The following is a 108133-nucleotide window of genomic DNA, read 5'->3' as shown; positions in this document are numbered from 1 at the left end:
TTTTTTTTTTTTTTTTTTTTTAAGATTGTATTTATTTATTTGACAGACAGAGAGAGCACAAGCAGGGGGAGCGGCAGGCAGAGGGAGAAATAGGCTCCATGCTGAGCCAGGAGCCTGATGCAGGACTCCATCCCAGATCATGACCTGAGCTGAAGGCAGACGCTTAACCGACTGAGCCACCCAGGTTCCCCTCTTTTTACTTTTTAAATGTGGCTCCTATTTTTACTTTTTAAATGTGGCTCCTAGAGAACTTAAAATTACATATGTGGCTTACATTATATTCCTATCAGGCAGTATGGCTCTGGGGTCTGTGCTTGTGGCCACTACTCATCTTCCCCTGCCCCAGCCTCAGGGGAGCAGCCTGTCCCTCACACCTGCTCGTTCAGCTGGTACGTGATGGGGAGCCAGGCAGTAACTCCCACAACTCCCCAGTCCATCTCCTCCAACGGCTCAGACACGGCCCCTTCCCACCCCAAATCTCTCAGCCTTGCCTCCAGCTCTGGAGATAGCTCATCTTTACCTCCTTCCAGCAGGAATCCCTGAATGGCAAGGTGGGGAAATCCCTCCCTCATTGCCTAGGGCAATCCCCACCTGCTGCATGCGGGAGAAACTGAGGCCCAGGACCACATGGAGGAAACAGAAGCCCCAGAGGTGCCATTTCCCACCCACTACAGAAACCTCCTCCAAAGCAGCCCTAGCAAGCTCTATCCACATCGTCCTACATCATGAAATTCCATGTAGGTCTATGTAGTTCTACAGAGTGAAACTGACTTCACATCACATGGACCCGATCCATAGTACTGCAAAGAGGGCCTGCCTTCTGGCAGTGAGAAATGACAGCACCCTGAGGGCGGAACAGGTTCCAACCCCCTATTCCCCCTCTGCTAAGACACACACAATATCCACAATATAGGCAAGCTCAGTACTTAATAAGTCAGGGTGTATCCAACCTCCGAAAACAGACACGGCTCCCAATGTGGCCAGAGCACCACAGAGCCTACCGGACTAGGGTTCTTGACACGGACCCCACCACACCACCAGCCCACACAGGCTCAGGGTTTAACAGGGCAGTGGGAAGAGTCCGTTTGACCTGGGTTCAAACTCCAACCCCAGAATTAATCTCTGTGTGGTTTTCCTCCTCTTCTTTAGAGGTTGAAAAACAAAACAAAATCAAACCAGCAAACCCTATCTCACAGGGCTGCCATGAAAATTAAACAAGGTGATATAGGCAGAAATGTCTAGAACTGGCACCTGATAGGCACATAATAAATGCTTGTTTCCCTTCCCCTTCCTTCATCAACCAAAGCCCCAGGTTTTCTCCCCCAAGAATTGATAGTAAGTTCCCATTCTATACATACTTAAATGCAGGATTTTATATTTAAATCTATTCGAGTTCATCTTAAGATAAGTATACATATTTAACATTACTCAATGTCAAGTAATTTTTTAATGGCTAAAAATTGAACACAACTTACAAAAATGTTTGGTAGGGGATGCCTGGATGCTTCAGTCGGTTAAGCATCTGCCTTCGGCTCAGGTCACGATCCCAGGGTCCTGAAATCGAGTCCTGCATCAGGCTCCTTGCTCAGCAAGGAGCCCACTTCTCCCTCTGACTGTCGCTACCCCTGCTTGTGCTCTGACAAATAAATAAATAAAACCTTAAAAAAAAAAAATTTGGTATTGTGCAGTTAAAAAAATTAAGGTGTATTCATGTAAGGTAATCTTATCCAGATCCTTATAATTATGGCTTTAAATTATTTTTTATGATACAGGATATTACTATATAGTATTCAGTAAGAAAAAAAACAGGATACAGTGTAATTGCAATTATGCTAAAATATATAAATTTACTTGCATGAACACAAATTTGGAGGGATATATACCAAAATATTAACCGTGCTCATCCCTGAGTTGTGGCATTATGTACCATTTTTTCTTCTTTAATTTATAATGGTTTTCTACAGTGAGCATGTATTAATCTTAACATAAAAAAAATGGTTTTTCATCTCCTATTTCTGCTTAATCTCAGCATTTAGACAATTAAGATGATTATGAATCCTGGCTCTGTCCTCCTTGCTTGCTATCGTAGACACCCACAGAACTGATAGAGGACGAAGCCAAAATGAGAGTTCTGTGGCCTGTCACTAGAGACCTCCCACCCCCACAGCAACGTGAGCTCAGTACGAGCCGCCAGGGTAGCCTCTCAACCAGCTACAAATCCATCTTACTGCTGCAGCAGCCCGATCCTATTTATTTCTCTTGAACCCAAGAAAAATCATGAGACTCCAAGTCCTTACTAAACACTCTGCCAACCTCAACTAGATGTTTCCAGGACTTGGTAGGGTGACTGTGTTGGCAAGCAGTTCTCTCAGTGCCATTTTGGAGTCCCCTTGTCAGTAAGAAGCCTACCAGCCTGGGGCGCCTGGGTGGCTCAGTTGGTTAAGCATCTGCCTTCGGCTCAGGTCATGATCCTGGAGTCCTGGGATCGAGTCCCACATCGGGCTCCCAGCTAAGCGGGGAGTCTGCTTCCCCCTCTGACCCTCTCCCCTTTCATGCTGTTTCTCTCTCTCTCTCTCTCACTAATAAATAAATAAATAAAATCTTTAAAAAGAGGCTTACCAGCCTGCCATTTCCAGATCTTGTCACATTAAGGAAAAATGATAACAACAGTTATCATTTTGCCACCTCGCCCTCCCCCTCTGATTTGGCAGGGCTGATGTGTAAGAACCCAGCCACCGGAACTCACCAAAGGCAAGTCGGTGCAGTGTCTCCCTTCTCTCAAAGCCCGCTCCTCTTCTCCTGAGCCCTCTCACCAAGTCTGCTCTTCGTTCCCAGAGAGAAAGGCAAGAGAAGTGTGCTCTGCCTCCAAGAACGATCCACCACATGCTTCAAGCAGGAATCTCCCCCTGCCTGTCCTGGTTGTCTTACTGCTCTGACTGTTGCTAAAAAAAAAAAAAAAAAAAATCCTTTTATGTTGTCCAGCTGACCCAGGCCTGTTGCCTCCCCACCCAGAGCTCTGCCTACTGAACAAATTGCCTCCCTCGTCAACTATTACTCAAGGCTCAAAGCCAAGATGGAGATCAGCCAGGAAGAAACAAAACTAGCCTTTTATCCTGGCCAGGACAATTCACGAAGACCTCTCAAGGGCTTGAAGGGAAGGGGAATTCATGGTTCTGGCAGGGGTGAGCTTGGCATGAGCTGACGCGGGCACACACCACAATACCTTTGCTGGTAAGACACAAAGAAGACCGCTCCACCAAATAATGGGCTCCAAGCAGCTCAGGTTTCACTCTAAGCAAAGGGCCCCCTGGGAAGGAGAGGCCCACCCTATGTGTCATCAGCCCTCCCCATCAGCCCTATGCACTGCCCCCAACACCCTGCCTTTCCTTTCAGCCGGATATGCAATCTCATCCCACAGGAGGGTCACCCTGCCTTAGCACAGCTCCCATTTCCTGCCCCTGGTGACTCCTCTGAAGTCTATTGTTCCCATGAAGTTTGGGTCAAAGGAAGCCAGGTCCCCACCCATGGGGGCCCGCCCACCCTCGGCACCGTGATGGAGCTGGCCCACACTACCAGGAGCCGGGCCTGTCCTCCTGCCTTTCCAGGGGCCTGCCGGTATTAAAGGCAGGAGGGTGTGGGCACCCATCTTAGGGACCGGAGTTCCAGTGGAAACGTTCCCAAACAAAGATCCAGTCGCTACCAGCTGAAGGCTCCAGGACCATATCACCTAGGACATGATTAGAGTCTCCCTAGTATCTAAATGGAGAGACCAAAAGCAAGGGGAGAACTGTCATTTCAGAAGAGGTCAAGCCAAAGCTGGAATTAGAACACAGAGTTGGAGACTGCACTGCCCAGTAACAAAGCCCTGCCCCCACCTCCACCTGGGCCCCTGAGCTAGTTAAACCCCCGGGGGAAGGAGGGGGGCACAGGAGAGCAGCTGTTCAGCTCCAATTTCAGAGCTTTAAAGGGAGCTGTCGCCCCAACCCCTGCCAACAAAGGGTCATGGGGGGCAAAGCAAGACGGGCAAGGTAAAGCCACCCTCACAAGCCCTGAATTTCCCACTGCCCCCAGACTGACCTCGACTACAGGAAAGGCCACGGAGCAAAGCTGGTGACCCATGTCCTCCACTTGCACCGAGGAGGAGGAGAGGAGCCGCTGATTAGGCAACAGGTATCACTCTGTGCCCGTCACCAGTGCAAGACTCCAGAATGGAAGTCGAGGGACGTTGCGACATTTGCAACCCAGGAGATCTAGAAAGATAGGCAGACCCTTCTCCACCTGGCAGAGTAATGTAGGCAAAAGGAGGGTGCATTTAAAGACCCCCAGAGGGCCCCTTCCAAAGTTGGCATTCTCAGATTCTACAGTTCTGTGCTTTCTGCTGGGACAGAGGGGAGTATTTCTGCCTCCTATCTGAGCCACAAGATGGGAGACGTCACCAAGCGAGACCGGTCCAGCCTCCACACCTCTTAGATGAAGGTGCCTAGGGGGTCTGAGCGTTGGGATCCACAGAAGAGGAGACAGAATGTGAAGTGAGAACAGAATGGACTCTAGTCCCAGCTCTGTGACTCACTGGTTGTGTAATCTTAAGCAAGTTACTGTCCCACTAGTTTCCCTGTCTCAGTTTCTCTGTCTTCAAAGATTTTTATTTATTTATTTGTCAGAGAGAGCACAAGCAGGGGAAGTGGCAGCCAGAGGGAGAAACAGGCTCCCCGCTGAGCAAGAAGCCCGATGCGGCACTCGATCCCAGGACCCTGGGATCATGACCTGAACTGAAGGCAGACGCTTAACTGACTGAGCCACCCAGGCGTTTCCTGAGGGAGTTAGATACTAAGATCAGAGTGTCCAATAACGTTCAGCAGGTTGATCCTGCGGTCAAGGCAAAACTGGAGTTAGAGCAAAGGAGTTGCAGACCCTGTGCTCCCGGGACAAAGCCCTGCCCCCACCTCCACCTGGGCCATCAGCTACCCTGGTTCCTAAGGATGAAGAACATCATACAGGGTCTGGCCTATGGCAAAGGCTTAATTCATGTTTGCTAAGTAAACACAAATGAACAGGGCAGGGTTTGTCAAAGGGTGTTCAGAGAAGTTCTTGGGAAAAAAAGAGGTTCCATGCTGAAATACACTTAGGAAACACTGGCTACTAAGTCTGGAAGGGGCCATACAGTATGCTGGGTACTTGGCAAACACCGAATTTTCACAACAAACGTTTTAGAGAGATATTAATTATCCCCCTCTCATATTATTCATCAGGAAACTAAGCCTGAGGGCCTTAACAATTTTAAGTGACTGTCGGGATTTGCACCCAGGTATGCTGGTCCAGCCCCAAATCTGTATATTTTCTATTCCATCAATGCTGCCTTGAGACCCGATGCCGTCAAAGTCCTGGCCGCACGCCCGGTCTAAGCAGGTGAGAGGGTGAAGTGGCTCTCACCAGAACACCTGCATCCTCAGGGTGCATGGAGGAGCAGCTACCAGCTCCCACCCCTGAGAGTGCCTTGTTTCTTCCTTCCAAGAAGTCCTCAACATTATGCCCCCATCTCCTTGTTGTGGGAATGAAGAAAGAACTCTGTGCCCGATCTGCCTGTGTCCCCCTACCAACACCATCACACGCTGTGTCACTTCTGCCAATCTCCTGGACAGTCGTGGCTCCCTCCCTGCCCAGTTCCTGCCTTTAAAATATTTCAAATGATAAAACCCTAAATGGAGAAAGAAAAAAAAAAAAAAAAGCAAAACAGAAAGGAAGAGATGGGGAAACTGAAGACACCCAGAAGTGTCTTCCCACAGGTCAACTAGCAAATCAGAGGCAGCCCTTCCCTCCCAGCCCGCACTAAAGCATGCACGCAGTTACTCCCTTTCCCTTCCCACAGCCAAGTGGAGAGTAATCTAGCAAGTTGTAAAGAATCAGATTCTTCCATTTGACTACTGGGTAGCTAGCTCCAAGAAAAGCTGGACCAGCAGAAAATAGTCCAGGCTGGTACACATCCATCCTCTTTGTCCTTGGGGCCAACTTGAAAAGCACTGGTCACACACCTCTGAAGATTCAAGACAGCCTGGAACCATCCCCAGTTCTCGCTATCAACAACCCATCCCATCACCGCTAGACAAAGATCTCAACTTCCTTTAGCCTTCTACCAGCTTGCTCTCCCGACTGTTTCAGGCAAGAACAGAACCCACTCGCCCTCAGAAAGACAGCTGCGTGGAAGAGGCAGGTGCGGACAGCTTCCTTCCAGCTCTGCCCAGTCCAGGGCGAATGGAGCCCGGGGACCACACACTCCAACAACCACAGTCCAATTATCCCTGCACACATGCAAGAGAGACATGGTCTCTTGCCCATGGTCATGCAGGCAGGAAAAACAGTCATGCCCGGAACCAACATCCTCACAGAGAAATACACACGTACAGAGGTGGCATTGCACAAGAACTCAGACACTCAGACTTTCAGACAGCACTCTCCTCGAGTGGAAATATACTCACGTTCAACACAAACAAATACGCCTACTGGCAGCCAAGGTGAGTCAGATGTGAACAGGTATCACCCTCAGATACACCCAAAGCTAGGGAGCCGGGACGGTCAGGCGGTCACATGAACTCATCAGACAGTCACTGTGTGTGACCGGAATCCCCTTTTACACACATGTGCACCGAGGCTGTGTCCCTGGGAAAGGCGCGCTTCGGGTCTGGGAGTTCTCCTCCCTCGGGCTGGTCCCCACCGTGGAACACGACAGGCTTCTCAAGCCCCGGGGAGCTGGGCACCCTCCGGAGGGATCTCCTCCACTTTCGCAAAGCCTCAGCATTTCCACCAGCCAATACACTACCTCCAGGGCTCGCTCTTCCAAGTCGGAGAAGGGCCCGGCAGAAAAGAGGCATGGGTGCTGGGGCCCTTCGACCGCCGCCGCTCCCGCTTCTGCTTCTGGGCCTTTCGGCGTCTGGGACCCCCTTCCCGCGAAGCCCCTTGCATCCCCCCACCCCACCCCCGGCCCCAGCCCGAGGTCCGCGCCGCCTCCACGTGCCGGGAGAGCTCCACACGCCCGGCCCGACGCCGGCCCTCCGGCCAGGTCCTCGAGTCCCCGCGCCGCGCCGCACCCTTACCGGTCCCAGGGTGCGGGAAGGTGGGGCGGAGGCGCTAAGCCAGCTCCACGGGGTCCGCCGCGCGCGCCAACTCGTCGCCGCGGCTCCGCTAAGCTCCCGGGGGGGCGGCGACGGCACTGCGGGACGACAGGGGGCAGCGCGCGGAGCCTCGCGGCGGCCCGGGACCACCGGCCGGGCAGGGAGGAGGGAGGGCGGGCGGCGGCCGGAGCCCACCCCGCGCCGGCCCGCACCCGCTTCGCAGCCGCCGGGGGCTGGCGCGCCGAGCCGAGCCGAGCGGAGCGGAGCGGAGCGCGCCGAGGGAGGAGTTTTCCCAGAATGGGACTGACGGGAAAGCACGGGAGCTCCCTATTCCTGGAGGAGTGAGTCAACGGGCGAGAGGAAGGGAGCTCGGGGGCCAGCGGCGGAAGGGAGGGCAGCGGGGGCGCGGGCCGGGCCGAGAGGTCCGGAGCGGGAAGGGCGAGGGGGGAAGAAAAGAGCGGCGGCGCACGCGGCCGAGGGGCCGGCGCGGCGGGGGGCGGGGGGGGGGGCGCGGCGGGGCGGGCGCCACTCACCTGGGGGACGCGGCCGCGGGCGGCGGGAGCCGGGAGCTCGGGCCCTGCCCGCCCCCTGGCCTGGAGTTTGAAAGGAGGAAGCCTGGAATGTGCGGAATGAGGGCTGGTATGAGATGCGCGCAGCTGAGGGAGGGAGGGAGCCGGAGGGAGGGGCGGCCCTGCCCCCGGCCCCTCGGGGAGGAGACTGGGCCGCAGGGGGAGGGGGCGGCCGGGCGGGGGCGGGGCCGGAGGGGGAGGGGAGGCGCGCGCGCGGCGGGGCGGTGGGACCGCGGCCGGGCGGCGCGGACCCCTCGGCTCGGACGCGGCCTCCGCCGCTTCCCGGCGACCAGACGTTCCCTTGGATCTCTCGGCCGCGACTCTCTTCGTCCTCCCGGAGCCCCCCGGTTCCTGCCTTTCCTGGCCGAGTCTCCGACTGTCTTTCCCAGGAGCTGAAAACCTTCCTCATAACCGGGGTAGGGGGAAGGGGGGGGGTCCTGTGGGTGGCCCTGCCACCCTCGGCGTCCCCGGCCGGCGCCGCTCCGCACAAGTCCCTGGGAGGCCGGGGAAGGGGCGGGCGCCCGACGCGCAGGAAGGGCTGCTCCCTTCCCCGCGGCTCCCACCAAAGGACACTCGCTCCGGGGAACCAGGAAGCAGGAACTCGCGGGCTGTAGTCCCAGATCCGCCGCCAGTGCCCCAACGCGTGCCCTCCCCGGCGTTGGTCCTTACGGTCGTTGTCTGTCCCTTGAGGATCTGTCCCTACCAAGAGCATATATAAAGCACATGGGGAGAGGAGACTCGATGTGAAGTCCGTGTGGCACGGGGAGACACCTTCTGGGCTCAGTAACTCAATAAGATTATCCAATATATATTATGTGTCCCCCAGATGCTGTGAAAACAAAAATGAAAATAAGACCTCAGCACCTGCCCTCAAAGAGCTTAGCTTTAGCTGGGAAGACTCCGTATATAGAAGAGCATTGCCACAAAGTGGGAGTCTGGGTTTGAAATGAACGTACCAGATAGTTTACTCTCTTGTTGGGGAGAGGGGTGCGGGAAACGCACTGGACTCCTTTTTGGAAGTGTTGACTTAAAGCAGTGTTATCACATACCTCTCTGTCTCACCTTGTTGGGAGGCTGAAACCAAAGGACTTTTGGCTTTTTCCAAAAATCAGATCCAACCCGGCGGGAGCGTTATCACTTCACCTTGTATTGCCGTGGCTGTCCAGATGGTATCTCCCTTACCAAACAGAAACTTCTTTGAAGACAGAGTAAACGTCTGATTTATCTTATCTTTCACCCAGCACCACCTTGGTGCCTGGGATAGATAAGCACATAATAAATGTTGAATAAATGGAAACCAAAAAAGCTACCACAGAGGAGATTGAAAAGAAAGTGCTATAAATGCCAAAGTTATTTCCAAGAGAGGTGCTCCAAAGGTGTTTGGAGCAATGACAGCATCACTGGACGAAATATCCAGTCTCATAAGGTGAAGACTGAAGGAAGCAGCTCTGATTTGATTACATAAATTCTGGTATGCTTATTAAATAATGAGTCACATCAGGGCTTGGTCACACCTCATATACATGAAAAGACTGCCGGGCAGTATGTAGGCACCAAAGGAAGTACAAACTACACAATGGCTATCTAATGCAATAATTATTTGTTGAGTGTTGACTTGGAGCACCGTGCTAGGTGCAGGGGACAGGTCACTACCCTCAGGAAGTTCACAGTTTAGGTGGGAAGACAATTATACGGAGCTCACAGGGAACCCAAGGGAAGGAACAATGAACTCTAAGTTACAGGGGCAACGTTTGCTCCAGCCCTCGAAGGATAAATGAGAACTTACCAACTCAAGGGTGGAAGACCCACAAAGGTATAGCAGCGTGTACACACAGGGTGTTTAGGAAAAGTAGGAAAAGTCTTGTAAACTGGTGTGCTGGAAGAATAGATTACAATAAGTGGGTGCCAGGTTGTGAAGATCATCGTACCCCATGCCCAAGAGTTTGGGCATCGGAAAGGCCATTTTGATACAGGTGTGACATAATCAGGATCATTAGAAAGACCCCTCTGGCCACAGTGTCGGGCTGGATTGGAGAGTCGGGGTGCCCAAAGCTCAGGCGGTGCTCCTGAGCTTGACAACGACAAGGGAGAGGGTCTCAGAAACAGTCCCCAGGCAAAATCAACAAGAACTGGTAACTAGGTTGGCTGTGAGGGTGAGAGAGGAATCAAAACTCACTAAGCTTTGACAAGTGAACAATTGGTGGTACCATTCGCGGAGATAAGAATTCAAATGCAAGGAGAAATAGGTTAGCTGGGAGCTGAGTCCAGCCAAGGTTCAGAGGGTTTAGAGGAACAGAGTCCAGAGCGGAGACAATAAAGCAACCTTGGGAGTGTCACGTCCAGCCCAGATCGCTGAGAGGAAATTCGGAGATCAGGTTGGCTAATTCCCTCCAAATCTTAACTAGCCAAGACCCTAAATGATACAGGCTGGAATAGCATGCCTTCAGGAGCTCAGCCTCCTGGTCCACACCCTCGCAGGCTTCTAGAGAGCTCCGCGCCTTCAGGAATCTCATTTCCCAAGCTGTCGCGGTCCCTCTGGCTATAGTTCTCAGACATGGAAGTTGTGAAGGTTCAAGACTGACTGATTTTACACACGTGCCCTGCCCCTCCCCAGGGGTAATACCTTTCTTAAGGGACAGGACCCTCTTTCAGTGACCCTCAGGAATAAATCGTTGGTGGAAGTATCGCATCTGTCCAAATCAAGCTCAAAGAGATGCATCTGGCTCCCCTCAAATGACACCATCTAATCCACAGCTCACCTCACTTCTTAGTGAAGCAGACCACCCTACCCAGTCCTACCGCTGCATCTCACCCAGGCTTCCTGGTGAGTGGTGCGGGAGGAGGGCAGGGCTGTGGTCAGAGCCAGGTTTCATGCGGGGAGGGTATTTGTGTTGTCTATACTCCAAAATTACAGTCAAAAATTATATTAATTACTTTTACCACGTGTGGTTTGGTATTATTGCCACTCCTTTAATAAATTTTGTTTTTCCAACTTGCATGGTCATAGTTAAACAAATTATCTGTATGTTTTAAACAAGTTCAACCACATCTATATGATGGAATTCTTTTCAGTTATTAATAACAAGATTTTTTAAAGTAAACCAGACAAACATTGTTCATGATATAAGTGGAAATACAGATTCTAAGAGCAGTATATGTGGGATGATCCTGTTTTTGAAAAATAAATTGAAAAGTATTTTAGAGTGATTACCTCTGACATGTTGAAGATTAACGGGATTTTTTAATTTTCTCATTTTCATTCTTTTTTTTAAAGATTTTATTTATGTATTAGAGAGAGAGAACATGTGCACAAGCAAGAAGGGGAAGGTGTACAGGCGAGGGAGAGGGAAAAAGAATCTCAAACAGACTCTTCGCTGAGTGCAGAGCCAGACTCCGGCCTCAATCTCCCCACCCTGAGACCATGACCTGAGCCGAAACCAAGAGTCAGGCGCTCAACGGACTGAGCCACCCAGGCGCCCTCTCATTTTCATTCTTTATTTTTTTATTGAAGTAGAGTTGACACACAATGTTACATTAGTTTCAGGTGTTATTCTTTATTTCCTTTATTCTTCTGCATTTTATTCTTCTGCCTCCTATATGCAACGAACTTGTACTTTTACAGTGGGGGAGAAAAGTGTGACTAGAACTGTGTATCTAACCCTTCCCTAGTTTCACCACATCTTTTTTTAAAAACCACCCGCAACTGGACTTAATGGCCTAATAACAAGTTGACAAGGAGAAGATCATTCCCCAGCCACTAGGTAAAAGGCACTTTTCAGATATCTCCAAAGCATGCCCCCCGCCCGCCTGCAACCCTGTTATGGGACTGAGTTCCTCCTGTGATTGTGGTCCCCTGGCACTCAGGTTCCTTTTCCTTTTTCAACCTCTCCATACTTCTGTTTGCTTTTCCTTAAGAAGACTTCTCACTCCGTATCAACCGAAGTGCATCTTGTGTTCTGAAGAACAAAGCAGAACTTTACCAAAGGTGTTTGCAGTCTTTCTTTATCGAATAAAAGCAGCCTTTAATTTGATAAACAGAATATTAGTTCTGTTCTCTCTTTGTCAAAGATAAATGTGAAAGAGGATTGACTCTAAGTCTATCTAGGGAACTAAGTAGATGCTATGGACTGAATTGTGTCTCCCCCAAATTCACACGTTGAAGTCCTAATCCCCAGTACTTCAGAGTGTGAGTGGATCTGGAGATAATGTCTTTAAAGAGGTGATTAAGTTAAAAAAGAGGTCTTTAGGGGGGGCCCTCACCTCAGCTGACCAGTGCCCTTATAAGGAGAGAGATCAGGAAGGACACAGACCACTCACAGAAGGGGGCCACGCACAGACACAAAAAGAAGGCCGCCATCTGCAAGCCAAGGAGAGAGGCCTCAGGAGAAACCAGACATGCCAACCCCTTGATCTTTGTCTTCTAGCCCCCAAAACTGTGAGAAGTCAACTTCGGTTTAAGCCCCCCAGTCTGTGGTATTTTGCTATGGCAGCCCCGGCAAACTCATCCAGTGTATTTACAGACCGAAACTAGCTTTCCAGAGGCTAGAGCTTGGGGCCTTCCCCACCCAGTTCTCATGTGCGAGTTTCTCTGAGGTTCCCAGGGGATCTTTAGGTTCGGATATCCAAGACTTCCAGAAAAAAAAAAAAAAAAAATCGAAAGGAAGGAAAAGCTTTCCGCGGTCTTATTCAGCTACAGATTTCATTTTCAGTAGCTACAGATTCAATATTTTGAAAATTAACATAAGTCATTATGACCTTACTGGGCACCTAAACCGTCTGGGTTCAAATAACAGCTCAGGCACATGCTGACTATGACCTTGGGCATGCTTAGACCATGAGCCCCGTGTCCTCGTCACTCATTTTCCCACTCCACATTTATTGAACACGGATGATGTCCTTGGCACTGTGCTAGGGAAGCACCAGGGAGAAACAGAGAAAAATCCCCATCCCTGCCCCTCGAGATACTAACGGTCGAATGAGGGAGCTAGACAAGGAATTTCCCCATGAAGCATTCTTTATCTGCACTGTCCAGCATGGTAGGCACTAGCCACTTGTGGCCACTGAGAACTTGAAATGTAGCTAGCCTGACTAAAGAACGGAATTTCATTTTGATTCATTTAAATGTAAATAACGGCACACAACTAGTGGCTAAGGTGTGGGACAGCTGGCGGTGGACCACCCTCCAGGCACTGCTTGGCAGGCCGGCAGGGAACACCTGCAGAGCTAAGGGAAGCATTCAGGGCCGTGGGAGCACCCAAAGTAAAGGTGTCACGTTGTGGTAGTGACTGAGTGTGAAGAGTGAAAAAGAAGAGGATTAAAATAGGTAACACGGGTCCCTGGAACACTGCATATACTCAAAACACACTGATACAATTTCTTTTTTTCTCCCCCTTCTCCCCTGATAAAATTTCTAATGTGCAAATTGTCCATACAGAGGGGGTTAATTAAAAACACTGGTACTGGGCGCCTGGGTGGCTCAGTTGGTTAAGCGCCTGCCTTCGGCTCAGGTCATGATCCTGGAGTCCCTGGATCGAGTCCCGCATCAGGCTCCTTGCTCAGCAGGGAGTCTCCTTCTCCCTCTGACCCTCTTCCCTCTCCTGCTCTCTGTCTCTCATTCTCTCTCTCTCAAATAAATAAATAAAATCTTTAAAAAATAATAATATAAATAAATAAATAAATAAATAAATAAATAAATAAAAACACTGGTACTTCCCACGGTGAAATACTGTGGGGCGTAAACAAAGATGAGGAAGGTGTGCATTTACTGATAGGGGATTATCTCCAGGGTATAGTAAGCAAGCTGTCGAACTGAGTTTATAGTATGCTATATATATTTTGTGCACAAAGGTTGGGGAGTTACAAATGCATTTATTTTTGCATAATGAAATATTAGGAATTACACTAGAAGGAAACTAAAAAGAGTTAACTACAGGAGGGGAACAGGGCAAGGGAAAAAGAAGGGGACAGATATGGGCAGATGCTTTCACTGTAGTTTTTAAAGTTTCTTTTAGACCATATGAAATTATTAATATTTAGAATTCGTATCTCTATATATCTGATACGGAATAACATAAAATTGATTCAAGGCAAAATGAGGACATATTTTTTAAGGTCAAACTTCTATCTTATATGGATGTAGTTTGTCCTGATGTGCATGTATACCCTAGAAATTACATATTCACCCCATTTTTAAAATCTCGATCTAATTCCTAGCCCTCCTCTGCCTGCCGCTCTCCTCTCAGATCATTCTTCCTCTCTAGCCTTCCCGCCCCCAGACTACAGAAAAGAACTACTGGTATTTTTTGAATCTTTGAAAATCATAATAAGGGACAGAATCTGGGTAGATAGTATCTAACTAGATATTAAAACTCTGAGGCTTGAGAACCAGCATTTTAAACCAAAATGTGTACTAAATGGTGGTAATAGATCAGGAAAACTCCCACTCCCACCTTGGCCCCCACCAGCTTTGCCCTTTCTGGGGCTTCCTCTCTTTTCTTCCCTCCAGACTCTTGGGCCCTAGTCCTAGAACCTTGTGAAAGGAGCTTGGGCCTGATGGACCAAAAGAGCCAGAAAAAATCAGGGAGGCCCATTTCATAGTTGAAGTATTTCCAAAATTTCCACTAACATCAGGGGCATTTTTTGCCTAGGCTGTTCCTTCACGTAGAAATAGAGAGATGGGTACAAAGTAAGGAATGTGAGGTCGGGTCAGGGTTGAGACTAGAACCTGGATGTTTAGTGTCCCAGTTAAACTATTCTGTTTTTCTTTCCTCTCATTATAGCCCCTGGAAAACTATCTAGAATTTCTTTATGAGCGCATATAAACCATTTCCTATAACTGCATGGCTAAAAATGTCATCTTAAATGTGTCACTCCATTTTAAAAGGATGTTAATAAAAGCGATATTGATATTTGCCACAATCCTATACCAAGTGCCGGCATTTTACCTGGAATACCTCTACTGGCTTCTAAACTCCAGAAGTATTACTGTTCTCGGACCTTCAGAAGAGTCACACCGAAGCACAAGGGTGCTTTGTAAATATGTGATAACATGGGCCAGGTGTTGAAGTCACTGAGCCTTTTGTGACTTCCTCCTCTGGATTACAGAATCTGCGCTTTTCATTTTAATGCGCTTGTAATGTGCATCCTCGGTCGGTAGGTGGTGCCATGAACCCATCTGTGGTTTAATTAAGGCTTGCCTAAATTCTGAGCACCAATGGCAAATCTTTAATTTATTGTGGTATCCCTGGCTTTTTGCAGATGAGAGGAGTTTGTGAGACTTTTAAGGAATATACATTGACTATGACAACTAGGCAACCAAAGTAGGGAGAGAAGGCAAAATGACCCAATATGCAATTGATCAAGAAATGTGTCTGAGGGGTGGGACAGGGTCTGGCCAGTCCCTGGCAAGCCCCTAGCTGAGTTGCACATGGGGAAGATTAAAACAGGGCTATAGATGGAGGGAAGCAGCCATTAGGCATATGGCATGAGTACTTGTGTGGGAGTCATTATATCTAGAGGGGGAGCTGGAGGCTGAGGAGAAGGGCAGCTTGCAACTTCCCAGGGTTTTCTCAGTGGAGCAAGATATCTCCAATGGTTGGGGAAAAGCAGCCCGGAGGTCCTGCACTTCCTTAGCACCAGATCCTGCCTCTCCCACATCGTGCACTCCTGCCATTCCAGAATCTCCCACCACAGACATATTCAGAATCTGCCCTCTCCGGTTGCTTAGCTTAAGCATCCGTGGTCCTTTCCTGGGATCTCTGGCACTCCTCTCAGCATTATCTTCAGCTATGAAAGGCAAGATGCTGTCCAGAAGGTAACCAGAGAGTTCAATTCCAAATGCAAGTAGAGGAATTCCACATTGTTGGCAGCGTGAGTGGGGAGAACCATATGCAAGAATTGAAGATCATATAGTTTGAGACCTCTCAATGTATAAAGGAGGAAAGAGGCGCAGGCAAATCACCGGCACAAAAGGGTTCAAAACCCTGGGATTTGGCCTCAATCAAACTATTGCTTTATTTCTGTACTTATAATGCTGGCTAAAGGAAATGAATTGGTGCTAGTTGTGTGATCTGCTAAACTTCTGATCAAAAAGAACCTTTTGTAGGCCTGTTTTAGATTTTTAAAAACCACTTGCTGATATCTTTCATGTCAATGACCATTGAAGCATTGATATTACTCCTGGTCACTGAAAAGTATACAAAAAATTGTGTCATAAATAATCTGTTTAGCCAGCCGTGCACCTTAGCCAAAAAGAACCATGTGAAAAAGAATAACCAAGCCCTAAGAATTAAACTCTGACTCCAGCTCTCATCCTGATTTTTACGCTCTTCCTGGTTCCTTCCATGTGACTCATTTTCACTATGACACTGATAAGAGCAGGAAGGCCTAGTAAAGATCTGTGAACACATAATTTTTTTCAACTTGTCTCTGTGAGGTAGCTCTAAAATATGAACACTCAGAGGCAAGAGACAGGGTCTATTTCAGTTTTAGATATTGAATCAGTAAGTGATGCCGACAAAGATCCAGGAGGGGCGCCTGGCTGGCTCAGTTGGTAGAGCACATGACTCTTGACCTCAGGGTTGTGAGTTCAAGCCCCACGTTGGGTGTAGAGCCTATTTAAAAATAAATCAAATAAAAAAAAAATTCAAAAGGAGATATCCCTAAAAAAAAAGAAGAAGAAGAAGAAGATCCAGGAGGCTGACTAGTGCAGGTATCTAGAACAATATAAATCCCACCCTTCTGTGGACCCCTCTTTGCTCAGTTCTTGGCTCTATCATCTATCTAGAAAATTCTTGGTGTCACGAATATGATGAGACAGACTTCTGAGTCTGCAGACTCCTGCTATCCTGGGATGATAGCATCCTGATTCACAGGATGAAATCCACAGGATGAAATTTATTATTCCAAAACATGACTGCAGGAACTCCATAAGGGATGGGACTTCACACAGAAGACTGGAGACACTCACATTTTTATATAAATTATCTTTTATTTCTGTAGCATACAAAAGGTATAAATATGATTTCTGTAAAACCAATCGCCTGCACGTTCAAGCAGAGAGTACATGAAGCTGGGGCATAGATGTCTCGGAGCCAGACAAAGCGGGAGGAAGCAGGATTAGATCCAGTCATCCCGTCAGGCTTTCCGTTTTCAACGAGGGCGGATTAGACAGTCCATCAGGACGGTGGCGCGAGAGGTCTGAAGGGCGTTAGGGCACTTCTATGAATGAGGCACTTGATAGGAAGCATGCCTGAGATGGAAACCAAGCATGTCAAAACAAAGCAAACAGGCCTCGCCAGTGGGGGATGGGCAAAAAGTCTTTTCATCTCCCACATCTCTTTCCTTCACATTGCTATTTGATGTGGAGCAAGGAACAACAGGAAGCGGGGACGAAAAGGAAGTCCGCAGAAGGGAAACATAATCGCACAACAGCCCTGACTCCTTGCCCCATGCTGGCAACAGCTCGGCGCACAAAGGCTTGGGAGTGGGACAATGCTGAATGGAGGACTCACAAGGTTCTTGGATTCTCAAGAGTCAGATGCATTCTGAGACTGCTGAACTGGTGGCAAGCAGAGTCATAGGATTTGTTGGGAGGTGCTAATAATCTGAAAGACTTGGCAAAACTCTTATGATCTGTGAGGAAAAGGGACAGGAACATGATCTGTACCAGTGAGCCAGGCTTTAGGGAGCTGATAATATTTCTGTTAAGAAGAAAGGTCCAAAGCTCTGCCTAACACGGTCTGCAGAGCTCGGTCACCAAAGCCTCCCTGCCACCTCTCTGGATAATGACAATGACAAGTTTCGATACACAATGTTCTCTTACATGATCTATAGGTGTGTGTGTCCCTCTATACTATGACTTCAGAGTAATATAGCTGTAAGAGGCACTGCTGGATTGAAAATGAAGGCAACTGTCAAATTACGCTCAGTCTTAATTAGACTAAGTCACCTCTAGAGTTTATGCTTTCAGCCTAAACTGAAATTAAGACAGTACATTTCTCACATCACTGATCACAAAATTTGGCCATAGCCGCTTTGACTGAGATTGCTGCTAGCCAACCTGCTCTGAGGAAAGAGGGGGAAGTAGGGGACAGTGACGTCAGTACCATCCAAGCCCCACAAGGAAGGCAAGCCAGCTCTAACAATACCACACTCCCTCTGACAGAGACCACACAATACTAGATGGGTTTCCAAGAGAGCGTAAGTCGGCTGGTAAAGTGGCTGACGTTGTCTTCTCCCATGGGTACTTTGGGTAGGACAGCAGAATTAAGCTACCTGTGTGGACTCAAAATGATCACTGATTTGGGGTTTTCCCAGCTCTGAAGGTAAATGATACTCTAGAAACCATCATCACCAAAACAAGGTAAAAGCAAAGCTTACTTAAAAAACAAAAAAAGTAAAATAAAAATAAAAATTTTTAGAAGCCCCACGTTGGGCATAAAGCTTACTTGAAAAAAAAATAAAATTAAAAAATTTTAAGGGGTACCTGGCTGGCTCCATCAGTAGAACATGTGACTTTTGATCTCAGGGTCGTGAGTTTAAGCTCCATATTGGACGTAAGGCTTACTTAAAAGAAATAAAAATAAATAAAAAATAGAAAACAACGTAAAAGCTATGTGGATGTAGCCGAGTACCTTTTTGGATCCAGTCTGTGGGACTGTTGCTTCCTAGAGATACCCATTTCCCACTCATATGATGTCATGACCACGGGCCCATTCTGGAAGATGCCGAGGCCCATCGTTTACAGAAATATCCCTGGAGCAAGGGCCCGCAAACCAGCCCACAGGCCAAATCTGGCCTGCTGCCTGTTTTCGTAAATAAAGTTTCAATGGAACACAGCCAGACTCACTGGCTTCTGAACCGGCCCTGGCTGTGTTTGTGGTACAACAGAGCTGAGCAGCTGTGAGGGACTCTCTTGGCCATTTACAGAAAAAGTCTGCAGACCTGAAGACTAAAGGCAATTTAGGGAACTCTCCCACTCTGAAAAGGTCTTCCAAAAAAAGACCCCGGTAATTAATCATTAGAACGTGATTCTTGCTGCAAGTTTCCAAGCATAGGAAATCTGACTGTTGAGGCACAGAATCTTTGGGCAATCACCTCAGGAGTTACCAGTGTGCTCTGGACAGGAACCTTCTGTGCTCTGAACCATGTCTCACCCATGTGAAGCTGTGATCCCTGACCGGGTCTGTGAAAACCAGAGAAGTTGAGTGTGTGTGTATATACGTGCGTGTGTACATATACCCCTAAATACATGTACACACGCACGTATAAACATATACATAGATTCGGGGATTGCTCCCCAAGGGGCGGGCTATCGCTCTTCATGTCCTGGGGCAAAAGCAGAGGAGGCAATATCCGCTCCTGAAAGCTCTGAGTGGGAAAGCTTGGCACCTGCTGTTTCTCTCATTCACATGCCAGTTTGCTGTCAAAGCTAGAAAGCCCGATGGCAAAGGCCTGAAGTGCACACAGCGGGTAGTTGTAGTCCAGGGTGAACACATCGTCTGCCACACGTCCAAACTGCATGACTATGTAGTCAGCTAGAAACAGAAAGAAATTAGGACATTAGAACGTAATGGAGCTGTACTGGGGAAAAGCCTACTTACAATACAGGGGAAAAGTCCTCCAAATGGGTCAGACAATAACCAGATCTCTTTAAAATGGGAAGCCTTGAGAAGGATGGCAAGAGGCACTGACGAGAGTGTCTGCTAACCATGAGCCAAGTTTCTATTACTATTCCTCTCAGAGAGCAGGAGACGAGCCCGGACTAGCATGAAAGGGCCAGAGGAGGGAACAGCACAAGCTCCAAGGGCTAGATGTGCCGAGGAACCTTTACTGAGTGGGGGCCATTGCATCTACTTCCCAAACAGTGGTTCAGAAGTTTTACTTTAAAACTGCCACTTTAGGGACGCCTGGGTGGCTCAGTGGGTTGAGCGTCTGACTCTTGATTTCGGCTCAGGTGATGATCTCAGGGTCGTGAGATCGAGCCCCATGTCTGGCTCCACGCTGGGCATGAAGCCTGCTTGAGATTCTCTCCCTCCCTCTCCTTCTGCCCCTCCACCCCAAAATACAAAAATAAGTCTTTAAAAAATAAAAATAAATAAATAAAACTGTACTTTAGTCTTTCCAAAGAAATAATTTCTTTCTTAAATAATTCTCCCCTGAATAGAACTTCCTGTCAATGATAGGAAGTGCTCATTTCCCCACCATGTAAGAACATCTTTCCTCCTATTCCTGCCCAACCCTTCCTGCAGGCTTACAGTCATTCTCGTGGACTATCTGAAAGTTCTTCACAGATGCCTGAGTGACCCGGCCATGGAAGTTCAGGACGTAGGACTGCGTGTCATCGTTCCAGACCGGGGCCTTGTTGTGCAGTTCAATCAAGTTCTCCATGGTTTTGTTTTGCCATTTGGAAAGCAAGCTCTCGTGGTCCTGTTTGAAGAGAAAATCATTGCTTTGTACTAAGAACCATAGGAAATCATTCGCTCTCAACTCTGTGAGGTAGAAGGGGGAGTAGGGGAGTATTTTCTCCGTTTCAGGAAGGGTACAACAGAAACAAAGAAAGCCAAAAGTTAAGGCAGATTTTAAAATTCTGATGGATTATCTAGCATTTCTCTTTGCAGACAAAGCGGCTTCAAATCAACTACTTTTGCAACTACTCTGCAACTTACCCTGCTGTTCTGCAGTGATCACTCTCCTAAATAAGGGTATGAGCCATACTCCAACTTGGGGTTCTCCAAGAATCAATACTTTTTTGTATTGATCTTGTCTGTATGTATTCTTGTCCTTCAGACTCCCTTGCTGATTAACTATGTTCTTACTTACATTTCGTGGCCGAAAGGGGATCCGTTCATGATTCATATTCATCCCTGGAATGATCACAGACATTTTCCTAGGACCTTTAAATCCAAGTACATTTGTTTCCTGGAAGATAGGAGAATAAGGCAGGGACTCAGGAACAGAAAGGAAAAAGAGACCCCATTCTTAACACAAGATTTTCGTGGGCATGTAAAATGTCCAATGATGATGTCAAAAACACCAAAAACAATTTTATTTCTTTACTGCAGGTAAACGAAGAGAGACAGGGAATCAAAAAAAGAAAAGCAATACTGTACCTTCTTTTAAACCTAATGTGAACACTTGAATTTAAAACAGATTCTATTGGCTTGAAACTTTATTCTTACTCTTGAGTCTTAAGTGAAATTTGAGACAATTGTGAACAAACTGTCCAATTTTGTCATCATCCATAAATATTTATTTCCCAATGAGGGCATGGCACTATGATATACAGTGAGAATTACAGCTTAATTTACATAGGGCCTGTACCAGGAGGTAAAAAATTCAAATGCCAGGGCGCCTGGGTGGCTCAGTCATTAAGCGTCTGCCTTCGGCTCAGGTCATGATCCCAGGGTCCTGGGATCGAGCCCCGCATCGGGCTCCCTGCTCAGCGGGAAGCCTGCTTCTCCCTCTCCCACTCCCCCTGCTTGTGTTCCCTCTCTCTCGCTGTGTCTCTCTGTGTCAAATAAATAAATAAAATCTTAAAAAAAAAAAAAAAATTCAAATGCCTATGTCCACATAAGGAATATAGTCACCAGTATTGTAATAGTGATGTATGGGGACAGATGGTAGCTATTCTGGTGATGAACATAGCATAATGTATAAACCTGTCAAATCCCTAAGCTGTATACCTGAAACTAATGTAACATTGTGTGTTAGCTATACAAATTTAAAAAAATAATACTGTATTGTATATATGAAAGTTGCTAAGAGAGTAGATCTTAAAAGTTCTCATCACAAGAAAAAAAATTGTAACCATGGGTGGTAATGGATGTTAACTAGACTTACTGTGATGATCATTTTGCAGTATATACATATATAAATTCATTACATTAGGGCACTGAGGTGGCTCATTCAGTTAAGCATCCGACTCTTGGTTTTGGCTCAGGTCATGATGTTATGGGTCCTGAGATGGAGCCTAGCATCGGGCTCCGCACTAAGCGCAGTCTACTTGGGGATTCTCTCCCTCTGCCCCTGCCCCACTCACGTGTGCACGTACACACATGTGCTCTCTCTCTCTCTCAAATAAATAAGTAAATCTTGGGGTGTCTGGGTAGCTCAGTCGTTAAGCATCTGCCTTCGGCTCAGGTCATGGTCTCAGGATCCTGGGATCGAGCCCCGCATTGGGGGGAGGGCACTCCACTTCTCCTCTCCCTCTGATCCTCCTCCCCCCTCATGCTCTTCTTTCTCTCAAGTAAATAAGTAAAATCTTTAAAAATAAATAAATAGGGGCGCCTGGGTGGCTCAGTCGGTTAAGCGTCTGCCTTCGGCTCAGGTCATGATCCTGGGGTGCTGGGATTAGGCTCCGCTTCTCCCTCTCCCTCTGCCTGCCACTCCCCCTGCTTGTTCTCTCTCTTTCTGTGTCAAATAAATAAATAAAATCCTTTTAAAATTTTTAAAATAAAAATAAATAATATTTTTTATAAATAAAAAAATAAAATCTGTGCACATCTGAAACTAAAATGTCAATTACACCTCAATTAAAAAACAAAAAGAGGGGCGCCTGGGTGGCTCAGACAGTTAAGTGTCTGCCTTCAACTCAGATCATGATCCCAGAGTCCTGGGATCGAGCCCCGCGTTCAGCAGTGAGCCCGCTTCTCCCCCTCTCTCTCCCTCTACCCCTCCCCCTGCTTGTGCTCTCTCTCTTTCACTCTCTCAAATAAATAAACCTTAAAAATCTTAAAAAAAGAAAAAGAGAGAGAGATCAGTCTACTTTGTTGTAACCTCTGGCCAGTGGGTAAAAGGTGATGAAGGGCCAAGTTAATAAAATGGCATTAGGAAAATGAAAGAGCAGGTAAGACAAGAAACGTTAAAAAAAAAAAAAATTAAAAAGAACCAAACTTGGCAATTTGTAAATGATTAAAACTTGAATATACAGAGAAAAAAGCAACCAGCAACAGAAAAGGAGGGTCACAGAAATAGCAACAAGCTTGGGAGGGAAGACCGTGAGTTCAGTGTTGGTTATGTTTAAAGTGCCAGCAGGACACCCAGGAAATCAGGGAAAAAACTCGGGAAAAGAGTGCATTACGAGAATGGCACATACGTAACAGATGGCTACCAGCTCCTGCCGGATATGGGCCTTCTCTACCAGACCTTGGGCCTTGGTTGGGCTGACACCATGGTCATAAACTGTGAACTTGGTCCCCATGAGGTTGGATCTAGAATCAAGAGGAAAAAGTTACCATTGATTATCCATATTTTTTTCTCCTGCACAAATACAAATCTAGGACAGGTATGGAACAGAATGGAAGCCCATCTGCCTGTTCTCCAAATGTTCATCACCACTGTTTCAAAGATCTCTCATTAAAACCAAAGGAAGGGACTTAGATTTCCTGTTAACTTCTTTTTTTTTTTTTTAAGATTACAATATCAATACATACTCACTGTAAAAAAAGATACAGATTGCTCTGAAACTACAGGAATAAAAATATCAGCAAGAATAGGTCAGTGATACAAGGTTGCTCTCACCTGAGTTTGCCAATATAACTTGTCCCTTCACGAGATAAATCTGTTGGATCAGTGGAGATAAGGTAGTTGGATGTTTTGCTCTTTTTCCGCTTCCTACCTGCAAGAAGAAATATCTGGAAAAAGAAAAAAAAATGTCCGTCAAGAATATCAAGACAACCACCACGGTCTAACTATTCACTTAAATGTTTAGCAAGTGCCTATCATGTGCCAAGCAGTCACTCTTTTGGTCTTTTTTGCTTTTAACAGGCTTCATTCACCTTCATTTTTCTTGTACACAACCTACGTGGTGACCACGGCAGGAGCCGGGGTCTCCCGCACAGAACCTCTGGTATGGGTCTTTACAAGACGGTCAGTGAACTCCTCAGAGGGCGCCTTGGTGAACACGGTCTCTTTGCAGAGGTCGGGATGAGGCAGCTGTAGGTCTTGGAGACGGCATCCCAAGTGGCCTTGGCGACGCTGCCCAGGGTGGCTACGCGGCCCCCACGGAGGCAGAGGGCCCCTGGGGCTGGGGACGTGGCACACCAGCACAGAGCGGCCGCGGCCGGTCCCTTACAAGGGACGGTGTGGAGCTTGCTGATCTCGTTCTCCCAGAGGCCTTGCTGCACTGGGACTAGAAAACGTGGCCAGAATGATGGTCCCACGGACGTCAGTGTCTACCTCACTGGAGCATTTAACACCGACCCATGTGTCTGCTGGGATCCCTGATGGTAACACATGCCTCGAACCTCGTCTGCCCACCAGCATGGGTCTGCTTTTGCAATGGCATGATCTTCAAAAACCTCATCCTTGAAGGACGATCCCAGGAAGACCTCAATGACCTCAGATTCCCTGATGGGCAGGCGGACCAGGGACCTGAACTTCATGTCCTTGCGCAGACAACTCAGGCTGGTGAGAGGCATCCACTCCTCATCCTTGCTGTTGCTGCCATGAGCTCCTTGGCCTTGACGGCTGTGGAGGCCGTGCGGCCGTGTGGCCTCCCATCCCAGGACCTCCGGAGGCACCAGTCTCACCTGCCGTTTGGTGTTTTCTTGGAGAAGACCAATCCTGGGGCCTTTATCTCTTTTTCTAACCCTTTTAATGCTTCTCAGAATTCACTATCAGGGTTTCCCTACTGTACAACTTTTCAAAATTCACTTAGCTGGATTCTCCATATACAACAGACCCCCCTTATCCACTAAGACCCCCGGTGGATGCCTACTGAACACTCTACAAACTATGTTTTTTACTGTACATACATATGACAAAGTTTAATTTATACATAAAGCATAGCAAGAGACTAGCAACAATAACATAATTCTGACAATATACTATAATAAAAGTTATATGAATGTGGTCTTTCTCTCTCAAAATATCTCATTGTACTGTACTCCCCTTCTTCTCGTGCTGATGTGAGATTTTAAAATGCCTATGTAATGAGATGAAGAGAGGGGGCGTTAGGCTACTATTGACCTGCCGAACCTATGTCAGAAGAAGGGCCCATCTGCTTCCACATGGCAGTGACTGCAGGTGACTGAAACCACAGAAAGCAAAACTTTGCGGGGGGGCGGGGGAGGGGGTGGCTACTACAACTAGGTGCAACTTTATCCCTAAAACCTCCAGTGGCTTTTTCAAAAAAGCTTCATCCGATTCAGCGAGGAAGGGTCCTTCCAACTTCAGGAGAGACAGGACGCTGAACACCCACCCTTCCCATTCTTTACCGCAGCTGCTTTCCTCATATTCCTTTTGTATTTTTTTTAATATTTTATTTATTTATTTGACACACAGAGAGAGAAAGAGAGAGAGCAGCAGACGGAGAGGGAGAAGCAGGCTCCCTGGGGAGTAGCAGAGAGGGAGAGGGAGAAGCAGGCTTCCCACGGAGCAGGGAGCCCGATGCTTCCCACGGAGCAGGGAGCCCGATGCGGGGCTCGATCCCAGGACCCTGGGATCATGACCTGAGCCGAAGGCAGACGCTTAACTGACTGAGCCACCCAGGCGCCCCGTATGTTGTTGTTTTAAACCCCTGTGACTTCAGTGGCATGAATACTGTCATACTTGTGCATCCTTCCCAAACCCTACTGGATTTGGACAACAACAGGGAAGCAGGAGAATGGCAGCAGCTAAGGAAGGGACTGTGGGCTCAAACAGATAGGGGTCTGACTCTGGCGCTGGCACTTATCAGTATGATTTGGGGCAGGTATGTCACTCCTTAAGCCCCAGTTACTCATCTATAAAGCAGGGATAAGCCTCTCTCACAAGGTTGTGATAAAGATTATAAGAGATAATATATACACGAAGCACTTAGCATATGCGTGGTACATCATAAACAATAAATTAGCGGTTGTAATAAGAATGGTATCAATCATCATTTCCTTTCTATGCTCTTAATATCATCCACTTAGACCCGGTAGCAAAATAAAATAGTGTTCATTAGCAAGTATTAAATTGCCTCAAAGTTGTGTTTAAAGTAAATTAGAATTTCTAGAGTGAGAAATAAGACATTTCACTCGCATGTCTTTCTCTATTTCCAGTTCCCCTATTCCCTAAAACTTGCACAGTGTCATGTTCCACCATAATTAAAATAAAAACCAAAGAACACACAGTAACACCCTCCCTTCCACCAAAAAATAGGATAGAGGTGCAAATAATTACATTCAAATATTCTCTTCCATTTTCTTATATTCTGGATAAAACTCTTTTTCTTTGGGGTGGGGTAGATTTTACCTCTGAGACTCTGAGCTCTTTGAAGACAGAACACAGTAACTGGGAGTTGCTGACTTGGTCTGAAACCAGTGCTATTTTCCTATCCCAAGATCCTTCAACAATCTAGTCCCACAACATTCTACTGAACTCTATCTCAAGATCTATCTTAAGAATCAATTCTCGTACCTTCCGATTTTCATCCTTTTCCAAGTGCATATAGTAAGTGGGGAAGAGACCCCGATCCATTCCTTTTTTATCCCTGGTTATCCGACACTTGACTGTAATCCCCTGAGGGGCAGGACTATATGCAAAGTCCTCTAAGTTCTCCACTTCTCCCAGCTGGTTATCCGCTTGTTGGGCTGCAGTACCGGAAGCTCCCGCATCCTGAAAGAACAGCCATGAGCAATAGGAGGTGGAATAGAAAACTTATTCTCTTCCAGAAACAACGGGTGAAATAATTTCGTGATTTACCCCAATGTCTCTAGTCTTCTGACAAAATAAGGGGAAACTCTGCGAAGTTAAATAAGTATGTGAATATTGGAAGTAATGAAGGAGCGAAGTACAAAAGTGGGATATAACTTCACAAGAGCTGGCTTGAGACACAAGAAATTAGGGAGGTCATGAACTTCAAGTCTAAATTTGAGCTTCAATCTTTCGAAGGAACCCTCATTCAGTAATTGTGTTTAAATACTAGAGATACATTTGGGAAATAGTTCCCCAGGAAGAAGTTTCAGAACTACATACTGTGGTTGATTTCTGGCTGGATGCAGAATTGGGTCTCTCTGCCTCTGAATATGGTGAATGACATAATTTTTTCCCTTCTTCCTCTCCATCAGTCTCCTCTTCATCGAAGTTCAAACTACCTGAGATACCTGGCAGAAAGAAAGAACTGTCAAAAACTGCCAACACTGGTTTAAAAAATTAATCGTCGAACCAAATATAATTTTAATTTTCTTGCTTAAAACATTCCAGCTCTTCTGATTAAAACATAGCTACTTCATCCAAAATTTTTTTTTTTTTAAAGAGTTTATTTATTTATTTGACAGAGAGAGACACAGCGAGAGAGGGAACAGAAGCAGGGGGAGTGGCAGGCAGAGGGAGAAGCAGGCTTCCCGCGGAGCAGGGAGCCCGACGTGGGGCTCGATCCCAGGACCCTGGGACCATGACCTGAGCCGAAGGCAGATGCTTAACCATCTGAGCCACCCAGCCACCCCTACTTCATCCAAATTTTGACAATTCTTTCTTCGTATTCTCACTCAGATCTATCCCTTCTTTTCCCTTTCCATAAAGGATTAATATCCAGAATAGATAAAGCACTCCTACAACACACACTCAGCAACAACAACAAAACAAACAACAAAACAAATAACCCTTTACCCAGAAATGGGTAAAGCACACGAATAGACATTTCTTCAAAGAAGATATATAAATGGCCAATAAGCACATGAAAAGATGCTCAACAGCACTCATCATTAGGGAAATGCAAATCAAAATCACAATGAGATACACTAAAAAGCACTGGGATGTTTATTATCAAAAAAAAAAAAAAACCCCAGAAAATAAGTATTGGCGAGGATGTGGAGAAATTGGAACCCTTGTGCATTGCTGGTGGCAGCGTAAAATGGTTCAGTCACTGTGGAAAACAGTATGGTGGTTCCCCATATATTCAAATATAGAATTACCACAGGATCCAGCAATTCCACTTCTGGGTATATACCAAGAGGATGGAAAGCACGGACTCAAACAAACTTGTACACCAATGTTCACAGCAGCAGTATTCACAATATCCAGAAGGTGAAAACAACTCAAATATCCATCAACTGATGAACAGATAAACAAATTATGGTATATACATACAATGGAATATTACTCAGCTTTAAAAAGGAATGGAATTCTGACACAGGCTACAACATGCGTGAACCTTGAAGGACCTTATGCTAAGTAAAATAAACCAGTCACAAAAGAACAAGTATTTTAAAAAGTGCAAATGTATGATTCCACTTATGTGAGAAATCTAGAGTAGTCAAATGCACAGAGACAGAAATTTCATAGAATAGTGGTTACCAGGGACACAGGGGACAGAAGAATGGGGAGTTATTACTTAGTGATACAGAGTTTTATTATGGGAAGATGAAAAAGTTCTGGAGATGGATTGTGGTGATAGTTGCATAACAACGTGAATGTACTTAGTGTCACTGAACTGTACACTTAAAAAAAAACGGCTAAAATGGTAAATTTTATGTAATTGCCATTTTATTACTTGTTTTGTGGTTGTTTCTGAAGATTTTTCTCTAATCCTTTCTTGTCTTTCTCCCTTTCATGGTTTGCTGGTTTTCTTTAGTGATATATTTGGATTTCTTTCTCTATTCTTTGCATGTTTATTAGTGGTTTTTGATTTGTGGTTGCCATTAAGTTTGTGTATAGCATATAGCAATCTATATTAAGTTGGTGGTCATTTAAGTTTGAACCCATTCTTTACTCCTCTCCTCCCCAAATTTTAGGTATATGGTATCATATTTTACATCCTTTAATTTTGTAAGTTCTGATTTTTTACAGAAATGTTTTTTACTGCTTTTGTGTTTCCTACCCTCATACTGTCATTTTTGGTCTTTCCTTTCCACTCAAGAGTCCCCTTTAGGGGTGCCTGGGTGGCTCAGTCTGTTAAGCGTCTGCCTTCGGCTCAGGTCATGATCCCAGGGTCCTGGGATCGAGCCCCACATCGGGCTACCTGCTCAGCGGAGAGCCTGCTTCTCCCTCTTCCTCTGCTGCTCCCCCTGCTTGTGCTCTTTCTCTCTCTCTGTTAAATAAATAAATAAAATCTTTAAAAAAAAAAAAGAGTCCCCTTTAATATTTCTTGCAGGGCTGATTTAGTGGTTACAAACTCCTTTAGTTTTTGTTTATCTGGGAAACTCTTTATCTCTCCTTCTATTCTGAAAGATAGCCTTGCTAGATAGAGTATTCTTGGCTGCAGGTTTTTCCCACTCAGCACTTGGAATATATCATGCCATTCTTTTCTGGCTTGGAAAGTTTTTGCTGAAAAATCTGCTGAATATCCTTATGGGGTTTCCTTTGTATGTAATTGTCTTCTTTTTACCTTGCTGCTCCTTTTATTTATTTGAGAGAGAGAGAGCAAGTGAGAGAGTGAGCATACAGGGAGGAGGGGCAGAGGGAGAGGGAGTGACTCCACACTGAGTACAGAGCCTGATGCAGGGATCAACCTCACAACCCCGAGATCATGACCTCAGCCAAAACCAAGAGTCAGCCACTCAACTGACTATACCACCCAGGTGCCCCTGCCTTGCTGCTTTTAATATTTTTTCTTAATCACTATCTCTCTGGGAAATGCTCCAAGATGAACAAATAACTTCCCCGCTGTGTGCCCTGGGCACTCTTCAGATCGCTGTTTCCACTCTGTACGTCCACAGGTTGTTTGCTGCCTTTCCTCCAAGAGCAGCACAGTGCCCTCCAGGCTCTCCCTGAACCAAGCCCACTGACCTTTAGGACTCTAGGCTTTAAGCCTTGCTGGTTGCAAGAACTCAGGAAATTCAGCCTCTCTTGCTTTCCAAGCCAACTGCTATGGGGATTTGTTTTCCCCCGGAGCTTCCCTGTGTGTTGGTCTGTCTCTTGCCCTTCTCCATGACTACAGCTCCCCCCCACCACAGCAGCCACGATCCATTTCTCTCCCAAACCATGTCTCCACACTTCCTGCCTTCTTCAGCTGTGGCCTCTTCTCTACCTTTAGTTGTGGAGTATGTTCTGCCAGTCTTCAGATCAATTTCTGGGGTATTCAGGATGATTTGACAGTCATCTAGTTGTATTCGTGGGGCGAGGTGAACCCAGGGATCTCCTACTCTGCTGCCATCTTCCCCTCTCACACCCACTGTTCACTTTAAATGGGTGAAGAGTATGGTATGTTAATTACATCTCAATAAAGCTATTATAAAAAAATTCTTTGGTTTGTGAAGGACATGTTTTCTAAAATGTTAACCTTTTTTTCTTTTGTAGCAAAAAGGCATAAAACCTCACAATCATGGATATTTTCACTTAGTACTATGGTTGCAAGTGCCATTTTTATACCAAGAACTCAGCTTATGTGAATATATGTCTTAAGATGGAGATCAAAGATTTCTCCCAAACTTGTAGAAAAAACAAACCGGACCCATTTAAGGGACATAATCTGCCAACTGACACATCGTAGATCTTACGAAAGTGCTTAATGGGTCTTATGGTCAAGATGCAACTTGTTGGGTGCCTGGGTGGCTCAGCTGGTTAAGCGACTGCCTTCAGCTCAGGTCATGATCCTGGAGTTTCAGGATCGAGTCCCGCATCAGGCTCCCGGTTCAGCAGGGAGTCTGCTTCTCCCTCTGACACTCTCCCTTCTCATGCTTTCTCTCTCTCTCTCTCAAATAAATAAATAAAATCTTTAAAAAAAAAGATGCAACTTGTTGAGTTGTAAAAAGGCCTTAATCCATCTGGTACTGAAAGGCCAGTTCTTAGGAAAAAAACATAGCAGGCACTTCATAGGCAAAAGGGGACAACTCGGTATTTACAGTAAGGGATATAGAACTAGACTAAGAATCAGAAAAACTAGGTCTGCCACTATTCAGCTAGATGACTTGGGGTAACTTAGCTTCTGGTTAAACGAAGGTTGTATTTGCTCTGACTCCTCCACACCACTCACTTTCTTTTGTCATAACAACAGTGGTAGTAAAATAATAGGGAAGTGCCACAATCACATTCCTATTACAGACAGGGAAACAAAGGTAGAGGAGAGTGAAGCTGTGCTCCCCCTTTCCCAGCCAGATGTGGCAGAGTTGAGATTCAGAAACCAACAGGAAGCGGCGTTTCAGAGCTGTGCTCTGAGGCCGCTCACCACGGCCGTTCCCACACCCTGCGCTCCCGCCATCTGTCCTGGTTCTCACAACATAGCACGACTTTTTACCCAGTGCCTTTGCACATGTTCTTTCTTCCGCCCAAGTTTGTCACCTTACCTGCAGTGTGACCAAGGACGAGTTACTTAGCCTGAGAGGCTACATATAATTACATATGTAATACATATAATTTTCTTATATATAAAATGGAGAGACTAATATGTATGAACTCCTCAAAGTACTGTTATAAATATTAAAGTTTATTTATTTTTTTTAGTAATCTCTACACCCAACGTGGGGCTTGAACTCACGACCCCTAGATCAAGAGTCAAACGGTCTTCCAACTGAGCCAGCCAGGCGCCCCTATACATTTTAAATTAATTGAGATAATGTATATCAAGTGCCTGACATATAGAGACATTCAAAATGTCAGTCTACAGCTGCTTTGACAGATGCACCAATACACAGGAGGTCGTGCATCCTTCCTGGCTCAGCTTAATCACTCTCTTTTGATGCCTTTCTTGTCCCTTCTCATTGCTCCAGCAACATAATTCTATTTCTCCCTGGTTTTTACTCTTGCATATACCACATTATAACTCTAGGTCAGGCCACCAGCCGAACCATCTCCTCCCTAAGTTTTCCTGCTTCCATACTTGCTCCCCCCAACCTCCAATTAATTCTTTATGGTGCAGGGTAATTTTTCTTAGTTTTCCCATTAAGCCCAAATCGGATGGTAATATTCCTCAGATTAAATTCCCTCATAGGTTCCAGTTACTCTTCAAATAAAGTCCAAATTCCTAACATGGCCTGTACTGGCCTACATAATCAGAGCCCACTTACCCATCCAGGCTCACTCCTCTAGTACCCTCTTCCCACCTTAGCCGCTCATACCGTGTGCTCCAGCCATTCTGAACTGGCCAGCCCCTCCTCCTGTATCAGGCTATAGCTTAGACATCACTTTCTCTGGAAAGCTTTCCAAACCTTCAGCTTTGGGTTAGGTACCCCTCTCGATGCTCTCCTGGCTATTTAAGTACATGATGCCTCAATTAGAATAAACACTTCAGGAGGGCAGGACCCTTGTTTACTGCTGTAGCCTACATGCCTGTAACAATGCCTAGTATATTAGTATATACTCAATACATATTTTGTAAATGAATGAATATGTGAATTTGTTTGAATGTACATCTGTTCTACCATTCTGTGGTAGACTCTCCTGATTCACACATCCCAGGCCCTACAATGCCTACCTATTATTAAGTAGGCACCCAATAAATATTTATTCATGACTGGGTTTCAGTCTTCTCATCTGAAAAGGGGACGCTTAATTTCTTCCTAGATCTAGAAAATCATTTTTCTAAGAAGGAAAGATAACTACAAGAGATCTCTGAAATGTACAGGAATAACTGTGGAAGTGACAACTCCAACTGGCAGAAAGTAGGCTCTAGTGAGAAAAGTATTAGCTTAAGAATATTTTGATCCAATTTGTGTTTCTCTTCAGCCACTACTTATCTTTCCCCTTATCACTAGATCAATAAAAACTGTGAAATGGAGGCTGAGTAGGGGTGTTGAGTGGCAACTTTGTCAAAAGAAAAGAGTGGGAACTAAAAATGTCAAAAAGAAATAGCCACATATAGTAGCTGATGCTACTGATAATTTATATGTAATTATCTTATTTTTCTCAGGCAATAGGGTAAATACTACCATGGCTGATAATAGTCAATTCTCAGATGTCAAAGATACCTAATACTGTCACCTCTGTAAAGCCGTAAGCCATATTCCAAGCAGTTTTGAATCATCTAGATAGTTAACCGACAATGAAAGAGAGGAAAGGAAAAGACCATTATATGTGGCTAAGATGATTAACTGCCTTACAATCATTACCAATCCTCACCATGTTTTTGGAGAATCTCCTGGAGATCTGGCTTGGACACAGTCTCCAAAGTGCTTTCCCCATCAACACTTCCTTCTGTATCCTCTTCTGTAGCAGAAGCGCCTACTGAGAGAACATGAAGTTTGGTTTCCAAATCTTGAGCATCTGGCTTCAAGAAGGCCGCTGGACCATCAATGCCTAGGGTCCAAAAGAGAGGAAAAAGAGGAAAGTATTATCTGTTATTTGGCAGGGTGGTTTTGGTGTATGTGATCAGAATTAAGGACCACCAAAGCATTTCACTTCTCCTTCCTTAACATCCACGCGGACGTTTGTTAGTAGAGTAACTCAGACTGGTGTTCATTTTATTAACATGTTCTGACTGTTACTAAATAAAATGTACTTGATGTCATGCTTTAGAAACTAAAGAATGAGACTGTGAAAACAAAGTAGGTCCGCCAAAGTTCAGATCCTGTCCAAGTCAACAGCGTACCACCTCACGTGGTCCATTGAGTCCTATCTTTTGGAAGAATGGGTGCTCTCTACCACTCCCGGCGTCACGGTTAACTCCACCATGATGTGACAATCAAGACTGTAAGTTCCTCAAATAGGCCATTCTGGACTAATTCATTTGGCAATGAAAACAATAGCTCTAGGATGGACACAAACTTCAAGGTATCTTCCACTAATTAAACCACTGCTTTTATTTTAATTCAAAGACCCAGAACGTGATTATGAAAATTTATGAAGGTACCTAGTAATGATGCTAATGTTGTCCCTCTGGTCCATCTGAGAATCTTCCTGCCTTCTCCTAGGTTTATGAAAACTGTACCCTAGTGGGAAGAGATGCTGCCTAAACACACACCTTGCAGGATGACATCGTTCTGCGGGGTATGAGGTTCCACCAAAGGCGTTTGCTCCTCGCTACCTCTTGGCTTTGATCGACGTACCCTTGCTTCTGGATTTGGCTGTACCATGAGTGGCTCAAGGCGTTTTTTTCTCTGCTTCTTCTCCAGCAGTGCTCTCTAGGAAAAAAAAAAAAAAAATGTGATAGTATAGCCAGGAGAGTTATGACAAGACCTAGCTGCTTTGAACATTTACAGTTTTTCACTAATCCTCACAAACCTCTTGTAAACTAGTTTATCCTGCTTGAGACATGGGAAAATTGAGGCATAGAGAGGGACAAGGATTCACTCATTTCATTTAATAAATATTTACCAAACACCTTTAAAGATCTATTTAAAATGATACAAATGCATTTCTAGCCAAGCTGAGGCCATGATCCAGTTTATTTAAAATATTTATAGTAGGGCACCTGGGTGGCTCAGTTGGTTAAGCAACTGCCTTCAGCTCGGGTCATGATCCTGGAGTACCACATCGGGCTCCCTGCTCAGCGGGGAGTGTGCTTCTCCCTCTGACCCTCCCCCCACTCATGTTCTCTTTTTCTCATTCTTTCTCTCAAATAAATAAATAAAATCTTAAAAATAAAAGTATTTATGATTATATTATTAACCAAGCATGGTCACAAGTTTAAAATATATGAACAGTTATGCATAGGGGAAAAGATGAAGAAACACAGTAATGGTGATTACTTTGGGTGGCAGAATATGGATTTTTCTCCCTTTTTCTAGTTTTCTATATTTTTTCTAAACTTTCTTAATTTTATAATTGAAAGAAAAAATAAAACTTATTATCCTCTAAACCTCAAATTATTTTCCTATTTCAATCAGCTATAGAGCAGTAAGTTTTGCTTTCTTGCTCATTTTTACATAACTAGAAATCAAACAAATCTGGGCCAAGGATAAAAAGGGAAAAAATTGCAGTTGGAACATTCCAAATAGTAAGCAATCAAAGCTGGGGCTAAAAGTGACATAGAGAATATGGTAGCAAGGAAAATCAGGAAAAAAAGCATGAGAGACTATGAGCAAAAAATCCAACAAGATGAAAAGGAAGGTACTAGAACATATATTATTTTTAAGCTTTGGCAAATAAGAGTTTATAATACCTGGAAATTAATTATGGATCTGATATATTTCAGAATAGGAAAGTGCCAAGCCCCAAGCTAAAGAATTAAGCCATGATTCTAAAGCAAAGATATTATAACCTACTTTAGTGTTTCTTAGGCAAAAAGCTATTTTTTTTTCATTGATACTGCTTTTAAAAAGTGCTACTAGAAAGAAGAGTAACTCCAAGGGGTGAGACTATCAGTAGGAAAGGAAATATGTTTTTCCACAATGAGGCTGATGAAAGCTTGTGGATAAATTCAGAGAACACAGAAGAAACAGAACTAATCTTTGCCCAACCTTGTGAATAAGAAAAAAGACTAGGGAGCTAAGATAATGTGCCCAAATGGACTATCCTGTCAAGAAAGAATAAAGGTTAGAGCAAGCTAGGAAGGAATAATTGAAGTTTCTGAGATTATTTTGAAACTAATGAATTAATATGAATAGGTGGACCTTAATGTAAAAGGAACACAAAATATATAATTGGCTATGATGAGCTTTTCCCCACAGAACTTGCTGATACGGTTCTTCTAGCAACTGTGAAGTCTCACATAGGGGATATGCTGAAGAGATGGGAAATATGAAACATAGAGACATGAGAAACTGCCACATCTGCTCTATGTGGCCAGTTATCTAGCCTCATATAGTCTCATAACTGGCAATAACCAAGGAAGCAAAAACACAGGCCACAGCTAATCCTTTTGTTAACATATGTAAAGAACAATGTCCTATGGAAAGGGGGACATCTGGGGTACCTGGGTGGCGCAGTTAAGTGCCCGACTCTTGATTTTGGCTCAGGTCATGATCTCAGGCTCATGAGATGGAGCTGCACATCAGGCTTCACGCTCGGGTTGGGGGGGGGGGTCTGCTTAAGATTCTCTCTCTCCCTCTGCCCCTCCCCCTACTCATACTCCCTCCCTCCCTCTCTCTCAGAAAGAAAAAAGGAAAGAAAGAAAGAAAGAAAGAAAGAAAGAAAGAAAGAAAGAAAAGAAAAGAAAGAAAGAAAAGAAAAGAAAGAAAGAAAGAAAGAAAGAAAGAAAGAAAGAAAGAAAGAAAGAAAGAAAGAAAAAGAAAGAAAGAAAGAAATATAAGAAAAAAGAAAAGAAAAGAAAAGGGGTATTGGTCCAGAAAAGGGGAGCCAAAGAACAAGAATTTGGCAGAGTTTATCCAACCTGTCCAAAAACAGAGAAATGCTGAATCTAGTAGACCAGAGTATTCTATTTACTGGGAGAGCTTATTCTCTTTGTGGACAGGAAACTATGTAAGACTTACATAGTTTTGGCCTTGATGAAATGTCCCTCAGGACTACTAATTTCATTTCCTCAGATTCCCTGCTTACCAATCAGCCTTCTAATTGTCAATTAACTTCTTAGGTATCATATTTCCAGGAACAGGGAATCATGACCAGCAGAGATGAAAAGCTGGAGTTCTCATTGTAAATTAATAAATTAGTGTCCAGTTTCATAACTGACTGTTGTGAGTTTGTGCCAAAGGACCTGGTTACATTTAGGTTCACTGACAAAACCAAGTTTTTAGACCTGTAAAGGGCAGACTAGACTCTCAGCCACAGTGATCCTGTGAATGTACCTGGTGAAGCCTTTCTCTATCAACTTCAACACCAGTCAAACTCATTTAGATCAACAACTTGAGGGAAAACAACAAACAAACAACTGTAGATTTGAGCTGTGAACTCCAGGGCTACAGCTACTATATTACAGCACTAAATATATCCCACAATTGTCCAAGTTTGTAAACAAGAACACAATCATAAAATATCTACCAAATTGCCATCTTGGTGAAAAGTGTTACCTTATTTAGCATTCTAATCATCCTCACATAGTTTGGAGGAGGGAGAAGGTAGGTGTTAATTGAGCTTCAACAAAACAATGTCAATTCATATTTCATTTATGGTTTACCGTCCCTAAAAAGCTGTCAAGGAGGCTGCATAAACAACGTTAAAGGATGGGCAAGTCAGGAAGAGAGCCGCAGGTGACGGTTTGATGCCCTAAATGCAATCAAAATATGTTGCTTTCAGGACTGTTTTTAAGTGTCACGTAAGTCTTTAAATTTCACAATTCCCTCGGAAACTGAACAATAACTCAAAGAATCCATCTTCTCCAGAATGTGGTGGACGTCCTATTATCATTCCCTGGGAGCAAAATGAATGGTAATTCCAAAATAAATGAGGAAATAAAGGAGATGGGGGAGGGGCAGGGATTCTGACAAAGGGCTTCATTTTATAAAATAATAAAGCTCAGGCAAGCCTCAAATTAATGAGAGCCTGACATCACTGATTCTCAGTTTTCCACAAAGACTCCCTAGAGCTGGTGGGCTGGTTACAGTTTGACGTTCCTGGGATAGACTGGCTGACCATAAGGTACAACCAGCAAGATCAGAATGGCTGCCTGAGATCTAATAGTTGGCTAAAAATAGTCTTCCTGGCATACAAAGTGAGATCATAAGAAGATAAGGCTAAAATTTTTAAATCACACTTCTTAAAATATCAATTTAGCACACCAATGACCTCTCTTAGAATGATAGGTACAAATAGATGGGCAACCTGACCCAAAAGGACTATCTTGTATTTTAATCCATTGTCCACCAGATGGCATAAATGTTCTCCACCTAATGTGCATCTGCGTCCACATCACTGTTGGAGTCTAAAAATCTTTACGACCTGTAGCCAGCTAAGCTGTTCACATACCCTGAAAAAAGAGTACCCTAATGAAACTAGTAAAAATAAAAGCAAAATATACCCAGTGAGAAAGAGTATCTTTTCAATAAATGGTGCTGGGACAACTGGATATCCACATGCAAAAGAATGAAGTTGGAACCTCATCTCACACCATATATAAAAATTAACTCAGAACAAATCATAGGAAGTGTAAGACTCTTAGAAGAAAACACAGGAGCAAGTCTTTATAACTTTAGGCAGGCATGGTTTCTTAGATATGACACCAAAAGTGCAAGAGACAAAAGAAAAAATAAATCAAAACTCTATGCTGAAAGTGATACCATCAAGAAAGTAAAAAGACAACCCACACAATTGAAGAAAATATTTACAAGTAATATTTCTTTTCTTTTTTCTTTTTAAAGATTTTATTTATTTGACAGAAAGAGACACAGCGAGAGAGGGAACACAAGTAAAGGGAGTGGGAGAGGGAAAACAGACTTCCCTCTGAGCAGGGAGCCTGATGCAGAGCTTGATCCCAGGACCCTGGGATCATGACCTGAGCCAAAGGCAGACATTTAACGACTGAGCCACCCAGGTGCCCCTACAAATAATATTTCTGATAAGGAACCTGGATCTAGGCTATATAAAGAACTCTTACAATTTAACAATGAAAAGACAATAACTCAATTTAAAAATGGGTTTTTGGGGCGCCTGGGTGGCTCAGTTGTTAAACGTCTGCCTTCGGCTCAGGTCATGATCCCAGGGTCCTGGGATCGAGCCCCGCATCGGGCTCCTCACTCTGCGGGAGGCCTGCTTCCCCCTCTCCCACTCCCCCTGCTTGTGTTCCCTCTCTCGCTGTATATCTATCTCTGTCAAATGAATAAATAAAAAAATCTTTAAAAAAATAAAATAAAATAAAAATAAAAAAATAATAAAAATCGGTTTTCTCCATTTCTCCATGCCTCCAAAGAGAACATACAAAGAGCCACTAAATACATTTTAATGCTCCACATCATTAGTCATTAGGGAAATGCAAATCAAGACTACAGTGAGATACCACTTTGTACCCAATAAAAAAGCTATAATCAAAGACAGACAATAATAGTAAGTGTTGACAAGGATGTGGAGAAACAAGGCCCCAGAGAGAGTTGGTAGGAATGTGTACAATGGTTCAATGATGTTGGAAAACCGTCTGGCAGCTCCTTAACATGTGAAACAGAGAGTTACCATATGACCCAGGAACTCCACTCCTACCACCCGAGGTATATTAGGTATGCCTTGGGATACCCATACTTAGATACATCAGCCAAGACAAATGAAAGCATGTCTGCACAGAAACTTGTACACAGATATTCAAAGCAGCATTACCAGTAATAGCCAAAGAGTGAAAACAACTCCAATGTCGGTCAACTGATGAATGGATAAACAAAATATGGTGTAGCCACAACTAGGAATGTTATTCAACAATAAAAAGGTCTGAAGCACTGATAGAGGCAACAACCCGGATGAAACCTCTTCCTAAGTCAGAGAAGCCAGACACAAATGACCACGTATTATATGATTCCACTCGATACAAGCTCTAAAAATCATTTGTGCACTTTAACTGGGTGTATATTTACAGTATATGAATTAGATCTCAATAAAGCTGTTCAAAAATCTATACAGGATAAAAATAGCCATGTATAAATTATCTGTAAACCTAGGATTTTTAAACATTAAATCCTAAGATTATACTATCATGGGAAAAAAAGACAAATATGAAAGAAACTAACCTACTCAGTACTACTGAAACCTGGACAATGAAAGAAAGAGTTAAGGGAAATGGTCTGTGTGGAAATAAGGTAAGATAAAACTTAAAACAAGAGTTACCTCGTGTGTCTAATGTCATCCAAGGCAGGGAGTGGCGGGGCCAGATACTCACCTATCTCATTTCGTTGGCAGGTGTATCCCTTTAGTAGAGATGAATTAATTATACAATCACACATGATATTTATCATAAATATCATTTTACAAACTCCACTTGCTCTGATTTCAAACTCGCCAGGCCACTTCTCTAATTGTAAACTTCCCACAGACTTATCTGATAGGATTGTGATGATCGGCCGATTCTGGTATATAGTTCATTAGAAATTAGTAAATTAATCCCCTGGTTTAGATTCATCACTAATGATATTGGTTAGTATGAACCAATCCTCATGAGACTTATGAACTTTGGCTGCTTTTAGCAAACTATTTCTCAGCCTACAAAGTTCATGACCAATGACTCTCAACCATGGGGACATTCCCAAAACAGGACTCCTAAGAGATTAATGCACTGTATACTTCAGGCAGAGGTGGGGAAAGTAAGATTCCCTAGCCTCTCCCACCTCCACTGACAATCACTGCTAGATTAAGCCACTGTCATGGATATGGGAGTGCATGGTCTTGGGTAGGTTGGCATGCCCTGGACTGAGAGCCTTCCACCAAGATCCTACCAGCCTCTGAGGCCCAGACTGAGCAACAACCTAGCCTTCCTCAGTGCACCTCCATCTCAGCTCTAACTTCCATACTTTCAGATCCCCACATTCTATTATGTTATCCAATCTGACCTCACTTTACAGATGAAATAGTGGGACCCACAGAGTTTAAGAATCTTACCTAAAATCACCCAGCTAATTAATGGCAGAGTAAGAATCCGAACCAGAGTCTTCAGATTCCCAGCCCAATGCTTTATTCATTCTGTAGCGCTGCCTTTGTTTCAGGCCATTTGAATGCTCAGCTTGCATTTGTGGAAATTCCCTTACCCCCTGCTGAGCAACCTCCTTCTTATGCCGGAGGCAGTGCTTCAGGCCCTTACAGTATTCTCACAGGCTATTTAACACCCTCATTTATAAGTCAGGTCCCAAGATTTTTTTGAATTTTAAAAAAATCCTATAAAATTTTACATCTTTATATTCATTGACTATTTCTGCAAGAATACATTAGAAGTCAGTGACAGAATCCGGGGGCGCCTGGGTGGCTCAGTCAGTTAAGTGTCTGACTCTTGATTTCAGCTCACGTCATGATCTCAGGGTCATGGGATCCAGTCCCGTGTGGGGCTTCCTGATCAGCCAGAAGTCTGCTTCTCCCTCTGCCTGGCGCTCCCCCCCACTTGTGCTCTCTCTCTTGCTCTCTCTCTGACAAATAAATAAATAAAATCTTAAAAAAAAAAAAAAAAAGTCTGTGACAGTCTCCGGTAAAGAACTAAAAGCCAACTAGAGGAAGAGAGACTTTCCATGAAATACCTTTTCAGTATTATTGGAATCCTTACCATATGCTTTTATTGCCCATATAAAAACATAATTTTTAAAAAAGCCATGCCATATAAAGGCCTACAAAATCCCAACATGTATACCATATACCTATCACACACAGCATTCTCACTGAAAAGAATAAACATTACCAAATATCTGAGCCACCTTTATTTTTTTCCAGTGTTAGAAAGGATTGTTTATTTCACACCCTTCACCTGACAACTTTACAGATAATGTGAGCAGAATGCTAGGTGGTTCCCTGCTTAGAGGCAGCCCATCTGGAGAAGAATGCTGAGACAGCCACCTATAACTGCTTAGAAGTTTGTTGCCATTTTCCTGCGAGGTTGTGAAAAACTAGATTTGCTTAAAATGTCCCTCAGTCTCTTTATAAAGATTTTATTTATTTATTTTTAGAGAGAGAGAGTGCAGTGGGGGAGGGGCAGAGGGAGAAGGAGAGAGAGAATCTCAAGCAGTCTGCTGAGCACTGGCTCCAAGCAGAGCTCAATCGCACAACCTTGAGATCATGATCTGAACTGAAATCAAGAGTTGGATGCTCAAGCGACTGAGCCACCCAGGTGCCCCTCCCTCAGTCTCTTTAAAGGAAGCCAGGTGGAGGGAGCCTACAGCTGCTATATTAACCTCCCCAGTGGTTTCAAGGAAGTCTATCTATAAAAAGCCCTACTGGGCGCCTGGGTGGCTCAGTCGGTTAAGCGTCTGCCTTCAGCTCAGGTCATGATCCCAGGGTCCTGGGATCGAGTCCCGCATCGGGCTCCCTGCTCAGCAGGGAGTCTGCTTCTCCCTCTGCCTGCCGCTCCCCCTGCTTGTGCTCTCTCTGTGTCAAATAAATAAATATTTAAAAACAAAAAAAAAAAAGCCCTACTGCCAGGCTCCCCCAGGACAGGTCACCCACGCCAGGGTGTCCAGCCTTTGGAGCCCAAGCACCCTGGGGAACCGTAAGCCCGTAAGTAGATTTCACCGACACTCGCCAAGATGCGTGGAGGGTGGGCTCTGTACACCAGCTATGCGGGCATTCCCGCGGGGGCCCACGGACAGGCAAGCTCTGTCCTGTGTGTGTCACCTGGACGCAGGGAGAGCCCGGGGCGGCTGGGGCCCAGAGGGCTGGGCCCACGGGTCCCTGTCCACAGTGGCCAGCCCTCTGGGGCCCTCACAGGGGGGGTGGGGGATGGGGAGAAGCTGTGATGGTCATGTGCCCAGCCAGGTGGCTCCAGACGGCTCTGGACTGGCCGTGGCCACCGATACTGTTATTTAGACCTTTAAGCCACACCTAGGCATCTGGAGCTAGGCGTCTGGAGCCACACCAAGGCGGCTGCTCCTCTCTGCACACACATGAGGCGGGCCAGGGGCCTGAGCAGGACGATGGAGGCTATCACAGCCACCTAGAAGCCAGAGATCTCCTATGGTGGCAAAGACTTGCATACAGGGATCCCTGAAGACCACTGGGCAACACTCCCCTTCCAGGCGCAGTTGAGGAGGCGGGAGCCCACCAGCTGGTGACTTGAGGGGCAGTGGAACGCAATGACAGCCCATTACCGACATCGCCATGAAAGACCTAGAAGGTGCCATGCGGGGGTGGCCATACATGAGCGTGAGCGCCAGAGCCTTCCCGGGGCGGGCATGGCATTCCAACCCGCCAGGGCCTCGCCCTACAGAGGGTGGCCCTGCACATCCCTGCATGCCACGCAGCAACCTCTTTCCCAGTTTTTAAGGATTCCACCTTTCAAGCAAATTATTACACTAGAAGTCCCATTATTCATTCCAACATTAGACAAAACTTTCTCTAAAGTTTTGTCTAAAGACAAAACTTTCTCTAAAGTCTCTAAAGAGGTATGTCTAGGCACCTACAGAGTCTAGACACTTTGTTAATGATCCTACATAGGTAGACTCAAGCTATAGGATGTCCTGAATTAAATAACATGCATATGAAACTGCAGAAAAGAAAGCAATAGATGTTGGGTATAGGTTCTAAGCTGACTAACAATGATGATCGTAGCAAATAACGATGTACAACTGTTCATTTATTTCTTCCTTCATTCAAATATTTAGGGAAGGATTAGTATGTGCCCAGCCCTATGCTAGGAACTTCTGATATAATGGTCATCACAAGTAGACTTGGCTCCTGTGCTCATGGTGCTTAGCCTAGTGGAGGAAACAAACACAAAACAAATCACTGAAAAACAGAATTAATATGTAGCTGAAGGGCGCCTGGGTGGCTCAGTTGGTTAAGCGACTGCCTTCGGCTCAGGTCATGATCCTGGAGACCCTGGATCGAGTCCCGCATCGGGCTCCCTGCTCGGCGGGGAGCCTGCTTCTCCCTCTGACCCTCCCCCCTCTCATGTGCTCTCTCTCTCTCATTCTCTCTGTCTCAAATAAATAAATAAAATCTTTAAAAAAAAAAAAAAAAAAAAAATATGTAGCTGAAAATTAGGACCCAGTGTTGTGAAGAAAATTGTGCTATAAGCAGTTGAGGCTTTAAACAGCCCAGCAGCATGTTCAGATCTGCATTTTAGAATAAGAAAAAAATCTTGTACTTAAATGAAATTACAGTGCAGGGAGGTATGTAAGGCAGCAGGACCAAATTACTACATAGAAATACAATGTTAACATTCTTCTAATTCTTAGGAAAGGTGCCAAGGAATTTTCAGTGATTAGAAATCCAAGGCCAGTTTTATGGCTGTGCTCCTGGAAGCACTTTGGTCTTGCAGAGCCCAGGGCCTTGGTTCAGCAAATACTACCTCCAGACACTGCTTAGTAAAATCAAAGTCTTCTGCTTTCCTGCCTTTTTTCCAGGACCCTGCCGAGACATCACAGTCAAGACCATCAGCATCATGGTCAGTATAGCTGTCCACTTACTTCAAAACAGGAGGGAGACTCCTGATCTACTCACCTGATTATCAAGCTTCAGCTGTCGAAGCTTCATGGTCTCATCTTCAAAGGCACTATTTAAAAAAAAAAAAAAAAAAAAACGAAAAAGAAAAAAGCATGTAAAGAGAAAATTCTGTTACAACTATATCAATTTCATCTTTTCCATGTACCTACTCCTTTGGGCTGTTTGGAACCAATGGAAAGCATCCGTGTCTAGATGTTACCCACATCTGCAGGAGGACTTGCCATCCTTAATGCCACACTTATTCCACAGAGGACCTCAGGAGACTGAAATACCCAAAGAGTAGAAAATGATGTAGTATGGCACGAGAGTGGCTCAGTCAGTTAAGAGTCTGACTCCTGATTTCGGCTCAGGTCGTGATCTCAGGTTTGTGAGATCAAGCCCCACATGGGCATGGAGCCTGCTCAAGATTCTCTCTCTCCCTATCCCCCTGCCCTACCCCCCTCAAATAAATAAATAAATCTTAAAAAAAAAAAAAAAAAGATGTAGAACACAGACCCTCACGCGCATGCAGGGATTTTTTTTTTTTTTAAACCGTATGTTGAGTACTTACTATAGGCCAGGCACAGTGAAGTACCTTACATGCATTATTTTATTAATTCCTCAAAACAACACTCTGAATTAGGTACTATTATTTTTCACACTTTGAAGCTGGACAAACAGACTTGGAGGTCCACGCATAAGGTTAAACAGCAGAAACAGACCGTAATCCACTTCTCTTTCCAGAGTCTAAATTCCACCTAAAATTCAAATACACTTGTCTTCTTTTTTGGAGATAGTTCTAGGAAAGAGAGAATGAGACTATAAAGGGGCTCAGGGCAGGCTGCTCCCAGATATGTCAAAGTGGCACACTGATAATTCTCAAGTAAAGTTTACTCGAGAAACAGCCAATGCAGGCACATTCTGACACTCCTCTTTGTCCCCCTGAAAGCAGGAAATAAATTTCCCATGTGAAAGGTGCCCTCCCTGTACCAGGAGGTAAAGAAACATCCTTATCACCAGAGACAGAATTCAAAGCCTAGAAGTCAGTGTACACAAACTCTGCTTAATTTCTTCACTAATTAGTACCCAGGACTAAGTTTCTTTGTCTTGTCAGTTCTTCACAAATTTATTGTTTCTTTTTCTAAAAGGTATATAAACCACCTGCTTTGGTTATTTCTTAGGCCCATATCTACAAGACCTCCATACATGCAAAATTAAAATTCTTTTTCTCCTGTTAATGTCTTGTGTCAATTTAATTATTAGACCAGTCAAAAGAACCAAGATGGGCAGGGTAAAAATCTCCCCCACCCCCACAACTGTGTATAGTATCTTTTTTTTTTTTAAGATTTTATTTATTTATTTGACAGAGAGAGACACAGTGAGAGAGGGAACACAAGCAGGGGGAGTGGGAGAGGGAGAAGAAGGCTTCCCGCGGAGCAGGGAGCCTGATGCGGGGCTCGATCCCAGGACCCTGGGATCATGACCCGAGCCGAAGGCAGACGCCTAGCGACTGAGCCACCCAGGCGCCCCTGTGTATGGTATCTTACTACAGCCCACTGATTTCCTTAAGATCTAGGCAAGTCATTTAACTTACTTTTCAAGTTTGCCATTAATAAAACATGGTGCCAGTCATGCAAGGACACTCTAAGTATGGATGAACAGACAAGACTTAACACCACTAGGAGACAGATTTGTTTGGTGGAAGAAAACAACGACAAAAATGGAATCAAATTACTGTCTCCAAATCCTTTTGAACTTTTCAAAAACTCTCTCAGAAGCTGTTTCTATTTTTGAAAATTTTCTAATTTAAGATTTTATTTTGTGACTCAGCGTTCTTGGAAAGAGTAGAGTATGAAACAAGGCAGAAATGGTTCTCAATTATTATTATTATTGTATTATAAATTTTTACTGGGAACCTTCTGTCAGAAAAACTATAAATACAAGGTCCTATTTAAGAAGACAAATTCCATGGCTACAAAAGGAAGCATGGCTTTTCCTGCATTTGAGGTAAAAATACCAAAGCATCTATCCACGGCTTAATGGTTTGCCACTACCTTCACGTATTTGAGAAGGTGTTATGCATTTTAACAATGCATAGCAACTTGGAATTTACATACTATCTCCAAGGCTCCTCCTGCCTACTAACCTGTAAGCACATTTAATAATCCCTTAGATATACAGATGACATTCTGGTTCTCTGACAGTTCCCCTTTATTAATTTCCTTATAAACCATATGCTTAAAAAAAAAAAAGGTGGGTATTCAAAATAAGTCATCTCCTTTTCCCAGTTCAAAAGAGGGACAAATGGGGGCGCCTAGGTGGCTCAGTCGTTAAGCGTCTGCCTTGGGCTCAGGTCATGATCCCAGGATCCTGGGATCGAGCCCCACATCGGGCTCCCTGCTCCGTGGGAAGCCTGCTTCTCCCTCTCCCACTCCCCCTGCTTGTGTTCCCTCTCTTGCTGTGTCTCTCTCTGTCAAATAAATAAATAAAATATTTTTTAAAAAAGATTTTATTTATTCATTTGAGAGAGAGAGCACGAGTTGGTGGGGGGAGAGGCAGATTCCCCACTGAGCCGAGAGCCCAATGTGGGGCTCAATCCCAGGACCTGGAGATCATGACCTGAGCCAAAGGCAGATGCTTAACCAGTTGAGGCACCCAGGCGCCCCTAAGCTCAGGTGTTGATCTCAGGGTCGTGAGTTTCAGTCCTGTATTGGGTTCTGCTCTGGGTATGGAACCTACTTTAAAAAAAAAAAAAAAAAAAGAGGGACAAATAAACAAATAAAAATGTCATATATGATATACACAGGCCTTGATTTCATGGGCCCCTAACATTTCTCCTAGATATGTTCCTGTTTTCCTTAGTGTTTTTAACCCTAATTCACGTATTTTAAAATCTTAACTTTATGAATATAGTGCTAGAACGTTATTAGTATTCAGTGGATATTAGTATAAATTTGAAAAAAAATCTACATAAAACAACTAAGATGCGGCACCTGGGTGACTCAGTTGGTTGAACGTTGGACTCTTGGTTTCGGCTCAGGTCAAGATCTCATGGGTCGTGAGAGCCCGTGAGCCTGTGTGGGGCTCTGCACTCAGCGGGGAATCTGCTTGAAGATTCTCTCTCTCTCTCCCTTTGCCCCTCCCCCCATACTCTCTCTCTAAAATAAATAAATCTTTTTCTTTTTAAAGAAAATGATTAAGACAAAAAATTATGAATATTAATATATATAGGGTAACATGGTATAAAATGCACTGTTATGTACTAGTATTTTCAACAGCTACTATGAATCTTGTTTTTCCTCTACCTCACTCTGCTCTCAACACTAAACCAGAACTGCAAAATCCCCTGGCATGTAAAAGAAATCATCTTATCCCACCCCCTCACCCCATCCCTACACACACACACACACACACACACACACACACACACACAATGCTAAAACCTCCTCAATCATGGTAAATTCTGACACACAACTAAAGTCCTCAAACATTTCTCTTAAGGCCTCTAATAGTGAGGAAACCAGCTGTATCTTCAATTCCTATCTTGACACCACTTAATTCCTTTCATCAAGCCTGGGCAAGCTGAACAATTTAAATAAACAGGTTTTGTTTTGACCTGAACAAAAGAGGCACTAAGAAGATGCTATATAGTTGTAACATTTAGATACCTCCTATACATCAAAAGCTATACTTTCTTTGAGCTCTAGTTTTAAATTATAATTTAGCAGAAATAACAGATATTTTATATACTTATATTAATCTGAACTAGAATTTCTAGTCTAACCTGGAATATGATCTTATAAAATTTGCATTTTTTTCCTTTAATATTCTCTACTTACTTTCAAATGAAGTTGTTTAATAGCAAGCCTAACCAAGGCCGGTTAGTAAAGCAACACAAAACAGAAAGAATTCCTAAAGAGTAAAAGAAATGGAATTACTGTATTTCCTCCCATTTTTCTCATGGAAAATTTCCTATTTACTTGATACAAACAGGGAAAATCCTAAACATACATCTTAGAAAAACCAATCCAACATTCGAGGGTGGCATATATTTATGCCCATAGAACACCATTCTCTTGAAGTACTCTCCATTATATATATGTGCATCATATATATATATATCATATAGCATAATATATATTTACCATATATAATGCAATGCTCATCACGGTAAGTATAGTCACCATATCTCTCACCATAGAACATTATTACAACATTTTTGACTATATTCTCTATGCTATACTTTTTATCCTCGTGACTTATTTTATAACAAGATGTTTGTATCTGTTAATGCTCTTCACCTATTCACCCTATTATTTCTTTAATTGAAAGGATTTTTGAGATAATATTGTGTTACAAGAAGATTGTTGGTGCCAAGCCCTTTTTGTACAATTATTTTTCTTTCTAGTGTTTTTCTTCATCGATTATAAAAACAATGCATACGCATTTTATAAATTTTGAAAAAAATTATAAAGAAAATGAAAGTCTCTTTATAATCCTACCATCTTGAGATATAATCCCTGCTAACAAGGAAACAAACACCTTTACAAGTATTTCTATACATTTTTATATATTTGAAATAATATTTATGATTTTTGTACCATTTTAACTCAAGATTATATCATAAGCATCTTTTATGTTATTATATAGGTTTTTGAAATATAATATTAAATGGCTATATAATAGTCTATCACATGGACTTTCCATAAATTTTTTTCTTCTTTTTTTTATTATGGTAAAGACATGTACCATAAAATGGAACATTTTAACCATTTTTAAGTGGACAGTTCAGTAGTGTTGAGTACATTTACATTGTTGTTTGTATACAAATTTTTATAGCATCATTATTCACAAGAGCCCAAAAGTAGAAACCTCTCAAGTGTCCATCAACTAATGAACAAGTAAACAAAATCTGGTTTATCTATATAATGAAGTATTATTCAGCCATAAAAAGGAGTAGGTACTGAAACATGGGAGAACCTGGAAAACATTATGCTACATGAAAGAAGCCAATCAACAAAAGACCACACATATTGTATGATTCTGGTCTTTTTAAAGATTTTATTTATTTATTTCACAGAGAAGGAGAGAGAGAGAAAGAGAGAATGAGCAGGGGTAGGGGCAGGCAGAGGGTAGAGGGAGAAACAGGCTTCCTGCAGAGCAAGGAGCCTGATGCAGGGCTCGATCCCAGCACCCTGGGACCATGACCTGAGCCAAAGGCAGACGCTTAACCAACAGAGCCACCCAGACGCCCCTATATGATTCCGTTCTTATGAAGTGTCCAGAATAGGCAAATTTATAAAGGCAGAAAGTAGATTAGTGATTGCTTAGGGTCTTGGAGGGATGAAAGTTGGGGGGTGATAGCTAAAGGGCATGGGATAGCTTTTTGAAGTGATGAAAATGTCCTAAAATTAACTGTGGTGATGGCTGCACACTTTAGTGAATATACTAATAACCAGTGAAGTGTGTATACTTTAAAGGGGCGTATTGTATGGTATATGAATTACATTTCAATAAAGCTGTTATTATAAAAAAAATACATGAGTCTATACTAATTCTAAATAAATAAATGGTATAACAAAGATCTTTGTTACAGAATGCCAACTAATAAACATAGAATGAATAATAGAAGTAGAATAGCATGACTTTATAACCACCATATTAATAATTGACTCTTGCAAGAAACATTGATGGATCCTATAACCATTGAGTGAAGCAGGATATTCAACACAATCTCAAGTATCTCCCCCACAGATTATATTAATTACAAAGAGGAAAAGGTAATATTACCATGAGGAAATCTGGCAGACATCACCTTAACCAAATGAAGGGATACAGCAACTATGATGGGACAGACTGACATATGGTATTCCCTGATGTGATGTACTGAAAAGAGTACAATATAATGTATGCAACATTCCTGCCAACAATGTTTGTCTTAAATCTATTCAAGAGGAAACAAACCAAATGGAGGGAAATTCTGCAAGACAACTCTCATGATTCTTCAAAAACATCAAGAGAGATGAAAAAAATAGTTCTAGGTTAGAGTGGAGGAGATTTAAGAGATTTCTGGCAAGAAAATATAACACAGGGTCACCTGGGTGGCTCAGTCGGCTAAGCATCTGCCTTCGGCTCAGGTCATGATACCAGGGTCCTGAGATCGAGCCCCACATCGGGCTACCTGCTTGGCCAGACGCCCCATGTTGGTGGTATTCTTGCCAAAAATGCACAGCCTTAATTTAATCATAGCAAACAGCAGAGGAACCCAAACTGAGAAACACGCTAACAAAATAAATGGCCAGTACTCTTCAAAAGGGTGAAGATCAAAAGGGATGAAGGGGAGTGGGAGGTACGGCTCCCAGTTAGGGGATGAATAAGTCACGGGGATGAAAGGTACAGCATAGGGAATGTAGTCAATGGTACTGTAACAGCCTTGTATGGTGACAGATGGGAGCTATGCTTGTGGTGAGCAGAGCACAGAGTTGTTGAATCACTATATTGTACACCTGAAACTAATGGAACACTGTGTGTCAACTATACTTTGATTTTTAAAAAAGCCTCAGGATCAAGAAAGGCAAAGAAAGACTGAGACGCTACCTAGGTTGGAGAAGGTTGGAGAAGACTAAAGAAACATGACAACTAAGTAGACTACGGGATCCTGGATTTGGATCCCAAACTATTAAGAGACATTAGCAGGAAAACTGGCAAAACTCCAAAAAGACCTGTGGATTAGTTAATGGTACTGAATCAGTATTAATGTCCTGGTTTTGGTAACTTACTATATGGTTAAGTAAGATACTAACATTAGGGGAAACTTGGTCAAGGAATTCTCTTATATTTTTACAACTTTTTTGTACATCTAATTTAAAAGATTATTTAATGTGAGATAATAAAAAATGTTAATAAGCAGTGACTCTAGGTAAAAGGCATAGGTTATCAATTTACTTTTCTTGCTAGATTTCAGCATATTAAAATTTTTTCAAAATAAGAAACTAGAGGGAAAAAACAAGAAAACAGACATTTTGTGTAATGCGCATTTCAGAGTACACTTAAAAATCCAAATGCCCTTTAATCTAGCACCTAATTTACACACACAGTATTTCTAAGGAATGGAGATGGTATGGAACAATAACGAAATTTACCCAAGACAAATCTGAGACACTTAGAGCCTACTTTAAAACGTTACTCACTGAATTGCTAGTCTAGAGCTGGACCCAACAGACCATGTTGCCAAATAGTCTGAAGCATTTAATAACGTATCAACGACCTACTAGATTCTAGGATCACTCTACACTTTTAACATTCCTATCAAGTTCTCTCAGTGTGCAAAAAAAAAAAAAAAAAAAAAAAGGAATAAATTTCTCGAACACAAAGTCCATTGCTGCTATCCAGTCAGGGAAGGCTTCTTGCTGCCTTCTACGTGGTGCCAGGTAATCAGGATGCTGTAATCAGCACTTAGCTGCAATTTGGCCAGGGATGCAGGAGGCTAAACAGGCTCCTTCTGTGGTACTGGGGAGACACCCTTGCCAGAAACGCAGCAGGCTAAGCCTTGCAGAACTGAAGGCTGTGAGCAGTCCGTGGCTTTTCTTTTTTTTTTTTTTTTTAAAGATTTTATTTATTTGACAGAGACACAGCGAGAGAGGGAACACAAGCAGGGGGAGTGGGAGAGGGAGAAGCAGGCTTCCCGCGGAGCAGGGAGCCCGATGTGGGGCTCGATCCCAGAAGCCTGGGATCATGACCTGAGCCGAAGGCAGACGCTTAACGACTGAGCCACCCAGGCGCCCCCGTGGCTTTTCTCATAGTAACTTGAGTGAGCACTTCCTTTGCTGATTATAATATTGCTTCATAATATCACAAATGATACTTTTTAGTCTCAGGAATTAGTTAAGAAAGGAGAAGGAAAGGCTTACCCTACTTTATTTTAATAATGCAATAAATACCAATGTGGATTGAGAAAGGGGACAACTTAGAAGGCAATTCATATTTATTTTAGTTAGAGGCATTCATAATTGTAAATCTTTAGTCATTAGCTGCCTGTATGGAGTTACAATAAAAACAATTTATGAAAATCTGGTTCAACTCTATCAGGAACAAATGTACTATGTGTGCTAAGGAATTATTAAAAAGGTGATATTACAGGGGCGCCTGGGTGGCTCAGTCGTTAAGCGTCTGCCTTCGGCTCAGGTCGCGGTCCCAAGGTCCTGGGATCGAGCCCTGCATCGGGCTCCCTGCTCGGTGGGAAGCCTGCTTCTCCCTCTCCCACTCCCCCTGCTTGTGTGCCCTCTCTCGCTGTGCCTCTCTCTCTGTCAAATAAATAAATAAAATCTTTTAAAAAAAAAGGTGGTATTACAGGACAGATGAAGGAAAAAAGGTTTAGTAACTGAAGACAAGTAATTACATAAAGCAATGTAATTTTTAAATTCTTAAATCTAGTCAGTTATTCATACTTAATCAAAGATTTGACTCCCACTTCTGGGAGAAAAACTGTAGGTTTGATTATGCCTTTTACTTAAATACACATACTTCATTAAAAAAAAAACTTTTAGTGAGACTACATCAAGGTAAAAAGTTTCTGCACAGCAAAGGAAACAATAAACAGAATGAAAAGGTAACCTATTGAATGGAAGGAAATATTTGCAAATCATATAGCTGATAAGGGGTTAAAATCCAAAATAAATAAAGAACTCGTACAATAGCAAAAAACCCCCAATAATCTGATTTGAAAATAGGCAGAAGATCTGAATACACATTTTTCCAAAGACGGACAGATGGCCAACAGGTACATGAAAAAGTGCTCAATATCACTGATCATCAGCAAAATGCAAATGAACACCACAGTGAGATATCACCTCACATCTGTCAGAATGGCTAGTATCAAAAAGACAAGAGGGGCACCTGGGTGGCTCAATTGGTTAAACAGCTGCCTTCAGTTCAGGTCATGACCCCAGGGTCTTGGGATCAAGCCCAGCGGCAGGCTCCCTGCTCGGCGGGGAGCCTGCTTCTCCTTCTGCCCCGCTTGTGCGCTCTCACTCTCTCAAATAATAAAATGTTTTTTTTTTTTTTTAAGATTTTATTTATTTATTTGACAGAGAGGGAGACACAGCGAGAGAGGGAACACAAGCAGGGGGAGTGGGAGAGGGAGAAGCAGGCTTCCCGCCGAGCAGGGAGCCCGATGCAGGGCTCTATCGCAGAACCCCCAGGATCATAACCTGAGCCGAAGGCAGACGCCTAATCTTAAAAAAAAAAAAAAGGACAAGAAATAACAAGTGTTGTTGAGGATGTGGAGAAAAGGGAACCCTATGCACTGCTGGTGAGAATGTAAATTGGTGCAGCCACTGTGGAAAACAGTATGGAGCTTCCTTAAAAAATTAAAAAATAGAGCCTGGGTGGCTCAGTCGGTTAAGCATCTGCCTTTGGCTCGGGTCATGATCCCGGGGTCCTGAGATGGAACCCCATGTCAGGCTCCCTGCTCAGTGGGGAGTCTGCTTCTCCCGCTCTCTCTACCCCTTCCCTTGACTTGTTCTCTCCCTCTCTCTCAAATAAATAAATAAAAATCTTTTAAAAAATTAAAAATAGAGCTTTCATATGATCCAATAATTCTATTTCTGGGTATTTATCTGAAAAAGAAAAGCCTTAACTTGAAAAGATACATGCACCCCATGGTCACTGCAGCATTATTTACAATAGCCAAATAGTAAATCAAAGAAAACACAAATATTGTATTATCTCACTTATCTGTGGAATCTAAAACAAACAAACAAAATAAAAAAACCAAGCTCATAGATAGAACAGACTGGTGGTTGCCAGAGGCAGATGGGGACTAGGCAAAATGGGTGAAGGGGATCAAAGGGTTATAAAATAAATAAATTATAAAATAAGTAAGTCATGGAGATGTAATGTATGGTTAATAATAATGTATTGCATATTGGAAAGTTGCTAAGAGAGATCTTTAAAGCATTCATCACAAGAAAAAAACAAATTTTGTAACTATATGGTTACGAACATCAACTACACTTACTGTGGTGATCATTTCACTTTTACGTACAAATATTGAATCATTATGCTGTACACCTGAAACTAATATAATGTTACATATCAATCATACCTCAATAAAAAATATTTTCTCCTCATCTGGGGCTTTTGTGCTGCAAAAGATATTCTTATGAAATTTAAAGGGCCAGCCTCAGATGAGGAGAAAATATTTGCGAAATATATATCTAACACAGGATTTATATTTAAAATCAAAACTAGTCTTATCAGTTTACTAAGAAGACAACCCAATTAAAAATTGGACAAAAGGTTTCAACATTGATTTCACAAAAGAAGAAATATGAATGGTCAATAAGTACAAAGAAAGACGCTCAATGTGATGAGTCATTACGGAAATGCATATTAAAACCACAATGAAATATCAATACATAACCAATGGAAAGGCTAGAAATTAAAGACTGACCATCAGTGTTGGTGAGGATGTAGAGCAACTTGAACTCACATGGCTGGTCAACCAGCAGGTATATGCAAAATGTGCAACCACTTTCAGTTACTTTCTTTAAAATGCCAAACATATACCAACTATTTGATCCAAGCACTCCACTCCGAAATTTACCTAAGACATCATGAAGGCATATGTCCACAAAAACAAAAAACAAAACTATCTATGGATGTTCACAGCAGCTTTATTTTTTTTTTTAGCAGCTTTATTTGTATTAGCCAAAACATGAAAACGACCCAAATGTCCATCATCGGATGAATAGATAAATTTTATGAGGGATACTATCTGGCCATATACAGGAAAAAACTACTGATACACACGACAAAATGGATGAATACCAACATCATTCTGCTAAGTACAAGAAAGAGAACACACTGTAAGATGACACTTATGTAAAGTTCTGGAAGATACAAACTAATCAGTAGTAACAAAAAGCAATGGGTATCTGAGAGTAAGAAGGAAGGATGGATTATAAAGGGGCAAAAGGAAACTTTTGGGGTTCATTATCTTGACTGTAGTGATGGTTTCACAGGGGTATACATGTGTCAAAACTCATCAACATGTACAGTTCAAATGTGGGGTTTGATGTATGTCAATTATAAATCTATTTTTTAAATCCACCTACAAAGGGAGTTAAACAAGTAAATAACTCAGTCCAGTTTCAACTACAGCATGGGTGTCAATATAATGTTAAACCAATGCAAACTATATATATTAAGCTTTTGCAAACTATAATGATGGAAAATCTCCAACAGGGGCGCCTGGATGGCTCAGTTGTTAGGCATCTGCCTTTGGCTCAGGTCATGATCCCAGGGTCCTGGGATCAAGCCCCACATCAGGTTCCCTGCTCTATGGGAGGCCTGCTTCTCCCTCTCCCACTCCCCCTGCTTCTGTTCCTGCTCTCGCTATCTCTCTGTCAAATAAATAAATAAAATCATAAAAAAAAAAAGAAAAATCTCCAACACATTAGATGTTAAATATAACTCCAATGTGTTCCCATGCACATACTTCAGGTCTTTTATAAATATTTGGAAATAAAGATCTAAGATCAGGCTTGCCTCAAAAATATGCACAATAAATAAGCACGCAAGTTGGAGGGGTGCCTGCTGGCTCAGTTGGAAGTGCATGTGACCCTTGATCTCAAGGTCGTGAGTTCAAGCCCCATATTGGGTTGTAGAGATTATTTAAATAAACAAACTTAAAAAAAATTGTTTTAAAGCATGTAAGTTGGAGAATAAAACATACCATATGAATTAGGTTTCAGCTACTCTGTTACTCCTCTCCTAAGAGGGCCCAAGGGCCACAGAGTTCTTTCCTTAGGTGAGGTAACAATTTGAGAAGCAAATTCTCATCCTCCTCTCCAACTGTACTCATAAAAATACACATGCTCCATCTCTCTTCCTATCACAGAGGAAGATGTTCCTCTACATAAAGTGAACTCTGATACTGGTGAACTGATTCTGGCCCCTGTTTCCCCAGAATTACAATGAATACTACTCCTCTATCTTCAGCCTCTCCATCTCTAGTAGCTTCTTTCCTCGGCTCATAATAATTCTTTAAAAAGCTACCTTCCTAGACTTTATCTATCTATAAAGCTATTAATCAATCTCCACTTCCCATCATCATCAAGTAACTTCAAGATAATCAACACTTGCTGTCACTATTTCAACTATAATTACCTTCTCAACTCATTGCAGTCTGGCTCTATTCCCTCATTCTCCTGAAACTCATCCTCTAATTGCCAAAAATAATAGTTTGTTTTTACCTTTCATTCCTGCTTGACTTGCCTGAAGTACTTGACAAAAAACACCCACCAGCTCCTTACTGAAACTCTCTCCTCTCTTGTTTTCTTGAAAACTCCTTAGTTCTACTCTTACCTAGCTGCTCCTTTCACTAAATTCAGTCAGCAACTATTAAGCATGCCCTAAATACCAGGCACTGAGGTAGGCACTAAGGATACAGGAATGAACAAGGAGTTAGTTTCAGCCTTCACGATACTTACACCCCTTTACTTTCCGCCCTCTTCCATTGACCATTATTGTAATCAGGATTACATGCTGATCTACAGGCCTGTCCTATGTCATCTATCTATTGCCATGACTGATAACCCCAAATCTTTATCTCTGGCAGCCACACTAAACTTGGCCCTAATATCTAGTTGACCCCGAATCAAGCACATATGGGGCAGACTCCAAGCAATCCTGGCAAGACTAAAAACCAAACTGAGATTTCAGCTGCTGTCTTCCAGCCCAGTTTGCAGTTAAAGAGATCAAATAACTGATCTACCTTTAAACAAACCAACCGAAAAAAAAAATCAACAGTCTTCATGGGAAAATAACAGAATCCAGAGTCTTTACAATGTACCATGCATAATGCTCAGTACACAATAAAAAATTATTCCATATCCAAAGAAACAGGAAAAATATGATATATCAGTAGATATTATCCAATCTGAAGAACAGGGAAGAAAACTGTTTTTTAAAACATGAAGAGAGAGGAACGATTTTCTGGATTAAAAAAGAAAAATTTAAGGGGTGCCTGGGTGGCTCAGTCATTAAGCATCTGCCTTAGGCTCAGGTCATGGTCCCAGGGTCCTGGGATCGAGCCCCGCATTGGGCTCCCTGCTTCACGGGAAGCCTGCTTCTCCCTCTCCCACTCCCCCTGTCTGTGGTCCCTCTCTCACTATGTCTCTCTCTGTCAAATAAATAAAACCTTTAAAAAAAATTTTTTTAAGTATATCCCCACCTTAGTAAAAGGGCCTAGCCTATGCTTTGCTTCTTGACTTAGGAATCTTGTGGTGAGCATTAGTTATTATACTGAGCTCTCATATTATCACTGTTCCACAGCCTATAAAAGTGCTACGGAGTAATGCTTTTTAAATAAAACATACATATTGACTAAATAAATAAATATCTTTGTACAGCTTCACAGTAACTCTGTGATAAATGAAGCATCTCTTTAAAAATGTCATTGTAAAAAGAATTTTCTCTATGGAAATAAATGACCTGCCATTGAATAAATAGCCCCTGAAAATCTAAAACAAACAAAAAAACCCCACATACCCCTAAGTTCAAGTCTCACTTTTTCTATGAAAAAGTCCTCAATTTCTCCATAATAATTTCCTCTGTTCTACTTCAACAGTGCTTTGAACATTTCTAAATTATACTTATCCTGAATATCCTGATGGTATGTTTGTATCAGTTTCCTGTCCATTTGAACAGTAACATTCAAAAACTGTTGACAGTGAAAGAGTAAGAACTTTATTATTCAATGTGACTTAACACACAAACACACACATAATACAAATGCACACATACACATGTATAGCTGATCTTTTAAAATATTAAAAAAAAACTTTACAGAAAAAAATCCCAATATACTACAAACTCTCACATCACAATCAATTTCTAATTCTTGTCAGTACCTTCATATACTTTTTTCTTTTTCTCAAACCGAGTTTGTCTGCATTAATTTTTTAAGTTATCATATCATATGGTAAAATTGACTTTTTAAGTGCACTATAAATTCAACACATGCACAGATTTGCTGTGAACACTCCAAAAACTCATTTTGGTCTTTTTTTTTCAATTATTTTATCTATGTATGTGTCTCCTTTTTCTTTTTTTTTTTTTTTAAGATTTTGTTTATTTATTTGACAGAGAGAGACACAGTGAGAGAGGGAACACAAGCAGGGCGAGTGGGAGAGGGAGAAGCAGGCTTCCGCGGAGCAGGGAGCCCGATGTGGGGCTCGATCCCAGGACCCTGGGACCATGACCTGAGCCGAAGGCAGTTGCTTAACGACTGAGCCACCCAGGCGCCCCCTGTGTCTCCTTTTATTGACAAAATTCATATACATATCATATCTTAATTGTTAAAGTGTCCTACCCCACTGGTAAGATGGACTTGTTCCCTCTGTTAAACGTAGAACTTCTTCTTTTGTGTCACTATAGAACAGCAATGAGTATCTTTATTCTTCAAAGTGGAATTTTCAAATCAAAAGTTATAAACTATACTATTATGAGTCCTTACCTATAATTCTTCTAAATTGTTTTTCCCCAAAATAGAACTTTATAAATTTATATTGCTACCAGCAAGTTAAAAACTATTTCTCTATGCTCTGGCCAATTTGGGATGTTACCTCTGTTAGGTTAATGATATATTAAAGTAACTTAAGGGGCGCCTCGGTGGTGCAGTTGGTTAAGCGCCAACTCTTCGCTTCGGCTCAGGTTCTGATCTCACCATCCTGATCTCAAGTGAAATCAAACCCCACGCTGGACTCTGCACTGGGCATGAAGTCTGCTAGATTCTCTCTCCTTCTCCCTCTGCCCCTCTTGCTCATGCTCACTAACCACGCCCCCTAAAATAAAATAAATAAATCTTAAAAAAAGTAACTTAAAGTTGTTTACTTGCATGTTTTTAATTACTAAGGGAAAGGACTCTTTTACCACATAATGAATAACTATTCCACCTGATACACATAATTGATCTACAACTGGGAAACGTCTGTAATGCAAATAAAAGTCATACAAGCAAAGTTAGACAAGAAAAGATACAAAAGAAGTTCAACTTGACTACCCTCTACTGTCTACATAATCAAAGTTCACAATATCTAAAGTACAATGATCCTCACTCAGATTTTTAAAGTATATTTTTTCTGGAGCGCCTGGGTGGCTCAGTCCTTAAGCGTCTGTCTTTGGCTCAGGTCATGATCCCAGAGTCCTGGGATCAAACACCGCATGCGGCTCTCTGCTCAGCAGGGGGGAGTCTGCTGCTCCTTCTCCCACTCCCCCTGCTTATGTTCCCTCTCTTGCTGTGTCTCTCTCTGTCAAATAAATAAATAAAATCTTTAAAAAAAAAGTATACTTTTTCTTAGAAAAGTAATTTACTCCCATTATAGAAAAATTAAAAAGTAAATTAAAATATACTACATAATAATAATGCATTATTTTTTCCAAGTCATACATTGTAAACTTTTTCCTTCGTTTTTATAAGCACAATTTTTAGTGGTGGCATATTTTACCTATACTGATTTATTCCCCTATTGTTGGATATTTATGTTGTTGCTAATTTATTTATTTTTTTATTTCATACTAGTTTATCTAGGGGTTCCATTTTCACTCCTCAGTAGATTTTATGGATTTATCATATGCTTCTTCACTCACTAATTCATCCAGTTCTGAAGGATTACTGAGTGTTATCTTGATCAGCCAACCATCTTCACAAGATTTGTTGGCAAGTCCTGGATTTTCTGCAAAAGCTTCATTAATTTGTTATTTCTCCTGATAGAGGAAAATAGAGCTCACTAGCAGCTTTCTTACTCTTCAAAGCACCAAACTCACATTGTTTGTTCAATTTTGTCCTGACTTCAGACAGACTACAGTAAACAACATCATAACATCTCCCAAAGCTTCCTGTGCAAAATTGCTGATTCCCACTGTTCTAATACCATTTTCTCTTGTTATTCATTCATATTTGTATGTGAATTTATGCACACGGAGCAGAGGAGCCCGCAGGCAGCTTCGCGATTGTCATTCCGCGCCTGCCCCCCACCCCCGCGCCCACCCCCACGCCCACCCCCACGCGCCCGCCCACCGTGCAGCTCCCCCCGCCCCACGCCCGCTTCCCCCTCCCGCGCCCGCCCTCCGTGCCGCCCCCCAGGCCAGAGCAGGCAGCGTGCGCCCTCCGCACTCTGGCTGCACACCACAAACCTCATGCTCTGCAGCGCTCATAGTTGTTGCTAATTTAATAACAAAAAGTGTTATAGATTTATATCCAGAAGAAATTAGCACATATGCCCACAAAAAGAGTTGTACAAGAATGTTCATAAAGCCAAAAACTAGAATCACATGTCTAAGACCAGAAGAACAACAACAACAAAAAAAACAAATTGTGGTATAGTCATTCAATGGAATATTACTCAGCAGTAAAAAGAACTGGTAATATACATAAACAACATGGTTAAATCTCAAAAACATTATGCTGACTGAAAACAGCCTTACATGGGGGCGCCTGGGTGGCTCAGTCGGTTAAGTGTGTGTCTTTGGCTCAGTTCATGAGCCCAGAGTCCTGAGATTGAGCCCAGAGTCCTGAGATTGAGCCCCACGCCTGGATCCCTGCTCAGCCGGGAGCCTGTTTCTCCCTCTCCTCCCTGCTCCTGCTGGCTCTTGTTATCTCTGTCTTTCTCTCTCAAATAAATAAAATCTTAAAAAAGAAAAAAGAAAACAAACTTGCATGAAAGAGTATATACTGTATGCTTTCACTTATAATAGTTCAAGAACCACCAAAAGCATCTATGGTGATAGAAATCAGAATAATGGTTATCATTGTGGGGTGGAGGGTAGAGGAAAGATAAAACTTGAAAGAGGCACAAGGAAACTTTCTGGGTGATAGAAATGTTCTATAGCTGCATCATAGGGATATATACAAACGTAAAATAGTCCTTGAACTGTACACTTAAAATGTGTATTTTACTGTATAGAGATTATACCTCATTAATAAATAAAGAAATTTAAATAAAGTTTATATCTGCATTTCAAGGTTTCTTTTTGAGACAGATTCCCAGAAATATGATTATTAAAGGTAGACCTAAATCCTTTTTGGAATGAGAAGACTGGTCAAAGGGTATGACTAGTTGTATTGCCAAATTAACTTCCCAAACTACATCAATTCATACTTCCACCAGCAGTATGATCAGTGCTGATCATACATAAAGTGGAAATTATCTCTCTTGGTAGTCCACATTTTTATGTGGTTATAAAAAATTATTTAATGGTTATAAAATTATTTATAAAGGTTATAAAAAATTATTTATAAAATAAAGGTTAAGGTTATAAAAAATTATCTAATGTCCAAAGTCTCTCTTCAATAATTTAAATCCTTTGCGTGTTTGATATACTGGAGTCATATTCTGAATAAATTCTTATAATTTAGTTATCCCTTGACCATATGTATTCTAACACCACAGATATTTTAACTTTGCCTTTTAAAATAGTTTTAAATTTAACCATCTTGTTCTTTTTTAAGTCTACTACAAGTTTCCTCATAATTCTCCTTAAAATAAAAGTAAAAACAAACTATAATATTAATATGAACCCAACCAATAATATTAATATGAACTCAAAGCCTAACAACAACAGAAATACAATAATAATAAACACATGTCATTGAGGTAAAAGGAAAGGAAAAGGTTCTATTTGCTAGGGAGAGTCCTTAGGCCTTTATACATATAAATCTTACTGTTCATTTGAACCACGTAAGGTTGCTATTATTTTAGTTATTTTATAAATGAAAAAGGGTGGCTCCAGGAGATTAAGTAATTTACTAAGCCAAGCTTAAGGTCACATAAATTAGAAAAAACAAAGCCAAATTTTTATGCAATTATGTAAGACACCAAAGTCCCTGTTCTTTCCCTCTGTAACCCTGCTTCTCAAAAACAGGCACACATCAACAAAATAAAGAAACAAAAACAAAAACAATTGATGTATAAAAAGCATTGGACAAAATTCAAGATCCTTTCAAAATAAAAACACTTAATAGAATAGAAATAGAAGGAAACTACCTCCACATAATAAAAGTCATATATGAAAAGCCTACAGCAAACATAATACACAATGGTGATAGACTGAAAGCATTTCCTCTAAGATCAGGAACAAGGCAAAGATTTTTCTATGGGAACACATCCTAAATGCCAAACAACCAATTCATACCAACATTCAGAACATTAATACAGCTATAAATTGGGGAACTGTCTGTATCCTTATAAAGACATCTCAAGTACCAAAGTTAGGGCTTAAAAAGATTGTCCTAGGCTATAATGGCAATATAGTCCATCCAGACAGCATCAGCATTTTACAGCAAGGACAGGATGCTAATGTAACAGTAACAGTAATTCTAATAGATTTGAAAACAGAATAGTAAGTAGACAGGAGAGAAGAGGGTCTCTTTTCTACTCTACTATTGATTTACTGAGTTACTTCCACAATCTTTCAAAACGTCCATTTTCTTACTAATAAGAGAAACATAAAAACATGGGTCTGTTATTTAACTAGCTAAGAAGATATAAAAATAAATTTTAAAGGTGGCAAATTGTTGTGGTAGCCTCAAAAAGTAATCAAGTTTACTACTTCCCACATGGACAGGTAAAGAGAATGCAGGCAAAAGAAGAACAGATATTAGAATCTGGGGTAGCCTTTCCTTTTTTTTGTTTTTGTTTTTGTTTTTGTTCCTCTGTTACCTGTGCAATAATTAATATCTGGGGGGGAAATATTAGAAAAAGGAAATTTACAATTTCCTATATCCTATGATACATATGTGAGAATCTTGCTCGGAAGCCTATGTAAGTGTCACCACTTGGTGATATTGAACCTCACTGACCAACAAGTACAATGCATGTGCAGCTCTGCCAGCTAGGAGATTACGATAGAAAAGCAGAGGCCAAGGCAACTGGGTGGCTCAGTCGGTTAAGCATCTGCCTTCGGCTCAGGTCATGGTCCCAGGGTCCTGGGATCGAGCCCCATATCGGGCTCCCTGCTCGGCGGGAAGCCTGCTTCTCCCTCTCCCACTCCCCCTGCTTGTGTTCCCTCTCTCGCTGTGTCTCTCTCTGTCAAATAAATAAATAAAAAATCTTAAAAAACAAAAACAAAAACCACAACAATAAGAAAACAGCCAATTAAAAAATGGGCAAATGATCTAAACAGACTCCTCACCAAAGAAGATATACAGATGGCCAATAAGCATAGGAAAAGATGTTCCACATCACATGCCATTACAGAACGGCAAATTAAAAAAAGAAAAAAACAATGAGTTACCACTGCATTCCTAGCAGAATGGCTAAAATCCAAAACACTGACAACACCAAATGTTGGCAAAGATATGAAGCAATAACAATAAAAAATGGCACAGCAACTATGGAAAACAGTTTGGCAGTTTCTTACAAAACTAAATCTACTCTCATCATAGGATCCAGCAGTTGTGTTCCTTAGTATTTACCCAAAAAGTTGAAACCTTTTGTCCCCACAAAAACTTGCACATGAATATTTTCATTATGGTTATAGCGGCTTTATTCATAATTGCCAAAAGCTGGAAGCAACCAAGATGTCCTTCAATACGTGGATGGATAAACAAACTGTGGTACATCCATACCATGAAATATTATTCAGTGATAAAGGAAAAGAGCTATCAAGCCACACACACACAAAAGACATGGAGGAACCTTAAAGATATACTGATAAGTGAAAGAAATTCAATCTAAAAAAGTTGTATATACTGTATGATTCCAGCCATATAACATTCTGGAAAAGGCAACACTATAGAAATAGTAAAAACAGACCTAGAGGGTATAATGCTAAGTGAAGTCAGTTCAAGAAAAACAAATACCATATGATTTCACTCATATGTGGAAGTTAAGAATCAAAACAAATGACCAAAAAAAAAGAAACAAAAAACCAGACTCTTAAATACAGAGAACCAACTGGTGGTTGCCAGAGGGGAGGTGGACGGGGGGTTGGGTGAAATAAAGGGAGTTAAGTATACTTATCTTGGTGAGCACTGAGAAATGTATAAAATTGTTGAATCATTATATTGTACACCCGAAACTAACAAAACACTGTATGTTAATTATACTTGTATTTAAAAAAATAAACAACAAAAAGATCCATGAAGAAATGAATAAGTAGAGCACAGGGGATTTTTATGGCAGTGAAACTATTCTGTATGATACTGTAATGATAGATACATGCCATTATACATTTGTCAAAACCCACAGAATATACCCACAAAGAGTGAATCCTAATGTAAACTACAGACTTTAGTTAATAACAACATATCAATACTGGCTCATCAATTTTAACAAATGTACCACTAATGCAAAATGTTAATGATAGTGGAAAAGGGGGGGGGGTGGATGAGGGACTATATGGGAACTCTCTGTACTTCCATTTATTTTTCTGTAAACCTAAAACTGCTCTAAAAAATAAAATCTATTATTTTTTTTAAAAAAGATAGTATCAATACTGTGTTTTTAAGCTTCTGCCTTGCCAAAATAATCCCCTATCTCTGACAAGACAGAATGTCTGGACCATGCCTGTACAGCTTATTTATTCTGGATAGCCCTGTCTCCATGGCCATAAACTAACAGACTGGGGTAAACAAACAGACTGGGGTAAACACTGATATAAGTGGAAGTAATCACACTCTCCCGGGATTTTTAACTGGCTCTGAGAGATCTGAGATCTGAGTTCAGTATAGGTTATTTAGTTGAAGTAATCCAACTTTTATTTTATAGTTGTGGAAACTGAGGCACAGCTAAGTTCTGTGGTCCCACAGTCAGTAAATGGTAGAGCCAGGATCCAAACCCAGGAAATCTAGCTCCAAAGTTCATACTCTCAATCACTATATGAAAGGATATTATACTTTACATTTTATTTGGGACCAAGAATACTAGGACACCTAAAGCTGATACTGACACAAACTGATAGGTTAGTTACAGCTGCCATCTCTAACTCAAACTTTCTTTTAGAAAGGACAAAGAGTTGAGATCTAAGAAAAAATATGGATGCATATAAACACTCCATAAACAGGTAACTTTCTGTAGGAGAAAAGACACTGCCTTTCACCCTCTTAGCATACCCTTCAACTATACCATCAACCAATGCAAAGTAATGTTTTGTATTCCATATTTTTAGAGACCCTTTCAAAATACAACCTTTTTTTTAAGATTTATTTATTTATTTATTTGACAGAGAGAGACACAGCGAGAGAGGGAACACAAACAGGCAGAATGGGAGAGGAGAAGCAGGCTTCCTGTGGAGCAGGGAGGCTGATGCGGGGCTCGATCCCAGGACCCTGAGATCATGACCTGAGCCGAAGGCAGACGCTTAACGACTGAGCCACCCAGGCACCCCAAAATACAACTTCTTTTTAAAATGTTTCCTCTAGAACTCCTGTGACAAGCCTTAATTTCCCATATGCCTTTCAAGTGAATGCACCTGAAATTTTAATACATTTACTCCCAATCACTGAGTCATAATATTTTGTCATATTGTGAAATCCTTCACTTCATTTTCCACTGCCAAGGAATTTTGGCATGTGTACCTGTGAGATTATATACAGCATTTGTCACAAAGAAATCAGAATAATTTTGACAAACTACATATAAGCTATTTTCATTATTTTATATGCACATGATAAACATTTATAAATGTGAATATGGGTGTGAACTGATAATTGCTGAAAAGATGCAGATCAATCAGAGACCAGAAAAGCCAATGAAAAGGGAACAGGGAAGCATTCCTTCCCCACATGTATCCACCCCCAAGTCCCCACTTTACCCACCTCCCTGGAGTTGTTCAGCAAAGATTTACTTTAATAAATATCAGACCTTTACTAACACCAATGAAGAGATTCCTCTTTTCCCCCAAATATAGTAACTGGTCTTTGTTTCTTGAGGCTTCCTTCTGTTTTTTTCCTGACCAATTCTTTCAATGAACAACATCATTCTGAATTTTGCGCCTTTCTATGGGATGTCAGATGACAAAATATCAAAAAGAAAGAGCACTGCAAGACTGCACTATATTTACAAGAATCCTAAAATTGAATTTAAAAACCAGTGAAATTCAATAAGTGAAGCAGACCATAATGCTCATGACTCCTGCGAAGTTTCTTCTGGCGCTGACATGGTCACATAATACAATCCCTCTCTACAGAGCAGAGTGAATAATCATTTTTGTTTCCTGCTACCTCAATTCTACTTTATTTTTAAACAACCCACCCTTCCTTGTGAATTGTTTTGTTGTGGAAAGATAAAAAAGCCACTACGTTGACAGATTAAATAGAAAGGACAAGAACGATTTACTTACACATATAAATTGCTTTCTTAAACCATACTCAAACCAGTGATTGCTCAACTTGTTGAGCAATGAATGGCAGAATGGTGTTTCTTATTTATTTATTTGATACAAAGCCCATTCAAAGTCCAGAAGATAAAATCTATCCTCTTCCCCCAGGCATCTTTGCCTATCAATACCCTAACTTTAGGCCTCCCTTCCATAAACATACTCTGGGCAAACAATCTTACTTCTCTACATTTTCCTTCCCTAACAAAGGGGATAATTATAACGATCTCATAAAACATCTAAGAATGAAAGTAAAGTCAATCAACTTTACAGAGGAATAGTTTCAAGGACAGCCTCTGGATCCAGATTCCCTGGCTTTTTAATATCCCAGATCCTTTACTTTCTCTCTCAGACAAGTTATTTAACCTCTGCCCACCATGCACAGCATAAAGATAATAATAATTATCTCATATGACTATATAAGATTTGAACAAATTAATAAGAAAATGATTAGAATAGTGTCAGGTACATAGAAAGCACACATTCAATCTGTATTGTTTTCTGAATCTCTACCTTGTCTATATGCTACATAAGAGTTTGAGATATAGGTACTGCTCAAAATAGCTTATATTTAATGACACGAACATTAATAAATGTTAAAGAAAATCTTTGTGTCAAAATAAAATGGTCTACTACTACTTATAAAATAATAATGGGCACTCAATACATTCAAGCAGCTACAAATAAAATGGGCGGCCTCTGGTAGTATAATTCATCAAAGAGGAGGCAGTGATTTTTACAGTGAAACTTCCATAAGGAATTATCAGAAATAGTGTCAATGAAGTAAGAAAAAAAAGTAACAAACACAAGTCCCACTCTTTCCCTCTCTCCACTCTAAACTTCCAATAGCTCCTAGGGTTTCATTATATCTTTACCCTCAACAAATAAGAAGTTCAATTGTGTACAATCATCCCATATTTGCGCTAACATTAGGGTTTTTTTTTTTTAAGATCTTATTTATTTATTTGAGGAAGAGAGAATGAGAGAGAGAGAGCACATGAGAGGGGGGAGGGTCAGAGGGAGAAGCAGACTCCCTGCTGAGCAGGATGCCCGATGCGGGACTCGATCATGGGACTCCAGGATCATGACCTGAGCCGAAGGCAGTCGCTTAACCAACTGAGCCACCCAGGCGCCCGCTCTAACATTAGTTTTTTGAAATGTTAAAAATATGTTGGTATGAAATATAAAATTTCTGATCACTAATGAATGCAACTTACACTCTTAGAGAAACTCTTCAGGCAAATTTATACTCTTTATTGACTTATGATTTCCCAACTTTAGCCAACTGTCCAGTATGATTATAAACTTTTTTTTTTGAGAGAGAGGGTGAGAGAGAATCTTAAGCAGGCCTCACAGCCAGTGGGGAGCCCAAAGCAGGCTGTCACAGAGGCTGACATACAGGCCTCAATCTCACAACCCTGAGAGCATGACCTGAAATCAAGAGTTGGTCTCTTAACCGACTGAGCCACCCAGGCGCCCCATATGATTATAAACTTTATATGACTCTATAGCACTGTTTGTAATAACAAGATAGCACACTCTAATGTTCATCAATAGGGACTGAGACCATATCCATACAATGGAACAGCATGCCACTGTTTAAAAAAAAGCACTGACATGAATAAAATATAGAAATATATTGATTTGGAACAATTTCCAAGACGTTTTACTAATTGAAAAAAGGCAAGGTGCAGATAATTGGGGAGTATTTACCACCATTTATGAAAGAAAAAAATATATACATATCTTTCATCTGCAATGCAGACGATCTTTGGAAGGATACACAGTAAGCTGGTATCAGTGTTGCCTTCAGGGAGGAAAACTAAATAGGTAGGGGAAAGGGAGGCATTTTTACTTTTCATTACGTACTGTTTGAATCCTTTTGAATTCTGTACCTGTGAAGGGCTGGTCACCTGAAAGATCAAACCATGATAAGATGCTTGGAATTTTCAGCCCCACTCCTCATTCTCTTGAAAAGGAAGGGCTGAAAATGATTGATAATGCCTATCTGATGAAGCCTCCATTAAATCCCACAAGTAGAGAGCTTGGAGAGCTTCCAGGTTGGCAAACAGAACCACACCAGGAGGGTGAGATACCCCAATTCCATGGGGACGGAAGTTCCTGTGCTTGGGACCCTCCCAGGCCTTGCCCTATGTATCTCTTCATCTGGCTGTTCTTCCACATCCTTTATCATATCTCTTAATACGCTGGTAAACGTTAAGTGTTCCCCTGAGTTCTGTGAGCTGCTCTAGCAAATTAATTGAACCCAAGAAGGGGATTTTTGGAACCTACCGTCTATAGCCAGTTGGTCAGAAGCACAGGTGATAACTGGGCTTGTGAATGACGTCTGAAGAATGGGGGTTGCAGGGGCGGGGCAGTCTTGTGGGACCAAGGCCTTAACCTGTGGGATCCAAAACTATCTTGGTAGATAGTGTCAGAATTGAGTTGAATTGTAGAACACCCAAGTGGTGTCAGAGAGAATTGCTTGTTGTGGGGAAAAAAACCCACACATGTGGGGACCAGAAATGTCAGAAGTGAAGTGTTCTGTGTGAGAAATTAAGGAGAGACACAGGGAAGAAACACATAGCAGGAAAGGAACACACAGTAGGAAAGGACTGGGTTTTCCCCCATCTAGAAAGGAAAAAGCTGAGTTTTTTCATAACAGTACCATGTAAAGACATTTAAAATTTTAGCCCACTAAATGTAACTAAGAATAAAACAATTTGAAACTATAAATGGTTGAAATCAATATAGGAGCCAGCAATGTTCTGCTATGTATTAATCAACCCAATGTCTCAGTTATAAGCACACTTATCTGATCTCCACTAATTACTACATGTGCCCGCTCAAAATATGCTCGAAGGCTTAGTACATGTGCTGCCGACGCAAGCACTTGAAAGCTCTTAAATGGCTGCATTTTAAAATGAGAAAAAAAAGACTGTCGATTTTGTTGTTTATTTATTTTATTTTTTAGAATTCTTAAAAAGATTTTATTTATTTGAGAAAGAAAGAGAGAGAGAGTGGGCAAGCACAAGCAAGGGGGAGGGGCAGAGGAAGAAGCAGAGTCCCCACCAAGCAGGGAGCCAGATGCAGGGCTTGATCCCAGGACCCTGAGATCATGATCTGAGCCAAAGACAGACACCCAACTGACTGAGGCACCCAGGCGCCCCTTTTATTTTCATTTTTTAAGTAATCTCTTACCCAATGTGGGTAAGGCCAAGACCAAGAGTCACATGCTCTACCAACTGGGCCAGCCAGGCAGCCCTAAATTTTTTTTTTTTCTTTAAGTAAGCTCTATGCCTAATGTGGGTCTTGAATTCACAACCCTGAGAATTTCTGTTGGTTATTTTTCAACTAGAAATCAAAACTGATGCCATTATCCCGGTTAGCAACATGAACCCCCAGAACACCCACAGGAGCAATTTGCTCAGTTTTAGGAAGACAGTTGACACTTTTAGGAGGGATCTATGAAGGAGTATGTGCGTACTTTTGATTCAAGTGCAAGCCTGTGGGTAATGAAGCAAAATGTATCCGCGTCAGTGTCTCGTATGGGGCGCTTCTGCTGGAGCTGTGGTGTCGGGAGATACACTCTATGCGTCTAAGCTTCTCTGGGGCTTCTCTTGCTTTCAGCACCACAGAGCAGTTGCCAAAACAGTGCCTCTGCTAAGCTAAGCGACATGATAGTCATTTCTTTTATGACTCTTGAGACAAACCTCTAACACTCAAAAGAAAAGCAAAATTACAAAAGAAACTTAACGAACATCAGTACTTTCTAACATTACTCAGCATTGCTCATGGCACGTGATGCCTACAACATGGAAGATGTGAAACAAATGTTTGATAAACAAATGAATTTTAAAGTTAGATGGAAAAAAAAGTCCTTTGACTTATGCCTTAAAGAAATATTTTAATTCATCATCTCTTACTTTTGGACTTTCCAAAGTAGGTAAAAATTAGATATTACTGTTCCCATTTTATAGTTGTATGGCTATGGAAAATAATAAAGAAACTGATAAAAGATCACTGCCTAACCATGAGAAATAATTTGAACAAAAGTTACTGTAAACCGAAAATCATTTTTTAAAGAAAAAACAACTTTATTTTTAATTTAAAACTGTGGATGTACCTTTCACAGTTAATAAAACAGTACCTACCCTATTGGCATATGCATTACCAGAGATGATAGAGACTTCTGCTGTTCTTTGCTTTTCTGCTTTATTTCCTCTGTCAGCTATGAGCTTAAGCGGGACAATGTTTCACATTATACTATAGTGTCATTTCTGTCACACAGCTGACCTTCAGTTCTGTTGGCCAAGATTAGTCAGTTTCAGATCATTACTCCATATCAGAAAAGCTGGAAGCAGTGATTTTCAAATACATTCTTAAATTTGAACTTACTGTACTGATAATTCTCTTATCAAACCACATTTGAGAGACAACAGTGATTAATCTTAGCACTTCCAAGGTGGTAATCTTCCCATCATACATTCAATTATATTTTGCTAACTACAACTCTTATACCTGTCAATCAAAATTTCTTTTGTTATATACTTCTGGAACAGTTTTTGTGGCAATCCTTTATCATAATTGCCAGTAAACATCTTGGACTCCACAAACAATATGCTTTATTTAATCTGTAAAGAACATAAGAATATCACCTACATAACCTTGGCTACCTTTGTTCCTACTTTCATATGTCAATTTTCTTTTAGCTGCTGAATTTTGCATTAGTTGGCTTTATATTCTTTGTCTCAATGACCAGCTTAAAGTGACTCTAATCCAAATTGCAGGGAGCCCCTCAATTTTGCCCTCATCTTTATCACCTGTAAATATTTACTAAGTGCCTACTATGTACTCAATCTGTACATATAATGGATTGAGCAACAAGAATGAATGCTAATTGCTCCACTTTAAAAATGGGCATTCACAGTCTGCTGAAGAAAAAGTTTATAACCTTTTTGGAGGGAAATTTAGCAGCCTCTACTAAAATTAAACACCACATCCCCAAACATACAAAGTTTACAAAATATTAGGCCAAATATATAAAGATACATGTAACGAGGATGCTTTTTTTCATTGTTTTCAATAGAACCCCCCCAAGATAATATTAATGTCTGTCAACAGGTGAGCAATTAATAAGATACATTTATGAAAATAATACTTTGTGGTCATTAAAAAGAATAAGGTAGATCTAGAGGTACTAAGTTGGAAAGTAGTCTATGACACTTCAGTTTTAAAAACAGGTTCAAAATAGTTTTATCAACAAATGGTTCTGGATATCCACATGCAAAAAGGATGAATTTGGACCCCTACCTCACAGCATACACCAAATGAATCAAAGGCCTAAATATAAGAGCTAAAACTTTAAAAACCTTAGAAGAACACATCCGACTAAATTTTGTGAACTTGGACTAGGCAGTGATTGCTTAGGTACAACACCAAAAACAAAAGAGATAAAAAGAAAAATTAATAAATTGGACTATATCAAAATAAAATACATTTGCACTTCAAAAGACACCATCAAGAAAGTGAAAAGGCAATCCACTGACAGAGATAATATCTATAAATCATTTATCTGATAGGAAATTGTATCCAGAATACCTATAAAGAACTCTTACAACTAAGTAATAAAAAGACAACCCAATTTAAAAACAGGCAGAGTAAATGAACAGATATTTCTCTAAAAATATAGGAATGATCGATAAGCACGTAAAAAAGCTCAATTAATCATCATTAAAGGAATGCAAATCAAAAGCACAATGAGATGCTATTTCACATCCATGAGGAGGACTATAATCAAGAAGATAGACAATAACAAGTGATGGCGAGGATGTAGAGAAACGAACCCCAACACCTCTGCTGCGGGGAATGTAAAATGTTGCAGCCGTTTTGGAAAACAAGTCTGCTATTTCCTCAAGTTGTAAAACATAGAGTTACCATATGACCCAACAACTCCACTTAGGTATATATGCAAAAGAAATGAAAATATATGTGCACACAAAGACTTGGACACTAATGTTCATAGCAGCATTATTCAAAATAGCCAAAAAGTGGAACAACTCAGCATGCTAAACTGCACCATTAACCACATGTACTCCAATGGTCAGCACACTCTGGAATTTCACACTATGCTATTTCAATAAGTCTGCTGAGTATCTTTTCAGTCAGAATCCCAGTTCATTTGGTATTTTTAGGTAGCAGAATTTCTAAGCCAGTGAGTGGATTCTGAAGAAACCCATGGGAGGAGTTGATTAGTTGTATATAGTCTGATTTCACTGTCTGAACCGATTCTGGTGTCAGGTAGGTGGGGCAATAGCTATTAATAAAGTAATTTTCTCTAAGTCAATTGACAAATAGATTCACCTTGTCCCAATCCCAAATGTCATTACAGGAAGGCTGTGTTTTTACATATACTGAGCCACCAAGAACACCTCTGGCTAGAACAAAACACTGCTTCTGGGAAAAGGCACATGAAGATCAAATTAGAACTGCCAGAAAAGACTCCTTTGAAACCTATCCTTCCTCATCTGAGGACAAATGTTAGTATTCTAGGCTCAGCCGTCTCCTACTTGAATGACTGCCACAATCTGGAACAAACGTAATTGAAGCTAGGGAATGAAAATCCATTTCCTAAGAGGCCCATTTAGTGGGCCCATTTCTTTTCTTCAGAAAGAAGGGAGAATTGTTTGGGGGGAGAGAGGCAATGAGAAGGAAAAGTTGGTAACTGATTTAATCATTCATTTGGCCCCAAATGATGCAGCAAGAAAAATTACTTTAGAGTGAACCCCTCTTCATTTTGCATGTTTCACAGAGTAAAAGTAAAAACATTCTTTTGAATGAACCAAACAGAAAGGTTATTTTAAATGTATAATTTGATTCAGAAGTCAAAGAACTAATTTCTTCTTTCTAGATTTAAAAAGGGATGTTACTCAGGAATGTTTCTTATTCCCCTTCTATTTCTTGGATAAAGATGAAAGTGCATTTGTTTGTCTAACGATACCAAAGACATTTTCTACTCCCTTTCCATTGGATGAAATTAATACTTCGCTAAAATGTCTGATTTCTTCAACTGCTCATCCTAAAAATAGTTAGAATGTAATCAGTATCCATTGTTATCATTTATTTGTAAAAATGGCATCCAGAATACTTGGAATAGATATTTTGATAATACATGGTGGGGGGGGGGGTATGTGGAAGAGGGACTAGAAGTCAAAAGCCTGGATTTTACTTCTGAATTTTACTTTTGACTGCATCATTTACTTGTCATGTGACCTTAGGTATATCACATCCTTTCTCATTTTTAACTTCCCCACCTATAAGATGAAGACCACAACACCAGCCCTGTTTTCTTCAGAGCTATGAAGCTCAAAAGAGATCAAATGAGTGACACACTATGAAGGCAGCAAAGGATACCCAAATGTAAGCCTTATTACTGATTATTTTATTTTGACAGATCTTCCCTTTTAAAATAACACAGCTTAAGACCTTTACTCAGCCAAAAAAAAACTCCTACTTTATCTCTAGCTCATATGGCATTGCCATAACAAAATTACACTATGTTTCAATAGGGAAACAAGTCAATCCTCTATTAAATTGATTGCATTCTAAAACCTAAAATCAAAGGCAAACTATATGCTGAAGTTTTTTCCTGAAAAGCTGAATAGCAAGATTTATTCTTCTAGAAGCCTGTCTGAAAAATACTACTTATGGTCCTATTTTCTATACTTTAATTACCACAGGAAAAAAAAAACTTGCAGGACTATATAGTTCATATTCTAAAAACACCTCTTGTCAATGATGAAAGTAGATAGTAGGGTTTAGAGTATTATATTTTACCCTAAAACTCAAAATCATCAAATTTTAGGAGTGGGAAAGGAATATTTATAGATTTAACACAATATCTCTGGAAGGTCCCCTAAGATGTCCACCAATGAATGAACAAGGTGACATGGAGACAGTAAGACATACTTTTCACTGAATATCATTTTGTATCTTTTGAAATTTGAGCCATATGCTATTAAAAAATATATATGTCATTTTATTAATTCGTTATAAATCACTGAGGGAATCCAAAGAAGCCCTCATTTTCCAGAGGAGAAAACTGAAGCCAGAAAAGTAGATGAGCTGCTCAAGATCACACTGCCAGAGAGTGAAAAAGCTGGAACTAGAACTCAGGAACCCAGTGGAAGTTTCCAGCACCTCCCACAATGCCATGTGGTCAAACAGCAAATGCCATCTTATAAACAATAAAAGTATTACTATAATCCTCTTCAGAACCGTGGTCTTCCAGGGGTTCTGTGACTCACATGACACAGTACTCATCATTCATGTTTTCCCAGAAGTTCTAGGGCAGAGAGACAGAGATGGCAACCCTCATTATCAAGCCCTCATGGCAGGTATTAAAGTGGGTAAATAAAGGCAGCACATCGATCAGCATGTGGACAGGGCGTAGTCTCTCAGGCATACGTAGATCTAAGCCTTAACTGGGCCAGGAAAATTTTGCAGGCTTCATTATTACTGACAGTAAGGACGTCTGATGAGGCAGAATAAATTTAGTAGAACAAAGAGTTTATTTCTAGTGAACTGATTCGGAGGAAGTAAAGCAAATAAAGCACAAGCAGAGCATAGGAAATTCTAGTTTGAAAGAAGCCATTTCTACTATTCTCAAACAGGAGAATGAAGGGAATTATCAAGGCCCCTTCTAGTCCTAAAATCCTCAAAAACGGAGAAGCAAAGCAACTTCAACTCTGCCTCTGAGTAATTCAAGCATACTTTTCCCCTTAGTAAGAACAAATGTTAGCATTTTCTTTCAATGGGCACAGATGCAGGGAAAACGGCAGAGTTTCCATAGGAAAGAACAAGCAAAGTCAGAAATAAAAACTATTCCAAAAAATGTCTGAGTCTGTCAGAAAGAAGAAAGTTTACTGCAGAGGATTATCCTCTCCTTTCCAGGTCTGCATGTAGCTTTCACATTTGGAAAAATACCTGCATGTTTGATGTTATTAGGAGCTTTCAATATCTGCCAAACATAGTGCAGTCATGGATTAGTTACTCTGAGTATATTTAAGCACGAGGTAAGTCTCTATTTGCCCACAATTAGTTGATCTGATGAAACATTCAAAAAAGAAAAAGGGACACCTGGATGGTGCAGAAGGTTAAGTGGCTGACCCTTGGTTTTGGCTCAGATCATGTTGTCAGGGTCCTGGGGATCCAGGTCAGCAGGGAGTCTGCTTCAGGATTCTCTCCCTCTGCCCCTCCCCCTGCTCTGTCGCGCTCACATGCACACACACACTCTAAAATAAATAAATCTTCAAAAAAGAGAGAACGTCAGAGACGATAACAAGTCTGGACAATACATAACCTCCAGCTACTAAAACTGCTCATATTTCTAAAGAGAAAACATACATAAACCACAGACTAGGACTTCCTTAGTCAACTGGGTCACACGGTCACATCACACCGAGAAATCTCTCACCATACCTTCGACTCCATCAGGGACAAAAGGCCAGAGAAAGCTCAAGGTCGGGAAGCTGTAATATAAAATACCTAGCTTCCACAAAGGTCCTGAGAGTGATGTTTCAAATTCCAATTTTCACTAGATATTTCAGAAATAGGAAAAATATTTGAAGTTTGTTAGTAATTTTTCCACTTCATTGAAAAGAAATCTGCCTCATGGTAAACAGTCAAAGGAAACATGGTAAAATTCAAAGGAAAAAAAAAATCACAGGAAACTTAAAAGTCAGATGTTATACTTCACATCGAAAGGTATTAATACCAAAAACTCTATCAATGTATTTCATCAAAAACATTAAGCATACAACCTGAAGCCAAAATAGGAGACATTCCACTCCTTCTCAGCAACAACTGAGTTAAACAGTGATAGAAACTGCACTTAATATTACCTAGGGCAGGAGAAACATTTGGTGACTCACACCTTTGATGTCAGTTTTTAAATTAAAGGGCAGTTTTCTTTGGGAAGAAAAAGAGGGGAAAACTTTAAAATTATCCCTTTAAACTTTAGGTCCAATAAATTAAAAACCACTTTGCCTCCTGGTCTCAGTTTCAAAGTCAATCCCCCTTCCCCCAAAACCATGAGTCATATATCCAACATCTGGTACCCAAGAAATTTATTGCTGTAAATTAATTTATTGAATGCCCACAATGAACATATACCATCTGAATTCAACAAAGACGCGGAATTTTAACTTTACGTCCTCCTAGCACTTCCATAGTTATACTGGTAAACGTGGGTTATTTTTCTCTCAACTCGAAAAAAAGAAAGTGCAATGAACAAATCTCTCAGATCGCAGCTATCACGTAAATAAAATCTGACGAAAGGGGAAAATAGGTGTTATCCATGCCCAACACCTCCTTGTGACGTTTTTAAATGGTTTAGAATTGTTTAGGGCGCCTGGGTGGCTCAGTCGTTAAGCGTCTGCCTTCGGCTCGGGTCATGATCCCAGGATCCTGGGATCGAGGCCCGCATCGGGCTCCCTGCTCAGCGGGAAGCCTGCTTCTCCCTCTCCCACTCCCCCTGCTTGTGTTCCCTCTCTCGCTCTCTCTCTCTCTGTCAAATAAATAAATTAAAAAAAAAAAAAAAGAATTGTTTAAATATCTACTCATCTAAATAGACTAAATCCTTACAGGCTACATCTTTATTTGCCATGGTAATGGAATAAAAAGCGGGGAATACTGCTGGCGTGTATGATTTCAATCCTCAGACAGTGCCAAAGTTTGAAGTCAATGATTTCATGCCGCTCCCCCTTAACTTTTCATTAACCTAGCTAACAAGAAATTGACAGACTGAGATTTCGGATTGTTTTATTTCCCAGGCTCTCCCTCTGGCGGAGGCAGGAAAGAGGAGCGCAAACAAGGGGTATGGTACATTGCAAATAAGACGAACAATCCTAAATAGAGAGAATTACTATAAAGCAGATAGAAGTAAAAGATTAGTTTTGCACTTTGGCCCTCGGACTCCGTTCCAAAATTCAGCACCGCCTGCCAAAAGCAATGGCATTAGAGCAAATGATTAAATATCACCCCGAAACTTACGCTTCGACACCCCCGGGAAAGACTTCATCCACCTCAGTTATGACACTGTTGGGCGGTGCGTGAGGAGCAGGGCTAACGCATTTTGAGTAAGCGAGGCCCACAGAGAGCAAGACGAGCTCGTAACGAAAACCCCAAGAGTTTCCCAAGCAAGGACCTGAACACAAAGTCCTTGCTCTCGGTGAAGGCTGCAGAGCCGCTGCCTCCTTCCGCTCACCGGTAAAAAGGGGATCCTCCACCGCGGAGTGGGGGACAGAAGACTCGCCTCCTGCCGCCAAATCCGTCCCTCCCGACCCGACCGAGCCCACCGCCCTCTCTTCAAAGCTCCCAGAGGACCGCCACGGTCTCTCTCCGTCCTTCCGCCCCGCTCGAGACGAGACCAGCCACCACCCCTCTCGGACCTGTCCCTGCGGGGTCCCAGCCGGCAGCGCGACGCCTCCATCCCCGCGGCTCAGGAAGTGGCAACCAAGTTTAGAACCCCCGGCGCTGCTGCTAGGGTGGCAAGTCTGGCAGGCGGCCGGGCCCCACCCCCTAGCAACCGCACCCTGCACTGTTGCCACCGCCTATTGGCCCTCGTGCCCGTCGCTCGTCTCTCATTGGCTATTGCTGCTGCCCGGCGATGCGGGAGGGTTTCTAGGGGGCGGAGGCGCCAGGAGTTAAAGGCGCCTGCGCCCGAACTCCGGTGACGCGTTAGGTAGGGCTGGGTCCCTGGAGCGCGTCTCGGGGATGGGATGGAGCCGCTGGGGGGGGGGCGGAGGACGGAGGGATGTGTTCGCTACAGCTGCGTTGGCTCCCAGCGGCGGGGAAGTCAGTTCGTCGGAGGAACGGCCCATCCCCCTGACCGCCACCCACGGAGTGGCCTCCCCCGCGTCCCCAACATTTGTACCCAGAGACCACCTAGAGTGCTTTCCAGAGGTCTGTAATGTTAGGACCCACTCACAGACCTCTGCCGGCTCCCTCACAATCCGGCCCCTCCCGACACCAGAGCCTTCCGGGAAGCACCCTGTACCCTCTCCAGCAGTCATTCGCCGTTAAATGCATCTTTCATAGTTATCTAGTCTCGCATTCCAACTGCACAAAACTCCTTCAGCCTCCCCTACTCCAGCCCAAGCTTTTTATTTTTATTTTATTTTATTTTATTTTTTTTAATTTTTTTATTGTTAGCCCAAGCTTTTTAGAGCATTGCTAGACCAATTCTACAGACTTTAAGAACCTTTCCCATTTACCTCTCTCTACGGGCCTATGGTAGATCTTCAAACATCCATATCCCATGAGATTTGCCATCTAAATATATACTCTCGTTTCCAATAAATCTTGTCTCCACTTCCTTTCTCACCACCAATTTACACATATCATTGTAACCCCTACAAAACATCCTGGCAAAAGTTATCGCATGTTGTGTTTATAGCATTCGGAGGTCAGCTGTTTCCACGTTGGGTTTGCCTTTCTAAGAGGCACAGAAGTTGGCACAAGCTAGGAGAGCAGAGCATCGTCTCAATGTGTCAGCCTCCACTCCCTGTGTGACCCTAAACACAGTCCTTTATCTGGGCTTCAGATTCCCATCTATGAAATAAACAGAATAATCCCTGCTTGTTTAGCTCTGGCTAGACCAGACACAGAGTAGGTTCTTAAAACTGAACGGATACAGTTGAAAGAGATGCTATCTGTATTGGTGAAAGGGCAAAGGAGACAGTTTTTGCCTGGGCAGTCCTGCTCTAGTTACAGCAAGTAGTCTTCTCTGAAAAGTTCCCATATTTAATTACATACATTTCAAGAAATCATTTTCCCACCCTATTTGGCATTTACAGACTTCTTTGAATGGAAATAGAAAACCAAAACACAGCAAACCTAAGTAACTTCTCTATGTCCCCTTTATTGCCCCTAACCCCACTGTATTCAGTGAAACAGGGCTTGCTGCCTTTCCTCACCTTGGCCTTTTAGCAGATGAACCAGGTTGTAGAGGTGGCAGCTCAGCTACGAAGTCACAGAGTTTGCTTTTATTTTTCCTGTCCATCATGTCATAAAGGAAGCTGCTGCTGAGCCTGACACAGAGTTGGTACTCAAAAGTGTGGAATGAATTAGTTTGGACGAAGTGATTAGAGGATTAATTAGTAGTTTTAAAAAAACAACGAAGAAAGACTTTGTGGAGAAGGCAGTATTGCTGCATGATCGGTAATCAGAAGCAGGGTTCTCTAAAACCTTTCTGCAACCATTTATTTACATACATTTTAAATAGTTACTACAAGATACTTTAAAATTTTAGACAGTTAATGTTAAGAAAAATATGAACTGTTTATGACACTAAAAACTTTTTAGGAAAAGACATCTTAAAAAGCAAATCTGGGAACTGAATTCCCTTACGACTCCAAGGTTCTAAACATCTTTTTTTCTATTGAGGTTCTTGGTACTATTTCCATTTTATTCTCCTGATGTACTCTCCTGTGAACCAGAAAAGTACTTTAGCAACTTTATGAAAATTTCTTGAGACTGTTGGTGTCGGAGAAATCCAGTGAGTTTTTCACAAGGAACTGGTTTTTGTTCAGCTTCCCTCTCTCCCTGAGGTAAGTAAACAAGTGGCGTCGTTTCCTCCATGTGACCTTGATCCCATACTTCTCCTCGGGAGTGTCTTCAACTAGAACAGGCCCAGGCTCTGGGCTCTTGGGAGTACTAGCGTGGAAGGAGCAGCTCGGAAGGCTACTTTCCCTCTGACCTGGGGGAATGGGCCCCTCCTTCACAAACGATGACTCTGGGGTCTGGATATCAGGGGCAATTAATACATAAGGTAAGTTTTGAAGCGCATGTGCTGACACTTCCCCACAGCTTTGAGGACTGAGCATTGGAACTAAGGGCCTTCCGGAAGTTCGCTTTTCTGACTGACCGGGGCATTCCCTGCTTAAGGGGATCCCAAGCGTGGCTGAACAAGAGGAAAACAGTGGACTGTCAAATGTTAGATGGGGGAACTTGGAGGCGGTAGATTTTCGACTTGCATGTCTTGCCTGGTTTCGATGATGACATTTCTGGTTCACCGGGAACCAGCTTTCTGCTGTCATATCAAACTGAGGTGATACCTTAAGGATCAAAAACAAAAACCAAAAAGAAGTGAGGAGAGCCAGCTACCAAGTACGAACGAACCTGAGGGAGGAAACTATATCCAAGGACCAGAATTCTAAATGGGGGCCCACTATAGTAATGGACACAAAACAAAGTATTTGTCTAATGGGATATTAAAAGAAAGGGATATGAGCTTTGGGCAAGTAATTCGATCTCTCTGGCTTTCCGTTTCCTTGTGTGTAAGAAAGGGGACAATGCCTCCTTCGCTTTATCACACCATACAGCTGCAACTTGTTTATCTTTAAACTTTGAGGGCAGAGACCAACAGTCTTCCTCACCTTTGATGCCCAGCACCTAGCAGAGTGCCTGGCACGAAGAAGGCCCCCAGTAGAGTGAATGCTGAGTGCAAGAATAGGGAGTGAGATCATGTATGGAAAGCAACTAGCATAAGACCTGACACATGGCGAGTCCTCAGTAAGTGTTCATTCCTCTTCTCATCCATGGGATTCTAACATTTCAGTTTCTTCTACAATCCCAAAGCAAGTATTATGGTTCTTCCAAGCAATCCTGAACAAGCTATATTCATTAAGCACTCTTAAGTGAAGTTTATGCTTTTGTCTGGCCCTCTGGCTATACCACTTTCCTGACAGTAGCTATATTCTCTTCCTAGGGCCTTGAAACTGTCAAAATACGACATGCCATTTCTGTGGGGTTTTTTCCAGGTTCACTCTCTTAAACTATAAATATAGTACCTAGCTAAATAGTTTACCTCTCAAGTGACGCTTGGGGAACAATCTCATTTTTTATTCATTCGGCCATTTATCTGGCTTCTTCACTGAGCTACCGAGTAATAATGAAACTTTTATACTGAACTTTTTAAGAAGAATGTGGGGGGAAAGACTCCAACTCCAACCAGCCCTTGCCTCAGCTTGAACTTAGAAAAGATATCCCCGAGAAGATGGCTGATGACAGAAAGAACACATTGCCTCTTGTCCCTGCTCCCATGAATCTTTGGAGGCCCTGGTTTAAGGGGCAGAAGAGGCAGCATTCTGCGAAGGCTAACAGAGCAAAAGTCAAAGTAAGAATCCCATGGCCTACCCAGGAAGTGACGGTGTTATGGTCAATGGGCTTGCTGGGCACCTGTCTAGTGTGGGTGATGGTAAGCTGGGGAGAGCCATAATGGTGTTTGGGGCCCTCCAGTGGTGGTTCTTGGAATAGCAGCTGGGCTTTCTGGGAAGGCTGGCGACGTTTTTTTCTGGGAGGCATCAAAAGGTGAATGAAGAGCAGTTAAAATTAGTAACCACATGATGCTGGTTGTTGTCAGGTCGGGGTTCAGGCTCCGATTCCAACCCATGCCTGCAGAGAAAAAAACAAAAGCTGGGAGACAATTCTGATGATTCCGTCCCCAGCTCTTGCTCATCCTCTGCCAACCAGTTCTACTATCAACTACCACCGCTACCTCCACACCTTGGGGAGTACAGCTTCTATCCCTGCACCACCAAGTAAATACACAGTAGTTCCCGGTCAACAGCATTCATCCAATGCACACTGATCGAGCACGTGTTGAGTGCTGTGCTGGGTGTTGGGAATTTAAAGATTCTACAATCATTTATCAAGTGCCAAGCGCTTGCAGGGACACATAAGAGAGACTGTCCCTGTCTTCAAAGAGCTGAGAGGCTAGCAGAAGGAGACAGACAATTCCGACAATGGGAAGAATGCTTCCACTCACCCCAGGGGAGGCTTTCTAGAGAGGGTGATACCTGACCTAGTACGGAAGGGATAAGGAAAGCCAGAGAGCAGAGAGAGCAAGGCACTCCAGGCTGAGGAACAGCACATACAGAGGCACGGAGACAAGACTGTGAACTCAAGGTATGACAGGCTCCATGAGGCTGGACACAGCGTATGCAAAGACAAATGCAAGACCTCAGAGGCTGGACCCGGTGTCAGGGTCAGGTCAAAAAAAGCAGGTGTACCATAGGTGTTTGGACTCTAGCCTAAGTAGTCACTGAAGACTTTCAAGCAGAACGATATGATAACACTTAGTTTTTTTTTAACTTTCCCTCCATATAATTTTGAACATACACAAAAGGAGAATGAATAATATGAGCCCCCATGTACCCATCACCCAGTTCCAACATCAGCCCATAGCCAATCAGGATCCATCCACACCCTTTATCCACTTCCCCTACCCCTATATTATTATGAAGAAAAGATGAATATTCCCAGCCATTATGCCAACCCCATTAATACAACATATATATATAGTCCTTAATATTATCAAATATCCAGGGATGCCTGGGTAGCTCAGAGGGTTAAGGGTCTTGCCTTCGGCTCAGGTCATGACCCCAGGGTCCTGGGATCGAGTCCCGAATCAGGCTCCTTGCTCAATGGGGAGCCTGCTTTTCCCTCTGCCTGTCGCTCCCCCTGCTTGTGCTCTCTCTCTCCTACAAATAAAAAAAATATATTATCAAATATCCAGACATGTTCAAATTTTCAATTGTTCCATAAATGTCTTAATTGGTTGTTTTTGTCTTTTAGACAGATCATCCTGGCAACAGTGTGGAAGGAGAGGGAGTACTCTGGAAATAGGGGGACCAGTTTTAGGAGGTTACTCTGTTACTGAAGTGAGAAATGATCAGGCCTGAATCTGGGCTGTGTTGGCGGAAATGGGAGGCAAGACACAGAAGCAGGATCAACGGGACCCGGAGTAATAAACAGGCTGAAAAAAGTGAAAAAAATGTCCATTGACTCTAGTAACCAGATTGACTTTAATAAGAGCTTCATCAAGCGGAAGGGTGGGTAGAAGTTTGCGTGCAACGGAGAGGTGCGCGGGAGGTACAGGGGGCATCCAGCGAAGTCCCACAACAGGGCACACTGGTTCCACCACACATTCATGATTCATTCAGTCAGTCAACCATAAAAAGTAACATACTCTGACTTCTGTCACCAGGCAGTGGAGATACAGGTAAAGAAGAAAGAAAGGACAAATCATTTTTAGGGAGAACACAAGTAGTACACACAGCTGTTTGTTCGTTCATTCAGCCATTCAACAAATACTGAGTGCCCGCAGTGCTAGGCCCTGTTCTTGGTGCTGGAAATATATACCAGAGAACAAAATGAAATCCCTGCCCTCATGGTACTTACATCCTAGTTGGGAAGTGACTATGGAGAAAATCCAAACAGGATAAGGGGCTGAGCCAACTCAGTGCTCTTTTAGAGAGGGCTGTCAGGGAAGGCGACTGAAAAAGTGATATTTGAGCAAAGACCTGAAATGAAGAAAGGAGAGCAGGTGAGAACCAGTTCATATGACACAGGGCTTCACAGGCAAGGTTAAGGACTCTGGACTTAACTATTCTTAGTGTGACAGGAAGCCACGGCAAGGCTCTGGACAGGGAAGCGACATTTCTACTTTACAATGAGAACTTTAGGCGCTCTGTGAGAACAAGTGGGTTGGGGACAGCAGGCATGGAGAAAGGAAGCAGGGCACCCAGTTAAAGGGCTGCTGCATGAATCCAGTGGAGAGATGACAGCAGTAACAATGCCTCCAGTCAGTGTTGACATTAGCCAGCCTCCAATAGACATGACATTGCTCAGCAGCAATCCTACTATGTTCCCTTCATCAACTCAATATCCGCAGATTATCTTAAGATGTTTCCACTTTCTTAAAACCTTAGAACTCCCCTTCCCTCTTAACAAATGACCTTATTTCCTACTTCACAGAGAACGTAGGAGACATTAAAGAAAATAAACTCACTTTCCAGATACCAAACATACAAACCTATATATATCTGCATCCATTCTCTTTATGCTATAATCGCAGGTCAGTCCCGTTTGCTCTGTAAAACCTTTCCCTCTGGCTGTTTTGGAGCTTTCCTTACTTTATACACCTTCCTTAGGCAATGATCGGCTCACACCTACAAGTGGATGACTTAAGTATTTATACACTCAGCTTAGAATTCTCTACACTCAGTACCCACATAGCCACTGCCTACTTGACAGCAACTAGATGTCTCAAATGCACCTTAAACTCAACTTACTTATTTTAAATTTTCCAGTTGACTCCAAATATCTTTTTTTTTCCTTTTTAAGGCTTTATTTATTTATTTATTTGACAGAGAGCGCACACAAGCAGGGGGAGCTGCAGAGGGAGAGGGAGAAGCAGGCTCTCCGCTGAGCAGGGAGCCCGATGCGGGGCTCCATCCCAGGACCCCAGGATCATTACCTGAGCCAAAGGCAGACGCTTAACTGACTGAGCCACCCAGGCACCCTCAAACTCAACATATTTAAAACTGAATTCATGATCATCTCCCCTGCACCCGCTCCACAGGTGATTATCTTGCAAGGCCCTTGCTCGGGGTATTATCCTTCATCTAGTTATGCAGCCAGAAACCCTGACATGTCCCACCTCCGTCCCCATCCAACACCACCAAGCCCTGACAATCTTACCTCTTAAGTATGTCTTCAATAATGCCCCTTTGGCCCCTCTCTCTTGCTCTCTTTCTCTCCCCACCACTCTTCAAGTTCCAACAGTTCTGGTCTGGGGTATTGCAATAGCCTAAACAGGTCTACCCTAATCCACTCCAGCACCCCCTGCAGAGGAGCCTTTTAAAAATGCAAATCTGATCTTGACTCACTTCTGCTTAAAATTGTTGATTTCTGGATAAGGACCAAACTCCCTCAGTTATGGCGAAGGTCCTATTTCCTCTGGCTCCAGCTTCATCTCACACCACACTCTATTCAGGTCCTCTCAGCTCTGACTCCCAGATATTCTTCAGCCTTTGTACAGCCCAATCTTCTTCCTTTTGCTTCGCGGGGTTCACTCCCTTCTTTACACAAAGGCATCAGACCTCAGAACAAGCTTCCGTCCAGAAAAGCCTTTCCTGACCTACCGAAGGCAAGATCTTATTGTAGATACTCAGTTATCAATGACCTCTAATTTATCCCTTCGCAGCTATAATTCTCCTTTTGCTTATTCGATTCTTCAAAAATGTCTGTTGTCTCCTCTCTTCCCGTTAGACTGTATACAGAGCAAGGAAAGAACCTCCCCTACCACTGTTATCCTAGCAGGGCCTGGCACATAGTAGGTGCTCAACAAAATGTGCCGACCAAGTTAATAAAGTATTATCATGGCGTGGAATTTTTTTTTTAAGAGGAAGCTTAAACAAGAAGATACGCCGGTCGACTAGTCGAAGCGGCCAGACGATCGTTAGTTGGAGGGGAATGGAGTAGTTTCCCCCAAGTAGGGAAGCCAAGCCGGGGAGGCTTTAGAAAGGCCAGAGGCTGGCGAGGGAGGCGGGAGGAGCGGCGCCGAGGGCGGGCTCAGGCAAGCGACCCGGAACGCGCGAGGGAGCGCCTGCCGAGGGCGCCGGGCCCGGGCAGCGCCGTCTCCCCGCCGCCCCGGCCGACCCCGCCCGCCGCCCGCCGCGGGGGCCCCTCCTGCGCCCTCCGGGCCGCCCACTGCCGCCCCCTCCCCACGAGCCGGCCGCGGGCCCGCCTTACCCGCCCGGCGGCGTCCCGGCCGCCGCTCCCCTGGGCCGCCGCAGCGTTCGAGCACGGAACGCGGAGACAAGGGCGGCCGCCGATTGGCGACGCTCCGTCACGTGACCGCAACGCTCCGCCGGCGCCAATTTCAAACAGCGGAACAAACTGAAAGCTCCGGTGCCCGACCCCACCCCCGACCCCCCGGCCCGGGACCCCTCCCCTCCCGGGATCCCCCGGGATTCCCCACCCCTCCCGCACCGCCGGGGACCCGGCCGGCCTGGCGCGAGTCTCTGTCCGGGCCCCTGGCTCGGCCCCCAGGTTGGAGGAGCCCGGAGCCCGCCCTTGGAGCCACAGCCCAGCAGCGGCGGCGGCTGCAGTCGGGAGGTGAGCGGGGGGCGGAGGAATGGAGTCCAAGCCCCGGCCCCGGCAGAGGCAGGGAGCCCGGGCTCGGGCGCCGAGATCAGGGGGTCTAGCAGCAGGGCGCGGGACCGGAGTGGAGGTTTGGGGCCACACGGGAACGAGGGCTGAGAGAGGGTGCAAACTTTTTCTGCATCCGGCCAACCTCCTGGCCTTGTCCTCACTTCTTTCTCAAACCACCTCTTGGCCTTCCCTGGAAGTTTGACCTCTGCGCCCTGCCCACAACCTTGGGAGGGCTGCTGGGGTGGCCTACTTTTCTAGGCAGACCGTGGCTGGCATGAAGATTGAGCTTATTCTGCATTAAGTCAAAGACAAACCTGCCCACACCCTCCCCTGCTCCCAAGCGCTCTCACCACTGAGCCGCACTGCCTCCACTCCACCCTTTTCCAGGGCCCTTATCCTTTTTTCCGAGAACCTGCAAAGTTTCCGTGGTCAGGATGGGCAGTGGTGTCAGAGGGGTCACTCTGGAAGTCCCCTAGCTTAAAGTGTTGGCCATGATAGGAAGAGACTGATCAGAGTTGAAAACAAAATTAAGCCTTAGACCAGGAAGATACCTTTTGGGGTTGGGGAAGGAATAATAGTATTTACTCATTGGTGGGGCGGGGGGAGGCTTGAAGAGATAAGAGGTAGAAATAAAACTGAGATTTGAAAGTAGAGGAAACCTAGTTATAAAGGAAAGGGAGGAGGCAGAGTGGAGAGAGCCTATGAACTCTAAGCAGATGGCAAATGTCATCAGACTGTGACAGTCATTTTTAGGGAGATAGTGGATGTCCTAACACAGACAGCCCATTCTTCTGTCAAAGTACCTTTAAATAGGATTACACAATTTTACATGATGGCAGAGTATCCCGTGTATCTATTAAAATCAACAAACACGAAATTTTTTTTAAAGATTTTATTTATTTGAGAGAGAGAGAGCACGAGAGCGGGGTGAGGGGCAGAGGGAGAAGCAGACTCCCCGCTGAGCAGGGAGCTCAATGTGGGGCTCAACCCCGGACCCCAGGATCATGACCTGAGCCGGAGGCAGACGCTTAACCAACTGAGCCACCCAGGCACCCAACAAACACATTTTATTTTTTTAAAGATAAAACTATTTTCCTTAACATGACAGAACCACCTTAGCATATTGATGACAGCACATTCTACTGGTCAGGAGTCTTGGTTCTGGAAAAGAAATCAAGGACTCGAGTAACATGCTTAGAAAGTTAAAGTAGGAATAAACACACGCAAGGACTAAAATGTCGCTATAGAAATATTTTGCAAATTGTGAAAGAAAAGTGTACTCTTTCTTTTACCAGTGCAAGGATAATAGCCTGTGAGATGAATAGCCCCAGGGGCCTTGACTAGAGCAGTTTCCGTTTTCTCTGAGGTCTTGTGAAGTAGGAGATGATGGCAAGGGAGCGATAGTGCAATCTGCCTTTCTCCTCTGATCCCATGGGCACTGATCCTTTTATTTATAGACTAAGATGATGTAAAAATATACAGGCTTTATCAATCATAAAATAGATTACGGGATCAGAGTTTTGTCCGGACTCCTCAGATTGCTAAATGTCCTCAATTCCAGCATTCCTGTCCCTAGAGTCACTGCAAGTGATCTGTAGTATAATAAACAATAATAGAAATTTCCACATTTTTTTAACTGTCCCACTCATTTCTGTAGCCAAACATTCTTAAGCTTCCGGAAGACCTTTGGCCGTGTTGACCTACCTTCAACCCAGTCCCGCTTTCCCCTTTTGAAATGCTTCAGTTTTAGCTTTCTTTTGTCATAGAACTCATCCCCTTATTGTCTGAGGTCTTTACAGAGGCCCAGGGATCATTAACCTGGGCCTGTGGGCTCATGCTTTTGGTCATGGAAAGAGGAACACCTCTCTTTAGCAGTACCTCCTTCTCAGCCTAACAAATCTCTGACATCCTGCTGTTCCTTGCACTTTCCAGGGCCCATGCTTGTGATTCTCAATGGAGAGTGAAAGCACAGATTCATAATGAAAACCAGCCCCCGTCGGCCACTGATTCTCAAAAGACGGAGGCTGCCCCTTCCTGTTCAACATGCCCCAGGTGAAACATCAGGAGAGGAACCTAAGAGGCCCCCTGCCCAACAAGAGCCTGGTCAAGCACAGGCTTCCAAGGAGGCGGCAGAGTCCAACTCTTGCAAGTTTCCAGCTGGGATCAAGATCATTAACCACCCCACCATGCCCAACACCCAAGTGGTGGCCGTCCCTAACAATGCCAATATCCAGAGCATCATCACAGCATTGACCGCCAAAGGAAAAGAGAGTGGCAGCAGTGGGCCCAACAAATTCATCCTCATCAGCTGTGGGGGAGCCCCCACTCGCCCTCCAGGACCCCAGCCTCAAGCCCAAACCAGCAATGATCCCAAGAGGACAGAAGTGGTCACCGAGACCCTGGGACCAAAGCCGGCAGCTAGGGATGTGAATCTTCCTAGACCACCTGGAGCCCTTCCTGGGCAGAGATGGGAGAGCTGTGGTATGTGGTCTGCGAGGCAAAGGGATGAGGAGCCCAGCCTTTCCTCTCTGGTGGCAAGGACTGCAGTCCGTCACGTTGATACTTAACAGACAGGCACCTAGCCTGAACCAGGGGAAAGTCTTGTCTTTCTTCATCCTGAATCCTTGACCCAGATCCTTTGGGCGCTGTTGAAAGTGCCCAAATTATAATTTAGCATTTCTCTTACTTTCTTTAAATTAGGAAAGGATTTGTTTATTTGTGCGAGTTATCTTCCCCATCGACCGTATAAGGAAATAGAAATCTTTCTCCATTTTAATAAAGGAGAAAACTGAAGCATGAGGAGGAAAAGTGACTTTGTTTGTGCAAATACTAACTCTTTGTTAAGGTTGCCTTAACTGATCTCTCCTGAATTTCTCCTGAAATCCTTAATGGGGCAGAGTACCTGAGGGCCACAATAGATTCAGCATGTGATCCCTGTCCCTACGGGTAGAGGTCTCGGAGAGATGCTCCCCAACCTCCGATTTTGATGGGCCTGCCACACGCTGGATCAGGCAGCTAAGTGGCATCTTGGATTGTTTCCCCTCTAGCTGGAGGCGAGGCAGCAGGCTGCACTCTCGACAGCAGCTTGACCAACATCCAGTGGCTCGGAAAGATGAGTTCTGATGGACTGGGCTCCAGCAGCGTCAAGCAAGAGATGGAGGAAAAGGAAAATCGTCACCTGGAACAGAGTCAGGTAAAGGTGACTTCTCACTAGGGGAGTCAGGGCCAGTGCAGGGAATTTCTAAGAAGGGAAATGGATCAAGTGACCTTGAGCATCAAGTGACCTGGAGCAGAATTTCCAAGTTCTGGTATTAGCACTTCACTTAGTGCGATTCTGCATAACGTTTGAGCTACCTTTCTGCCTGGAATCTTTTTTGCCCCATCTGTGAAATTTCCTCGAGGGCAGATGCTGCTGGCTCACTCAGTATTCCATGAGCACTAAGTTTAGTACTCTGCCCTTGGCAGGTACTCAGAAAATGATGAAGAGATCTTAGTTGGGAAAGCCACTTGAGCCTTAAAGAGGCAGCCCAACAGTATGAAAGGTTAGAGCATAAGATAGAGTACAAGATAGTTCTATTAGAAGATACATTAATAGCAAATAAAGTGAGTTAGGTGTGAATGTTAAATGCTTCCCCGGTAATCAAACTCGATTTGACCCAACTATGTGGCCTGGGGTTGTTTTCAGTATTGCCATATTGTTGCATATACCCTGAAATCAGTCATTGAACAGCCTTTAAAAAGTGAAAATTTACATGGATGTGTGCATAAGTAAAACTTAAAACTTGTGCCTTTCTAAAGTTAGAGCTCAGTTTTTTAAATTTTTTATGTATTTTTTAAAGGATTTATTTATTCCAGAGAGAGAGAGAGTGAGCGAGCAGAGGGGCGGGGGGGCAGAGAAAGAGAGAGAATCTCAAGCCGACTCCAAGCTGAGTACAGAGCCCAACCCAGAGCTGGATCCCACGACCCTGAGATCATGACCTGAGCTGAAACCAAGAGTCAGAGGCTCAGCTGACTGAGCCACCCAGGCAGCCCAGAGCTCAGTTTTTTCAAATGTGACTGATCAGCTCTTTGCCTGAGACTTAGCCACATGTATGTTTTGCAGACATTTGTCTGTCCTATACTCTTGAGAGTATCTGTCTCATACAAACCCTGAAAAGAGGTCGGTTTATTCACATCACATCAGTAGTAGAAAGCAGACGAAGACATTGGTCTCTTGACTCTGAAAAATGAGTATGGTTTTAGGATAAAATCAATGCTTTAAGAATCCTAATGTACACCCAAACTTTCCCGAGAGGTTTCTACCAGCAGACTGGACCTCCACTTATGATGGGACAACATATTCAACAAAATGAACAATGACAGAGAAGTGGCTCCACATTGTCTAGGGACTGGACTAGATCATCACTATGCTTCCTAATCCTAAAATTTTATTCTATGGACTAGTCGTCTCAGATGAGTAGGTTTCTAGCACAATTCTGCCAGTTAAGAGGTTTCTCTGGGGGATGTTCTTTGCTGGGGGCCCAGGGCAGGCATTGTGAACTCTTCCATGTCATTTCTTTTTCTCCTTGCCTTTGGCTTCTCGTAACCCTCAGGTCGAGGAGCCCCCGGGAGCATCAGCATCCTGGCAGGACTCTGTGTCTGAGCGGCCGCCATACTCTTACATGGCCATGATACAGTTTGCCATCAATAGCACCGAGAGGAAGCGCATGACCTTGAAAGACATCTATACTTGGATCGAGGACCACTTCCCCTATTTCAAGCACATTGCCAAGCCAGGCTGGAAGGTACATAGCAACCCGTAGCGACGAACGCCGAGGTCACTCTGGCCCAGCAGTGTGTCCGCGCAGATGTACAGCCCTTTGTGTGTGGTGCTCTGAGGAACAGTTAAATGCAAAGAAAGCTGGAACCATAAACAATTGTATCTTTCTCGGACGTGACTTGATCCTGCCGATTCCAGGCAAGATGGTCAGCAGGAGCTCTGCAGCCACTTCATTGGTCCCTCCCTGAGGTCCCTAAGGGTAGAGGTCTTGGAGAGACTGTCCAGGGTAGCACTGAGCCTCCTCTTGTGCTCCGTTGAACCGCAGCTGCCGTGACTAAGTAGCTTTATGAAAAGATCTTAATGAACAAAAAAATGCTGTCCGTGAGCCTCGTGATCCAAGATTCACCTCCTCTAATGTCACATGTCCTCTCCAGAAGGCAGGGACGTTCTCTTCATTGTACTCGTGGGGACACTGAGGTCCCTTGGAGTCGCTGTCACTCACACTACCCTGACAGAGCCACAGTGTTGGTCTTCTGACAGAGGCGCAGCTCCAAGCAAGGGTATTTTTGTTTTGTTTCCTCCACAGTAGAACTCTTTTTTTTTTTTTTTTAAGATTTTTATTTATTTATGAGAGAGAGAGGGGAGCTGCAGGCAGAGGGAGAAGCAGGCTCCCCACTGAGCAGGGAGCCCGATGCGGGGCTCGATCCCAGGACCCTGGGATCATGACCTGAGCAGAAGGCAGACGCTTAGCGGACTGAGCCACCCAGGCGTCCCCACAATAGAACTCTTCACACGCTTACCTCAACGAAATTTCCTAGTTTCTTAGTTTCTTCACTCACCTGTCTTGCTACCGAATGCTTCATGGCCTCAGTCTTCTTTCCTAGCCGCCGACAGCCATCCGGGTCTTTTCTTTACCACCAGCCATTGGATTGATGGCTTTATGGCCCAGCTTGCCAGCTCCTAGACCATGAGGACACTGCTGGCTACAGTGGGGGAGGCCTGAGGCTGATGTCCCCTGGGGAAACATCAAAGGGGATGACTCTGAAGCTAAAGTAGCTGATAAGTAGTTGTCTTTCTCTCCTTGCAGAATTCCATCCGCCACAACCTTTCCCTCCACGACATGTTTGTTCGGGAGACATCTGCCAACGGCAAGGTCTCCTTCTGGACTATCCACCCCAGTGCCAATCGCTACTTGACGTTGGACCAGGTGTTCAAGGTGAGTATCCTGGTTCCATCTAAATAGGGCCAGAATTGGTCATCATAATATCCATCTCAAAAGGAAACAAGTCCTCCTTGTGATGATCTTACCTGGCCAGGGCAGAGTTAGAAGCCAGCCAGCCCAGAGACCACCTGCGTAAAACTAGCTGAATTAAGTATGGTTGACACACACCGAATGACACACTTCTGGGCTAGACCAGGCCCTGGGGAGGGCTGCCCTGATCCAAATAGACAACTTCCCTGGACACTGTTTGCCTAAGTGCCTTGTGGGTAAGAATTGCCCGGGATGCTTGTTAAAATATAGCTTCCCAGACGCCGCTTTTGGGAGCTTCTGACTCAGTGGGTCTGGGATGGGCCTAAGAACATACATTTTTAACAAGCCTCTGAGGTGATTCTTACAGAGAAAGTCTAGAAACCCTTGCTTTGCAAGAGCCCTTCTTCAGCCTGGAGACCAGAAACTGAGCCACCAGAACATCTTTTCAGAAGTTTGGGGATTTCAAAGTGCCCATAAGGCGGCTGCTAGCTCTAACTGTTCCCCTGGGCGGGAAAGTCGTCCCCCGTGGCCCTCAGCATCCCACAGCACTAGCTGTTTTTCCCGACCCGGGCATACTGACCACGCTGGTGGTAACTTCATCTCATTTCTCTCCCACAATGCCTGACCGCCACCAGCCACTGGACCCAGGGTCTCCACAATCGCCTGAGCACTTGGAATCAGTAAGATTCTTTTCCTCCCGGCTCGGGGCTTGGCCTTGTTTCCCTTTCACTGTGCAGCATGGCTTTAGTGGACAGGGGAAGGGAGCCTGTGCGGCTGTGTGACTGCCGGCCCTAAACGCAGAGCACCCCTAGCCCCCGGGAGTAAGGAAATTGACGGCCGCCACCTCATCCCCGCCCCCCCGCTCCTGCCCACTTCTCCTCCCCCTCGACGGGCACGACAACAGTGCACGGAGCAGAGCATGCTGTGGCAGGAGGACGTGCCACGGGCTTCGTGCCAGACGGCAACCTCGAGTGCATGGCTTAGGCCTGGCAGGAGGCAGTTTTCCCTCTCCCTTTCCTGCCTGGCTTTTCTCGGCCGCTCGTAGAGCTCCGCGCTTTAGCATCCCCCGGGGGTGGTGAGGACACGTGGATGAGGTGGTAGGACTGTCCTGCCATCGTATGTCTGCGTGCCATCACCTGTTCCCACTAACCAGGCTTTGGAGACAGTGCTCACCTGCATCCGCCCCAGACCGGCCTTTTCTTTCTGGGCTGTCGGTTGGCTCAGTGCACGGTCCCGGAGCCACTGGAGGGTTCTCCTGCCTTCTCCCCCTGCCTCGCTAACCCAGGTTTCTTTCTCTCCCTCTCTGCCACAAGCAGCAGCAGAAACGACCCAATCCTGAGCTCCGCCGGAACGTGACCATCAAAACTGAACTCCCACTGGGCGCACGTTAGTATGGGACAGTGGGCATCAGGCTAGTCCTTGCTTGGGGGGCGTGTTTTAGACAACCCGACTGCAGGAGTCTGGGCCCAGCTTGAAGGGCGTTGAGCCCAGAGAAGGAGAGCAGAGCTCCTGGGATTGGGAAGGGGTGGATCCCTGGACCCCTGCTCCTGATCTCTCCCGTGTCCTCCTAGGGCGGAAGATGAAGCCGCTGCTACCACGGGTCAGCTCGTACCTGGTACCCATCCAGTTCCCAGTGAACCAGTCACTGGTGTTGCAGCCCTCGGTAAAGGTGCCATTGCCCCTGGCAGCTTCACTCATGAGCTCAGAGCTTGCCCGCCACAGCAAGCGAGTCCGTATTGCGCCCAAGGTGAGTGGCTTCCGTTTTCCTCTGACGAGACGCTCCAGTCAATTAAAAGCGTTGGATCTATGGTTTGCAAGCTCTCTGCTAAATGTTCCTGGAGGAGCTTATAAATCTAGTTGGGTAGACAAGGCATTTCCTTTGTATGACAAAGGAGAATTCAAGAGCATTGTAAGAGCTAAAAAGGAACTTGGATTACGGTGAAAGTAATGTCAGAAGCCCATGGATACCTAATGAGTTTATAAGAATCACATTTGGGTAAGCAAACAGGTGTGGCAACAGCATTCTAATGGGCGGTGCCATGGAGGTGGGAGATGCCGGTTTATACCCAGTAACGGTAGAGTGATTGGATCAGTCTAGCTCAGGGGTTCTCAGACTCCATACTGTTGACATTCGGGGCTGGATAACTCTTTGTTGGCGGTGGACAGGTACGGTCCTACGCGCTGAGGGATCTTTAGCAGCATCCCTTGTCTCTCCCCACTAGGTGCCAGGAGCATCCCCCAGTGTGACAATTAAAATGTGTCCAGACATTGCCAGATGTCCCTTAGGGGGCAGGAGGGTGGGGATAGCGCCCCTGGTTGAGCATCAGTGGCCTAGCTTGAGGAGAAGGTGAGGAGGGTGAAGTTAAGACCATTTCGTGATGAGCTACCAAGTCTGGACTTAACTCTATAGAGGATTTGTGAGCGAGAGCCGACTGATAACAAAGCAGAGAAAAGGGTTCCCTTGCCTAGGCTCTGGAGTTTAGAGAGACTTGGGTTTGCTTTATTCTTTTTAATTGAAAAAATATTTTTTAAATATACATAAAATAATACATACCATCATACGTAATTTTACCTAAATGTATCCATGTGACTAGAGCACTTATACTGTTTTTGTTTTATTTGCAATCTTTTTTTCCCCCTCTTATCTTTCTGCCTGCCTTCCCCCACCTTCACTCACATCCCCGTGCTGCCCATGATACCCCGTGCTGACAACGTAGTATGCTTGCCTTCATCATTTATCCCTGCTCTTCACGTACTATACGTACACATACAGCCATAACCATTTTATATATGGACATATAACACCCAGAACATTCAAAATGGAATCACACTACACTTTCCTGCCACAGGGAAATTCTTCCAAGTCACTTGGCATTGGCTCGAATTCATTGTTTCTTAATGGCCACACAATATTCCACTGTGTGGCTAAGCCATAAATTTTCCAGCATTCCACTTTTATGGGTACATTTTGTTTCTGGGTTTTTTGCCCTACAAACAACACAGCAATAAATATCTTTGCAGGTACCTTTCTTACAAGTGCTTTTATTTCTGTGGGCTAGAAAACCAGACATGAGATTGCCCAGTGGAAAGGTGTTTTCCATTTTATTAAATCTTGCTAGATACTGGTTTCCAAAAAAATATACAATAATTTACCTTTCTGCCAGCAATATGTGACAAGACCAATATCTTTGCCAGCAATTGGTATTAATAGTCTTTGAACTATTTGCCCATCTGCTATGTGTAAATGAAATCTCCTTGTCTCATTTTATCTTTCTTTGCTTATCGATAAGTGTGAGTACCTTCTCATCATGTTAGGTCACTTGGAATGGTTCACCGAGATAGTTATGTAGGGGCATGGCCCATCTTTCTATGAGGTTTTGATAACAATATGTGAAAGTTCTTTGTTATTAAAATATTAACCTCTGTCTTTGGTGCTGAAGATACATATTTTTTTTACTTCTATTGTTTGTCTCTTTGTTTATGGAATCTCTTGCCATAGGAAGATTTTAAGTTTTTATATAGCCAACGATGTCTCTCTTCTCTTTTACAGCTTCTGGGTTTCCAGTCTTGCTTAAGAAGGTCGCCCCCCACCCTCAGATTGTACATGTAGCCTCCTAGATTCTCTTTCAGGATTCGTATGGTTTTAATTTTTCTGTTGAAGTCTTTGTATATGGTATGAAACAGGCATCCAATTTTATGGTCTCAGCTGGGTACTAATTATACCAGCGCCATATTAAAACAACATTCTACCTTTTACCCCCAGAATTGAACTACCACCTTCATCATATATTCTCATATTTCATAGTTTATAAGACTTTAAAAAGACAAAAAAGAGGACCAGTACCAGCATGTGGCTTATTTTAGTCATGACCTTGTGTCCCGCCTGGTGACTGGGGTGAGCATCAAGGCCTGGAGAGCTCCCTCTCACCGCACCCCTGCTTTCCTTTCAGGTGCTGCTAGCCGAGGAGGGGGTGGCCCCTCTGCCCACCACAGGGCCTGCGCAAGAGGACAAACTCCTGCTTGGAGAAGGACTGTCTCCTCTGCTTCCAGTTCAGTCCATCAAGGAGGAAGAACCCCAGCCTGGAGAGGAAATGCCACCCTTGGGGAGACCCATCAAAGTGGAGAGCCCACCCTTGGAGGAGTGGCCCTCACCATGCCTGTCTGTCAAAGAGGAATCATCTCACTCCTGGGAGGGTTCGTCCCACTCTCCCACTCCAAGGCCCAAGAAGTCCTACAGTGGGCTCAAGTCCCCAGCCCGGTGTGTCTCAGAAATGCTCGTGATTAAACGAAGGGAGGGGAGGGAGATGAGCCGGTCTCGAAGGAAACAGCACCTCCTGCCTCCTTGTCTGGACGAGCCTGAGCTCCTCTTCTCCGAGGGCCCTGGGGCTTCCCAGCGAGCCACAGAGCTCCCTTTGCCCGCAGAGTCCTCTGAGCCTGCCTCCCAGCTTGGCTACTCCCAGGAGGAGGGAGGACCTTTTAAGACCCCCATTAAGGAGACGCTGCCCATCTCCTCCACCCCGAGCAAATCTGTCCTCCCCGTGACCCCTGAATCCTGGAGGCTCACACCCCCAGCCAAAGTAGGGGGGCTAGATTTCAGCCCAGTACAACCCCCCCAGGCTGCCTTTGGCCCCCTGCCTGATTCCCTGGGGCTGACGGATTTTAGCACCACCCCGCTGAAAAGTATCCCCCTCTTTGACTCACCCCGAGAGCTCCTCAATTCAGAGCCCTTTGACCTCACCTCTGACCCCTTCAGCACCTCCTCCCCCTCAGATATGGAAGTCCCCAAGCCACACTCCCCCGGGCCAGAGGTGGCCAGCCTTTCTGCCAACCGTTCTCTGACAGAAGGCCTGGTTCTGGACACAATGAACGACAGCCTCAGCAAGATCCTGCTGGACATCAGCTTTCCCGGCCTGGAGGAGGACCCTCTGGGCCCTGAGAGCATCAGCTGGGCTCAGTTCATTCCTGAGCTGCGGTAGAGGCCTGACCTTACCCTTGCTGCCCATACCATCCACACTTCCAGGAGCTCGTGTGGCTGGGCCATCTAAGCCTCATCTGGAGTGAGGACAGCAGGCAGGACCGTCCACTCCTCTAGCTCCACTTCGCCTGGTCACGCCATGGCCACTACTGAGCCCTCTGCAAGCAGCGAGGTCCTGGTGACCGGTCACTGTGCCACCAGTGCTCCCCAAGAGAGTCCAGTTCCTCACTCTCCCTGCTAGGAGCTGAAGGGTGGGAACAGCAAAAACAAGGGTAAAAAGAGATTAGGAACTCCCCAGACTGTTTACACCTGTGCCCAGCAGTCTCCCACCTTCCCTGCTTCTTGCAGGGTGGCCCTTGTAAATAGTGTATATTCTCCAAATTATCCTCTAATTATAAATGTAAGCTTATTTCCTTAGATCATTATCTAGAGACTGCCAGAAGGTGGGTAGGATGACAAGGGGTTTCAGTTTGCTTCTGTTCCTTGCTTTTAATTCCTAGAGAAGGGAGGACCTGCAGTGCACGGTTTCTTCCAGGCCCAGGACACCTGCCTCAAGGGCTCTTTACTGTAGGCACCCAGACAAGCAGGTCGGCTTCCTAGGGTCCCTCTTATTGCCCCTCCCTCCCACCTCCCCATGTTTCCAAGTCCGCTTTCCTGCAAGAAGAAATCCCGATAAAAAGGTCTCTTGTAATGGGTCAAGAGTTGAATTGGGGATGGGGGAATGGATGCATCTGAAGCAAAGAATGTGGGTCCCTAGATGTGCTCCCATGAGACGTTTCTCTGATAATGTCCCTAATCATGCCAGAGAGACTAGCCATTGCCAAGAACTTGGCCCAAGGCTTGAGAAGACTGAAGGGGCCCTGCCCTGCCTAGCTTCCTTAGCTCACACTTCTTTGCCAAGAGCCACCCTAGGCCCCAGCTGACCACAGGCCTGTGAGCCAGCTCACGAACACTACCATAACTGTCAATAAAATCCAGGGTGGAAGTGTGGTCTCTGGCGTGTCGGTGTCTGGTCCCTGAGGCATACGGAGGGGGTGGAGAAGGCCATGGGAGACGATGTGATGGTGGTGACCGGGAAGAGGTAAGGCCTGAAGCCAGCATGAAGCAGCACGTGATAGAGAGTGCTGAGGGCTTGGGCCTGGGCTGCCTCCCACATCCTGCACAGGCACACATCCTTTCTAGCACAGAAACTGGCAGATCTCCCAGGCTGGTCCTGCATGGCCAGCCTCTTAAGCACCTCTCAACCTGATGGTTAACTTGGCCCTTTAGCGCTCCCTGTAAGGGAAAGGCCTACAGAGGGGCAGGGCCCTCACCTCCCGGAGCAGTAGGGAAGGATGGGCTCAGTTATAGGTGCCTCAGGACCACCTCTACCCCAACCCGGGGCCTGGAAGCCAGGCCTTTTCTCTTCCTGCCCTCCTAGGTAAGTCTGTCCCCGGAAGCCCCTCTGGTTACCATCTTTTGCCAAAAACATATGAGCCCTATCCCCTGCCTGTCTCACCTGAAAGGCAGCCAGGGCCCAAGGGACTGATGAGCCCTCCCAGGGGGAGGTAAGGGCTGCCTCCTGCGTCACCATCCAGGAAGCATCACCATAGCAACCCCAACAGCAAACAATGCTGCCAGGAAAGTCTCTACAAAGCGGCTCCTCCTGGCAATCAGGCCCACAAGGAGAATGGCCAGTAGCCCACAGAGACAACCCAGAGGGCGGAATGATCCATCCCATGTCCAAAAACCTTTCTTGCAGGTAGGAGGTGGGGCCCCATCTCCACAGCCTATCTGTTTGCACCTGCTGGGCTAAGGGCTGTCCCCCTGGGGTGGGCCGTACTTTCTTCCGGTCAGTAGGTCTGGCCCAGAGCTCTCCTACCGTCTTCCTCTCTTAATCCTATGGTATTGTGAACACAGAGCTCAGAACAGAGAAAAGGAGATGCCTGGTTATTACATCTCCCAACCCCACCTACTGGGGCGGTCATGGAGAAATGACAGTGGAGTGGGCCCAAGAGACAGGTGAGTTTTTGGAATCAAAGTCCTAGGGTGGAAAGGAGGGGGAGGCATTTTGAGTGGCGCAGGAGATGGCTCAAGTCCCAGCTCTGCCACTCACTGACCTGGCAACTTTGGGTGACTCATTCACCCTCATTTTGTCTTGCCTTTTGCATCCTTGAGATGGGACAGTTAACAACACTTTGCTCAAAGGATTATGAGGCTTAATTGGGCTGTGGGTGTGTTTAGCACAGTGTCAATACATAGCTGCTACTGTTGATCTCACGGGAGGTGGGACACAGGAAAGGGAAGGAACCAGCTTTCTAGGTGTTTTCCATACTTGCTTGTGTTTGGATGAGAAGTGAGGGAAATGCACTGATGACAGAGAAACGGGTAACAGGACAAGTCCGGGAGACAAGAGCCCCTGGGCTGCATTCTCTGGAAAAAGATTTTCCTTCTCCGTGTTGCTTAGTAAGGGGCATTTCCCCTCACAGTTTCCTCAGGCCTGACGTACCGTGTTAGGAGCACCAGTTCCTGGCAGGGGGTGGGGATGGCAGCCAGAGTGGAGAGGACAGGTAATGTAAGAGTGAAGGGCAGGGAGATGGCTGAGGAGAGGGGGTGGGAGAGAGAGAGCAGGTGAGAAACCCAGGGGACCCCTACAGAACAGACAGAACTTCTGACGGCAGGGCAGGAATGGAGACACGGTTTTCGGCCAGGCCACCAGGGTCCTGATGAGAGTCCCGGGTCTGAGGAGGCCGGCCTCTTGTCTCTGCGGCAGCTCCTGGGAGACAGAGGCTGAGTGGTCCCCCAGGCTCCCTTTTGTCTCTCCCTAGATGGCCCACGCCAGCGAGCCCCTCCTGACCCACCAAACGTGGGCTCAGCGTGAGTTCCTCCTTCCCAGTGAGTCCTGGGAGTGGCCCGGCTTCACCCGGCAGGCCCACCACCGGCTGGCCCTGAAGCCGCCGCCCTGCACGGAAATCAAGTCTGAGGTGCGTCGCCGACTAATCTACCCTTCGAAGGACGCAGCACAGCACACCTGGGGCTTTCACACGTGGCTTGATGTGGGCCGTTTGCCCGCCACCTTTCCCACCAGGCCCGACAGGCCCTACGATAGCAACGTGTGGCGCTGGCTGACGGACCCCAGGGCCCACGGCTGCCCCCCAGCAGAGCCCCCCATCCTCCCTCCCTCCTGGATGGGTCAGAACAGCTTCCTGAGCTTCATCTGCTGTACTCCTATCTTCGTGGACGAGAACAGGAAGAACCAGGTGATTGTCAGGACGATACAGGAATTGAGAGAGCTGGAGAAACTCAAGCTGAGGAGCGAAGTGAGGGCACCTCCACTCGACACCAAGGGCAACATCCTGTGCCCAAAGAACTTCAAGAAGTAAGAGGAGCTCCTTCCTCGGGGGCTTGGAGTGGGGGGCGCTCACACAACCTACTCATGTTCAGGTGACCTCCCTCTCTCTCGGCCCTGTTTCTGATGTCTCCCTTGGTGCTCTAGCTGAATGTAGCCAGAAGGAAGGTGTGGAGGCAAGGGAAGGACAGCCAGGGGAGGTTGCCTCGCCGTATCACTAGCATGCACGGGACACACCTAGGTGCTTAACACCTGCTAGGCCGTGGGGGTACAGACAAATGTCATCCATTCCCTTCCTCCAGGGAGCTTGAGAAAGGCAGATACCTACCTATAGGCTTGGAGGGGCAGCTAACAACACAAGCCCACACACCCTATGTGTCCAAAGTGTGACACAGACAGTGAGTGTTGTAAGAATATCAGTTACTAATAGAAAGAGCTGAGAGCTATAGTCAGAGTTTTGGATTAAAGTCCAGACTTGGCAAACTGTTTAGTTCTTCCGGACCCAATTCCATCACTGATAAAATGGGGATGGTAAACACCACGTCTCCCTCAATGGGAGAAGATAAAATGGGTTACTGGAGATATGAAAGCACTATACAAAAAACAGATGTTATTACAGAAATGCAGAGGCGGGAGGGGTCGCTGTGGGCTGAAGCGTCCCCCCAGGAAGGCTTTGTGCGGAAACCAGGTGAAGGCTGGAAGGGCAGGAGGCCCTCAGAAAGGTAGAAAGAAGGGGATGGAGGGTTGACCGGTCTGAGCAGAGACAGGAATGTGAAAGGGGTTAATGGAGCACCCTGCAGCTCTCACTCGCTGTCCACCGTGGGAACACACAGCACGGTTGTCTCCCGTACTGAGTCCCGTTTCCGAGGGGATAAGACAGGAAAGGGGGCAGGGAATAAGGATAGAATATCTCAAATTCCAACCCCAAGGGCATTAACAGAAGCAGTGAGGGGTTGGAGGGGAGGTCGTGGAGATTTTTAATCTTTTCAAAAAATGCCAAATGTTGGTGATTTTGAGAGATTACTCAGGACTTCGGCTTCTGTCTGCAGCCCTTGCAGGACAGATTGTTGATTGCTAGTATGTGCTAACACTAGGCATACAAAGGTGATAAGACTTAGATCGCTCCCCCACCCAAAATAACAATAAAAATTAACTTCAGTGAAATGATAGTGCCAGATGTTGTAATCACTTGAGATATATTATTTATCACCTCCCACTACTCCGATTAGAAACTATTACTAGCAAGACCATTTTACAGATGGGGCATCTGAAACAGGGAAGTCGCTTAACTCGCCCAAGTTCATATGGCCAGTAAAGGGGCAGAGCTGGGATTCGAACCCAGACAGCTCAGTTCCGGAACTGCATGCCTAACCACTTTCCCTCTTGCCTGACTGGGGAATCAGACATGTTCACCGCTACTTCTGATGTGATATAATGTTCTATAAAGACAGCATAAGAAAACCACAATTATCCACAAAAAGAGCTCAGTGCAGTGCCGGGCGTACAGAGAATGTGTGTGAGGGCAGAAGCTGCAGGGGCTCTGGAGCCACCCAGATCTAGGTAGCAATCTACCCAGCTCGATCACAAACTTGCTGTACCACCTTGACTTTCTCTGAGCCTCACTTTACCCAAGTATGTATTGGAGATGTACCTGGTACCTTGCAGGGTTATTAGAAGATGAAAAGGCGTGGTGTCTGCATAGAGAGGGCGCTCAGTAAATCGTGTCATTAGTACGGCATCCCCATGAGAGGAGGATCCTTGTTTGCCTCTGTTTGCTGCTGGAGGCCCAGTCACTGGAGCCAGGAATGAAGGAGTCCCAGACAAGGTTTTGCAGTTCACAGAGGACGTGGTACATGAGCTGAACCTTGAAGAATGTGTACAAGTTCACCAGGCGGGAACAAGACAGAATGGTGAGAGGAAGGGCCCATCCCGTCCTGTTCTTCCTTTGGAGAGGTTCTGTATGGGGTTAAAATACCTTTAAAAATGTCACTAGATCGGAGGCACCTGCGTGGCTCAGTCAGTTAAGCGGCCAACTCTCAGTTTCAGCTCAGGTCGTGATCTCAGGGTCCTGGGGCCGAGCCACTTGTCCAGCCACCTGTCAGGCTCTGCACTCAGCATGGCATCTGCTTGTGGATTCTCTCTCTCCCTCTCCTCTGCCCCTCCCCCTGCTCATGCTTGCTCACTCTCTCTCTCTCAAATAAATAAATCTTTAAAAAAAAAAGTCTCTAGATCAGTGAGAGGGCACATTTTGAGCGTGAGAGATCCAGAAAAGACTCCAGACAGGTCTAAGCTTCAAGATGCCCACGATATTGCTGAGAAATAGAATATTTATACATACACTCAGCTGTTCTCAATTCTGGTAGCACATTACAATCACCTGGGCCTCTTTAAAAAATGGTGAGGTCTGAGCCCCGTTCATGAGATTCTGATTTAGTTGGCCTGGGGGTGGGCAGCCTGAGCACAGGGATTTTTTAAAAAGCTCCCTAGGAGTGATTCTAATGTGCAGCCAGGCCTGAGTATGTCTCATGTAAACCAAAGACAGCAAACGGGGATATCTGCTGGATGAGCTGCAAAGCATGTTGAAGCACAGGAAATTTGCCACTATTCAACCGTTGTTTTTTTTTATTATTATTATTTTTTATTTTATTTTTAAAGATTTTATTTATTTGAGAGAGAGAGACAGACAGAGAGAGAGCACAAGCGGGAGCTGGGCGAGTGGCCGAGGGAGAGGGAGAAGCAGATTCCCCGCTGAGCAGGGAGCCCGATGTGGGACTTGATCCCAGGACCTTGAGATCATGACCTGAGCTGAAGGCAGATGCTTAACTGTTGTTTTTTAAAAAGTCAGTTTCTCTCTATTGTAGAAGAGGGAGCCATCAGACCAGGTGTCATATAGCAGCAGGTCAGAGCAGGAAGGGTTCTTGGACGTCCTCATGCTCACCAGTGATGAGAAAGGGGCACTTGAGCTGCATTTTCTCTAATTCCTGCTGGCAGCGCATTAGCAGAGGACGTGGGACTGAAGGACAGTTAGCATCTGGTTAATGATATACTGACAATATGTAAAAAGAATGGGAGACTGACCATCTAAACAACATAATTTCACCATCTTAACGCCAAACACACACACAGGGTGCACGCTCTCTGGCATAGACCAATATCCAATAAGGAAGAGAGACAGAAGGGATTCCCTCCAGCCCGATCCCATCGCTAGCTTGTGTTAGAGTAATAAAAAAAAGTTAGTCAAACATGGCTTTATACCTCAATCTCAAGATGTGCACAACAAATATGCTTGCAGGGCATAAAAGCTTTACTTTCTTATGGCACTGATGTTAATGACAACAGTCGGTCAGCCCTTACCACTGTCAGAATATAACAGGATCCCCGTACTTGGGGCGCCTGGGTGGCTCAGTCAGTGAAGGTCCGACTCTCGGTGTTCACTCAGGTCATGATCTCGGGGTTGTGAGATCCAGCCCCGAGTTGGGCTTCACACTGAGCGTGGAGTCTGCTTGGGATTCTCTCCCTCTCCCTCTGCCTCTCCCCTCACTTGCACTCACTCTCTCTAAAAAACAAAACAAAGCGAACACCAGGATCCCAATGATGATCCTTTCTTATTTTGAACAATATTAGTTTGGGACCTTGGCATTTTATCATTATCTTTATTTGAAATGATTCTGATTTTTTAAAAAGCCTACAGAATTTTTTTAAAGTAATCGCTACACCAAATGTGAGGCTTGAACTCACAACCCCGAGATCAAGAGTTGGACGTTCTGACTGAGCTAGCCAGGCACCCCAAGTCTATAGTATTTTTAAGCATGGTTTGATGTTTAATACTAAGGGTTTTCAAAAAAAATTTTTTGAGGGGTGGCTGGGTGGCTCAGTCAATTAAGCATCTGCCTTCGGCTCGGGTCATGATCTCAGGGTCCTGGGATCGAGCCCCGCATCAGGCTGCTTGCTCAGCGGGGAGCCTGCTTCTCCCTCTGCCTCTGCCGCTCCCCCTGCTTGTGGTCTCTCTCTCTCAAATAAATAAATAAAAAATCTTTAAAAAAATTTTTCTTTTGAGAGGAACATGAAGAATTATAAATTGGGGGGCTTACCTTTGTAGCATTGTGAAAAATAAACTTTTATTTATTTATTTATTTATTTATTTATTTATTTTTAAAAGATTTTATTTATTTCTTTGACAGAGAGAGAGAGCACAAGCAGAGGGAGGGGCAGGCAGAGGGAGACAGAGAAGCAGGCTCCCCGCTGAGCAGGGACCCCGATGCGGGGCTCGATCCCAGGACCTTGGGATCATGACCCGAGCTGAAGGCAGCCACTTAACCGACTGAGCCACCCAGGCGCCCCAAAATAAACTCTTATTAAGCTATAAGAAAAGCATGATGCTTTCCCTTCTTACTCCTCCCGCCATGCCCACACATCTCCTTTGACCTCTCTGTTCTCTGCACACCCCTTTCCCCCAACAGGTACCAGCACATCTCAGCTGGTGGAAGGTTTGAGCCCCGAGGCCTCCAACTCATGCCCAACCCGCTTCCCAGTGGTTTTGCCAGGGGCTGGCTCTGCCCGAACCCTCTGCCTCATTACCGGGAGAAGGTGCTAAAACTGGCCTTGCTGCCCAGCGCACCCCTGAGCCAGGACCTTGTGAGGAATTACCAAGCCCTGATGGAGAACCGGCTTGCCTTGCCCCTCTGTCATCTCTCCACAGCACCACCTGGTAAAACCTTAGCAAGGAAGAAAGAGAAGACCTAGACAGATCTAAAGAGCCTCCATCTGGGCGAGGACTGTGGTGGGCTACAGTGTTCTCAACCAGTACACTGTCAGCAAGAAGCCTTTGGGGTGGCTGAGGGACTGGCTTCTGCACAACAGAGCCTCGCCACCATCCCTCCAGCTGCAAGCCACCTCTGTCCCCCAGGCTCCTGGAGACTCTACTGAAACTCCTAATTATTATCTGTCTTCCTTGGAGGACTCTCTCATAGCAGGTGGGAAGATTGAGCAGGGTAGAGCAAGGACAGCAGAGGGGGATCCAGTTTTTAGGGACAGAATGAGGAGTGGGGAGGAAGAAGGGGTGTGTGTGTGTGTGTGTGTGTGTGTGTGTGTGTGTGTATTGGGGTGGAGGATGAGGCACTGTAAGCAATGTGGCTATGAAGTTACCTTGACTCCCATAACCCATTTGGAACAAAACGGGGATTGGTCAGGGTACAGGAAGCTTCTGAGGCAAAATAACCTCGATTCCCTACCTCCCTAGACCATGTGATGTCTGGACAAAGACCAGAAGCAGCTCTGCTGGGTTGCCGTTCCCCTGCAGGGTTTGGGAGCAGAGGTCAGGCCAAGACTGGTGCTAGAGAATGGAAAAGTCAGGGCTGAAGAAGGCTGGCCAGGACTCTGTGGAGGGACAGGAGTAGAGCAAAGTAGAGATTCAAGGTAAAACGGTGGTCACCTCAGAGCATTATGTTAGGGCCTTGGGCCTGTGCTGCAGGTAACCCCGGATGCCCCAGCTTTTGTTGTGGGGGGCCAGAGACAAGGGGCCTGGGGTGGAGGCAGGCAAATCCTGTTGGTCAGAAAGGTGTTGCCCCCAGCTGGGGTGGAGATTGGGTGTGGGAGGCCCAGGAGAGGGGGCAGCAGGGAGGTGGCTGGAAGGGGAGAAGTTGTATGGTGCGGGCCCGCCTCACCTCCGCGTGCCCCTGTCCTACCCCAGGTTGGTGATCTTCCTCAGCTTCTGGCCTTCTGGCCACTGCCCCCTAGGTACCTGGGAATTGAAACCCCACCAGGGTTCTAGCCCTGGTTTGACCACTAACCAGCTATATGACCTTTGGGAAGGGCATTATTACCCTCAGGCTTTCAGTTTCCTCATCTGCACGGTGGAATCCACTAGGGTACAAATCAGTGGAATAAAGAAAATAATAGAAGTGAAGTACCTGCAAAGTGTCTGGCCCAGTGTAGACCCTCCATAAATGAAGCTATCAACCAGTCATTACTCATAGAATAAAAACAATGGATGGGATGTTGTTCAGCCATAAAGAGGCATGAAGTACTGACACATGCTACGATGTGGATGAACCTTGAAAATATGACGCTGAGGGGCGCCTGGGTGGCTCAGTCGGTTAAGCATCTGCCTTAGGCTCAGGTCATGATCTCAGGGTCCTGGGATGGAGCCCCGTGTCAGGCTCCCTGCTCAGTGGGGAGCCTGCTTCTCCCTCTGCCTCTGACCCTCCCCACCCCTCCCCACCCCACACTCGTGCTCTCTCTCACTTGCTCACTCTCACTTTCTCAAATAAATAAAATCTTTCTTTTTTAAATGACACTGGGCGAAAGGAGCCAGACACAAAAGGCCACGTATGATATGATTCTATTTCTATGAAATATCTAGAAAAGGCGAGTCCATAGAGACAGAAGGTGAATTGGTGGTTGCCAGGTGCTGGGGGAGGGGCAAGTGGGGACTGACTGCTCAGTGGGTACAGGGTTTTCTTTTAGGGTGGGGAAAATATTTTTGAACTAGATAGAAGTGGTTGCATAACATCATGAATGAAGAAAATGCCACTGAACTGTATACTTTAAAAATGGCAATTGTTTTGTTATGCGGATTTAGTCTCAATTAAAAACAATTACAGTAAATAGGGTGTGATAGAGAGTTTCCAGATTTCCTTCTGGTTCCAAATCTGTGGTTCCCTTCAGCAATCCTTCTCCCTAACACTTCTCCCCAGGATATGCGTGGGGGATGGGCGGGGACCAGAGCCCAGGGGTGAAGGAGAATCCCCTGAGTACTCCAGGGGAGTGACAGCTCTGGGAATGTGCCCCTCCTTCCCACTCTGGGTTAAGAACGTTGGTGGAAAGCAGGAGGTCCCTTTACCTAGGGTCCTAACAGGTCAGAACTGGGCGGGCTATGAGGACACAAGTTGAACCCTGTTAGGGTTTGTTTGTTTGTTTGTTTGTTTGTTTATTTATTTATAAAAAAGATTTTATTTGTCAGAGAGAGAGCACAAGCAGGGGCAACTGCAGGGTTTAGATGGCAAACCAAGACCCATGGAGAAGTGGCTTGCTCGGGGCTACACGGCCAGGCATCCCCGCCCTCCCGGAAGTAGAAATGAGACACTGTGCTGGGGGCTGGGACTCAAGGGCTTGTGTTGTTGTCCCACTACTCTTGTATTATTCTATCTCAGCAACTAGCCTGCTGATGCCTAGGTTTTGTCACCTCCACAATGAGAGGCCCCGGGAGGGTTAATATGGAGAGTTGGAGAGTGGGAGGAAGGAGGCCACTGGGATTCTTCAGAGGAAGCCTCCTCCCCCGCTGGCCTGGAAGCTACGGGAAGGCCGAAAGGTAAGGGGCACTTACACAGACTCCTGCCTTGGCAGACCCAGACCAGTCCAGAGGCTGCTAGCCTCCCATCAGGATTTCCACCCGACCCACCACCTTTCTGCTCAGCTCTCTGGATAGCAATCTCCTTCCTGTTGGCAAGGGGGACTACAGGATCATCAGAGGCCTTCTCGTCCACGGGCCAGCCTGAGATGCAGAAGCAAGACTCCTGAAATTCCTGAGCTGCATTGGGCTGTGGAGATCTGAGGGACAGCAATAGTATCCAGACCCCCTCCTGGGCCTGGGGACTCTTCCAAGGCGATCCCCAGCTCAGCCTGCTGGCAGCCGTGAACACCATCCCCCTCACCCCGCCCCACATACACTAATAAATATGGAGTTCTTGAAAGCCTTTGTTGGGGTGGAGCAGGGGATTGCTCTCCCTGGCCTGCTTTAAAGATCTACTCTTTCACCACAACTTTCGAGGGGAAGCAGAGTGAACATTCCTCCCCCAACATACCCAGCACACCAATCCCAGAACACCCCGTGCTCTGCTGAATAGCACGGGCTTCATGGACACTAATTAGTCCCAGCACAGAGGCCTCAGAGCCGTTTCTGGGTCAACACCTCCCCTTCCGCAACCTCCCTCTGCCTCAGACAGGTATTAGTCTCATGAGCCTGAGTGACCAGGGCCGGGGGACGG

At 44.2% G+C, this 108133-nt stretch overlaps 5 protein-coding genes across 9 annotated transcripts in view; 2 read left to right on the top strand and 3 right to left on the bottom strand.

Moving 5' to 3' along the window:
- TEAD4 (TEA domain transcription factor 4) overlaps window positions 1-7250 on the bottom strand; it is a 66519-nt gene extending 59269 nt beyond the window's left edge. Inside the window, exon 1 of the mRNA XM_032390797.1 lies at window positions 7089-7250. The gene's annotated coding sequence lies outside the window, so the exon portion shown is untranslated. The remainder of the gene's footprint in view (window positions 1-7088) is intronic.
- A 10910-nt stretch (window positions 7251-18160) lies between these two features.
- On the bottom strand, window positions 18161-77372 carry TULP3 (TUB like protein 3). Its single transcript, XM_032390775.1, has 11 exons — window positions 77284-77372; window positions 43469-43520; window positions 33480-33639; window positions 32639-32815; window positions 26621-26748; window positions 26063-26260; window positions 23198-23310; window positions 22773-22887; window positions 20498-20596; window positions 19933-20104; window positions 18161-19212 (listed from the first exon to the last, which is right to left on the bottom strand). Exons 1-11 carry the CDS (start codon window positions 77322-77324, stop codon window positions 19079-19081), a joined length of 1389 nt encoding a protein of 462 aa, XP_032246666.1. The 5' UTR covers window positions 77325-77372; the 3' UTR covers window positions 18161-19078.
- A 1105-nt stretch (window positions 77373-78477) lies between these two features.
- RHNO1 (RAD9-HUS1-RAD1 interacting nuclear orphan 1) lies at window positions 78478-85498 on the bottom strand. Of its 4 annotated transcripts, XM_032391068.1 has the most exons (5): window positions 85433-85498; window positions 84568-84818; window positions 83078-83199; window positions 81032-81289; window positions 78478-79950 (listed from the first exon to the last, which is right to left on the bottom strand). In XM_032391068.1, exons 4-5 carry the CDS (start codon window positions 81197-81199, stop codon window positions 79351-79353), a joined length of 768 nt encoding a protein of 255 aa, XP_032246959.1. In that variant the 5' UTR covers window positions 81200-81289; window positions 83078-83199; window positions 84568-84818; window positions 85433-85498; the 3' UTR covers window positions 78478-79350. The 4 variants fall into 4 exon arrangements, with proteins under 4 accessions (XP_032246959.1, XP_032246957.1, XP_032246961.1 ...); XM_032391066.1 differs by lacking the exon at window positions 84568-84818 and having other exon boundaries at window positions 85433-85495; XM_032391070.1 differs by lacking the exon at window positions 84568-84818 and having other exon boundaries at window positions 81074-81289; window positions 85433-85495.
- A 250-nt stretch (window positions 85499-85748) lies between these two features.
- On the top strand, window positions 85749-97812 carry FOXM1 (forkhead box M1). 2 transcript variants are annotated; one of them, XM_032390890.1, is made up of 9 exons: window positions 85749-85798; window positions 87767-88315; window positions 88882-89033; window positions 90427-90618; window positions 91681-91809; window positions 92481-92525; window positions 93162-93231; window positions 93417-93592; window positions 95796-96821. In XM_032390890.1, exons 2-9 carry the CDS (start codon window positions 87814-87816, stop codon window positions 96819-96821), a joined length of 2292 nt encoding a protein of 763 aa, XP_032246781.1. In that variant the 5' UTR covers window positions 85749-85798; window positions 87767-87813. The 2 variants fall into 2 exon arrangements, with proteins under 2 accessions (XP_032246781.1, XP_032246782.1); XM_032390891.1 differs by lacking the exon at window positions 85749-85798 and having other exon boundaries at window positions 87844-88315; window positions 88882-89027; window positions 95796-97812.
- Window positions 97813-98489: 677 nt separating this feature from the next.
- On the top strand, window positions 98490-100182 carry TEX52 (testis expressed 52). The gene is made up of 2 exons (XM_032390770.1): window positions 98490-98561; window positions 99628-100182. The coding sequence occupies exons 1-2, from the start codon at window positions 98490-98492 to the stop codon at window positions 100180-100182; spliced, it is 627 nt and encodes a 208-aa protein (XP_032246661.1).
- Window positions 100183-108133: the final 7951 nt, after the last annotated feature.

The sequence above is a fragment of the Phoca vitulina genome, unplaced genomic scaffold (assembly GCF_004348235.1).
Source record: "Phoca vitulina isolate PV1807 unplaced genomic scaffold, GSC_HSeal_1.0 scaffold59, whole genome shotgun sequence".
Classification (NCBI taxonomy): Eukaryota; Metazoa; Chordata; class Mammalia; order Carnivora; family Phocidae; genus Phoca; species Phoca vitulina.
The sequence above is the reverse complement of the archived record's forward strand: the minus strand, read 5'-3'. Positions and strand labels throughout refer to the sequence as shown.

Coding starts and splice junctions, on each gene's coding strand:
- FOXM1 (XM_032390890.1), top strand. CDS start 87,814: ATGAAAACCAGCCCCCGTCGGCCACTGATTCTCAAAAGACGGAGGCTG. Junction 89,034..90,426: donor TGGAACAGAGTCAGGTAAAG/GTGACTTCTCAC, acceptor CGTAACCCTCAG/GTCGAGGAGCCCCCGGGAGC. Junction 91,810..92,480: donor CGTTGGACCAGGTGTTCAAG/GTGAGTATCCTG, acceptor GACCGCCACCAG/CCACTGGACCCAGGGTCTCC.
- RHNO1 (XM_032391068.1), bottom strand. CDS start 81,199: ATGCCTCCCAGAAAAAAACGTCGCCAGCCTTCCCAGAAAGCCCAGCTG. Junction 79,951..81,031: donor ATAACACCGTCACTTCCTGG/GTAGGCCATGGG, acceptor TTGATCCTTAAG/GTATCACCTCAGTTTGATAT.
- TEX52 (XM_032390770.1), top strand. CDS start 98,490: ATGGCCAGTAGCCCACAGAGACAACCCAGAGGGCGGAATGATCCATCC. Junction 98,562..99,627: donor TCCAAAAACCTTTCTTGCAG/GTAGGAGGTGGG, acceptor GTCTCTCCCTAG/ATGGCCCACGCCAGCGAGCC.
- TULP3 (XM_032390775.1), bottom strand. CDS start 77,324: ATGGAGGCGTCGCGCTGCCGGCTGGGACCCCGCAGGGACAG. Junction 26,749..32,638: donor GGAGATTCTCCAAAAACATG/GTGAGGATTGGT, acceptor TCTTTCTGCCAG/GTATCTCAGGTAGTTTGAAC. Junction 22,888..23,197: donor AGTTATATTGGCAAACTCAG/GTGAGAGCAACC, acceptor TCTTGATTCTAG/ATCCAACCTCATGGGGACCA.